This window comes from Ascaphus truei, chromosome 2, assembly GCF_040206685.1.
Source record: "Ascaphus truei isolate aAscTru1 chromosome 2, aAscTru1.hap1, whole genome shotgun sequence".
Classification (NCBI taxonomy): Eukaryota; Metazoa; Chordata; class Amphibia; order Anura; family Ascaphidae; genus Ascaphus; species Ascaphus truei.
The window spans coordinates 371,463,467-371,600,683 of record NC_134484.1 but is presented as its reverse complement, the minus strand read 5'-3'; the positions used below and the strand labels follow the sequence as shown (position 1 = coordinate 371,600,683).

General features: G+C 44.9%; 3 protein-coding genes across 3 annotated transcripts in view; 2 read left to right on the top strand and 1 right to left on the bottom strand.

The window, feature by feature from the left end:
- Positions 1-7,133, top strand: part of CMTM6 (CKLF like MARVEL transmembrane domain containing 6) — a 48,448-nt gene extending 41,315 nt beyond the window's left edge. The window contains exons 3-4 of the mRNA XM_075587033.1: positions 953-1,051; positions 2,910-7,133. Of these exons, the coding sequence (XP_075443148.1) occupies positions 953-1,051; positions 2,910-3,083 (273 nt within the window). The 3' untranslated portion in view covers positions 3,084-7,133. The remainder of the gene's footprint in view (positions 1-952; positions 1,052-2,909) is intronic.
- Positions 7,134-15,540: 8,407 nt separating this feature from the next.
- On the bottom strand, positions 15,541-85,230 carry CMTM7 (CKLF like MARVEL transmembrane domain containing 7). The gene is made up of 5 exons (XM_075587032.1): positions 84,844-85,230; positions 34,710-34,883; positions 22,382-22,480; positions 21,761-21,842; positions 15,541-16,979 (listed from the first exon to the last, which is right to left on the bottom strand). The coding sequence occupies exons 1-5, from the start codon at positions 84,970-84,972 to the stop codon at positions 16,966-16,968; spliced, it is 498 nt and encodes a 165-aa protein (XP_075443147.1). The 5' UTR covers positions 84,973-85,230; the 3' UTR covers positions 15,541-16,965.
- A 43,582-nt stretch (positions 85,231-128,812) lies between these two features.
- On the top strand, positions 128,813-132,081 carry LOC142488252 (uncharacterized). The gene is made up of 3 exons (XM_075588625.1): positions 128,813-129,089; positions 130,488-130,565; positions 130,931-132,081. The coding sequence occupies exons 1-3, from the start codon at positions 128,813-128,815 to the stop codon at positions 131,965-131,967; spliced, it is 1,392 nt and encodes a 463-aa protein (XP_075444740.1). The 3' UTR covers positions 131,968-132,081.
- Positions 132,082-137,217: the final 5,136 nt, after the last annotated feature.

Below are 137,217 nucleotides of genomic sequence, written 5' to 3'. Positions count from 1 at the left end.
TTTGTAGGGTCTAACCAGATAAATACCTCTCCACTGTAGATGTCCTCCAGTAAAATCCTGGTAATCGAGTATCAAAATAAATCTTATCCTAATCACTTGAGTGGGCCTTAAGGTTTTGAAAGACATTGTACGTCCATGTCTTAATTAATTGACTTAAGCCTTTGCACCACAATGAATATTTTTTATGACGTGTAGATAAGGAGTATTTGGGGTTAGATCTTGCTGGGATTGTGTGTTTGTTAATCACAATTTGGAGATAATAAAAGACATACATTTGAGTCAAAGCTGTTATCTGCTAAAGCTAGGGTGACAAAATTTACAAAAGTAAAAACCGGGACACATTTAAAAAAAAAAAAAAAAAATATTTATAAAACAAATGACATCACCAACTGCACCCGTCCCCTTTATGTCACTCTGTCCCCCCTTCTCACACACCTCCCATTCTCTCTCCCCCCCCTATATCCCTCCATTCTCTCTCCCCCCTATATCCCTCCATTCTCTCTCCCCCCTATATCCCTCCATTCTCTCTCCCCCCTATATCCCTCCATTCTCTCTCCCCCCTATATCCCTCCATTCTCTTGCTCTCTCTTTTTCTCTCTCTCTCTCTCTCTCTCTCTCTCTCTCTCTCTCTCTCTCTCTCTCTCTCTCTCTCTCTCTCTCTCTCTCTCTCTCTCTCTCTCTCTCTCTCTCTCTCTCTCTCTCTTTCTCTCTTTCTCTCTCCTTTTCTGTGTCCCTATAGTGTGTGTGTGTGTCTAAACTGGGACATCTGGTCACCCAAGCTAAAGCTCACACTACAAGTGTTTGACATTGTTATCCATAATGAATGCACACAATTTTTATATTAACATTAGTGTGTTTGCTCTACAAATATACAGTTGTGTTGATATTCGAACTGTGCCATCTACTGGAGCATGCGGCGTACTGCAGTGAGTTTTTGTGCTTTCTTTGGCAGGATTGGTGGATCACAGTAGGTTGTTTTGTGTCTCTTCTCCTTGCCTCGATTGTGTTTGCAGCTACGATGGACATAACTGTTCTGGCGAGGACGTCAGTGGTAAGTACTTACATTCTGGGACACCAATACCCCTAACTGCCTTCTTACTCCCTTTTCGGTCAGTCTGCTCTGCTGCGACTGGTTAATTGTGCATGGTATTTTACATTTCTATTGTGTTACTAGTCTAGGGTTATCCTTATACACAAATGTGGGCTCCGAGACATGCAAAAAAGTGTGTGTGTGTGTGTGTGTGTGTGTGTGTGTGAGATTTATTCCTTACATCGTATGTAATGTGAAATCCTATGTTAGGTTTGTGTATAAGTAACACTGTAAAGATGAAGTGCAAGAGACAGGAAAACTCCAATGGTGCGGTACCTTTTAATAAAATACATCAATAATAATAGTAAGCAAGTGTCTAATGCACTCACAAACAAATGATCAAAGTCTGCTCATCCTGTAAAAACTACTCACCTGTGGGCCCCGGAGCATGTAAAAAGCCCTTCCTGCTCCCCCTCTTCTCCTCTCCTCTTGCCCCTGGGCTCTATCTGTGCAGCAGGGGCATGTGGGACCTTACCCGGTGGCAGCGGGAGCCTACACAAGCGGCGATTACAAGCGTTAGGGCTGCCTGGTCAGGCTCCCTCTGCCTCAGGGTACGACCCCGCTGCACATGTAGAGCCCATGGGGAGGGAGGAGAGAGAGAGAGGGGGCCCTGTAGAAATCATTAAACGCTATTTCCAGCGGGCGGGTGGCAGTAGGGGTGGATGGGCCCCTAACATTTGGGGCCCGGGTGCATCTGAATTGGCTGCACCTAATGGTAGTCCCGCCACTGGCCCACACACCACTGTAACAGGACTCGCCAATACTTTGATTTTATCAGTATTACATTTAGGGTTCTAAGGAAAAAAACTGGAATTGGACTGTGATTATATGGAGAGAGATAAAAGTACTTTTTTTTGGTGCACCACAGTATATGTATGTTCTAGTTTGTGTGCAAGTATTAGGGTCCGTTAACGGCTTGGCTGTCACTATCGAGCTTGTCAGAGCTTCACTGTAATTTAGACCAGATTTCTCCTCTTATCCTCCATAGTCAGACTTGGGATTTAAATATCTAAATCTACCAACCCTATCTTTTTTTTTTGTTTGTTTCAATTTTTTTATTGTTTTTCACGAGATACACAACATATAATGAACTTTGTTGTACATATACTGGAGGAACATTGACAGTTATAGAGGTTACAATAGGCATCCATAATTCGCTATCTTTGCTTAAATAAAATGCTTGCTTAGCTGTGTTTATTACTGCGTTCTCATATGTTCCCACAGTAAGGGTTCTGATGGGGAAGCAGCCGCTTCCTCGTGTGTCTCTCTTAGTGTCAGGATAGAGGAGAGAAAGGAAGAGAAGAAGAAAAAGAAGGGGAGAGAGGGGGGTTGGGTGGGGGTGGGGGGGGGCAGGAAGGGCCAGCCCAACTATTTGACTTTTCGAATTACTTCCTTGGAAGCCTGTCACACACCCGGCCATATTTCCCATGTTTTATGGAACTTGTCCATTTTTTGGGATAGTTTTGCCGTGAGAAGTTCCATCGTCTTTATTTCACGGAGTCTTCGCAACACTGTCTGTTTAGATGTACCAACCCTATCTTAACAATGATGAAATGCTTAATGGAAGGCGTTGCGTTGGTAGGTTAGTGCTTTGTTGCATCTCCACTATGTCTCGCTAAGCAGGGCTGGGGTTTAATATTCGGGGCTCTTCTTACCATACATCAGAACATTTCTAGCCCTGTAGTGTAGGTGGAGTGTTACCGTATTTATTTTTGACTGTACACACACACAAACACACACACACACGGCCGATTTTAAAGATAATTTGGGCTGTACTTGAAAACATTGAAAAATATATCCTTTCCTCCTTTGCTTCCAGGTATTTGGTTTTCTAGCAAGCGTGGCATTTGGCGTGGACCTTTTCTTCATGTGGCGTAACGGCCAGCGTCCATTCGTGAAGAAACCCAGTGTAAATGGCACAACCGGAGGAGCGGAGGGACAGCCCTTAAACAACCCAGTTCAAGTTCAAGGGAATGCAAACGAAACGGTGTAATCAATCTGTTTTTATCCCAGTGTTTGTTATTACAGGCAGGCTGTGTCGGTTCAATAAGACATAGCATCAAAATATTTACCTGTACCAAATGAAATCTAAAAAAAAAAAATGATATTCTTACTTCCTTAACAGGGGTATCTTTACTTTTTCCCTAAACTGAGGAGCCATATCGAAATTCTATACTAAACCCCTCTCCTCCGACCCCCTTCACCCCTCCCCCGCCCCCCAAAAAAAGAATCAAACCTGGTGGTCACTTGTGATGTCACAAATGATATCACAGACATGTATGCTTCATGCTCCTGAAAGTAATAATATCTAAAAAAAATTGTTTTATTGAGCGCAATTTTAAAAAAAGCAAAAAACATTTTAAGGCTTCATAATTGAACAGGTCAGCCTGTAAACCTTTTTCCCTGCAATGCAAAACTCTCATATGTGAATCAAGTGTATACTTGACACTTTTTAGTGTAATAATGTGTGAATCCTCATCTGGAGACACAGTGACATTGTTTGGATATAGGTAGGTATTTTTAAATATTTATTCACAATTTGTTAATCTCCAGAACATTAATATTATACCACAAAACAATATTTATTGAACCAGCACTGCCAAAGTGCCTTTGGATCAGAAGGTGTGAACCACCGAATCTGAACCATAAACCTGATGGAGATGATATAAAGAATGTCCTATGTCAAATAGATACATCTACCCTGTGATGTGCACAGTGTGAATCGGACATTACACCTTGCTGAAAGCAGAACTTGCAGTGTATTGATGGAAGAATCATCTAAACAGTTCTTTCTCTGTAAATCTGTAAATAACATTAATTGGATGCAGAATCTGTTTTTAGCTGATATTTTTGATGATTTTTTTTTTTTTTTTTAAACAATTTCTTTCAATGAAATCTGATGTATGAGCATTCTGGTCTGTTGTTTTAGAATGATGACATATGTATGTCTATTAATTAAAGAAACTCCAATTATGTATCCAGCCACTATATGGTTAGTGCACGCATCAAAAGATTGATAAACACTCCACACCAGAGTCCGATGAAATAGACACTGCACTGCAGGGCCGAATATCACAATGTGATCTTTATCGTACAAACGACAGAAACCTTTTACATTTTGATACACACCGCTGCAGGGCTGTGTCTATTTCATTGGAGTCTGGTGGAGGATTTATATATCTCTCTCAGGGATGGAAATATCCCAGCTGCCTCAGATGTTAGCCCTGGCGCCTTTCAGCAGGGATATGCTGAAAACCTGACTTGTCGGTGGTGGCCCTTGAGTTGAGACTGGAGTTGCCCACCCCTGATTAAGAGCGTCTGTGCAGTTGGAAGTGGTAGAGTATACGTGAGTGGTCTCACTCCTCACCACATACAGTACAAGGCTACTCACCAGGGCTGGGAACGGCCCACAGATCAATCATTCGGATACTATGTCCTTGTAACTGAGCAATAAAGTAACAATAAAAAGCAGCACAGAGAAAAAAATCAAGATCTTTAGGCTACGTCCATAGAAGGGGAGCCGCGCTGAGCCGTGCGGACGCTCTGCGCTGAGCACAGTCGTCCTCAATGAGGATGTCTTTAGAGGGGGCTCCCGCGAGCGTCCGCAGGCGTGCTGAGGCGTTGGGATTTTCAGCCGACAGCAGAGCCTGTTTCTCATCGCGCTGTTGGCTGAAAACACCCAATCAGCGCGAAGCAGAGTCATAACGTTGACGTTGGCGCTTCGCGGGCTCTTGGCCCAGCAACGTCACTGCCCCGCCTCCCGATCGCGCACGCTGACTCGCCTGCCAGTCCATGGAATCACTCCTCGGCGAGCGTCGGAGTCAGCGCGGAGGAGCGGGGCTTCCCCCTCTATGAACTTATTAGCCTTACTCTCACGCACACACTATATCTACCCTGACTTGCAACATAACTGCAACTCCTAAAACAGATGAACAGCTACTGATTACTATACCAGCTTGCTACATATGATACAATTGGCTACTATTTTCCTTATATATAATTGATTTGTGTTTTATATTGTTTTATATTTTGAGCTTAATTTCATTACGCCTGCTTGTTAATTTCAAATATATTATGGTTGTGTTATGTGTTGTGTGTTGTATTGGTCAGTCTGTCAGCTTATTACAGATACAGACTGACACACACTCCCTGACAAAGCCGCCAGCAGAGGGAAAGGGGGGCCCAGTCACAGCCAAACTTTGGCTCCTTAAAAATTCTGTCTTGATCCTGAGATTTTTATATTACACTTTACAGAGCGCACTCTGGTCAAATACCAGCTATCTGTATTTTTAACTCCCAAAGGGTTGCGACACACCTGAGAGTCTATCCGAACATTATATGAAAGGATAACGTTGAACGACAATGTAACCTTGAACACCGAATCAAGATTGGGAGGGCAGCCAGCTTTTAGGCCCTTTTGCTGCAGAGCAATGCGTTGTAGTCCTTGCTGGCAGCAAGGGCACCTGAAACGTAAGAATATTCTTCCACGGCGGTATGAAAGGTGGGTGAGAAAACCACAGGAATGCAAGGACACATTTTCTCTCTCATAATAGAAGAGCGATTAATCCAATCAAGGGTTTATTATCTTGGTATCTCGCATGTTTTGCAGTGCAGTCCCTGGAGGCAGCAAGCAGCTTGTATCGCTGCTCTAAAGTGCCACTTTCTGTACGATGCTGCAGGTTATTGCTGGTTAAAAAAATAAAATAAAAATGCTTGTTATACTAATACCCGGCTCGAGACGCTCTACACACACATTATTCTAAATACTTGTATATTTACATTTCTAAATTGTATAGTGGTAGTATATAGGATCCTGTATTTATGCAAACCTAGTAGCGTTATTGATCTGCGGGGTAGATGGATTTTTCGCAGTGTGCAGGAACTTTTTTCAGGCCTAAGTAAGAATACTACGAAGTGCTCAAGTTTTCAAGACAAAAAGGCCTAAAAAAGTGAGGTTCAGGAATAGAAATTGGGAATCGCCTCATTTCAATAAGTAAAACTCTGCAAGACCTCCGATTTGATGAAGACGATCATGAAATGTAACAATCTGAAGGGGTTCAGGGTCATATTTATTGGTTTACTCTATAAGACACCACCACCTGCGTAGTAAATGTGGCTCATTCGAGTCAATGGGCTGTAAGGTGTCTTATGGAACAGTACTGCTTAGTAGATATGGCCTGATATGGGCCATAAGGGGCATTTTGCTGCTTTAAAATGTCTTCTAGAATAGTACCACTTGGCAAATATGGATCTTGGCAAGGCTGTGACATAATGTGATGTCATTGCAATCTCTCATTGGGGGACCCTGCAGCCATCTTTGTAATCCCTTGCAAATACAATAAATTCAATATTTGAGCAATATACTGTTGTTGTTTTTTTCCTTTACAAAATATGTTGCTGGTGCAAGAAACGTATATAAGTAGCATACTTTCATGTCTGAAATTGCTGTCTTCATACAATTGAATTTAATGTGTACTGTCTGACATTTTAATAGTTCCAATGTTTTTTTTTTTAAATAATGAAAACCTGGTCTTTGTAAGCTTGCAAACATATCAGTACAAGATGTACATCAAGAAAAGTAGAACTAATAATAATCTTAGATATGTACATTTTAGAATTTTAAAAAAGTTGATCATTTTTGTTTATAAATGAAATGACTTCTCTTCCTAAAACATTTTGGGTTCAATGTGTTAGATAATCTTACCCAGTATCTATAGTACTTGCAATGTTAAATCTGTAAATGAGTGACCAAAAAAGCTAAAAGCAAAAAACACCAGATCAACACATGGATGTGTATTGATCTGTGTTTGTAGGTTAGTAATGTGACAGAATGGAATTGTAAATTCAAATGTATTTTTTTTTTGCCTTGATAATTTAAAATATTGGGAATTATGTTACTTTTGCTCGTGCATTTCTCTGACCTAAGCATTTTGATTTGTGTACGTACCATTGTCTTGCCATAATTGTAATTCAATAATTAGAGTGCCTTGTTTTCTAAAAAAAGAAAAACAATGTGATCAAATAAAGAAAATGTTACCTTGTGGTTTTTGCTGTTTTATTAGAACAAGACTGAGTGATTATCTTTTTTTTTTTTCTTTTTTTTTTTTTTACCAACAGCTCGGTGAACTTTTTTTTTTGTGTATAAAACAGATAATTCCTATAATTATTCATAGGGTTCTCACTTCTTATGTCTGTGCTTTTCAAATCGCCATACAAACGTATACATTGCATACAACAAAACGAAATGGGGAGAACAAACTTCATATAAAAATTAACACTGTGGAAAGGGGATAACTATTTGGTTGTAAGAAGTACAGAGCCAATCAGACAGAGATAATCGGAGAAAATAAATGCATGGAAAAATGAGGACAGATAGGAGAGTGACATTGAGCATAAGATGGACAGGTAGGGGGATGTTTTAGACAAGCAGACGGAGTGATGGGGAAAGAGGATACAAGGAATAAAGCTTCCAAATGTCCTGGTTTACCCAGGAAATATTTCTAGGTGGGGGTGCTGTTCACTTATCTGACGGGCCCCGGTGACCAGAAATGTATCATCTGCATGTCTCTTGAAAAAAATTAAAATGCAGTCCCTGTTCTTGAAAAGACAGGCTTTTAAGTGACCATCACTGTAAGTAATATCAAAGACACAGGGACTTTTCCTATTGAGTGCTGCCACCCTCTCTCTTTTCATTGCTCTATCTGTGGCACAGTTTGAGGGGTATACACCTTTTATAATAGACCCGAAATTCTTCCATTCTAGCAGTTTCGTTTTGATTGGGGTTCTGCACATACGAAATCGGCAACATACATTACCGTCATGTAAAAATGTTTAAACCCTGGGGGTCTGCAGTACCCCCTACATCCATAGTTCCCGTCCCCATTCCCAGGATTATCCCAGTTTGAACTGGTCTGTAGAAAACCACCACTGTTAGAAATAAGACTTGATAAAACCACCAAAACTATGTTTTCCTTCGTCTAACACATCGCCTGCTTAAGTAAACCTTTTAAATCTCATAACATTTTGATAGCTTTAACAAGGAGACGGGGAGATTCACTAAGCGCTGATGTGGGGCAATTAACACTAAACCTAGCTTTGTTAGGACAGTTTGCAGAGTCAATAAGGCCTCGTCCAGGGTGAAAGTGAGCGTGCTGGCGCTCAAGCGTCGTGACAGGCGCTCATGTTGCTCAGGCGATTCCTGGCCAGCTAGTTGCACATGTGACTTCACGTGAGCAGTTAGCCCTCATTGGCTGAACCGCAAACGTGACCGGCCCATCGCACGACAGACAAAAAATGTGTCACTGCACGCATCGCGGCTACCCACGCTCACACGCACGCGCAGTTCCAGGTACTTTGTTTTGCTTGCGCAATCACCCTGAACGCGTCCTAAGAAAGGCACACGCGGCTGTCCTATACAGAAGGCTTTCATTTTCCCTCTCCCCCTGCATTTAACAGGTTAGAAATTTGAGTTGCAGACATTTTTGCAGGGGCTGGAAAAATCTGGGACGTGCATACTGTACTTTTACATTTTAATGTTTTATACCCAGCAAAATATTGCCTTGGCAGTAAAGGAGTTAATCTCCGATACAATGTGCTGACATAATCGCTTGCATCACAACATTGCAGTGACAGCATAGCCACTCTTGGTCTCAAGAGTTTTTCTGTGTTACAGAAATCAGGGTCTCTCGCATACACTTCTACCTGGCAGAAGGTCATGGTTTGTCCAAAATGTTGGTAACTAACAAATACCCCACGTACAATAAGCCAAGTCCACCAAGATTGGTATATTTTCCGAGTGTCCTTGTTGAAAAACCTCTGCAGAAAACAGGAATGCCGGATGTCGAGGGAATTTTTTTTTTAAGGGGAATTCGTAGTCTATTAAATATGTTGCTATTTTCTTGCATCAGGCAGCCAGAACGTTAATAAATAATGTCCCTTACATCATGTCCACATTTGTTTACGAGGACAAAACCTCTCACTACAGAACCCCTGTGGCTATTGACTAAAGTCCCCACGCTGCGAAACTGGGGAAAGATCAATGCAAAAATATTGCCCCCGATTTACCCAGTGAAAATGTATCAATGGAAAACCTTTTCTTTGATAAGTTCTGTGCTCTTCCTCAGATCAAACAATGCTGTTTGCACTGGTTTTGCACCCAGGAGACCCCAGTAAATACACCCTTATTAGTGCCAGAAGATGAATCCATAACTCGGCTACATCAAGCCATTTAGTGTTCATTTGTATGGTTTGCACGTGCTGTATCTAGAGCAGCCACTTTACCTTTTGTTTCAACACTGCCCCTTATTCCCTCTAAATTGTAAATTCTCATGAGCAGGGCCCTCATTACCTCTACATATCTGTTTGTGCTCGTCTGTTCGTCATGCTGTCTATGTAATGATCAAATCTTCATCTCCATTGTACCGCGCTGCAAAATATGTTGGCGCTTTACAAATAAACGATAATAATAATAGGACAGCACCAGACATTAACCTGTTTGGTGCCAGATGGGTTTGTAACGCATTAAGTTGCATGAGCTGCAGACCCTTCTGGCACCGAAAGGGTACATTATGTGAGTGCAAAAGTGTCATTCCCTCCCCAGCCTGAGGCACAAAGAGGCCTTCATAAGAAAACCGGAAAGCACACTGTGGGCACGGAGATGGCAGAACTGGCCCATACTCCCTATTTATGGGAGCGACTCCTTCATAAGTCTCACAAACGTACCAGTGACATATTCTCCCTGGAAATAGAGCGCAGTGCAAGTCAATGGAATGCAAAGAGTCTCCATATGTTTACAGGTAAAAGGACCCTTTCTGTACCAGTAATCGGGGTGTTGGTACTCTAGGGTAGAATACCACTACTTTTTACTATACATCCCCAGAGTAACACTACTTTTTACTATACATCCCCAGAGTAACACTACTTTTTACTATACATCCCCAGAGTAACACTACTTTTTACTATACATCCCCAGAGTACCACTACTTTTACTATACATCCCCAGAGTATCACTACTTTTACTATGCATCCCCAGAGTACCACTACTATTACTATGCATCCCCAGAGTATCACTACTTTTACTATGCATCCCCAGAGTATCACTACCTTTACTATGCATCCCCAGAGTATCACTACCTTTACAATGCATCCCCAGAGTATCCATACTTTTTAACATACATCCCCAGACTACCACTACTTTTCCATTGACAGGCTAATAGTTCTTTTTAATTTAAAGAAACATTTTTTTAGGAAGCCTCTCCCTTTCTGCTTTCTAAGATTAAATATATTTATATAAAAACTATCTGATATACCAGGCGTTGCCCGTGATGTAATGTTCTGCCTCCCTCATCCTCCCTCTCAACTCCCTTCCCCCCCTCTTCACAGCTGTTCAGGCCCCCCCCTTCTCTCCTGACTCCCTCCCCCCCTCTCTCTCCTGACTCCCTCTCTCCCCCCTCTCTCCTGACTCCCTCTCTCCCCCCTCTCTCCTGACTCCCTCTCTCCCCCCTCTCTCCTGACTCCCTCTCCCCCCTCTCCTAACTCCCCCCTCTCTCCTGACTGAATACCACCCCCGCCTGTCCGCTGTGCGCCGCCATCTTACTGGGGGCATCTGCAGGGGTCCTTTCCGGAGGCTGCCTGCCCACTGCCTGTCCCACCGCCGGGGAGGGAGGCAAGTGAGCGTTGGCGGCTGGGGCAGGAGGGCCGCGCTGCGCTTCCCCTCCGTCCGGCAGCCGGTGGGGGGGAGGGAGAGGGAGAGAGAGAGAGAGTTGGGTGACGTCATAGAGCCACCAATCTGATTGGCCAGAGGCTGAGGACCAATCAGATTCACCGCAGCTAGTACCAACCTTTCGATTTTATATATTAAGATATGTTAAAATGTCAGAACTATCGTGCACATAGTGCATTGTACTTTTTTACTATTTACAAGACTCCACATACGATTTGTTCGGATGAACTACATCACTAATGTTTGGTCACGATCACCGTGTACCATTATAATTCAATATACAGCTCTAATATCGAATTCGTCGCCAGTAGTTTCCGAAACCTGGGGCGGCTTTAGCGGTGCAAAACAAAGCACCATGATCAGTGATTTAAAACACTCACCTAAGAGCGCCTTCAGTACTTTAGAGCTGCTTAAAGTACTCGATAAGCAGCATACTTACGCTAATTGCTCCGGTCTTGCTATGTATAATATAAACCACTTCTCTCAGCAACAAGCACAGGAAACTATAACAGAGGACCAATTTGCCTTAACCACAAAAAATCAGTGCTCACTAAACAAGCTTATTTAAAGTTTTAGCGGCTCTTTGGCAGAGAAAAATATAGCTCAATAATCAACAATCAACGCAATCACTAACCACTAGCAGCTTCCGTTATAGCATAGCATACTGCTATGTGCATATACTAACTTAGCACCACAGGGAGCGATCTGTGTACTATCCGGTAACACTGTTCAAGAGTGGACTCACCACTATGGTATTCTCACCAGCGATTACATTTCTATTCATAGATGTAATAAATTGCTAAATATTAGTAAAATCGTACAGGAGTCTCTACTACTGCTTGCCCTTTGTTGTGGTTTTGAACAGTAGTTTGTATCTATATTCATGACTAGCTGATATACCCGGCGTTGCCCGTGATGTAATGTTCTGCCTCCCCCATCCTCCCTCTCAACTCCCTTCCCCCCCTCTTCACAGCTGTTCAGGCTTCCCCCCTTCTCTCCTGACTCCCTCCCCCCCTCTCTCTCCTGACTCCCTCTCTCCTCCCCTCTCTCCTGACTCCCTCTCCCCCCCTCCTGACTAACTCCCCCCCCTCTCTCCTGACTAACTCCCCCCCTCTCTCCTGACTAACTCCCCCTCCCCTCTCTCATGACTGAGTACCACCACCCGCCTGTCCGCTGTGCGGCCATCTTACCGGGGGCATCTGCAGGAGGAAGGGGGTCCTTCCGGAGGTTGCCTGCCCACTGCCTGTCCCCCCGCCGGGGAGGGAAGTGAGCGTTGGCGGCTGGGGCAGGAGGGCCGCGCCGCGCTTCCCCTCCGTCCGGGAGCCGATGGGGGGGAGGGAGAGGGAGAGTTGGGTGACGTCATAGAGCCACCAATCTGATTGGCCAGAGGCTGAGGACCAATCAGATTCCCCGCAGCTAGTACCAACCTTTCGATTTTATATATTAAGAAGATATACACTTCTGTAGACAATTACAGACTGTTCCGGTTTATCCGTGCCTCCAAGCGTCTAGTAACATTATGCCGCCTTTGTATCAAAGAATTGATACATTAACAGAGGTTATTACTCACAGTGTTTCCTTTTTGTATGCATCAATAGAATGGGAGTTGAACATACAAATTAACACCCCCATTTAAATGTAGCTGAACGCGTATGAACATCAAAATTAATAGTGGTTCAAGCGACTATCTCCGATTTACGGTGCCTTTGCACTCACACGTGTGTGTGACAAGAATATGATTTCTACATATTATTACATCGGGGATATTGCATCCGGTTACTCTATTAATCATCTGTAGTAAGTCACAGAATATTACTACCAGTAGTTATTCCAATGTCTATGGATTACGGTGAAGTTTCAGGGAGCGCAGATGACCGGTAGCTACATAAAAAGAAATGAAAAACAGAACCACAAAGTGGTGCCGTGCTGTCTGTTCTATTCAGTATATGGAGAAATGCCATACAGATAAGCACTCACATAAAGGAAAGTGCTCCAGGCTAGTTACCCCAGAAAGAATCGCATGCACTGGGGACTAGACTTCAATATGTAAAATCCAAATCTTGTCCCACGTGTATTCAAACCATGTGAGATAAAAGCAAATATACACAATTGTATAGAAAGTCACTGGTATATTGCACAGGGACCCTGACGAAGCAACTCTGCGAAACGCGAAGAGTTTCTGATTGCGATCGACCCAGTGAGGAGTTCCAGAAGGTCGACATCACCACGTGTGGACGCCGACCACGTGAGGCGAGGAACGCGGAAGTGCAGGCTACAGAACGATCGCAGGGAGCTGACAGCGCACCAGCTCCATTGCAGAAGCCTGTTTACCCGCGGGATCCCCACCTCTATTGCCGGATTTACTCCAAGCTGTGTATCGTACAAATGCCCTTACGGAGGGCTACTATGTGAGTAGCCTTCGGTTATTGTACTTATTTCCAATATACTAGTGACTTTCTATACCAGTTGTGCGCAAACTGGGGGACGGGAGATTTTGCCGGGGGGGGAAGGGGCGTGGGCGGTTGCAGAGGCCCCGCACTCTTCCCCCAGGCATTTAATTAAATGCAGGGGGATCGCGTGAGGCCCCTGCAACACTCCACTTACCGGGATTCAGCCGGCTGTGTGATGCGTCGCCATGACAACGCGGCATCAAATTACACTGCGGACCATGTGATGTGACGTCACACACGTCAAATGATGCCGCGGGTCACGTGACGTGATGTTACATGACCCCGCAGCGTAATTTGATGCGAATAAAAGGTGGGGTGGGCGGCGCGAGAACCGGGGAAGGGAAGACAGGGGGGGGGGGGCGCAGCTTCAAGTTTGCGCCCCAGTGTTCTATACCATTGTGTATATTTGCTTTTATCTCACATGGTTTGAATACACGTGGGACAAGATTTGGAATTATACATATTGAAGTCTAGTCCCCAGTGCATGCGATTCTTTCTGGGGTAACTAGCCTGGAGCACTTTCCTTTATGTGAGTGCTTATCTGTATGGCATTTCTTCATATACTGAATCATATACTGAATAGAACAGACAGCACGGCACCTGTGGTTTGTGGTTCTGTTTCTCATTTCTTTTTAAGTACCTACCGGTCATCTGCGCTCCCTGAAACTTCTCCCTAAAACTACTATTGAGGACCACGAAGAAATGTCCATTGAAGGTTGAGCAGCACTGTACTGGTTGTTTTATCTTTTTATTGTATGTATTGCTATCTGTTATTGACATTTCACCTATATATTTATATATATTTTCACGGTAACTAATATGTCTATAATTGGGTTTACACTGTCACGGGAGTGCCGGGTGAATATTTGTTCCGTGTATGGATTACACCAGTATACAGTATATTGTGACAGTGTGTGACCAAGGTGAGCTTCAGTAGTCTTAGGCTATGGCCACGCTAGCACTGAGCGTGCTGTGGGCGGTGCTTGCAGAGTTTAGTTTCAATTCAAATTGTCCCATCCCTGCTCAAGCAGTGTGCGCAGGCACACATGATCTCCCAAGCTTGGCGCTTGGGGAGACCAAAAAAAGTGAGTTTGACGCGCGCTCAACAAGCCCCCAATGCCCCCCCCCCCCGCGCGTGCTTGTAAAATAGCCAGGACACTCGGCGCTCATGCTTGGAGAGCTGGTGATGTCACCGCTCTCCAAGCATGAGCGCGGTCAGCGCCAGCGGGGCCGCAGCCTTACACATTATTAACCGCTACTGGCTATCAAACTAAAGACACTTTAAGGTTTATGTGCCTTGCACAACATATACTAGTGCGTGTACATGACTTACCTGATATGAGTACATCCACCTGTACACAAGTCATTTATGGTGAAGCAACTATATACACTTATATGGAGACATTATTAGTGGTTAGCTTAATTAATTACCAATGGATTTTTTCATCATATTCTCATTCTTATGAGAAAGTTTATAAACTTTATTAACTATTACTATGAAATAGGTTACGATTAACACTTTTCCCCCCTCGCTGTGCAATATAGGTGCTTAGTTTTACTATCTTTGAAATGTACAGGCAGTCCTCGTTTTACAACGCTTCGCTTTACAACGAATGGCTTATCCAACGCTATGCAATGCATACCTACTGTATGTTCATTTATACAACGCCAAAACGGCTTATCCAACACTCTTACAACACTTTGCAAAGTTGTTTATGTGTATATAATATATTATTTATTATGTTATATTATATATATAATACAGTGTATACACTATATAATTTATGTGTGTGCTGCGTATCTTATTGCCTGCTTAAATATTTTGTGTATTTTAGCATTAAAAATGCCTTCAGGAACGGAACCTGTCATTTAAACAGTGTTTCGCTTTAAGACGTTTCGCTATCCAACGCCATTTTGAGTAACGCATTGTGTCGGATAACCGAGGACTGCCTGTATTAATTGTAGACAGCTGTGCATCATTATAGGGATATCTGTCTGTGGGGCAGGCCACCTCGGCACACCTCACAGATGTTTCAATATTACTACTCCAACATATGCTGCTTTATCATTAAGCATCACAGGGCGCTGCAAAAATGCAAACAATTTTAGTGAATACGTACAGCTGCATTTTGCTGCAGCCGCGCAGTCATCTTTAAATATTCCAGATAGAATACTTCATTTCTGAATGTTTCTCCCATTTTCTGTCTATGGCAAAATCACTGTGGCTAACCGTCTGTAAAATATGAATGATATAAAAGTAGAAAATAAATACCAAAACGTTATAAACAATACAAATTTATTGATGCATCTTTTACACAACAAACACAACATGAAGTTTCACATCTTGGTAAAAACACGGCGTAACAGACAAGATTGTATCTTTCTTGCTTGAATTAAAAAATACTTTTTTCAAAGAGTTGTACAAAAAAGTCATATCAACCGAAAAATTCTAAGAAACAATATCACAAATATTACAAAAAAAAGTATATTACTGCATTGTAAAAGTGAAGCTATATACAGATTACCGTGTGCAACAATTGATGTTCTGTAGAAGACAGAAAGTGCTATGAAATGTCCTGTTTACTTCACCGCAGGTATTCATGTTGGGGGGGGGGGGGAAAGTACAGAAGCGAAATGCCCTACACTGGCTGCTCATGTTACTCATTTTACTATGTACAATACTAAGCAAATTAGGTGTAAAGGTAACAAGCCCTTTTTTGCTTCTTGTACCCATTTTGTAAATATTATAATACTATCTACATCCTCCTAAATGCAGCATGGTCCCGCCAAGCATTGCAGAGAAGTGAACACCATGACAGGGGGTGCTCGGGGAGAGCACAGGGTATCCCGGGGCGATGCCAACATCATCATGGGATATTGAGCCAGTCATGGATTTATGATTTAACACGGATTCTGGTCCATTTGGTCTAGATTTGCCCTGCAAAATATATACTTGGAACATAAGGACTGGACTAGAATCGCATGGTGACGTGGACACACGTGGACAACATTGCATTAAGGCTTTGTACATTACCCTTTAGAAATAAAGCAAAGTCCAAAATGAAAGTGTATCGAATTATAAAATGGAAATGATGTAATGATAATAGGATAATGGAAATGGGATTGTCCTTTAACACGAGAGTAACAGCATGATTACAGAAGAATTGGCAGTGATCATCAAGTAGTTTAAGAGAAACCACAAGCAACTGAGAAACCATTTCCACTTCTTTTATATCACTGTATGAGCTGCTGTAACCCTGTAGGTGCTGCTGTGGGAGCCAGCAAAACCTTCTGCATTTCACTAACACAAATGTTAGATATAATCGCTATGTGCCCATTTTCTAGTTGTGCTGTCCTAAAAGCGGCCACATTGTCTAATTGCCGCACAACTTCACAAGTGGCTGTGTTCCACGGGCAGTTCAACGTGTTAACGCCCAGCTCGGTGGCGCCCAATATGCAGTTTTGTGTTAATATGTAGCAGTTAAAAAAAAAATAACTTCATTGCTAATGTGGTGACCAACGACTGATCGTAGATGACAAAATGTACATAGTTCAGATGATAACTGCACATTTTTAATTAAAAATAAATAAATAAGGCATCAGTGTGACCAGAAAATGGTTTGCAAACGGTGCTCAAAGACGTGTATCCCGAATGGTGCTTCCAACTCTTACTTCACCTTTGGAAGGCTCAGCTGGCCAGCTAGTCATAAGGTAGCGCCTGAAAGATATTAGACAGTCTGAGTGTTAGCGGTGACACAACAACAGGTAACAGATCAGCTTGAAAAACAGCTTATATTCTTCTATTCAAATCATTCTCTACTAGCACTGCCCGCACACAGGGCTGCAGACAGATTTCCCGGGGCTCAGGACTGGAGTTACGACCGCCACCCCCGTGTCAGTGGTCGTGCGAGCCTCCCTCCTCCCCATTTCCCACCTCGCGAGCCCCCTCTATATCCCACCCTCCCCTCCTCATCTCCTACCATCCATCAATTACCCCACTCTCACTCATTCCCTTACCCCTGCCTCACATGTATTTCTCTCCCCTGCGTCTTACCCAATGCATATAAACCCTTACCTTGCTGCTGGTCACAGGTGTCTGGCCTCTAGCCGAGCCCGCTGGCTGCGGGGGTCTCGGCGGCCGGACAAAGCAGTTGGGCCTGACTTCTCATGGCCACCGGGCCCCAGCTCTCCCCAAGCTGCAGGCCTCCTCACTCTGTCCCACGCAGAGCGTTTGACATCAGGGCGCGCCGAGCCTCCCTCATGCCGGCACATGCTAGAAGCGTAGCCCAGCTTACTTCCGGTGCGCGCTGACGTAAGAGGTCACGGCGCGCGCCGATGTCAGAGGGCCCGGTGTGGGACAGTTAGTGAGTAGGGAGGCCCGCAGCTTGGGGAGAGCCAGGGCCCCACTGCCTTGTCTGGCCGCCGCCCCCCTCCCCCATAGCCAGGAGGCCCGGGACACTTGTCCCGCCCGTCCCCTCCCCCCCCCTGTCGGCGGCCCTGCCCGCACACATGCACTGGATGTAACACAAGTGAACTGCAAGTGGTACAAGACTGATTAACTATCTGTTTAAGCTTCAACATGATTTACGGGACTCCCAGATAGATAGTTCCATAAAAATGACATTATGAAATTAGAAAAAGCGCAGAGAAGAGCCAGCAAATTAATAAAGGGGATGGAAAATCAGATTTATGAGGAGAGGCTAGCTAAATTAGATTTATCTACATTAAAAAAAGAGGCGTCTAAGAGGGGATATGATAACTATATACAAATATACTCAGGGACAATACAAGGAGCTTTCAGAAGAACTATTCATCCCACGGGCAGTACAAAGGACTCGGGGACATCCCTTAAAATTGGAGGAAAAGAGACTTCACCAGCGACAAAAGAAATGGTTCTTTACAGTAAGGACAGTTAAAATGTGGAATCCATTACCCATGGAAACTGTGACGGCAGATACAATAGATTGAAAAACTTTAAGAAAAACATGGACATCTTTTTAGAAAGGAAAGGTATACAGTATAAATAAGTAAACGTGGGAAGGATGTTAATCCAGGGAGAAATCTGATTGCCAATTACTTGAGTCAGGAAGGAATTTATTTCCCCCTTATGAGATATCATTGATGATATTTCACTGGGGTTTTTATGTTTGCCTTCCTTTGAATCATATACTGTAAGTACGGATATAGGATAAAGTATGTGACGTCTAAATTTAACATAGGTGAACTCGATGGATATATGTAGTTTTCCACCTCATCTACCGGTACAATGTAATTAAGTATCTTCAACGTAAAAACTCCATATTTTACTCCATCGTAAAAAAAAAACTGACTTCTTGAAACTTCAGGGTAATTTTTTTGGAAACAAATAAAAAAGGACTTGCAAAAAACTTGGAAAGAGTTTTCTGTTAATGTATTACATGGCCAGGTAGAAAAAAAAGATAGGAGAGAACGTGTGATAGATAGAAGCAGATTTGTGTGGTCAACATTTCCTAACTGAAATTACTTGACTAGTTTTCCTATCAATGACGGACACAAACCGCAAAGGATCTTTTTCAAAATAGAAACTTATTAAGAGTGATCTCCGCAGTTGCTGCTTCAACCAAGATTGAACGCACAATGTTTCCTTGATGACAATCGGATCAGATATACGCCATAAAAATCGAAATTGATGATGTTTATTTGTGACTTTGCAAATAAAAAAAACCCCAAAAAACAGGAAAAAAGTGATGCATCCAAATTGGTCAAAGTTCCTCAATAACATATGTAAATGATACTGGATAGCAATGGAAAGTCCATGATTGATATGGCAATTATCAGGTGTGGGCTAGGAGTCTAGTGGGGTCCACATGACCACCACAGTTAAAACACCATAACAGCCCCCCCTAGTAACCAATATAAAATGAACAGAGGCACTGGTAAACATATACATATATGTAGGGGCGCTCTGGCCCTATTACCTTAGTGCTTGCAGGACTTCCAGATATCCAGGGCGTGCAGTTCATCCAGGTAGATAGCCAGCAGGAAGATAGGTGAAGATGTGTTGCACTGCCTCAATTTCCAACTCCCAATGAGACCGGAAAAAATACAAAGTGAGCACTCAGTTAAACAACAGGTCAGGTTTATTGCAGGGTGGTGCAGCAAGGGGACAGCAAAGCCACACGAACGCCTCGTGGCAGTGCAACACATCTTCACCTATCTTCCTGCTAAAAAAAAACCCAGAAAGATACGCGTAAATAAATACGTTTGTAGTAACATTTGCAGAATTTCAATAAAAGTGTGAATGTTGTTCAGTAAAAACATACTGTATTTGGATTTAATTCTGACCTTTGTGGGTTGGGCCCCTGATTTACACTTGGCTCAGGGCCCCAAAGATTCTAAACAAGGCTCTAAGATGGGATCCTTTTTCCCCTGCATTTATTTTCCTGTTACTCTGCGTGGTGGCTTTATATTATGTCTAATAACAGGTGCATACATGATCAGTGCAATATAAATAAAAACACATGTAGAACTTCGGCAGCTGAGAAGTTGGAAGTACAGATCACTTATGGTTGAAGCTGCTAATGTTGATATTGTAGGAAATGGTAATGATTCCTGCAATGACTTCATTGTGTGCAGGATCATATCCAGGGGCCCTATTGGTCCATCTGCTCTTCTTTGGAAGTCACCACCTGGAACTTTGATTAACATACTCTGTGCAGTAAAACTGGAGCAATACTGATGCAAGCAAAAGCACCAAATCTATTAGTGAAGATCTCATTAAAAACAACAACTGCGTTCTTTTGATTAACATGATAGTGTTTTTTTTGTTTGCCTCAGGATTCACCTACTTTGCTCCATGGTCTCAATGCAGAAAGTGACCTCAGCCCTCATTATGGCTTTTATCATGGCTAGCAGTGGTGGGCCCTAAAGCAGCAATGCCGCCTGTGAGTTATTTCTGTTTTGTATACATAATTGGAGACCTGGAGAGGGGTCCTCAGACTAGGAGCGGTGCTATTTTCAGCTTCTGGGACCCCCCTGTTTGTAGATACTTAACGTGAACGTTCCAGGTTTAAAGCTCTTGGGCAAACAATAAAGCCACCAAATCCCGCAGAATCCTTGGGTCAATAGGAAGTCACAAGGTTTGCGGCTTCCTATTGGACAATAATGGTGACCATATTATTTTCTTCACGGGGGAGTATCTCAGGACTGCTTCAGTGTCTAAGGTTCCAACGGCTCCATTTGTGCAAAATGTAACAAAAAAAAAAATCAATATACATTTCTGGCGGGATTTGGCGATCACCTAATCGTGATGTTACTGAGGAGGCGAACAGAAGAGGAAGGCTGTGCCCTACAAAACGAGCACAAAGCTGGAGTGCCAGACACCATGTGGTTACATCATGGGGAAGGTCAAAGGGTTAAACATCCGCCCATGCTTACTAACATGCAATACAGCTACCGAGCAAGAGAGAGCAGGAAAACCACTGCGATAGTAAGTGGTAGCTCAGTTCAACGCAATTTGTTCCAGGATTCCATGATCATTGAATTCCCTTCTCTTCACATTTGTGGACAGGTGAAGGATACACTCAAAACATTCAAAGGGCAAGTTCCTCACTGCTGGGGAATCCTGCCACGTAAGAACATTCACTTATGCAATTTATCATTTGTATTCCAACAGACTCAAGAAAAAGAAGATAAAATGGTAGACAATTGGGCCAAACTCTATACACAGACAATACTCGCTCTGCATAATCCCACTATACTCATTTGTTGCAACATTCCCAGACTGCAATAACCCTGCGAGGGTGGGTAATACTAATGAAGTTGCCCACAGAGGACGCCAGCTCTTTTCACTTGGTCTCCTCTCTGGAGGGATCACTAATGATTTTGAATCATAACAATTGTCGGTGAAACTAAGGCCAGGGCCATGGTCAAAAAGACCGTGCTGGGCCGCGCTGAGGGGAAAAATCATCCCTAATGAACACGGCTTTAGACGGCGCTTCCGCAGGCGTGCGGAGGCGTGTGGAATTGCAGCCGACAGCACAATTTAAGTTTTCTTGCTGAGGGAAGCGCAGGGCCGGTCACGTGACCGCCAAAAGCCAATGGCAGTCCGCGACGTTGGCGCTGTGATGTGGCGTGCTAGCCCCGCCTCGCCTCCCACCCGGCTCACAAGCGCGCTCGCTGATGCTCATGCAGGGACACAAAAAAGCTCCTGCTTGAGCATGAGCGTTGCTCAGCGCTGTTAATGACACCATGTCCGAAGCCTAAGCCAGAGCTGTGATGCACAATTCATGGTCAATAGAATGAATCAGCGGTGGTGTCAACCAGCAACTGCCCCTGGATTACACATTTTATTGTCTCTGCTTGAGAACTCGGACACGTTTTTGCAAGTTTTGGTATCTTCAACTGGACCAATATATAGATGACTATAATACCAGTAAGTGCTCTTTAGAGTGGTCCCTGCCTTATAATTAGAGCAGCTGTATTTACAACTCAATATTCACTTATATTTATAACACTCACCGGTTGACTGTGTTGTAAATGAGACCTTGTAGGATAACCACATGCCCAAGGTACAAAGGAAAGTGGCTATAAATCCAAAGACCTGCAATAAAAAAAATATGCAGAATGTTTTTCAACTAAACCATCCGCATCAGTGAATTCAATAAAAATATTTAGCAAATACGGTATTAAAAAGGTGCACAGTAGTGTACTCTGCAGAACTATGAAGGATGTAGGTTTACAGGATCCTTCAATGCAGTGTAATAGAAAATATGGTAACTGGGAGAAAAAGAACAATAATGGCCAACGTAACTCCATGTCAATGAGACTCTAGTTCATTCCTAACTTTCCAAGTTGCCGTCTCCAGAGGTACCCAAAAAATATTGGTGACCACAATCCACAGGGATCAACTGTTAAAAAAGGAGTCAGGTTGGCCATACTGGAAATAAGCAGTGTACTAAAGTCATTATGGCCCAGATCTGACAAGGCACACTATTGGAATATGTGGCAACCTGACCGTATTTCTGTCATGCACAATATGAGTTATTCAATAACTGATAACTAAGCTTCAAAAGTAAGAGACTTGCACTTTTTGAGGGAACACAGGCAGTGTAAGTCATGCTCTAGCAAATATATTCTTACCGCTCCAGCTACCAAACCCGAGCACCCAAAACTTTTTACCGCTGCCACAATGGAAGCAATCAGGAGCAGAAATGAACCGATCCCATAATGCAGAAGTTCCTGCAAAAAAATAAAGAAACTATTCAGTTTCATTTGTCATCATGGTTGGCTAGGGTTGTACAAAGTGCTTTGGTGTTAAATGGTGAATCCCTTTCAACAGGATGATAATAATTCAATCCCGTTTTTCTATTTCCATCCACTGTCCTGTTTGCAACTTTGGAATAATAGGGTAATATCTAAAGAATAACCCGCCTCGGGGTCATTATCACACTGCTGACCGAAAAATAGTGGTTAGGGAAGCATTTTTAAGGTTAGCTGTAAATTTACATTTTACAGAACACAACTGTTCAGAATTTCCCCTCCATGATTTGCACCTATGTGGTAATATTTGCTGTGCTATTTAGATGTTGTAATCCCAGTGTATTTTGTTTCATATTATCCGTCATTAAGCTATCAGACTTCCAGTACTGTTCTTTTCTTTTCCTATGTAACTGATAAAAAAAGGTAAATAAGAAAATAAAAGTTCCAAAAAATACAGAAGTGCAGCAAAAGAGCAGTTGACATTGAATCTCAGTTGGACACATTCACTTTTAATTAACTTCTTATTCAACCGTGAGCAAATAACGATACCTGTCGACAAGTTAAAAAGTGCTCTTTTTGCATTTTTCGGCTGATTTTTTGGGCAAGACCAAAACAAAGACAGTACTACAAGTAGCTGATGCAAAATGTCAAACATGCATTTCCTCTAGCATGTTTTGTATAACTAGTGTTTCAGGCATAAGATCACTCATAGCAGTACAATAGAAAAAACACTGGATGGCGCTCAAACACTCCCTTCACCAGTGATATAAATACAATATGATAAATAATAAAGTGAAAATATAAACTACACCACCGAATAAAGTGTACTGTATGTGATAAATTACCAAACAAAGTGTATTGAAATATAGTGAATAATAAAGAGGCAAAAACCTCCACTCGACGCTTGAAAAAGACCGTTTCAAAAATCCTGCCGATGGAATACTCTCTAAACCTCAAGAGAGCGGTGATGGAAGCCATATAATAAAAAGAAAAATCACATAAAAAGTGATATTTAAAAGGGAGCTATAAATTTCCCACTCACAATGGAGCGGGAATTATAGGCAGAGATCCAAACAGTGGCACAGTCATCCCTGGATGGTATGATGCATGTAGTCCCTAGATCTCAAAAATAGAAAGGCAGAGCCATGGTGCAGATCAACTAAACAACTATATATTTATAAGAAAAAGCTCACAAGTGGCAGCTTACACTGTATAAGTAATCAGAAAGCAAGATGATTCAGCAGGCTTTTATAGGCGTATAGGTATGCGGGTCAGTCACGATCTCACTGCTACCAAACCCCGCCAGGTCTCCGAGCATCTTTGCAACTGTTGTCACCATCCGATGTCGCTTCCGGTCGCGTTCATTCAGCCGTCCGTGTATGCCCACGGGGGATGCTCTCTATCCTGAGGAAGCAGCCAATCTGTGCAGTGAAACGCGTAGTGTGGCTCAATACGTGATCCAGAGAGAGGAGAGAGAGAATCACCTGTGGGCGTACACGGATGTGATTTTTCTTCTTATAATATGGATTCCATCAGCGCTCCCCTGAGGTTTAGGGAGTATAAAATCATTCAGAACCTTGATAAAGAGTAGTGACATGATGAAAACATAATTTGTACATATGCCATATTCAATTTACTTTGTATATATTGTATCCATGTCTGTGATTATATTGATTTGGAGGCTAGGTTATTAATCTCCTAGACCAGTGATGGCAAACCTTTTTGAGCCCAAGTGCCCAAACTGCAAACCAAAACGACTTATTTTTTTCAAAGTGCCAACACTGCAATTAAACCTGAATAACGAGGTTTTAGTTTAGAAAAAACAATTCTTACAGTTTTTCAAACTAATTAACAGCTTTTGTTTAAAAAGAAACCATTGATGCTGTATTATTCATTCTACCTCTTCCCATTCTCTCTCTACCTTCTCCCCCATCACTGCCGCCAACAGAAATCATGCGCCCCCCCCCCCCAAGGGAGGGAGGTGACAGGGAGGGAGGAAGGTGACAGGGAGGGAGGTGACAGGGAGGGAGGGAGGGAGAGAGAGAGAGGTGACAGGGAGGGAGGGAGGGAGAGAGAGAGAGGTGACAGGGAGGGAGGAAGGGAGAGAGAGAGGTGACAGGGAGGGAGGGAGAGAGGTGACGGAGGGAGGGAGAGAGGGGTGACAGGGAGGGAGGGAGGGAGGGGTGACAGGGAGGGAGGGAGGGAGAGAGGGGTGACAGGGAGGGAGGGAGGGAGAGAGGGGTGACAGGGAGGGAGGGAGGGAGGGGTGACAGGGAGGGAGGGAGTGACGGAGGGAGTGACAGGGAGGGAGGGAGGTGACAGGGAGGGAGGGAGGTGACAGGGAGGGAGGGAGGTGACAGGGAGGGAGAGAGGTGACAGGGAGGGAGAGAGGTGACAGGGAGGGAGGTGACTGGGAGGGAGGTGACTGGGAGGGAGGTGACTGGGAGGGAGGGAGAGAGGTGACTGGAAGGGAGGGAGGGAGGGAGAGAGGTGACTGGGAGGGAGGGAGAGAGGTGACTGGGAGGGGGGAGGGAGGTGACAGGGAGGGAGGGAGCTGACGGAGGGAGGGGGTGCGAGAGGTGACAGGGAGGGAGGGAGAGAGGTGACAGGGAGGGAGGGAGAGAGGTGACATGGAGGGAGGGAGAGAGGTGACAGGGAGGGAGGGAGAGAGGTGACAGGGAGGGAGATGACAGGGAGGGAGGGAGGTGACAGGTAGGGAGGTGACAGGGAGGGAGGGAGAGGTGACAGGGAGGGAGGGAGGGAGAGAGAGAGGGAGAGAGAGGCGACAGGGAGAGAGGTGACAGGGAGGGAGGGAGGGAGGGAGAGGTGACAGGGAGGGAGAGGGGTGAAAGGGAGAGAGGTGACAGGGAGGGAGGTGACAGGGAGGGGGGAGGGAGGTGACAGGGAGGGAGGGAGCTGACGGAGGGAGGGGGTGCGAGAGGTGACAGGGAGGGAGGGAGAGAGGTGACATGGAGGGAGGGAGGTGACAGGGAGGGAGGGAGAGAGGTGACAGGGAGGGAGATGACAGGGAGGGAGGGAGGTGACAGGGAGGGAGGTGACAGGGAGGGAGGGAGAGGTGACAGGGAGGGAGGGAGAGAGAGAGGGAGAGAGAGGCGACAGGGAGAGAGGTGACAGGGAGGGAGGGAGAGGTGACAGGGAGGGAGAGGGGTGAAAGGGAGAGAGGTGACAGGGAGGGAGGTGACAGGGAGGTGACAGGGAGGGAGGGAGAGAGGGGGAGAGGTGACAGGGAGGTGGAGAGAGAGGGAGAGGTGACAGGTATGGAGAGGATGACAGGGAGGGGGAGAGAGAGACACACACACACACACAGAGACACACACACAGAGACACACACCCAGACAGAGACACACACCCAGAAAATTATATAAATAATTTATTGACATTAATTAAAATTAAATAAAAAATGAAGACATTAATTGGACATTCCTCATTGTCATTCCTGACCTGACCTTGGGGCTTGTTTATATAATATAAAAATGTGCTAAATAAATAGCAGGGGAAAGCAGAAATATGGTTGTGCATTATTATAAATATATATGTTGCTACTTACACTTACAGTACTTATTGTACAGACTGTGTCACACGTGCAGCAGCAGCTCTGCCTCTGAGCAGCTCCAGACTGTGACACACCTTCTCCTGTGCTCCTCGTGGCAGTCACTGTCACAGGTCAGTGACATCACTGCCATCCCATGGATCACTGCGGCCCCTCCCACCCGGCATCTGTCCAATCCCCTGCCGTCCCCGGAAGCCCTCTCCATCCTGAACGCGAGGCAATTCAACAAGCGGGAAGCCAGTGGCCTGTAAATTCAAGAGCCCTCCTCCGCCTTCACCATCGCGCTGCACGCGTAGGTTTGAATAGACGGCGAAATCCAAAGGACTGCCTTCAACAGCCGCTCTCATCTCCTGCACCCTCCCGCTGCCTGTCTCTTTAAATGGAGGCCGCGCCCCCTTCTGCGTCATTACGCGTCTGCGCTTTCAGACCATCAAGCCTCCCGCGCTGAAATATCGTTCGGCTTCAAGAACCCCCCGGTGGGATCGAGAGGCGGGGCCGCGTGGGCGTCCTAACGGCTCCTCCATTCCACCTCCCTCCAAGCTTCTACGTCACTGCCCCCCCCCTTCGCGCTCCGCGACCGGCCGCTCGTGGTGCGTCATCGTGCCGCGCGGTTGCCATAGAGACCAGGCTCCGCCGGGTGCATTGAGCGGCTTCCTCCCCCCTGACGGCGAAATCCAAAGGCGTGCCCACAGAGACGGCTCGGCTTTGAAAGAATGACTCAACTGCAATAGAAAGGAGCAATCCATGCAATATCCTACATGTTTTAAAAAATATATAAATTAGTTCTGTATGTAGCCCTGTTTCCCTCCCCCTCCCCCCCACCTGGGAGACCCACTCTATTGCTACCGTGTGGTGCTGAGGCATACCTGTAGGTTCAGGAGATCTGAGCTGATCTGCGGTGTAGTGGAGATCAGGACAGGCTTAGATTCTTCTCTGAGATCTTCTCATGGTGCGTAGCGCCTCCAGCAGTAGTGGGCTCCAAGGAGTTTGGAGGTCAGCCCCCACTATTGCACTCTTTCTCCCCCTGCCCAAGGACTGATACTCAGACAGAGGTATATTCAGAACAGGATCTTTATTGGGAACATCCACTGCAGATCTTCTCATAGCGATGCAAGGTCTCAGAGGCTCCATACCTTTGGATGGTGCTTTGCCCCTGGTAGTATAGGGCATCTGTGGCTGAATCTGATGTTCCTCCAACCCACAGGTTGAAGGTGAGCACGCTCATCCCGCCATGGGAGAGTCTGACAGCTCTACTGCTTCCTCTCTCTTCCAGAGCAGGAACAGGACTAACTTTAAATTTGGCATTCCCCTAATTAGGACAGAAGGGACGGGCTCATGGTCTATACCTATTCCTGATAGGCTTACTCAGGCCATGAGTCACCACCTTACTCTTACCCATCATAGAAGAACATGGGTGGGGGCACAAACCAGGCAGGCTCAAGTCCAGCGACGGCGATGATGTCACATCCAGTAAAACCAGAAGTTAGTCACCCCGCGGCGCACCGGACAAGGCCTCACCCGGCGCCTCCTCCAGGTAGGCTGCAGCTGAATCTGCAACGAAGTAGGAAAGGGGCGGCTCACCCATCACAAGGTAGGAGATGTCCCTCGGTTCCTCCTCAGGTGGATCGGAAGTAGCACTGACGTCATCTGGAGTCGCGGAGCTCCTCGGACGTTCTAGAACCTCTGCAGCCTTGGGGATGGACGCGATCGGGCTGGAACTTCTCTCCGAATGACAGGTAGGCTGTGGGCTCTTCTCCACAGGTCCTGCCCAGTAGAGGTCATCTTCTTCCTCGGGTGGGGACACCTCCGCCAGGACGCGATGCTGGGGCGAGCCAGTCGCCCGGGCGACCATGTGTATGGATCTACCTTGCTCCGCGGTCACCTGGGGACTCACACCCGACACCCCTGGGGCAGTCAACTCACCCTCTACGATGTCGGTAGGTACTGATCCCAGGCCTGGAAGCGTTGGTACCATCACCGTAGACTGGAACGGTAGTTGTAGGGCCCACGGGCCCACAGCAGGGTCCACGGCAGTTAGTGTAAACTTAGTTGGCACCGGACCACTTGGGCATCCGGCCACGTTAACAGCGCACTGGCCCACAGCTTCCGTGGCAGCAGGGAAGACAAACGAGACCGCACCAGTCTGGGCAACGGCTCTTGAAGGAGGCACACATACCTCCGGTGGCACTGGGCTGGCAGGCCGCAGATAATAGGTGCCACAGTGTTGGCACCGCGCATCTAGACCAACAGCTCCTCCGGGCAGTCGACAATGCGGGCAGATACACCGCATGTGAATTTGATTATTCACACGCACAATCAGGTAGCCACCTGGAAGCATGTAGTTGGCGACTTCTAGATCATCTGTAGCATCTGAGTTGGACGCCATGAGGTAGTCTAGAACAGATGTGCTTAGGCTCCTCACTCTTGCTCCGCTCCCAGATGAATGAACACTTGGGGCAGTATAGAAACTCCTCCCAGCACTAGGCACACTGTGATAGGCTGGTAGGGAATAGCTCCTCCCCGGGTGGAATCATTGGCAGGACTGACTCCTAGTGGGTCAAGCCAGCCTTCTACTGCGTCAATCAGCATAAGGTGCAGCACCCTCCCTTTGGCGCCGAAAGGATGCAACTCTGCTGCTTCTTGGGGGGAGCGCCATTTTGGACACCATGCACCTGACACCGTGCGGTGACCGCCCTTTTAGAACTCCTCCAGCACTTCACTTAAAGATATACAGGGGTTCCTGGTCATACCATCAGGGCCTGTTTCTTATGCTTCTCCTTTAGGACCCTTTTTAAAAGTCCAGAGTCTGCAAGGTGCACAATCCCCACATATAGTTCCCAGATTGTCCCTTACAGCAGATTTTCAATTGAGGCAACCACTCTTCCAGGATAAGTTTCCCACTGGGAGCCCCCAACATAGAACATACTTTTCTTATGGTACCCAGGATTTTCTACAGTATTATGTGTAGACATGGGCCCACTGAAGGAGGGTGAGCACACTACCTGGTATCATACCATCAGGGTACACCCCAACTAGCACAGTAGGTATGCCTTGTTTCAGGTGTGGGTTCATGCTCCCCGGTATTAGGCCCTCTGGGTATGGCCCACCTGCACAATCGATGTGCAAGGTACCCATGGGCCCCCCACAGTGCATGGTGAGGTTTAACCCTGGCCCTTCTCTTCATCCACCTTCCTGGCACTTTATGCCACCCTGCTGCAGCCATCGACAGGTCTTGGCAGAATCAATTAATTCTCTCTCTATACGACTCATCAGTAGAGGTGATGCACAAGACACCTGGGTAACTTGGCAAGAATCCCTTGGGAGTATCTGCAGTCTCCCCGATTGATTCGGTTACAACCACGGACACCATGGGCCAGGACCTCCCCGTGGGACACTCTCTCTAATCACAATCAATTGAGGTGGTGCACAAGTTACATGCCAGTAAGACAGAGGGTCACAGCAAAGTTCTGCAGTCCTGAAAGCCTGTCCTGATCTCAGCAGCAGCTCCAAATGTAGCCCTGTTTGCCCCCCCCCCCCCTCTAGGAGATCCACTCTATTGCTACCGTGTGGTGCTCAGGCATACCTGTAGGTTCAGGAGAGCTGATCTGATCTGCGGTGTAGTGGAGATCAGGACAGGCTTAGGCTGCGCTTATAGTGCCGGCTACAGCTACGGAAGACGTCTCCCGTCTCCGTAGCCCAAGCGAAAGCTGTAATTTGAGTTTGGGAGACGTTTCTAGCTACAAGGGGAGTGACAGAAGGCAGAGGGGTGGGGACAAGAGCAAGGGGGAAGGCTGAAACGGAGAGGAGTTGTAATTTCTGTTTGTATGCTGAGTTTACAGTACTTTTACTTTAAATTACGGGAGAATTTACTATTTTAAAGTTGTTCACATAGTGTTTCACTTGACAGACACACAGACACACAAACAGACAAACAGACACACAGACATACACACACACGAGCCACCAACAGAAATCATGGGGCCCAGGACAAATGAAAGGAGCAGGCTCCCCCCCCCCCCCCCAACCCATAGCGCACCTACCACGGAATTTTTTTTTTAGTGTACAACTTTTACTTAACCCCCCAATACATATAAAAATACCCCCCACCCCCCCAATACATATAAAAATACACCCCCACCCCCCCAATACATATAAAAATACACCCCCACCCCCCCAATACATATAAAAATACACCCCCAACCCCCAATACATATAAAAATACACCCCCAACCCCCCCAATACATATAAAAATACACCCCCACCCCCCCCCAATACATATAAAAATACACCCCCAATAATAAAACGCTGCAGTGGCGGAAGTCAGCTGGGCTAAGCACCAGCCCCCCGCAGTCCCTCCAGCCGCCGGGCTACCGCCACTCACCGGCCCCCCGCAATTCCGCCAGCCACCGGCTACCACCCCCCCCGCAGTTCCGCCAGCCGCTGGTCCCCCGCCACCCATCGCCAGCCACCGCCCCCCCCCCACCACCACCACACCGCCCTCCCCCCTGCAGCCACCGGCCCGACCTGTGATAATCCCCAAGGCCTGATTTGTATATGTATTGGGAGTGTATTTTATATATGTATTGGGGGGGAGTGGGGTATATTTGTAGATGTATTGGGGGGAGTGGGGTATATTTGTAGATGTATTGGGGGTGAGTGGGGTATATTTGTAGATGTATTGGGGGTGAGTGGGGTATATTTGTAGATGTATTGGGGGTGAGTGGGGTATATTTGTAGATGTATTGGGGGAAGTGGGGTATATTTGTAGATGTATTGGGGGGAGTTGGGTATATTTGTAGATGTATTAGGGGAGAGTGGGGTATATTTGTAGATGTATTAGGGGTGAGTGGGGTATATTTGTAGATGTATTAGGGGTGAGTGGGGTATATTTGTAGATGTATTGGGGGCAGTGGGGTATATTTGTAGATGTATTGGGGGAAGTGGGGTATATTTGTAGATGTATTAGGGGTGAGTGGGGTATATTTGTAGATGTATTGGGGGAAGTGGGGTATATTTGTAGATGTATTGGGGGAAGTGGGGTATATTTGTAGATGTATTGGGGGGTGGGGTGTGTTTTTGTATGTATTGGGGGGTTAAGTAAAAGTTACGCGCTAAAAAAATATTTCCGTGGTAGGTGCGCTATGAGTTGGGGGCGGGAGGGGTCTGCTCCTTTCATTTGTCCTGGGCCCCATGATCTCTGTTGGCAGCCCTGATCTCACACACACAATCACACACAACCACACACACACAATCCCACACACACACAGTCCCCCCCACACACAAACACAATCCCCCCCACACACACACACACACAATCCACCCCCCCCACACACACACAATCCCACACACAATCCCACACACACACACACACACACACACACACACACACACACACACACACACACACACACACACACACACACACACACACACACACAATCCCCCCACACACACAGTCCCACACACACAATCACTCACTCACACACACACAATCCCCCCCACACACAAACACACACACAATCGCACACACACTCCCACAATCACAATCCCACACACACAATCACTCACAATAACACACCCACATACACACACACACACAGACACACAATCCCCCCTCACACACAATCCCACAACCCCCCCCTCTCCCTGCACTCACACACAGACACATTTCCCCTCTCCCTGCATCAGATCAGAAGCTATCTGATTGGTTACAGCCTGTCACATGAGGAGACCGTCTCTGTAAAAATCAAATTCTACTGACTACAGAGATTCATATCTCTTTGTCGCTCCGTCGCCCCTACTAATAAGCGCATGCTACAGATTCAATGCATTTGTTTTGAAGTGACGTCGCGTCGCTGTCGCCGTCGCTGGCACTATAAGCGCAGCCTTAGATTCTTCTCTGAGATCTTCTCACGGTGTGTAGCGCCTCCAGCAGTAGTGGGCTCCAAGGAGTTCTGAGGTCATCCCCCACTATTGCACTCTTACTCCCCCTGCCCAAAGCCTGATACTCAGACAGAGGTACATTATGAACAGGATCTTTATTGGGGACATCCACTGCAGATCTTCTTACAGCGATGCAAGGTCTCAGAGGCTCCATACCTCTGGATGGTGCTTTGCCCCTGGTAGTATAGGGCATCTGTGGCTGAATCTGATATTCCTCCAACCCACAGGTTGAAAGTGAGCACGCTCATCCCGCCATGGGAGAGTCTGATAGCTCTACTGCTTCCTCTCTCTTCCAGAGCAAAAACAGGACTAACTCTAAATTTGACATTCCCCTAATTAAAATGAGAATGGGCGGGCTCATGGTCTATACCTATTCCTGATAGGCTTACCCAGGCCATGAGTCACCACCTTACTCTTACCCATCATAGAAGAACATGGGTGGGGGCACAAACCCATAGAATTAACCCCATACAGCCTGCAGCTAGCAGGACTTGCATAACAGGGCGGGGAAAGACAGGTAGAATATACATACCCTGTTACATGTAGTATCAGATAATACTTACTACACTTTTTTTTGTTTAAATTCAACTCTTAATTCCATTTTAATGAGTTTAATATACTGCGCATCTTTTGATTTCTATAGCAGGTCCCCAGCAGTGCAAGATCTTTGCAACACTTTCCTGTTTGTGATAATTTGTTGCCAATATTCCCAGCAGTTTGAGCCGCAAACTGTAACAGATAATGTTACAGTTGTAATATAAGGATACAATGTAATTGTTGAGTTACACTGATTGAAGGATGGATTAAAACTGAAAGGCTGCCATTAAGTGAACCCTGGGAAACGGGATTTTGCCGATAGATAACGGGAGAACAAATCGATCGGCAGCTTAGGTAATTATTATTTTTTTTTTTTTTTAAAGTGTAGCTTGGACTGCCTCTTTGAGGTACAATTAAATGATTTAGGGCCAATACTATCAGGGAGTCACCTATGGAGAAGGTGCGTCGAGCAGGGGGAATGAAGGGTTAAGAGAGTTTGACGTTTAAAGGCGCAGTCTAACATTACAATACGCTTGTGGCCTAAAACAACTTGGGAACGCTCGATTAATTGCAGATCAGCTACTAATATTTATCTGTTTAACCAATGATGGCATCATAATTACTTTGCAAGCGAAGATCAGAGCTTGGCTGATTGACATTAGGTAAAGATTGCAAAAATCCTCCAAGCATTTGTTCCCCATGTAAAAAATAATAAAATAAACATAATAATATTTAAAGACATTTTTACTTGTCCGATTATTAATCTGCTACATTTAACATATTAAAGCAGGAATCCCAGCTGATCTTTTTTTTTTTTTTATCTTAATGGGCATCCGGGGGCCCCTGCTTCCGGGGATATTTATAGTATTTTTGTGCCGCTTTTGACACAAATGACAAAATATGGAGGTGGACTACAAACATGGCCCCAGTTTGCCCCATGGACGCCCTGGCTCGCCGCTCCTGAACTGGGTTGTCCTTGGACGACACCCTGATGATCTCCGGGAGACACCCCCAGTTCAGCTAACATTACAAACATATAATAGTAATACCCAGGATTACTGCTGTAAATATGACTGCCCCTCAATTAGACTGCAACAAACTGTATAAGCTGGAACTAAACTTGTCTGCCTGAGACATCTGCATGAAAAGAATCAAAAGTAAGGCTTCGCTTCGGGGGCCGGCGTTGCGACTTAGAGTGCGCGCGCCCGCCTTTGCGCTTGGCCGTCTCCCGGGCGATGTGTGAACATCCCAGTACTGGGCTGCAGGAGATTGGGGAGGTGATCGGGGGTGTGGCGGGGGGGGGGGGGGGCGTGGCGAACGCGTCACGGAGCTGGTTCGCCATCAATGGCTGCACCAGCACGTGACGCTGATATCACACAACTGCAGCCTCAAAGACAATTTCACTTGTCTTGGCAAAATATCGCAGCGTCAACACGCAACGTGGCCGCCAGGAGGAGCATTTAGCTTGCTATAGCTCATTATCCAACACGAGACTGTCCCGATCGTGTGCGCGCACGCCGCGACGCCGGCACCACGAGCGCTGCCTTAGGCTGTAATATTTGAAGCAGGCACTGGGGGCCTGCATATTACTTTACTGAGGGCTACATGCTATATTACTTGATATACAGCCCCCCTAAAAAGCAAGCACAATGTATAGATCAGGATATAAGGTATAAACATAAAAATCTCTGCAAACCAAGCTATTGCAAAGAGAAAGTCTTGTCCTGCAAAGAAGATGCAGGGACCTAAAGCACTGAGGACATAATCAATAATAAATTCCACAGCGCGCTCCAGTTCCGATAGTAAGTAAAGTGATCATTTATTCATTAGGCGCAAACATATTCCACAGCATAGTCCAATGGGGGCGTGCGAGACATTAACAAGACAACATATGTTACAGCAGTAAAATAACTGATAAGTTAGATATAGAGCCTTGTTAGTGTTTTTTTTTTTTTTTTGTACGCTTCAATTTATGATGGAAAAACACAAATAAAATGACCATAGTGCCAACGTTTCAGTAAACAAGACCTTCATCAGCCGGCAGACACAGCAGTACTATGGCACTTAGCTTCTATTTCTCTACAATACATGCACGCGTTCTATGCCTCCAGTCATCAAACTGTTGTACACGTAGTACATATCGCTACCCCGACCTACCGTTAAAGGCCACGAAATGCACGTCAGCATTCTGTAAATCCTGAACATGTTCACCACATAAAAGATGAAGATCAAAATCAAGAAGCAGATAGTGACCACTTCAAAGTAGCAGTAGGTGCTGTAGTCTGTCCAGCGTGCAAACTTTACGCAAAGGAAACCAATCAGCAAGGACAGCTGGAAGAAAAGATTAAACAAAAAAGTCAAAACACGTAAATAATATCAATGATAGTAAAATATATAAATATCACAATGTGTCACCTTTTGCCTGGAATATCCATTCACATGGAGCCCATTTAAGCAAATGCATCGCCGTTCACACAGCTTTTAAGCACAGCATGGGACTAGCAAAGCAAGTCAAACCACTCACAGACATGTTTCAACCTTGATGGGTATCATCAGTGCGAGGTTGGTTTATACAGTACTTGCTTTGCAATATATCTAGGCTGGGTAGGTTTACCATATAAAGTACATTTTAAGTTATGGTGGCTGAAAAAGATAACAAAAAACCTCCACCGCCTGGGCTTCATGTGAATGGATATTCCAGGCAAAAGGTGACACATTGTGTGCTCATTTGCATGTCATCTCCCAGAATCCCTTGCTGCAGTGAGAGCATTGTATGCTAGGTGATAATGGTTGAAAGGCAGGGTTGTAGACCTGTCTAAGACATGTGAATGTGCTCACAAGTGATATTCTTTATTGGCTATATATCGCTTCCTGAGTTCCTGCTGGACGGAGACCCAGAGGAGCACTGCGACCCCATGCGGTGAAGATACCGAGTGGCTGAGCAGCTGAATCCTCGTCTGGTGCATGAGTATACATCATAAAACGCTGTTTTTACTTTGTTGTTTGTGAGTTAGCATTTTGTTGGATTTTAAGGGATAATAAATGTGTATTTTTTTGGACTTATTGCACTAGGATCGGGTGCTTTCTTTTTGTGTTTTCTGTATTATATATATATATATATATATATATATATATATATACATATACATATACATATACATACACACACAATAAAGAACTACATAGCCTATAGACCATAACATCAACAAATGCCAATGATTTGCTGTTCTATACTAATTGCTTATATTACGGTTTCCCTTTGTTCCTATTCATTTGCTAAGTATCCGGGAGCCAGAATTCACACTATTTGTCATATGCTTTGGAATGATTTCCTAGCCGCATTTATGTCATGCTATTTGCGGGAATGGGGCCATATTTATTAAGCAGCGCTATTCCACAAGGCACCTTCTGCCGCCAGGAGACACCTCATCAACTATTCATTCGAAAGGGTCTTGTGAAATAGCAGGGGTTAGTAGATATTGCCCATGATGCTTTTACAGTATGCTTTGCGGAGTTGAAGTAATCTGCTGTTACTTGGTGGTCCTGACACGCTAGTTCAGGGCTCTTCAACTATTTACCCAAAGGGGACAAAAACAGGTTAGGAGTAGAAAGGCCACAAAGGGTATTGTAATGTTTAGATACATTTCAAGACTTGAAGAGTATTATATGTCAATATTTTGGAAGCATGTATAATCTCTAAGTTATAATAACCCGTCCATCATCAAGGCTACAAAGAATGAACCAGACAGTTAGTGGACTATGTCCCCAAACAAATGATCAATATTCATATAGAAATGTGTCAAAATGGAGTGCTGAACCCGGGTAATATATAAAAATAATCCAAGTTGTTGAAGTCCTCCTCTTGGTATGTGTTGAAGTCCTCCTCTTGGTATGTATAATGTAACGGTATGCTGACCCACTGATCATAGTCCATAACATATATATATATATATATATATATATATATATATATATATATATATAGGAGGGTGATGAAATGTTCAAAATGATGACATGAGGGCGAAGGGGGTGGGAGGGGTTAGAGTACAAGCAAGCTGGAGCCCAAATGGAAAAACTCCCCCTAGAAGCCCCTTTGTGAATCCTCCTGTAGATAACTCTCCTTCATAAGTTGTGTATACACATATATGCAGTGGTGTCCATAATATTAAAACAGTGTCCTTATAATCTGAAACCACAATGTCTGAAAAAAGTCAGGGAACTGGTATTACTCACGGCACCTGTCCATATAACCACTGTACCATATATATTCACATAACATTAACTTACATGTGAGTTTCAGTCTGAAAAACTGCACTGAGCTGCCTTAACAACAAGCATGAAATGAGCAGGAGCAGAGTCTAAAGGCCCTAGGCCTGTCGCCTATGGCCCATACGTCACCAGTTGAAGAGCCTTGCTCTAGTTGAATAGTCCTGTACTCTTTTACTATGTTTGAATGTACGAAATCAAAGAATACTAGAATGAAACGTTAATTAAACCCAAGTGTTGGTGTTTTCAGGACAGTCAAATAAGAAACATGAAAAAAAAACTGTATCTTAATAAAAAAAAAATAAAAAAAAAAAAAACAGAAAACAATTTAGAAAAACAAACTGGATGTGAACGAACTCTCATGAATATATCCTTAAAATAACCTTTACAAGATAGGTTCTCACTTTACAATCATACAGTCGTTCCAAACTGTTACTTCCATGTTTCTAAAAATATTATGGCAACAACCTAAAATTCAGTCATCTAAAAGGCTAAGGGGTCTGACTCAATATTGTACAAAGTGGCCTGAACTGTACTGTACGGCCGTTGACGTGAATGACTATTTTTTGTCAGATCATGCCAACAATATACAAATCAGGCCTAAAGACAGTAGCAGCACTGGGAGTGAGGCTTGTTGAAGACATTGGAGCCTCTCCTTGGGCTACTGGGTAAAATGAAAGTCAATTCCAAGGAAAAAAGTTTGTTTATAATAACAAAACAAGTGATACCTGAGAATGCGGTTTGTTGCGTAAAGGGAAACAAAATCACCATATAGTAACATCTGCCAGTAATGTGGTTGAATCTCGTTCAAATTAAAGTGTCCTGTGACCTTGTTTCCTAATTATGGGTCTCTTCTTCCTCCATATGAACCTACTGTAGATATGAGGGATTGGAGGCCCGAGATCTCTATTTCTATAGACAGTATAGAAGGTATAGAAGGCATGGGAGGTTCATTTTTATGCATTGAATTCTTCCTATCCAGGATATATTATAGTCGGACCATGCCCCCAAGGGCCCTCAACAACCCGGGGTAATTTTCTCGGAACAGAGTATTGTAGTCTTTTGTTATATTTACTCCTTAATACTTGATGGCCGTCGGCTGCCACTGAAAATCAAAATGTAACTCCAAAAGTTTGACCATAGCATGTGGGAGGTTGATGGTGAGGGCCTCGGACTTGCTGTTGTTTATCTTAAACCCCGTGATAGAATTGAATTTTGAAAGGACGGAGAAGAGATTATGTAGTGATGTCAGAGGGTTAGAGATTGTGAGAAAGACATCGTCGGCAAAAAGCTCTATCTTATAGGATTAGTTCTTCACCTGGATCCCTGAAATATTCGGGTCTTTGTATATGTTTGCTGCAAGCAGTTCCATACACAAAGCGAACAGCAAAGGCGATAGGGGGCAACCCTGCCTAGTGCCATTCCTTATAGGAAAAAGTTCAGAAGGAAACCCATGGCATATCACCCTTGCCGACGGGGTCGTGTCTAGTGCCATAATTGCCTGAAGGAAAGGGCCTTTGAATCCGAAGGCTAGCAAAGTTCTCTCCAGATATGCCCAATCTATGCGATCACGCTTTTTCAGCATCCAGGCTCAAAACCATGGACGGAATTTTGTTTTTCAAGAAAAAGACTATCAGGTCTATAATTCTTCTGGTGTTATCTGAGGCCTGTCTAAAGCCGACCTGGTCTGGGTGTACCAGAGATGGGAGAAATTTGTTCAGTCTACTCGCTAATATCTTGGAGTATATTTTTAGGACAGAATTGATTAGGGAGATGGGTCTATTGCTGGCACAGTTGGTCGGGTCCTTCCCTTCCTTATGATTTAGGGCAATGGACACTTGCAGCATAGTACTTGGAAATTGGGAATCTGAGAATAAAGAATTGAAAACAGATAAGAACTGTGGAGCTAACATATGAGAGAATTTCTTATAGTATAAGTTGGAGACGCCATCTGGGCAAGGAGCTTTTGAGGATTTCTGTTTTTTAATAACCAATAATAGTTCCTCCATATCTATTTTTTACTCTGATTAATATTATCCGTTGTAGAGATTGTGGGGAGGTTTGCTTCCGCAAGGAAGTTCTCCAATTATTTAGATGTTTCGGAATTGTGGGTCATTTTGTTCCCGTCATATAATTTGGACTAGAAAGATTTAAATTTGTTGCTTACTACTGAAGGGTTAGAAGTGGTTATGCTAGATTCTTGTTTTATAGCGTGGATAGATTGGCTCACTTGCTTTTTCCTTAGTTTGGCTGCCAACATAGCACCAGGTTTATTGGCCTTATCTTAGAACCTACATTTGGTCCAATTAAGAGAATTTTCGGCCTGGGAGGTGAGAAGCAGGTTTAGCTCTACCCTCGTCACATTTAGGAGCTTTAGGGTTGTGCCGCTGCCATCCCTCTGGTGGGCTCTAGTGACGTCCCCGATTCTACTTTTGGATGCCTTAAACTTGGCCTCCCTTTCTCTTTTCCTTCCTGAGGCAAGACTTATAAGCCTGCCTCCTATAGTGGCCTTATCTGCTTCCCACAAAGTGAAAGGGGGATGACACGCTGCTGGTGTTGGTTTTCAAATAAGAGGTCAGATCCTCTTCCAGTAACTCCCTAATCTCTGGGACTTTTATTAATGACTCGTTCAGACTCCATTGAGAATTTAGGGGCTGAGAATTTAAACAGGAACAGCAAACTTCCACTGGGGCATGGTCCGACCATGTGACCACATGAATCCTGGCTTGCGTGACCCATGGAAGCATTCTAGTTGGGGTGAAAATATAATCTAGGCTGGAGTATGTGCCGTGTGGCGGAGAGAAAAATGTATATTCCTTAACCAGAGGATTTAATTCCCTCCAAATATTGCATAGTTGCAAGCTCTTGAGACCTTTGAGTAGGGCTCTTGTGTCTGCCTTCCTTCGGTTTGTTTGGGGCCCTGTTCTATCCATTTCAGGATTGATCGTTAGGTTGAAGTCTCCTCCCAGAAATACCTGTCCCCTCACCACCTTTCCCAGAATATTGAAAAATGTGATCATGAATTTGGTACTGGCTTCGTTGGGCGCATATATATTCAGTATACACTTATGGTTTACCCCCGCTACAGCTTAGATATGTAGCATAGGAAATGGTGCTGCAAAGGGCATATAACTTAGTACATGGTAGACAGACAGAGCCCCTATATATAGCACTCTGATCCAGTGTGAAATGGTGAGATTCTTAAAATAACTTTATTAAATGACAATGTCGTTAAAATATTGGGGTTTAAAACAATGATTAAATGATACCAAGTGATTCTTACTCTATGGATAAGTGTGTCCAATTGAGTGTGCAGTGGTATATATAAATGTCCAGTGTTAGGATAACTCACTGGCCCTAGCAATCCTCTATAGAGTGGGTTAGCTAGGGTTCTTGATGGAAGTAACGGCAGTTTGAGCCACAGATGTAGTGCCCCTGTAATTTAATACTAGTAGGTGCACTCGTGAGTGGGACCTGTACTATGCTGTATGTATACTGCAGCTGATAATATATTATAGATTCGTTGTAACAGATCTAGGTCTAAGTGCACCTAATGTGTTGTTAATTGCACTCACTTATGTTATAGAATATGTAATTTTTGCTGTGTGGTGCTTAACACATGTATATATATTCCAGGTATATGATGGTCTAGCTGGAGTAAATACTAGTATTGCTATATATGTTACAGGTGTATATAGTGGCACTGCTGTAACTACTGTATATGCTTATACTGAGTTATCAGCTGAGTACTACTCCTGGTAGGGTTTATATTCCGGTCAACTTGAAAAACCTTCCCCTAGTAGGGTATGTACTTTACATGTGTGGTGGTGATCTGGCACTTGAGGTGTTAATACCTGTGTTGGGTGCCGTTTTGCTCTATGTATGACCCCCTTGAGCTGATTGCTGTAGTGGGGGGTTAGCATTCAGGCTTCCTATATTGAAATGGTATTGTATTGCCAGTATTACTATGTGCCGTTGCTGTGTGGTGACTTATAAGATCATTGGATCTTATTTTGGTCCATTACTGTGCACGGGCTGAGATACACTGACTTTCTAAGTCTGACTGAGTCAGTGTACATGAACTCCGCCTCCGCGCGTGCACGTGGTCACGTGTTCGCCGACGCGCGCGTTTCGCGAGTGCTTTGTCAAGGCTAGGTAATCAGAGGGTTTCCTATGTCTTTGCAAAGTATTTATAGCGCTTGGATTAACCTGTAGTAACCTCATTCACTGTTAGCGCATGCGCACTGTGTGGCTGGTAGATGACTGACATTTTAACCAGCGATCTGTATTCTTTGGTGTGAGAGACCTTTTAGAGCTGTGACATGCTGCTGAAGTTGTATATTGTGACAGTACACTTAAGTATATATTAACTGTTTGTCATCTAGTGTTTGTTGCTATGAACTTTCACTGTTGTGACACCATTGTTATGTAAATAAATTAATAATGAAATTTATTTGTGTTTGTCTTAGGCTGGTTTTTTACTTGTATTTTTGGCAATTCCTTGTATGATGTATGAGTGTATTGAGTGGCAAGTAATGAGACACATAGAACTGTATCTAATTGTATATAGACAAGGAATGCATTATTGCAGTATGGATTATTTTTATTTGTATTTTGCATTCCTTGCGGTCTCTAGCATTCAGATGTGCAGAAGAGTTTAGATGAAGGGACTGTAAACAAATCCTTCATTGAGGCCTTTGGGTGTAAGAGCTTTAAGGTTATAGATCCATCGTGCTTCCTTTTGTAGGAGCACAGTGTCTATGTCACCTTTCCTCTGTCCCAAGGAGAATTGGTCTATTCCTGTGAAGAGTATAGACTTGATGTTTCCTTCTTGACAAGAGTTAACGTGCCTCGCCAGTGGGGTATCTACATTGTTACGTATAGTACCAATGTGTTCTAAAACTCGCTGTTTGAATTGGCGTTTCGTTTTGCCTATGTAGATCTTCCCACACTTGCAGAGGCCTTGATAGATCACGCCAAAGCTTTGGCAAGTAATAAATTTCCTGATCTGATATGTTTGTGAGTTGTTCCACGTGCACGCGCGGAGGCGGAGTTCATGTACACTGACTCAGTCACACTTAGAAAGTCAGTGTATCTCAGCCCGTGCACAGTAATGGACCAAAATAAGATCCAATGATCTTATAAGTCACCACACAGCAACGGCACATAGTAATACTGGCAATACAATACCATTTCAATATAGGAAGCCTGAATGCTAACCCCCCACTACAGCAATCAGCTCAAGGGGGTCATACATAGAGCAAAACGGCACCCAACACAGGTATTAACACCTCAAGTGCCAGATCACCACCACACATGTAAAGTACATACCCTACTAGGGGAAGGTTTTTCAAGTTGACCGGAATATAAACCCTACCAGGAGTAGTACTCAGCTGATAACTCAGTATAAGCATATACAGTAGTTACAGCAGTGCCACTATATACACCTGTAACATATATAGCAATACTAGTATTTACTCCAGCTAGACCATCATATACCTGGAATATATATACATGTGTTAAGCACCACACAGCACAAATTACATATTCTATAACATAAGTGAGTGCAATTAACAACACATTAGGTGCACTTAGACCTAGATCTGTTACAACGAATCTATAATATACTATCAGCTGCAGTATACATACAGCATAGTACAGGTCCCACTCACGAGTGCACCTACTAGTATTAAATTACAGGGGCACTACATCTGTGGCTCAAACTGCCGTTACTTCCATCAAGAACCCTAGCTAACCCACTCTATAGAGGATTGCTAGGGCCAGTGAGTTATCCTAACACTGGACATTTATATATACCACTGCACACTCAATTGGACACACTTATCCATAGAGTAAGAATCACTTGGTATCATTTAATCATTGTTTTAAACCCCAATATTTTAACGACATTGTCATTTAATAAAGTTATTTTAAGAATCTCACCATTTCACACTGGATCAGAGTGCTATATATAGGGGCTCTGTCTGTCTACCATGTACTAAGCGCATATATATTCGCAAGCGTTATTTCCTGGCCGTGGATGAATCCCACCACGATCAGCAATCTACCCTCCCCATCTGTTTTGACTGTCGTGGGTTTTAGGGGGACATTATTTGTTATCAGAATGGAGACTCCTCTTTTTTTTGTCTGTGCAGCTGCGTGGTGTACCCGCTTATACTGTCTGTCAAAATAAGTGGGGGTCCTACCCTGCTTGAAGTGTGTCTCCTGGAGTAGTATAAAATCTGCCTTTAGTCTCTTATAATCCAACATAGCCATACAGCGTTTGCACGGATTGTTAAAGCCCTTAACATTGTGGGATAGAATGTTCAGTGACATCGATATGGGGAGAGGACTGCTTTATATCCCCCTCTGACTGGGTGCGGAGGCCAGGTCTAACAAGTTGGATGAGCGATGTAGTGGGGGACAGTTCTCCTGGAGTAGTATAAAATCTGCCTTTAGTCTCTTATAATCCAACATAGCCATACAGCGTTTGCACGGATTGTTAAAGCCCTTAACATTGTGGGATAGAATGTTCAGTGACATCGATATGGGGAGAGGACTGCTTTATATCCCCCTCTGACTGGGTGCGGAGGCCAGGTCTAACAAGTTGGATGAGCGATGTAGTGGGGGACAGTTGGTGTTATTTCCCCTGTTAGAGAGGGTTAGAACGGACGTGAGCGGGGTGGGCGTAGAAAAAATGGCTTTGCAGGATGTCCATGGCAGCCATGGCCCCAAAGCCTAGGGTTCCTTGGAAAAAAGAGGCAAAGGTGTAGCCAAGAAAATTTGCGAGTCGCACACGTTTCTGCGTGCCACTTGCGTGGTGACACATCTCGGTGTACCGAAGCTGCCGAGTTCCGCTCATCCGCCTCAGGGACATATTGAAATAGTGTAACCAATACAGTATTTGCATCACTATAACTAATACAACCTCAAAAAAACCCACCTGTAGTAAATGAGAACTAGCCTTAATTACTAGCTGCTAAACATATCAGAAATTGAACACATTAGAAATATACAGGCTGGGCAGCAGTAGAAGGATGGCAATCTTGACATATATTGTCCTGTAGATCAGCGGTGCGCAAACTGGGCGGCGGGAGATTTTTCTGGGGGGGCCCGGGCTGTTGCAGAGGTCTTGCGCTCTTCCCCCAGGCATTTCATTTAATGCCGAGGGATCGCGTGAGGCCTCTGCAACAAAAAAAACCTTACCGGGATTCAGACGCTGTGACGCGTCTCCATGGCAACACGGCGTCATCGGACGTGACTGGCGTCAAATGACGCAGCGGCTCACATCACTTGACCCTATGACGCGACTAGAATGTAGGGGGGCGCAGCTTCGGCTCAGGCCAGACAGGGGGGCGCAGCTGGAAAAATTTGCGCTCCCCTGCTCTAGATCATTAGCTCTGGGACCCATGGGGCGCTCCAGGAACAGTGGGCTGCTTCACAGGGCCTACCAGTTACTAGTACAATTAGTTATAATAGCCATAAAACTATAGAGCTATAAAACCCACCCTCTCAGATTTTGGGGCATTTCTGTGTCTGGCTTTACAGCCGGCTTAAGGGGTAGCCCAACTCTTATTCTTGCGCTAGGTAGCGCTGATCTTTAACTCGTGGGTACCGTTGAGGACTACTATTCCAGGGTGGGTGTACATGCTAAGTGATACCCCTCATCTCAGGCTTGCGGCTCCCTCCGCGTCCTCTCCCAGCCTTGTAGGAGGACTGCGCAGAGGGGTGCGATGTCTATCCTCTGTTACTGGCCCTGATCTCCCAGTTAAGTCCCTTGGGGGTTCCTCTCTCCCCACTAAAATCAACCCTCCGCCCTCCACCCCTCCAACCTGCCGCGTCCTTCTTAGCCGAGTTATTAAGTTATTGACCCCAGAGCATACCTTATCGGGGCCTTGTCGCTCCCCTCCTCCCGGAGGGAGGGGTAAGGGAAGTACCTGGATCAGATTGGTCTAAGGGAACGGGCCAGAAGGGACTAGAGCCCCGAAACATTGCCCCCCTTTTTATTCCCGGTTTCCCCCCTTCTCCCTCCCCTTGTTTTCCCTTACCTTGTCTCCCTTTCCCAGTGCATTCCCCCCATTTTTTCCCCACCATATTTTGTGTGCTTTACGAGTTATGTTGCGTAGTACTTTGTGCGATTGATGTATTATTCTGCTTAAATATAGCCATCATTGTTAGGTGTGGATGTTTGCTATATACTGTACTGTATTCATCATAACAGTAAAATCAAATTTTCTTGGGATATCACCCATTGTTTTTGCATTTATATTCTTGATTGAGTGCTGGGAACTCCCCCAGTGTTTTGTATTGCAACTTTGGAGGGAATTAGGGTCCCTCATGTGCACCATATTCACATTTACTATCTTCCTATATTTCATTTCAGGTGCTTTTAAAACTGTATACACTCTTCCAATTAAGTATCAGACCTTCTCAGACTCAAGTGCCCTGTATTTGTCACAGGCTTGTATAAATGATGCATTTTAAATTTAAATAAGGGGTTAGGTTTTAAATATGAATCTATGCATCTATAATCAAAAGAATTAGGCCAGGGGTGTCAAACATAAGGCCCCCGGGCCGCATCGGGCCCGCTGAACACTTCTGTCTGGCCCGCAGGGGGGCTGCATCTTTGCCGGGAGATGTGAGGAAGTGGCCAAACAGGAACCATTGCAAGGCTTGCCGGGCCAAAAGTATGCCTGGCTATTTTTCACTATTGCTGCGACCGCATATCTCCTCAGTCCCTCTACTCTTGTCTCTCATCCTCACCAGATGCCTTCTCACCCGCTCTGTCTCCTCTGGATCAGCGTGATCAACTGAGTGGGACACGTGGTCTGCTAGTGAGGGGGGGGGGGAGGGGAAGGGTGTTGGAGAGTGACGGAGGAGGGGTGGTTGGTGAGGGCAGGGAATTATGGCAAGTATGGCCCGAATTAAATACAATTAAATCTGATTAGGCCTATCATGTTAAGTGAGTTTGACACCCCTGCAATAGGCTGGTCCCGAATAATAGACAATATGTAATGTTAAGTTGCATATATGCAAAGAGGTTTCTCACAGGCATATTTAACTCTCTATGCGCCGTGTGAAAAAAAAGCACTGAGACCTAAAGATCTTAGATTAATTGCCCACTTGGAGTTCTGGATTGCAAATTATTGTTAAGTATTATATTCATGCTTTAGGTTCTTTTAGAAGACCCGGGAGTTTCTTGCAGGCTCTCCTTGCATCAGCGAGCAATATGTTCTCTCTCACGTTTACTGGTATGTTTTTGTCTCCAACTTGAGCAAGAGATTTTAAGGCAAACGGAGCTGCAATGTTTTGTTCTACTTCGGGGAGTGTAAGAACATGTATTTTGTTAGCCAATCTCTTGCCATCTTCCTCAAACAGATATAATTAAAATATGTAAGGTCTGAAGGGGAACAAACTCTCATATCTTTATACAGTTTAAGTTTTGACAAACTAATTCTATGTTTCTTTCCTCCCCAAATAAAGTTAGGCATCTCTCTATTTAGTCACTGTATGTCTTTTTTTACTAAGTAACAGAGGTAACATCATTAGTAAATAGTGTATTTTTGGAATTCCTGTAATATTTTAAAAGCCCTATTCATCCCAACATGCGATGTCCTCCAAATCAAGGCTGAGAAGGCATGGATGGGGACGTGGAGTTTCGTACCTGCTGGATCACAGCTAGCACCTTCCTAATGTTTAAAGTAGGTTTTCTTCCCCATATAAACCCAGTCTGATATGGGGATATTACAGATGGAGATGAATCGTTAATTTTTCAGCTAAAACCTTTGCATACAATTTATATTCTATATTTAGTAAGGAAATTGGCATATACGAGACCACATCATCTGGACTGCGCCCCGCCTTGTGGATTACTTTAGCATCTGCAAGAGTAAAACTACGTACTAGGACAGTTGTCTCCTTTCAACAAATGGTTGAACAGTTTAGTTAAGGAGTCTACAATATCCTCACCCAATGTTTTACCACATTTGGCTGAAAAGCTACCTGGCCCGAAAGGAAAACTTTCCCAGTGCCTTGGACCCCAATTGAGCCTCTAAGATTCTGTGGTCTAGAACCTCTAACAAGGTTAGCCAATAGTTTCCGAGATGTGTTACCATATTTATACAATTTAAACTTGAATTACCCGAGGTTGGCTTCCTCTCTTTCCTGGGCTATGAATTATAATTCCTTCTTTATTAGGCAAAGAAGGGTGGGCCCTTTCTTCCATGTAGTAACAATGCAGGGAGGGGGAGTAGGTGGTATGTTACCTTTTGTTTAACGAACAAGTAGTTGATATGTTACAAGCTTTCGAACCTCTCAGGATTCTTCATCAGGTGTATCTTTCTTTACTCTAAATGTTTGTGTGCAGGCTTGGCTTTGTACTCATCATATGCTTTAGTTAGATGGTCTAACTACGATGAATTTATTGTTAAGCATCTTATTGCGTCTCAGAGAAAGCTATGATTTCACTTCTCATCACTGCTTTCCCTGCTTCCCAATACAAGGCTGCGTTAGATGATGTGTGTTATTATCAGCAAAAAGATTAAAATTTTCCACCCAAAAACTCCAGAAATGCGACCTATTAGTTAGTATACAAAAGGGCCCCGCCCGAACGGCGGGTTCCCTTACCTGGAGTCGCCGCAAACCGAAAATCATCGGAAAGCGGCACCGGTGATTTTTGGCTTCTGCGCATGCGCAGACTTGCAGTCCCTGTTCTGCGCATGCGCGACCTTGGCCGTCCCCGTTCTGCGCATGCGCAGACATGGTGGCCCCCTTCTTGGTACCGCCGGAAATCGCCGGAAAAATGGAACAAGCGCCGAACGTAATGAACACGGCAACAATTGGGAAATGCTGTATGAACGGAACGCTGAAAAGCGGGGCCCTACTGTACTTTGCAATCTCCATACTTTCTGCAGTGGCAACTTACTCCCTATATTAAATTCCATGATCTGACAATACTATATTTTCAACGGTAGCTAATTTGACTTTAGGGATCAACACTGACCCAACCAAAAGGTAATCTATTCGAGAGCGAATTGTGTGTAGCCAAGAAACAGGAATAGTCCCTCAACCAATCTCAGACTTTTCTTAATATAAGCTATATCAATTAGTTGGCTGGCGTTCATTTTTGTAGTTATTCCTTTCCAAAGTGAGGAGGAACGATCCATAACCCAGTTATCTGTTATTATAAAAAAAAAACTAGGATAATTTGGATTGGGTTTTCTTCCATCGTCAATTTTGGTATGATATCAAGGAAAACATTTTTGGCACAAAAATGAAGAGCATAAATATTACATAATAATATGGGGCTGCTCTCCAGGACTACCTTAACTAGTAGAAATCTGACCTCTGCATCAGTTGTGCTATTAATATCTTCAGGTTCAGATCTTTCCTAAAGAGAATGGTGGTAATCATTTTTTTTTTTTTAACTATTATAATGAGATGCAATACAGTGCACTCTCCAACCCAGCCTTTTTTTTTTAACTTCTAGTGCTCAATCTGGGTTAGATGTGTCTCCTGCAGGATGACAAGATCTGCTTTCAGGCAATTCAAATGTGATAATATTTTGCCCTTTTGATGAGAGAGTTGATCATCTCTCACATATCCCATGATCCCAGTTTTACCATATATTCAATTGTTTTAGGGATAAGTGCCTCTGTACCCATTCATAAATATAACCAGTGTAACCATCCTTCAATAAACCTTTTAGAATTATATTAATCAAGATTACAGATATCTCCCTTGTTGCCATCAGAAAATGTTGTAACCATAACAAACCAACAATAAGGTTCAAAAATACCTCTTGAACCTTTTTAACTCTAATTCAAAAAAAAAAAAAAGAAGGAAAACAAAAACCCAGAATTGGATGTTGGGCCTGGGGACGTCAATGTAAATGCATGTACAACCTTGTAAACGTATGCACATGCTAACACTGAAAAACCTGCTGCATGAACATTTTTCATATGTAAACAGGTTTCCTGCAGACTATTTTGGGTTCATTCCTATCCCCAAATCTCCATCTTCCCCTGACTTCTTGCTGGGGGATAGGGGCTTACTGGAAGGCCACATGGTTGTTGCTTCTGCTACTGTGTGCTGATTGGGCTCCCTGGACCCTCCACAGACACTCGCTCACATGGGGTGGGGGATATGATTGGCAGCTGTAGGTCCCTCCTGCAGCAGCTAATGAGTGCAGCGCGGCTGGGCCTTACTACTTAGGGCTGTTATATACAGCATGCGGCCGTGCGTGCCTATGCGAACACGCGTCCACGTGCCGCATGCTTTTCCTGTCTATAGAGCCGGGAGCTGCAGGTATGTATATGTGTGTGTATGTGTGTATGTGCGAGTATATGTGTGCATGGGTTGTGTGAGTAGTGAAAGTAAGTCCTAAATAAGATTTTTTAAAGAAAAAAAAAAGTTTAATAAACATTTTTTTTTTCGTTCTGCAATCATTGACACACACACACACACACACACACACACACACACACACACACACACACACACACACACACACACACACACACACACACACCTCCCCCCCCCCCCCCCCCGCAGGCAGCTGCGCGAAAAGATGATTTTCCTCATCTTCGCCGCTGTCTGTCGGCTCCCCTCTCCCTGCCGTGCGCGCGCGGTCTTTGTATAGAAAGGCTGACTCACGTCAGCCAACTAAAATTCCGCGCACGACGTAGCACTATGGAACGTGCCTTACTTACTGCCTCCCTCAGCAGCGGGACAATCTGCTCCTCACTGAGCGGGGCGCAGGGCGAATCCGCGGGCCTCTCTCCATCACGAGAATCCACTCGCCGATGGGGTCTATTAATCAAAGTCTCCTTGCTGTAATATGTGTTGACGAATTGTACCAGATATATCAGCGAAAAATATACAGTTTTATCCCAATCTTGCAGACGAAAGACTTTGATAAACATACTACACCAATATCCAGAGCACATAAAAACTAAAAGGAAAAAGAAGCCACTGATCAGGGCATAGACTACATGCTTTGAAAGGGGACCTCAATAACAAATAGGTTTAGAAAAAAATTTTTTTTTAAAACCTCATTCTCTATTACAAACATTTGGAATAAAAGGACAGCTGAGATATGTCACTTGTTTTTGAACATTTGCTTCAAAGTAAAAATGATGGCTGTTCCAATTTAGCCCACAGTAATAAACTTAAAGTGCATGAAAAAAAAAAAAAGGAAACAAAAAACACACATCGGACGGATACAGTAAAATTGCAATGAACTTTTTCGCTGCTCGATGTGATTCAAGTAACGCTTCAGAGCAGGAAAGCATCAGAACATGGCTGGAACTGTGCCAAGTTTGCTAACCAGGTGCTACAAATGATGCGTGAATGTTCCACTTCCTTTTCATGCTATTCACTGCCCGGCTTTTAACCTAGAGACTACACTAGTTACCTTTCAAGCAGCTGTTCTCATTGAAACCCCTGATGTGATGTTTACAGATTCTGATCAGTCCATTTGAAATGCCGATGCAGCCTTTTTAATCCGTTCCCTGCTACCATGTGTTCGTTGGCCTCTCTGGCAGTGAAAGTGTTATGATGTAGGGGAAATATTATATATATATTAAATATGCTATTTTAAGGTACATGCAGAAAAGGAGGAGAATTACTCTTCCAATGTAAATGTGGTAAAAAAATAAAAATAAACAAAAATAATAATATCTATCTATAGATAGATATTAATTTTGTTTATTTTTATTTTTTTACCACATTTACATTGGAAGAGTAATTCTCCTCCTTTTCTGCATGTACCTTAAAATACCATATATATATATATATATATATAGATTATGAGAGAGAGAGAGAGAGAGAGAGAGAGAGAGAGAGAGAGAGAGAGAGAGAGAGAGAGAGAGATCACATTTTATACAGAATTAGTATCCGTCGTCTAAATGTAACATAGGTTGAGCTCCATGGACATATGTCTTTTCTCAACCACATCTACTATGTACAGCAACAAATAGTGTTACATTATTAATCATGCAGCAGTCCTAACTGCAGCATTTTGTATGCTGCACTTTGCTACCTGGCTGTTTCCTTTTGTTTTCTGTCATCTACCCACTCTGTCCCCGCTTCCGAAATCTCACCCGTCGATCAGTTTCTCTTTACCACAGCACGCACACACCCAAATGGGACTCAATCCCAGAGTCATAGAAACTTCACACTCTGCTCCCAAAGAATGAGACTGGGCTGAAGTGCACAGGAGATTGCTGGTTACATGAATGAGTGGGACTTTGTTAAGATGAGTGAACAATATCAAATGTGACAATTGACAGGTTCTGGCCTTCAGGTGATGAACAGTAGCAACGTTTCACATTAGCGTTTTTTTTTTTTTACATTTGCGTTTGTGTAAGAATAACGCTGCAGATTATTACTAATGACTCATTTCAACTCTGCAGTTATAGAAAACAAATACCCTTTCTAGTAACGACAGTAGCTCCAGTTACCCAAGAGTACTTCCTAGAAAAGTCTCCAGGAATCAAAATAAGCCATAGAACTTCTCTGCATCATACTGATTGCCAAACGATCAGTCCCATATTTATTAAAGCAGTGCTAGTCCATAAAACAACGTGCAGAATTTAGTAGATATGGCCTGTTACAGCCCATTCAAGTAAATGGGCTTTAAGGCATCTTCCAGCATAGAAGATGTCTTATGGAGTGGCACTTCTTAGTAAGTATGGTCCATGGTCTCATATTTAGGTCATGATTGCATAGCCAAACATCAATGCACAGATTATTTCTTGTTCACCATGTACCCCACTCCCTAACAGAAAGGCCATATACTGAAGGTGAAATGACACTGTTTCATTAAACCAACTAACAAATCATGTATGTTTGATTTGGAGTAGAGAAGTGTGGCAACTTTGTGATTTTTGGAATCCACCACACATTTGGTCTTAGGCTAAGTCCCCGGTGGTAACGGCTGCGTGTGAGCCGCACACCAGACACTCACCTCAATCAGGCAGGCCCCAGTGGGTTCTGCTGTCTTGGCTCACGAAGCGCTGCGGCACATCAGCCAGCAGGGAAGACAAGAAATTTGTCTTCCCATGCGGCGACGCGGTCACGTGGTGTGCTCGGAGCCAATGGCAGTGAAGGGCAGGGGGGGGGGGCAAAGCGGGGAGCTCCAAGCAGAAACTCTCAAAACAGAGGAAAGTCAGTGCCAGAAGAATGCTCTCAGTCTTGGTACAAGAAAGATGGCAGAAATACTGTACTGAATGCTTATGGTGCCGCAGCAACTGAGACAGCTTCATTCGTTCATGTCCCCCCCCCCCGTTTTGGCCACGCTCCCCGCGCCTCCCATCACTCCCTACAGACCGGAGATCGCGGCTTTAAGCTGTGCACACGCTGCCAGAACGCCAGGCTCGCGTGCAGCAGCCAGCACTGGGGACGTAGCCTTAAGGTTCATAATGAACAGAATCCACCTGTTCCCATACACACATGGTGCCTGCTCACCTCAAACTATTTTTTTCTTAAAGATGTAGTGTTTTCTTAGAGGATCTAGAATTAATCTTTAGTTTTCACTTATGTTTTTTAGTAGTCAATTTTTATGTTCTTTTACTTTAGACTTATTAGATTGTTTTCATTTTCTTTATTCTTCTTTGATGGTTCGAATATTTTCTTAATTCTGTACGAATCGGACTGATAAAAAAACTGTAATTAAAAGTTGTACAAAAACAAACAAAAACTATGTTGAAAGCACCACAAATCAAGCCTTTTTTTCGTGACTTATACAAACCAGTGGGTCCTCTCAAAGCTCTGGGGAGCCCCTGATTGACGAGATATTTGATGTTTTTTTTTTTATACTTTTGTCAGTACTTGCAAGGAAAAACAAAGCTGACTGCGAGCCACCTGCGTGGACGCTGCTATTTCATCTTACAATTAGATTTTGAAGGCTTTCTATTTGCCCTCAGAGGGAGGCTGACCTGGCCATATTGTTTCACTGGACAAGAATTATTTTAGAAAGGAATGATTCAATTAAATCTCTCAGGAACCAGGGACTCCCTGCAGCCTGGGGAGCTGCAGTTCAGCTCTGTGGAGCCGTGTTTCAAATAATGTAAAAAAGTAGGTTTATAAAAAACAAAAAAACAAATCCACAGTCATCACAAATTGCTGCTTTAGCCATTTGAGTGAGGGAAGACGGGTGGCACCCAAATGCCACGGTCTTCCGGATCTTGACTACGTGATCGCTGGGTATGGTGATCATGTGGTCTGAGGCAGGCTCCGCTTATGACATGAACGGAAGTGGAGGATGCATTTGCAGCAATTAATCTCCTCCTAAAAATATATAGTATTTATAGCATGATGTACACATTACATTATAGTGTCTCTAAAGGGCCGTACCCTTCGGCTGTGGCGGCGTCTCCCTGCATCCTGCCCTCCAAATCCCGTCAACATGGCTGCACGACGTCACGGGATGCCCGTTGCCATGACAACGAGACTCTCCGTGACGCCAAGTTGCCATGACAACAGGGCGCCTTATGGAGCCGAAGCATCACAATATCATGGCAACGTGGCACGACATGATGTCCCGGAGCGGCTCGTTGTCATGGCAACGGGGCATCACGTCCCACTGTGACGGTGCGTAGCGTCCTGTTGTCATTGCGCAGCCGTTTACTCGATTTGCAGGGGGAGATGCAGGGAGACGAGGGAAACGCCGCCGCCACCTGGAGATCAACGAGGTAAACCCGTAGCCCGGAAATACGTGGCGAAAACCGTAGTCTCCGAGTCAAACCTGGAGCGGTGGAAACCTTGGCCGTACCTCATGTTAAGTCATGGGGAACTCAAAGGGTTATTGGTAATTTAATCTTTCTAGGAAAAGCAGTTACACTGACATTTAATTAAAAAAAAAAATGTACCTGCTTCTTTGTACCGCCCGTTTATTGCACTGGCTGCTTCCTTTCTATTCCCAAAAATGCAAAGTACAACAGAGTTTCAACTCCAATCATAGGAGTATGAGCCAAATACTCAACTGTCAGATAACCAGGTTTCCAGTCCGGTGAAAGCTACAGTATCAGTTATAACTACCTCTGTGAAGTGGTCTTTATAGCTTACGCCAAGTGACTTGTTACGTGGCCTAGGCCTGCATGGTCCATACGTGGATGTGTTTAAAACGGAGCAGCACAATGTGGTAGTCATCCCAAGAGTCAGACAAAGAGGAACAATAACAAAGCCTCCTACAGAGGAAGAGCATAGCGGGTCAAAAAACATATTAGTGCAATTGGATTCCTTAGAAAGATGCAATCATTCATAAGAGTTCATTTGTAGCTTGTGAAAAAATAAAGACGTCGCTTCGTGTCAGGAGCACTAAATTCAAACATATCGGCTACTGATGTTTATCTGTTTGCCGTAATGAAGGCACCATAATTATATTGCAAACAAAAGGTAGAGCAAAGTAACAATGTACCTGTGGCTTTGAGGACTGGCAAACAGCCTTATTACCAAAAGACGTGTAACGGTGTTTCTGGACCCCTCCTGACCCACCCAATCTCAGATTGGCCCCTGTGGTCTAACCGGTCCCCATTACATGGATGTGTCTGGTGGTGCACCTGTTGGCTACAGGACTCCTGAGTCTCCCGCATGATGTTGGTATGGGGAATGTCAGCCAGACAGGCAGGTGAGGTAGTGTGCTTGAGTCCTACCTACATACAGTGCAGTGCCTCCACCTCATCAGGATTCCTGCGTCCGCACGGGAATAGTTTTGATGAGGACCTCCTCCGTGGTGCCTTCCTCTGCTGAGTAATTCCAGACTCACACATGAGGGTGTTGGTGAATAAGGGCATCTTTATGATGGTTCAGGCAACTGCCCCTCGCAGCGGTCAGCTCAGCCGCTCATTCTTCTACAGCCTGTCTTTCAGAAGAATCTGCCCTCCCAATGGAGTTGGATCACCTCTCCTCTCAGGGAGATCACCACCTGTGCCAGGTCCCTGGACACAGTGTAGGCACTCTCTTTGTGCCTGTCAGCTTTACTGCTGTAAACCTTAAACTGACTACTATAGAACACTCTCCAGCCACACTTGAACTTGAACAACTAACTTTGGGCAGTGCTGTGCCTTATATAACTTAGGGAACAGCCACATCTCTGATGTCACTAACAGTGGACTCAGAGCATGTTACCACTCGCCTTGAATACATATGACACCTCACCAGGATGTGAGGGCAAACCTCCATGATTGATGCTGGCAATCCTGTACACTACCGACACAGTTTATTGCACTGCGGCCAGTTCCGCAAGCCGGGAGATTTCCCGGCTTGCTAGTGGCCGCCCCTCGGCGTGCCGCGCGTCACCGACGCGCGGTCACGCGTCATCGGGAGCCTGCGCCCCCTGAATGCGCGTCCAGGGCTCCCCGAGGGAGCCCTGGTGTCCCGCGATGTGGGGGACGGCGGCAGGGGGTTCCGGGGGACCCGGTGGACCCGGCAGCGGGAGAGAGAGCGCCCCGATTGGAGGGCGCTCTTCCGCTGCTTCGGCGCGCGCCCGGCACCCTCCGGCGCGCGCCAGTTTACTGCTGCGGCCGAGAACGGGCAAATGCTCGAATAAACTCGGCCGCAGCAGTATACTTACCAGGTTTACTGCCAGCATGAGAGAGAACTGTATACCATTTTTAAACATGGCTACAGACGTTAGATAAAAAATGTAGAAAAATAAATAAAAAGATAGCATGTGTTTATCTTGGAAATGGTAAAAGTTTTAAAGCATAAATTAAAAATACTTATACTTGTCTGAATAAAAAACAACATCAGAATGTTATACTACCATGGTATAAAAAAGACAGTATCAGTGACAGTTTATACTGCAATAGGGTAAAAAGGTCAAAATCACCTGCATTATATGCTACTAAAGAGTAAAAAAGTCAGTATCAGCATTTTATACTACTTTAAGGTAAAAAAATAAAAAAATAAAAAAGTATTAGCAGCATTTTATACTAATGTACAGTATCAGCAGCAGAATATACTGTATACTACAAGGTAAAAAAGCCAGCACAGGCGGTCTTCCATTATCTGATCGCTGTTATACATCGAGGTTACGTTCCTGACCAAGGCCAAGAAAGCCTTTTTAACACACAATCACCCATAATATTGTACTCAAGCAATAATCTATGCAGTACATACAGTAATAAACATTATATTTATTAAACACTGTATAATAAAATTACTGCATATACAGTACAGTACGTGTATAAGCAATATCAATTATTGGAGGAAGGAAGAAGGGGGTTTCTTGGGGGGATTTGTAAGGACTTCTTGGAGGGGCATTTGTAAGGACTTCTTGGAGGGGCATTTGTAAGGACTTCTTGGAGGGGCATTTGTAAGAACTTCTTGGAGGAGGATTTGTAAGGACTTCTTGGAGGAGGATTTGTAAGGACTTCTTGGAGGAGGATTTGTAAGGACTTCTTGGAGGAGGATTTGTAAGGACTTCTTGGAGGAGGATTTGTAAGGACTTCTTGGAGGAGGATTTGTAAGGACTTCTTGGAGGAGGATTTGTAAGGATTTCTTGGAGGAGGATTTGGAAGGATTTCTTGGAGGAGGATTTGGAAGGATTTCTTGGAGGAGGATTTGGAAGGACTTCTTGGAGGGGGATTTGGAAGGGCGTATTGGAAAGGATTTGGAAGGACTTTATAGAGGGGATTGGGAAGGACTTCTTCGAGGAGACGTAGGTGGACTACTCCCAGGAGTCCTAGGTGGAGTGAATGATTTGATTCTCTTCAAGGAAGTCTGCACAGATGCTTTCCTTTTCTTCCTGTAGATCTCTCTGTAGCAACTGATTAGGTTGGATATCCTTCGACTGACTGAATAGCTGCGTTCAATGTTGGGGTAATGAGAAAGCACCTACGTCTGTAGGGAGGCAAATAAATAGCCTCCAAGTTTAAGTCGCTGGACGAAACGCGTAGGAGCGCTGGGCAGGACCCCTTGACCTTTCTCCTTTTGGAATACACGTAACTATAATACAGGACGCTGTTGCTTTGTATTGGGATTGTAGCACCTACATGGATCTCATTGTGAAGCCTTTTCGGACTACCACCATTTTATGCTATTAATTGTGTTCACCCACACTCACTGTGACTGTTATCATTTGTGACTGCCAACTGCTACTATACTCAGCATGTGAGGACTTATACCATCTTGTTTACCCTCAGACCTATAGTTAATTTAGTCCATTCACATCCAGTAAGATTTGGACACTATTCTTAGATTGCTGATCTCTATATCGTGTTGAGTTTAGTCTGCATATCCAAGACTACCGCATTACATCACAATCATTGTGTGGTACTCTGTTATTTGTGTGGCTATTTATTTGCCTCACTACAGACGTAGGTGCTTTCTCATTATTACGTTTACAGTCACCAGAAGCTACTTTTATAGCCTTCTGATGCTCAGCTCCAGTGTCTCCTGTAGCTTTTGTGTCAGGGGTCCATGCCATATTTTTTTTATCTTTCTGCACTGTTTTTTTATCTTTATGTGTCATTCAAATAAATTGTATTTTCCATGTTGGTAAACCTGAGTGCTCTCAGTGGGCTTCTTTTCTCTTGGTTCATAAATATACATATTGTATTGCATGTCTTTAATTATATAGCGCCAAAAGTGTACTCAGAATACAGTACAGGGAATTAGAATGATACAATAAGTGCAGCAAAATCAGACAATAGGAAAGGAAATCCCTGCCCCGAAGAGCTTACAATCTAAGTGGTTTAATGGTAAACTTACAGAGACAGTAGGTGAGGGAGTAAGTGCTGTAGATGGCAGCGCTTGGTCACAATGGGGGTAGGAGTGACTGAGTGTGGGACAATAGCCATGAGTGCAGGCTATTGGGATACTTGATTTGTGGGGTAAAATTTAAGGAAGGTCAGTGTTAAATGAGAAGGTTAACACCATTTACAGGGGAAGAGATGGCAGGGATGCATGAGTGAGATCAGGTGTGTATGTCTGGCTTCAGGCTATGGGGAGATCCCCAGCAGTGGGAAGGAGTAGATAGAGGCTGTGAATAGAGGATTTGTGTGGGTGTTTTATATTGAGGGGTATAGAAATTGTTGGGAGAGGGGTGCATAAATAATGGTGCAGTGGGGAGTGGGGAAGTCGGAGAGAACAGAGACATTCACAAAGGAGTGAGGAAACAGTAAACAGAAAAAGCAGTAGGGAGGGCATAGTAAGATGCAGGAGCAGAGACTTCACAGGTAATGGATGATCAAAATTAACAAATAATCACAGATGTATATATTTTTTTATATTTCCCTGGAGTGCTAGAGTTCAATGCTCACAGTTTATTAGTCCAAATCTGCCTCTGTCCTTCACACTACAGACCGTAACTTGTCCTATCCCTACTTCCACATCGCTCATCCTTCTATATACGGAGCAATACAACTTATCTTCATTTGTATTCACCCTTCTCACGGCATGGTTTAACACAATAGCTTCTATTTATTATAGTAAGCCATGGGCCCCTTGCTCAGGAAGAGGTATGATCCATTCATTTGAACAGAGTGTAAGTATTCTCTAGGAAGGGGAATATGTATCCACAGCATATTGAATAGAACCAGTGTGTCAATCACTTATTCACAAAAGTGTAGTTCTACTTATAGAGGGGAGTCATTCACAAAGGGTACAAGCCAGTAACACACCGTGGTGTCCATTACAATGAATGGGCATTAAGAGGAGCTTAAAGCTAATGCATTGTACAGAATGATCCCCAATGTGCACCTACCAGTAGGCTGAAAGCAGAATGAGCTATAGGATGCTTCAGTGAATAAGAGGTATAGTTAGCAATAGGTTTTTATTTCAAATCTACAATATATACAATATATATCCCCAATAGGAAACATCTGTAATATGTGATAATTGATGCACCTTTATTTTTGTGATTTCATATTTTATTCGACTCCAGACTTCAAAAATAATGGATAGACTTGTCAACTTGCACTGTTACTGGCAAAAAATAAAAAAGCATTTCATAGCTTTAGATGGGACAAGACGAGAGAGAGAGAGAGAGAGAGAGAGAGAGAGAGAGAGAGAGAGAGAGAGAGAGAGAGAGAGAGAGAGAGAGAGAGAGAAAACGAGAGAGAGAGAAAGAGAAAACGAGAGAGAGAGAAAGAGAAAATGAGAGAGAGAGAGAGAAAAAACGAGAGAGATAGAGAGAGAAAGAGAAAACGAGAGAGAGATAGAAAGAGAAAACGAGAGAGAGAGAAAATGAGAGAGAAAGAGAAAACGAGAGAGAGAGAGAAAGAGAAAATGAGAGAGAGAGAGAGAGAAAACAAGAGAGAGATAGAAAGAGAAAACGAGAGAGAGAGAAAGAGAAAACGAGAGCGAGAGAGAAAGAGAAAACGAGAGAGAGAGAGAAAGAGAAAACGAGAGCGAGAGAAAGAGAAAACGAGAGCGAGAGAGAAAGAGAAAACGAGCGAGAGAGAGGGAGAGAAAGAGAAAACGAGAGAGAGAGAGGGAGAGAGAAAGAGAAAACGAGAGAGAGAGAGAGAGAGAGAGAGAGAGAGAGAGAGAAAACGAGAGAGAGAGAAAGAGAAAACGAGAGCGAGAGAGTGAGAGAAAACGAAAGAGAGAGAGAGAGAAAACGAGAGGGAGAGAGAAAACGAGAGAGAGAGTCTGTCTGTGGCACTCCACAAACAATGAAGAATTGGCCTGGGTACTCAGGAACAATTGGCAATGTGTATAGAAGGCGTTTGCAGCTCAGCTGATTTTATTTCACCTCAGACTCTCTTACAGATAATATCCGAGTCGCAGAAAAGGCGGAGGTCTTTGGAGACAGTTGAAGGGCAGCCAAAGGGCGTCAGCCATTTGCTAATGTTACAGCTGCGCTGTTATTGGTCTTGGGTAAAATATTTCAGATGTTGAAGCATTTCCATCTTCACACATTACCGGCTCTCACAGCGCTATCTCGGCACAATCCCACTTACTTCTTCCCCAACGCCAACTCCTTCAATTAACAAGCAGCTATCAGAAACGCATCAACCTTCTCATCTCCCTGTACCTTATGTTTCTTCTTATCCTTCCTTATTGATGGTAAGCTCCTTGCGGCAGGGCCCTCCTTACCGACTCTAACAATCTATGTTAATCTTTGATATTTTATTATTTTTGTCCTGCAGCCCTATTGTACTGCGCTGCGGCCTATGTTGGACCATTATAAATAAATGATGATAATACTATTACTGCTGGAGTAGGGGCTGCACACTGCAGCAGCTGCTACAGCACATTGTGCTACAGCCACTAGAGCAGCAGCTGGAGAAGCTGTCGGTTCCACGGTCAATATTGGCTCCAGTGGTGCAGCAGATGTCTGTGGCATGGCCCCATGTACAGGTACCATGTATTTTATCAATATGTTAAAGTTATGGCCCCTCTGTTACAAAACGTTTGAGACACTGTTTTACATGCATTTAAAAAAAAATAGTCTTCAATGACCTGGACTGGACAGGTGACCTCGTTAGCTGATGCTAATTAAGAGCAGTAGCTCAGATGGTGGTCCGCCGACGGTTTAAAGGCTACCGTAGAATGTTCAACTAATTTCTATTTGATTTTTATTTTGCTGAGTGCCCACAATTGTTTTAATGCTCTATTTATTTGTAGGAGTATGCTTAAGAGCATTAATGCAACGCTTGTTTCTTCTTCAGACCTTATTTTAATCTGCAGTGATGCTCCTAGACAAGGGGTGCACAAACTTTTGTTGCTGCGCCCCCCTGCCTGCTCTCCCCCAGTGTGAGCGCCTCCCCCCATGCCTTAGTGCGGCGTCATTTGACGCCGCGTTGTCAGGGCGACGTGTCCTGAAGCCGGCTGAATCTCGGTAAGTTCAGTTGCAGAGGCCTTGCGCGGGCCGTAGGGATTTCATTTAAATGCCTTGGGGAAGAGCACATGACCTCTGCAATCACTGCGCCCCACCCCAGAAAAATCTTACGCCCCCCAGTTTGTGCACCCCTGTCCTAGACAACCAGCAACCAAAAAGCTTAGCATACTCTACTATAGAAATGATTCCATAAAGTGTGATACACACCAAAAGTCAAATTGAAGTCAATGGGTCATTTCATGCTGTTCATTGTGCCAATTGGGCCATTATCACATGTAAACTTGTATTGAAGTCAATAGGAATTTCCATGCGATAATGCCACTGAATATCAAATTTACAATATTAAGTGATGATGTTGTGCTAATGTCATATGATGCTAACCCGTTCCCTCTTCGGAGTTCATCCATCCAATGCCCAGGTTCCCCTTCTGGCCATATAATGACTCGGAAAGGCTTGCCAACAGTTTTTCGGGGTTCAGGACAGCGTGTTGGGCCCGAGCCCTGGGTAGCTAAGTGGAGATGGATATGGGGTACTGAAGCATACCGAACTGAGTGGGGCAGCCAGCGGTCAGGGAGGACCCCACAGTGGAGGAGAGCTTGGGCCCTGTAGCGCACGGAGGCCCCGACGGCCAAACAGGAAGTCTGGCTCAATTTCCTATACCCACCACCTGGGAGGTCCTTGGTAATGGAACGGGAGCTCAGAAGCTAAAGAGCACCGAGGGCCGGATGCTGAAGTTGGGTCAAACTTCTGGGATCGGCCGGCTAGGTCCCCAACAACAACCACTCACATGGACAACCAGACATTGTTAAACCAAACAGGCACAAAAGACTACTCACTGAGAACTCACAAATCAATTTGCACCAACATTAAACTACCTCCAAACTCCTAAGGCCCAGACTGCATCTCCCTCTCTCCCAAAAACACAGACACGTCCTGCCTAAAACAGCTGCTTTACATAGTGTATTTGATGCGTATATCTTGCAACTTTATGGTAATTCCGCTTCAAATCAGTCAAACTTGTGCTGATTGGTTGTTTAATCGCACGAGATGTAAGATTTTAGTAGGCACAATTTTATAGACGCAAAAAGTTTTACAGAGTATGCTTAGGTCACACATTCTTCTCCACTACTTATTGCCCATAAAATTGCATGATTTGACAAGGACAATCTTGCAGCTACTAGACTAGGCCCCTTCGTCCCTTGCATACTCCTCAGCGCTGGAGAGGTTAGTAACGCACTCTACCACAATACTTTGCAGGTCAGACATTCTGGGTTACTTATACTTGTGATGAAAATACATTATGGACTGTAAATGAACTGGAGAAAAGGAGGTATATGCATTTGCAAGTGCTGTGGAAATGGATTCCTTAACCAGGACTGCCGACAGGGGCGGAAAAACTGGGACAGTGGTCAAGTGCATCAGCCGATGGCAGAAGTTTGGCCTGATCGGACGTCGGATGTAACTTCTGTGGCTGAGTCCTCTGTGCGCTGTGGGAGCCACGCTCCCCATCACTATGGGGTCCTCCCTTACCATTGCCCTCCCTAACCGGGTCCGGATACCGGAAGTCCGGCCGACCCAGAAGTCGGGCCCAAATTCGGTGCTCAGCTGCCAGGTTCAACTCGGGCCTCCCCTGACCGATATTGCCCCCTCCTCTAGGTAAGCTTCGGCACCAGATGTAGTATAATACAGATAGAATTACCAGAACACAAAGTAATGGTTTTTAAAACATGTGACATACTCCTCTTACTTTTCCATTTTCATATTGATCACATAGTTTAGAGTGAAATCTTCCTGTGCTTGTCGGTTTTTGGTGAAATATTGAAGCAAATTACATAAATACAACTAAAATGTTCCCAGCAATCACAAAAATGAAGGGAAAAAAGGGGAACATTTTTTTTACCTAATGGTCAAAAGAGAAGAGTAGGAACTATCAATAAAGGGGGACACGAACGTGGAAGGAGGGGAGTAAAAAGGAGAGGGGTGGGGGGGAAAGAGAGCAAGGATAACGAGAAATCAATACGGGGGGGGGGGCAAAGTTTCGGGGGTTAGCCCCTTCTTCCTGACCATCCCACAGACATAACATCAGTGGTACTTCCTTTAAATTATCCTATATGACAAAATCCTCCCTACAATAAAAGAATTAATGGCGACTGAAAAAATCCCCAATCAAGTAATGTGCTATGTAACTCAAAGAGAGGTTCCTCTTTTCAATATTAGTTATGTTTTTTTTACCCCTCCCTTCCCCCTTTATCCCTTTTGCGTGGTGACTAGTTTTGTTACCATTATATAGCATTATGTGGTGTATGCTTTGTGTTTTGTTGCACTTAATGTTATTCATCTTTCTGTATCACCCATCTTTATTGAAGTCATTCTATCAGTAAAATACGTGATTGCAGGACATACTTTGTTCTTTATCTTCATATTTTTGGGTCCTAGGAACTTTTGTTGTATTTATGTATAGTTAATTTGTCAGGGAGTAAGAGTCCCTTCGTTTGTTCCTGTTGCATCACTACTATAGGAGTTTTTTCCTTTGATACTAAGAGTGTTTTCTATTCTTGTGTGGTCTACACCATATACTTTATTTAAGCAAATTACATTTTTTTTCTGAGTCTCCTAAAAATGTTCAGTTTGATAACTTCTCGCATTCTGCCATCAGTCTAGTAGCATGCATTGCACTCTCCACCTTTCCTATTGGAGTGGAGTTTTTTTGGGGAGCTTAAATGTAAAAAGAATGTATACAGTATTATACGTGTTTTTTGTGAATTTTTTTTTTTTTAAACACCGAATTGAAGCAGGGGGTCTCCGGAGCTGGACCCCATTAATTTCATCTCTGGGCACCCCCTGCTTCCAGAGATACTCGCCTCTATAGCAGGTGCCGGTAGTAACTCCAGTGTTCACATTATGGCTGATTTCTAAAGCTCCCGGGCCAATAGGAAGCCGTGACGTCACCTGGTGCGGCTTCCTATTGGTCCACGTGACTCGGGTGCTTGTAATCTTGCAGGAGACACCGGCACCCACTTCGGAGGTAAGTATCTCTGGAAGCAGGGTGTCCCCGAAGCATGGCATTAAAAAAAATGGCAAAATAAAAAATTGCTCACGTGGATTTCACTTTTAAATTCTACATGAATGTGAGACACATTTGAGACGCTGGTACATGTCTGTCTGAGCACTTTCAATGTTGCAAAGTCTGAACGCACCTTCAAATGATTAGACAAGTGATATCACCGTAATCCTATAAAACGGAGACAATTCTAGCAAATGATAGATATATCACCTGAGATCAGACTCCAAAAGACTGTCCATGGTCCCAAGGCTCAACAAAGTATCTGGCCGTTCCTCCTTCTCTTACCGTGCACCCCAAAACTGGAACAATCTACCAGAGACTCTCACATCCACCACCAGTTTAAGTTCTTTCAAATCTAAGGCTGTCTCACACTTTAATCTGGTCTGTAATTGTTTCATACGCCCATAATATATATTTTCTTTAACTGTGCATGCAATGTCTTGTATATAATGTATACCCTGCTCATTATGTAACTGTATTTGTAAACATGTATTATGTGTCTTAACTCTATGCCCAGGACATACTTGAAAACGAGAGGTAACTCTCAATGTATTACTTCCTGGTAAAATATTTTATAAATAAATAATATATAACTTGTCCGAGGACGGGACGAGAGCTTGAGAGGAAGGGTGTCTATCGCTAATTGCATACCGCAGCACTACCTCCTGTCTGCCTCACAGATGGCATATTAAACAGGACTGCTAAATAGCAGCAGGAAATGGAGATAATATGCAAGAAGTATTTTAGCAAAAGAGCAACACACAGATAATTCAGCTCTCACTTCTAGGGAAATGCAGTACATTGTTAACATAACTGCAGTGCACAGCTAACAGGCATGAAACACTTCCCATGCATTGTTTGACATAGTCGTTTAATCAAAGTAAAAATATGAGATACATCTGCTCAATAGATTTTTTTGTTTTGTTTCTTTTGTGGATTATTGAAACTGCTGGTCTTGTCTTCTTAATGCCCTGTTTTTGGTATCTTTCTGCCATTTTCTGTGAGACCTAGCCCCGAAAAACTGGGTTACAGAGATATAATAAAATGGCCGGCAGGAATTACCATAGAAACTACAGAATGTAAACGAGAAAAAAAAAAGAAGAAAAAATTAATCTTTGAAAAAAACAAAAAATAACAAAGAAACTAATTGTAATAATATTAATTTGTCTGTTTTTATACATTTGTTACTTTAGAAAATGTGAAAGGAAGGATGTGATAGGAAAGCACCCCCCCCCCATTTCCCCCCCCTCCATGGAACCAAGAGAAGAAGATGAACCCGAGTCTGCTGGAAGACAACCCCCCCTTCCCTACTGCTCCCCTCCACTAAACCCCTGTATATCCTCTTCCCCCGCCAATCTATCCCCAGTTACTCCCCTTCACCCAGAAAAAAGAAAAAGATGCGGACACTTTCAGTATGCCAAAAGCTATATGGTCATGGGATCATGACACCCATATGTGTACTGTACTTACTGTGTGTACCCAATAAAAAAATTGATAAAAAAAAAAAAAGAAAATGTGTACTGTAACAGACTTTGATATTTAGGCCCGAAGCCTTGAGCAGAAAGAATCGAATATATAACACTGACCTCTTTATTTGGGGGCTTGTTAAAAATGAGACCTAAATGTGGTGCTAATACGGAAGAGAGTCAGTGGGTTGAACTGAAGATTAGTAATTTGGACTGAAATAAAAGTATTTTCTGACCATGTTTGGCCATATTTAAAAAGCCACTTAAAAGTACGTTAAAATCACGATTTGTCTGCAATTGGAGGATTTGTAAAGTGAAGATTTGATCAGTGAAATTGAAACAATGTTTAAAGCAAAAATCAACACCACTTTAAAAAAAAAAAAAAAAAAAAATAAACTTTCCCCCATTAATTACCTGAACCCGGACATGACGCTGCAGCTTCCTTCTGGTGAACCCTATCACCTCGTTTCTTTTTTTACTTTCTATATGGACATTAATCCGTGCCTATTGCAAGAACCAAGGGGTAATAACCCCACAACACACACCACACACACCAAACATTACACCGCACACAACAAAAATCACAAAATGACCCCCCAAAAATGTAATTAAGTACCAAACGGAAAATCACCAGGTGGCAAAATAGGTTTGTATTTCATGAAACGAATAAAAAAGCTAAATGGGTAAAGAAAGAAAACCAATAATGATAATGAGCATTGCTTCATCTCCATTATAGGGTCACTGCTTCACTGATTGCACACATGTATACCCCGCTTTAAGGACACTCACTTTAAGTACACTCGCAAGTAAGTACATGTCGCCCAATAGGAAAACGGCAGCTCGCGCATGCGCCTGTCATCACGTCCTGAACAGCAATACCGGCTCCCTACCTGTACCGAAGCTGTGCGCAAGCGGGGAGACTATAGAGCCTGTTACAAATGCGTTATTTACATCAGTTATGCACGTATATGACGATTGCAGTACAGTACATGCATCGATAAGTGGGAAAAAGGTAGTGCTTCACTTTAAGTACATTTTCGGTTTACATACATGCTCCGGTCCCATTGCGTACGTTAATGCGGGGTATGCCTGTATAGTGTGATTAGGTTTTAAATTATAATCGGAACATCTCTTGTATTGTACTACAAATTGTAAAATATAACAATTAGTCATACCTTCAGAGTTATTCTGTACAAAAGCAGTGAAAGTATTGCTCCACAGAGAGATTAATTCATTATATCATGTAACTAAAACCTGTCTTTTTTTCCCTCCGTTATACTGTAAATGTTTGCTCTTTCTTCTGTCTCTACTGCTAAAACTAATTCTCATGCCGTCATTCTGTCCCTTCGAGACTATTGTAACCTTCTACTGTCCGGCCTTTCAGCCTCACACTTGTCTCTCCTACAATCTATCCTTAACGCTGTTACTAGAATCACTTTACTCTCTCTGAAATCCCTCTCCTGGCTTCCTATTAAATCCTGCATCACTTACAAAAGCCCCCTCCTCACTTCTAAAGTTATACACTTCTGCCCCTCCTTACATCTCAGCCCTAATTTCTCTCTATATACGCCCTTCCCCTCAATATCCGATTAGCACCCTATTCCCTCAACTTTTATGACCTTTCTTAAAACATACCTATTTAAATGAAGCATATGGGTAGCTCTGCTGGCTGGTACTATACATCTTACGGTATATGCACTGAGCTTGACCCTTTGCAGACACACTTTCCAGAACACCTACCTACTGTCTCTGTACGTTCTCCCTATTTAGATTTTAAGCTCTTCGGGGCACAGACTCCTTTTTCTAGTATTACTTTTTTGTCTTAAGGCACTTGTTCCCATTATGTGTTATATTATTATGTCTTGTGTATTACTTTGGTGAAGCGCTATGTACATGGATGGCGCTATATAAAAAAAGATATACATACATATAAAATCTTTACACAATGTACTGAGCTTTTAGCTGTAATAATTAGACACAATTTAGTTAAGCTGCTAAGTAGAATTTCAATATGTTTTACGTCATGATTAAGCAAGCAAAATACACTTCTTAAAACAGATTAAAAATGCAAAGAGAAAATGGCTTGGAGTCATCAAAAAGCGATAAGAACAAAATGCGGTACTATAGGCAAAAAAAATTGGTGTAAGTAATCAATGCAGTACCATTAAAAAGAACACATTTTTTACCGTGGCCGATATCGGAACTGGTAAAAAATAACTAAATACGGCAAAAGTTGTCATTTTGCTGCCAGTTATCAAGTCCCGGCATATTGATGACTTTGGTCATAAAACTGCGGTAATACGACCCAGGTTTTTTGTTTTTCTCCCACTGCCAAATTTGCTGCTAATTACCACATCATCATCAGTACTCACGCAAATTATATCTAAACACATGGATCAATAATGAATACGCCAGATTATTAAAGAAATGGAATACCATTACAGCATTAGTATTTTTTACCTTCATGAATCTGCTACAGGTTTTGCCCATTTTTGCTGCATAGGTACTTTAATAAGTAGATACATACTTTAGCATTTACTGTAATATCTATTTACATGTATGTACAGTAGCTCAACCAGTCAGAGGGACATCTCTGGAAACAGGTGTTCTTGGTACAGTAGGTAATATATAACAACTTGTTGTATGAGATAAAGTTCTCACACTAGATCCCTTTCATTGCTCTCAAAGTACACATTTAGTGTTATTTTAAACATGATGAATTCATCAGAATTAGTCATTCTTTTTGAACAGGATGTTCCAATACACCTAGTGTGTACCACTGACTGGAAAAATAATGTGTATTATGAAAATAATAAAATGTTATTTCAACAAAGACTTGTGTATTATTTACAGTGTGGTTAAAATATAATTAAAATCCCCAAAGGGAGGGGCATCTCAAAATTGCTGACCATTAGTGTTTCCCCAAGTAAAATGGGTATAGGTCATGCAATCTGCTACAGGTTTTGCCCATTTTTGCTGCAAAGGTACTTTAATAAGTAGATACATACTTTAGCATTTACTATAATATCTATTTACATGTATGTACAGTAGCTCAACCAGTCAGAGGGACATCTCTGGAAACAGGTGGTGCTGGTACAGTTGGTAATCTGTGTTGGACTGGCAGCACAAGGAAAGGTGTTCTCTAGGTGTTAATGTGATCAGGATCATGGTTTACCAGGCTACTGAGTTCTGGGTGAGTGGAGGAGGAGGATTGGAAAAAGGTGCCAGGGACCATTCATTTAAAAAAAAAAAAAAAAGAGGAGTTCTAACCCAGACTCCCATAATCCTCTGTGATTCTCTGCAATACAGACAAGCTATGTAACGAGATATATATTTGGAAAAGCTAAAATTTAACGCTGTATTTATCCCACTGTACTCTTTTAATGACAATATTCCTTGGTTTATGTTTTGATTTAATGCCTCTGCACTGCTTTTATTTTTTATTTACCCTAAAAATAGAAACCTGAATAAAAAATAAAAAAAATGATGTCCTTTATTGACCCAATTTACAAAAGCCTTAGCTGCTCTTCTTCTTGTCACCTTTTTCATTCTAACTTTTTAAACCTCATTGTCTTACTCCTCCCCATTGCAAGGAAATCTAACTTTATATTAAACTTGTTGTAACCACTCCCCCCTTTTGTATCTAAATCCCTCTCCCGCCTAAAACCCAGTCTAGGACATTTGGCCACGACCAACATGCCGCCGACACTTTGCCGCCTGGACATTTCGCCACCGGGATACTTTGCCGCGATGGCAGCTCCTGCACCAGACTGCCGTCCGCTGCGCAGCGGACAAGCCAGATCAGTATGTCCCGACCGCCCACTCGACTCCTGCACCCGACTGGCCGACTCGACCACTGCGTGTTTAAAAGTGGACCGCCACACTGCCTAGACAAGACACTCCGGTGTGCCATCTTTTTTTTTTTTTCAACTTTGTTTTTATTAGTTTTTTGTGCATACAGACAATAGAATACAGGATATTGTTAAATGATTCAGGTATACACCAAACTTACTAGGACAACTTACGAAGAACGGACGTACTTTGGGGGGACCACAGGACAAGACAAAGACAGACCCACAACATTTAGGGAAAAAGAGAAAGGGACGGGTTGGCGGGGGGGGGGGGGGAGGGGGTAGGGATGGGGGAACGGCGTAGAAGAATCGTTTTCCACATGTTTCTCAGGCGTCCTGCACTACCACTGCGGTTGCTCTGCTCCTATCCACTTCTCGTGGGGCTCTGATTCCGGCTCACATCTGTTTCTCGGCGTCCCTCGTATCGCGATAACGCTATATCCCTGGGGGAGCCCTACTGTCAGATCGTCCGTCCCAGCTCCCGGCCCTCCATCCAAGGAGAACTCACCTATATCTATTAGAGCCAAATTGTGGCATCATTCATCCCCGGGATATCCGTCTGGGCCAACCACAATGATCAGACCTTTTCGAATTTATCGGCCGAATCGTTAACCAAACTCGTTAACTTCTCCATTTTGCAAATGAACCAAATTCTGTTTCTGATTTTATCAATAGAAGGAATCGCATTCTGATTCCACAGTGCTGCGGTCTCGCATCTCATAGCGGTAGCAAAATGTGCTATCAGCTTGTTACCCGATCTAGATACCTCATTTGTGGGTTTACCTAATAAAAATAGCCATGGGTCCAGCTGAATTCTGAGCCCCAAGAAGATCCTCTGCAGCCAATCTCGGATCTGGGTCCAGACCGGCACTATTTTCGGGCAAGACCACAGCATGTGTACCAAATCCCCTTGTTCCCCGCACTGCCTGGGGCAGAGCGGGGAAGAACCCCGAATGAATTTTGCTAATCTAACTGGGGTGAGATACCAACGTAATAATACCTTATATGAGTTCTCCTTCAATGTCGTGCATATGGAGCTAGAAGCTGCGGCTTTGAACACCGCAGCCCAGTCCTCGTCCTCTAGTTGGCCCTGAAGATCCTCCTCCCATTGTACCATGAAACGGGGTTTGACTGTCCTGTCCGAGTCAGTATTTACCACCTCTCTGTATAAGGCAGAGATCAGTCCCCGCGTGTCCGCCCCGCGCACGCAGAGCTTTTCGAAATTAGTCAACGGTGGTCTCACCGGGTGTGCGTTATAAAATGCCCGAACCTGGAGGTACCTCATAAAATCAGTGTTAGGTATGTCCGTTTCCGACTGTAATAGTTCAAAGGATTTGATCTTGCCTTTAACCTCCAGGTCCTTCAATCGACTAATCCCCAATTTCCGCCACAGCGGGAAACTTTTGTCTGCCAGCCCAGGAGCAAAGTCCGGGTTGCCATATAAAGGTGCCATCAGAGTGTGTTTGGAGGTTATAGAGCGATTACCTTTAGAAGCCTCCCAGACCGAGAGTGAGTTGAGCACAGAGGTCAGCGGAATGAGTATATCCTTCACCCGTGTCCTCGGGTACCAGATCAGATCCCTGAGCCCAAGCGGGGCGCACACCTCTCTCTCCAATGCCACCCACCTCCTGAGCCCCGGGTCACTATGCCACTGCATGATTTGGCACAATTGTGCCGCTTTGTAGTAGGATATAATGCTCGGAACCGCCAGACCACCAGCTTCCTTAGCTTTCTGCATCATTTTAACTTTTATACGGTGTGCCATCTTTAAATGTCCCACGGTACATTTAAAAATGCAGTTGTTGAAGCTGGCGGTCGGGACGTGCAGTGGGCACAGGAGCGCAGAAGTGAAGTGTCCCGGGACGGCATTTTGGTCGTGGCCAAACGGATGCGGCAAAGTGTCCCATTCCACTTTAAACCTCTCACTCACTGCCCCAGACCTCTAGAATGCCCTTCCCTTCAATAGCCAACTAGCACCCTCTTTCTCCACCTTTAAGACCTATCAAATACACTTCTTTAAAGAAGCATATGAGCAGCTCAATAGCTGATACTATACATCTCATGCATCGACCTTAACCCCATGCAGACACACTTACAGAACACCTTCCTACTGTTTCTGTAAGTTCTCGCCACTTACCACTTAGATTGTAAGCTCTTGGGGACAAGGACTCCTTTTCCCAAGGGTATTGTTGTCTGAAGCGCTTATTCCCACTAAGTGTTATATTATTATGTCACACGTGTTACTGCTGTGAAGCGCTATGTACCTGGGTGGCGCTATATAAAGATAACATTCTACCTTTATCTTACTGTATGTTATGTGTCTTAAGATAGAGACAGACGCGTTTCGCAAGAGTACAGCTACTAATAGTTTACTGCACTTCAATAGCTGTCACCCAAGCCCGTTAAAAAGGGGTATTCCTGTTGGCCAATTATATCCCCTTAAACGACCGAGTTAAGGAACAAGAAACGTTATTCAGAGAAAGGGGACGATGCTTTAAGCGAGCACTCTATCGAGTGAACCACAGCGATAGAGATAATTTACTAGTCCCCAAAATAAAAGATTCTAACATCTGTTCCTCCTCACCGGAAAGATTTATATCTACCTTTAATCAAAACTGGGAGGATATCAGAGCTGTAATTCAACGCCGCTGGGTAATTATACAAAGTGAAAGGAGTTTGGCCAACTCTATTGGACCGAGGGTGCAGATGACAGCCAGGAGGGCTATGAACTTACGAGACCAACTAGTTCATTGCCATTTTGATAAAACAGTGGCCGTTAAAAACATTAACAAGGGGACATATCCTTGTGGGAATTGTAAGCGCTGTGGGTTCATCTCTAAGCAAAAAACATTTATGAACGGCAGTAGGACTAGAGCATTTAGCGAGGGAATTCTTCAATTGCCGTACAAAAGGGGTAATATATGCACTAACATCCCTGTGTAATCTACTTTATGTAGGAATGACCTCTAAGGAACTCAAAGTACACATCTTGGAACATGCCTGTAACATCCGCTATGCTGGTAAAGATTTGGCAAGGGCCAGAAAACTAACCAGCGTTACGAAGCATTTCTACTCTAAATACGCAGGTTCAACTAAAGGATTGCTGGCTTGGGGGATTGAGAAAGTTTCATTGGATAGTAGAGGAGGCAAATTAGAGGCTGAACGGTTACGCCATGAGAGTAGGTAGATTTTCAATTTAGATAGTGTTGCCCCAAAGGGACTCCCTGAGGACCATAGTTTCTCATCTTTTATATTATTGACTGACCTAGGGTCCCTTGACCTTTAACATACTAGGTTATATGTTCTATACATGTGGGTCAATTGATATACTGATAGTATATTCGTGTTACTAATTTATTTCTCTATATTAATTTCATGTGTCTCCTTCTGATTGAGTCAAGTCACACGTTCAGGGTATAAAGCCTATCGATTGTCGGTACACAGACACGCCCCTGACTAAGCCTTCTGGGAGAAACGCCGTGTTGGGCGCCTCCTACGACCGTCTATCCAAATCAGCAGCCAGCAATATTCCTGTGTCAGCAGTGTTCCCTGTAGAGGGAGAAAGGGGGTGGCCCGGTATTAAAGGGGTTGCACCCCATTTGGCCACCCCTGACCGCACCAGGGAGACAAGGGGTTAACTGGACTGAGGTCCAGAAAAGTGATTTAACCCTTGTTATGACATGTAAATGTATGTTCCCCTGTGCCCCTGTCCCATTGTAATGTCTGGGTTAATTAGTGTCTGCATCACACACACACTAGAATCCATCCGGGAGCACAAGGGTTAATAGTCCTTTAATGATTATAGCTCTTCCGTAGGTCATAGCAAGTCGCTTTTTGGACCATATGGTGTCCCAGTTCTGGCAATGAGAACTGGGAAGTTTGGTTCTGCCAGACCCAACAGAACCGGATATTTTAATACGTTTATGTTTTATGCTTAATACTGTATTTTAAGGTATGGATAAGTTCCAGAGGAAATTCCTTTGTCCACCAGGATAGCAGATGGCCCCAGAGGCACCCAATATCTAGGATTTAAGTGTTGTTCCAAGGGTCTTGTCACCCTCCCTGATGATTTAAGGTTGGAGGAGGCTCAAACCAGAGCAGTCCCCAAGTGTCCCAGTTATCACCTTTCAACAAAGGTTATCTTGCTAAAGGTCCAGATGGGTAGACTGGCTGGCATTCCATTTGCCTATGGGGGGTTACAGAAATGAGACCCCAGAGTTCTACTGCGCATGTGCCAGCTAGCAGGGGGGCCTGTCCTAAAATGTGTTCCCCCATCAAAGATTGTCTGGAGATAATGGGAAACCAATCACAGGTACTTAAGGTTAGGGATAGAGGGACAAAAGGTATATAAACTGCTGTTCCCCATATATCCTTGGTTGTTGTTAGTCTTCATGCAAAGTCTTCGTCTTCGTTTGCTGAGATGGTTTCCTCATATCATCTGAATGATTACCATCTTGATTGCTGAGAAGAAATGCCATGCAATGTCTTGGGCTGATTGCTGTATGAAACTGCCAGTCCATATGGGACTGTGTTCATTATTTTCATCTTTTAAGTAAGTGTCTATATTTTGCTGTTATTTGTACATTTTTTGTGTGTTCACTTTTATCAAGGAATAAATTATATTTTATCATATCTAAGTCTCGTCCCAGTTCAAAGCCAGGTATATATATATATATATATATATATATATATATATATATATATATATATATATATATATATATATATATATATTTTTTTTTTTTTGGTGTAAATTACAGCCTGTCACAAGCTACCGTGACATTCCCGTATCAGCAGTCAGCTGTGTTCCTATATCAGCAGTGTTACTGTATCAGCAGTCAGCTGTGTTCCTATATCAGCAGTGTTACTGTATCAGCAGTCAGCTGTGTTCCTATATCAGCAGTGTTACTGTATCAGCAGTCAGCTGTGTTCCTATATCAGCAGTCAACTGTGTTACCGTATCAGCGGTCAGCTGTGTTACCGTATCAGCAGTCAGCTGTGTTCCTATATCAGCAGTGTTACTGTATCAGCAGTCAGCTGTGTTCCTATATCAGCGGTCAGCTGTGTTCCTATATCAGCGGTCAGTAGTGTTACTGTATCAGCGGTCAGCTGTGTTCCCATATTAGCAGTCAGCTGTGTTCCCATATTAGCAGTCAGCTGTGTTCCCATATTAGCAGTCAGCTGTGTTCCTATATCAGCAGTCAGCTGTGTTCCTATATCAGCAGTCAGCAGTGTTACTGTATCAGCAGTTAGCGGTGTTCCCATATTAGCAGTCAGCTGTGTTCCCATATTAGCGGTCAGCAGTGTTACTGTATCAGCAGTTAGCGGTGTTCCCATATTAGCAGTTAGCTGTGTTCCCATATTAGCAGTCAGCTGTGTTCCCATATTAGCAGTCAGCTGTGTTCCCATATTAGCGGTCAGCAGTGTTACTGTATCAGCAGTTAGCGGTGTTCCCATATTAGCAGTTAGCAGTGTTCCCATATTAGCAGTCAGCTGTGTTCCCATATTAGCGGTCAGCAGTGTTACTGTATCAGCAGTTAGCTGTGTTCCCATATTAGCAGTTAGCAGTGTTCCCATATTAGCGGTCAGCAGTGTTACTGTATCAGCAGTTAGCGGTGTTCCCATATTAGCAGTCAGCTGTGTTCCCATATTAGCAGTTAGCAGTGTTCCCATATTAGCAGTCAGCTGTGTTCCCATATTAGCAGTCAGCTGTGTTCCCATATTAGCAGTCAGCTGTGTTCCCATATTAGCAGTCAGCTGTGTTCCTATATCAGCGGTCAGCTGTGTTCCCATATTAGCAGTCAGCTGTGTTCCTATATCAGCGGTCAGCTGTGTTCCCATATCAGCAGTCAGCTGTGTTCCCATATTAGCAGTCAGCTGTGTTCCTATATCAGCAGTTAGCTGTGTTCCCATATTAGCAGTTAGCTGTGTTCCTATATCAGCTGTAAGCAGTGTTACTGTATCAGCGGTCAGTTGTGTTACCGTATCAGCGGTCAGCTGTGTTACCGTATCAGCGGTCAGCTGTGTTACCGTATCAGCGGTCAGCTGTGTTACCGTATCAGCGGTCAGCTGTGTTACCGTGGTGCCGCTCATGCTGGAAGGGATCCTGCCAGTGGGACCTCTATGTTATACTGCAGACCTTCGGTGTATCTGAGGACTCCCTTTCAATACTTTGGACCCGCGCTATACTCCTGTGGATTGCGGGGTATTTCCAGGGAGTTGCCGGTACCTGCGGTACATCTCAGCGTTTATTCATTTAACCCATTGGCAGCACTTTACTCCGCCTTCTCTTAGATAGGGTGTTTGCAGGCTGGGCTCACTGAATAAGGACACAAGGATACTCAAAAAAATCTACATGACTGGTCTGTATGAATATGGGACTTAATACATATGAGCAAGCTCTAAAAGTGTTATCATAGTAATATCATATGGATAATCCTGCCCTACCATAGCCCATCTAGGTATTTCTTAGATATTTCTATGAGTTACTAAACCATCAGTATTTGGGATCGTTATCCCTGTTGTAACACCTTTCCCCCCCCTATCGCAGATGGGGACCATGTGGGGAAATCTACACTTATGTTACCTGGTGTGGTGCGTTACCTGATAGGCTCACAGAAGACCTGAACCTCCGCCACTGGGAGCCTGGGGTTACCTGATTCGTCGTACACAGCGCCTCCACCTGTAAGGGTTCCCACCTGAGTGGGATGGTCCTCTTAGAGGAACCACAATAATAAGACACGCACACAGTGTATACTAATAACTGTTTACTATTGCTAATACTAATAACTTCGGTACCTGTACCACACAGAATAATGCATATAGCCGTACACATAGAAGTGCACCGGGTGCACACATCAACATAAGTATTCCCCAGAGTACCTTAAGTCCAAACCCACCCACACGTGATGGAGATAGCGCTATCCCTGGACGTGTTGGTGCACTATTTATAGATACCTGCCCGGGGCTCCAGCCCGCGGGTACCGCTATACAACTGGGTTTGATCCGTCTGATCCGGCGTGATGTCCTCCTACGCGTGGGGTGACTTCCAGCGCGGATAATATCACCACAGCTCCACACCGTCTGTACCTTGACGGGGATCCGCCTTTAGCCGGCAGGCCACAGTCACTGCTTGGATTGGCCTTCACGAAGATAGTCTCTATGTAACTGAGGGGTCTGAGCCCAGACCCAGCAATCAGGCTGCTCGACACTGAGGGTGTCCTAACTTAACCAAATAGCTAAAGGGGCAGATCTCCTTACGTAGGGCCTGTCCCTGAAGCAACCACAAACTGGGGAATGGTAACTTATCTGGGACCTCTGGGGGTAACTAGGCCTAGTGCTAGGGACTACTGCTCCCTGCACACACACCCTAACTCCCCCAGCTCCCAGCTCCAACTGCTAACTCTTTTTAAAAGCTGTCTAAACTGTCATCTCTCACAGCTTCACTGGTTGCCTAGCAACATGTAACTGCAGCCATAACTGTCTCTATTCAGAACTATTCAGAACTGCCAGCGCAGGCTCCCTTGCATTGAAAAGGCCTTAATTGCAAATGCAGCCGCCCTATTGACTAAGCCGCAGCATGTGACAATCCCCTGAGGGATACGGGGGCTATACAGTGATTAAGGATCTGATTTGAAATGCATTTATTTGTTATAGACAGAACTTCATTTGATTCCACCAGGGTTTACAATGTATAAACCTTTGCTCATCTATTCATGTAGATTTAAACACACTGAGACTAGAGGTTATTAATTCCTCCATTTCGCCGGCTGGGCAGATATCCATTTGTTTAGGAGAGGTCATTATCTAAACCCTCCAAGATATAAGGGATTACTGTGATGTTTCAACACATTGAGAATGATCTGATGTGTTTGTCTTTGTCACAGTGTGCCTGACTATTATTATATACACATCTTTGGGTATCTTACAGCTTTCTGCTGCCAGTACTGACTTTACTTAAGTGATTTGGAGACGGTTCAGATTAATTTTTTTTTAAGTGATATCATTACATTTGTTTTGTCTGTCTGACCATTGTTATATACATAATAAATGTTGTAATACTTTTGACCAACCCTGAGTGCCCCGGTATGGAGTTTCTGCGAGTTCTGCCTCTTGGGATTCGCTTTTTCTTATGTTGTTTAGAACGTTACGTATGTTTGTTTCTTTTTTTTTTTACCACTATTGAATCAAAGGTTGTGAGGCCTACTCTAGTAGCTTTAAAGTTATCACTGCCAAATCGAACAGTTTGGCATGACCCCACATCACGGTCTGACATTTGTGTGATCACGGTCGGTATTCAAAAAGAATTATCGCAAGTCATATACCGTGAGGTAGGAAAATGCCAAACTGCTCGGGATAGCAGTGCCTTTATCTCAGTCTTTTTTAAGTTCTGCTGCTGCGATCTGCCTGCACAGCTCTTAGGCCGTGATTATAGTGGCCGCGCATGCGACACAGCGCATGATGTCACGCGTGTGAAACCTGCACTGAGGTCCGAGGCGATGGGGAGGTGCGGCTGTGACGTCCCGTGAGAAGTTCGCACTCATTGGCTGAACCCGCACATCGCGTGACAAAGACAAAATTGTCTTCTCGAGAATTGCGGTCGCGCTTCATCGTCTATGGGCGGCCTCATAGAGAAGAGGTGTGTTGTTCGCACCGCGCCTGCGCACCATCGCTGTCACTATAATCGCGGACTTTTATTTTAATAACACAGTATTGAAGCAGGGGGTCTCCAGAGCTGAACCGCATTAATTTCAGCCTCGGAGATCCCCTGCTTCCCGAGTTAGGCACGTTCTATAGTGCCGGGCACGAGCTGCGCCGTGCGCACGGATTTTTAGTTGGCTAACGTTAGTCAGGCTTTCTATAGAAGGGCCGCGCGCTCGCGCAAGACAGGGAGAGGGGAGCTGCCAGACAGCGGCAAAGATGAGGAAATTCATCTTTTCGCGCCGCTGCCTGCGCTCAAATGTATGTATGTATGCATGTATGCGTGGATGTGTGTGTATATGGATGTGTGTGTGTGTGTGTGTGTGTGTGTGTGTGTGTGTGTATGGATGTGTGTGTGTGTGTGTGTGTGTGTATATGGATGTGTGTGTGTGTGTGTGTGTGTGTGTATATGGATGTGTGTGTGTGTGTGTGTGTGTGTGTGTGTGTGTGTGTGTGTGTGTGTGTGTGTGTGTGTGTGTGTGTGTGTGTGTGTGTGTGAATGATTGCAGAAGTTAAAAAAAAAATATTTATTAAAGTTTTTTTTTTCATTAAAAAAAAAATCTTATCGAGCACGTCCTTTCACTCACACAACCCATGCACACGCATATACTCACACATACATACACACACACACATATATACATTACCTGCAGCTCCCGGCACTATATACAGGAAATGCATGCGGCACGTGCACGCGCTTTCGCATAGGAACGCTCGGCCGCATCCTGTATATAACAGCCCTTACAGGCTCGGGTATGCGGTGACAGTATCTCCCTGCATTGTTTAAATGTCCCGGTCACGTGACAGGGAGATTTAAACTTTGCGGACATACCGGCACCCCATACCGGGGCCTGTACATCGGGAAGCAGGGGGTGTCCGAGGCTGAAATTAATACGGTTCAGCTCCAGAGTCCTCCTGCTTCGATACTGTATAATTAAAATAAAATAAGCTTCATTACCTTAGCGGCTAGCCGCTAAGGCAATGAAGGGGTTAAATTAGAGTACCTGGTTTGTTGGGGGTAAAGGGGGTGGGTGAAGAGGGTAGTTGCCCCAGGGTGGTTGTTTATGCCTACTGGGTGGTTTGCGGGAGGTGTTAACCCCTTCATTACCTTAGCGGTAGTAACCACTATGGTAATTAAGGGTTAAGTCCTCCAGCAACCGTCTCGGTAGGCCTAAACACCCACCTTGGGGCAACTACCCATTTCACCCACCCTCTCTACCGCCAATAACCCCTACATTACCTTAGCGGTTAGCCGCTATGGTAATGAAGCTGCCTGTAAATTTATTTTTATTACATAGGATGGCAGCAGGGGGTCTCCGGAGCTGGTATTAATACGTGTCAGCTCCGGAGACACCCGGCTTCAATTCGATGTAGTAAAAATAATTTTTTCTTCTGAGTCATATCGTGGATCCCATCTCGCCATATCAGAATCTGTGAGTTGCAGCTGCGATGTGCATCTCGGACCTACCTGTATCTGAATAGCTCGATTTCTCAAAAAATGCGAGTTTGAGCCCATTTTTTAGCTCCCGCATGGTTTGTAATGTGCGGGGAGCTATCGATCAGGAAGAAGCACTTCTCGAGCGAGTTTGCCATATTATCGGAGCATTCTGATTAGCTAAACATGCAAACTCGCTCGAGAACTACCCAAAACTTCGATAAGTCACTTATCGAATCTACTAGAATATTCCCCTATGTTTTATATTCTATTATAGCCTATGGCTGAGGCCCCGCTGCCTGCGCTGCAGCACGTCTGCGAGGCAGGCAGCGCGTGCAGCCGAGCCCCCCAGTCTGCAGAGAGCTGCGGGGGGAAAGACGCGGGGGTGTGACGGTGGAGTGATGGGGGGCGCGGCCGTGACGTCACCCGGCAGGTTCGTCCTCATTGGCTGAACCGCCGGGGGGCATGGCCAAGCGCTCCGTCGCGACTCCTGCTCTCAATTTTCTTGAGCAGGAGTTGCTGTCGGTGCAGCGGCCCTCCCTCGCACCGGGCCCGGACCCATTGTGGGGCGTCTCTTGTCCCTGCAGCGTCCACCACAGCGCAGCAGGGCAGGAAACACTGCAAATCGCCGGTTACGCTTTTCGCTGGCGCCATGGAACGGAACCCGCCGTATGAGCGGGGCCCTACTGTATAGATATCATATCTCCTCTTAGATGCCTCTTTTCTAATGTAAATACATCTAATTTGTCTAGCCTCTCCTCACAAGTTAGATTGTCCATCCCCTTTATTAATTTGGTGACTCTTCTCTGCACTCTCTAGTTCCATAATGTCTTTTCTAAGGAGTGGTGCCCAAAACTATACTCCATACTCGAGGTGTGGCCTCACCAATGCTTTATAAAGGGGCATAATTGTTTACTTCCCTTCCATCCATTGCCCGTTTGATGCAAGATAAGATCTTGTTTGCCTTTGCAGCTACTGCATGACTTTTGGGCACTATTGCTAAGCCTGCTTTTACAAACACTCCTAAATCCTTCTCCATCAAGGATTCCCCCAATTTATCCCCATTTAATTTGTAAGTCGCCTGTTTATTCTTTCTTCCCAAATGCATAACCTTATATTTATCTGTATTAAACGTCATCTGCCATTTACCTGCCCACGTTTCCAGTCTCTCCAAGTCCTTCTGGAATGAAATTACATCCTGCTCTGATTCTATTACCTTACACAATTTAGTGTCATCAGCAAAGATGGAGACTTTGCTCTCTATGCCAACCTCAAGGTCATTAATAAACAAGTTAAAAAGAAGGGGTCCCAGTACCAATCCCTGGAGGTACTCCACTCACCACTTTAGCCCAACCTGAAAAAGTTCAATTTATGACAACCCTTTGTTGTCTAGCCTTCAACCAGTTTTCAATCCAGGTACATATAATTTTTACTTTGTTCAATTTGCTTTATTTTGTACACAAACCTCGTGTGGAACCGTATCAAAAGCCTTTGCAAAATCTAAGTAGACCACATCAACTGCATTACCCTGGTCTAAATTCCTACTTACCTTCTCAAAGAAACTAAAAAGGTTAGTTTGGCAAGATCTATCCTTCATAAATTCATTCTGACTATTACTAATAATTTAGTTTTCCCATTAGGTATTCCTGAATATTATCCCTTATTAAACCTTCAAGTACAGTAGCTTCCACACTATTGAAGTCAGGCTTATAGGTCTGCAATTCCCAGGTTGTGATCTAGCTCCCTTTTTAAATATAGGCACCACATCTGCTTTACGCCAATCTTGTGGTACTGAGCCTGTGGAAATGGAGTCCTTGAATATTAAATGTGATGGTTTGGCTATTACTGAGCTTAACTCCTTAAGAACTCATGGATGTATGCCATCAGGGCCAGGTGCCTTATTTACTAACATTTTATGAAGCCGCCTATGAACTACTTCCTCAGTTAACCAATTGTTCGTAATATAGAGGTTGTGGCTTCCCCCGTGGCACTACAATTGAAATTGATTCTTCCCTGGTAAACACAGAGGCAAATAATTTGTTTAATACCTCTACTTTTTCCTTATCTCCAATAATCTGCCTGCCCATCTCGCACTGAAAGGGTCCTATATTTTCTTTTCACATTTTTTTGTTATTAAGGTAAAGAACTTTTTAGGGTTGACCTTACTTTCTATTACAATCCTTTTTTCATTATCCATTTTTGCGAATTTGATTGCCCTTTTGCAATTTTTGTTACATTCCTTATAATTCTGATATGATGCCTCTGTCCCTTCTGACTTCAAGAATCTAAACGCCTGCCTCTTCTTTTCCTCCCCTACCTGTTTATTAATCCACATTGATTTTGACTTATTTATTTTATACTTATTACCCAAGGGTATACACTGATGTGTGCTTTTCTAACAATGTTTTAAAGACTGCCCATTTATATTATACATTTTTCCCTGCAAAAACATAATCTCAATGTATTACTTGTAGATTAGTCCTCAGTTTATTAAAATCTGCCTTTACAAAGTTTAAGGTCTTTGTTGAACCCAAGTAATCTGTTTTTTGATAATTTATTTCAAATGAGACCATGTTATGATCACTGTTACCCAAATGTTCCAGGACTTGAATATTTGCTATTACTTCTACATTGTTTGATATTATCAAATCCAGTATTGCCCCTCTCCTGATTGGTTCCTCAATAATTTGGGTCATGTACCCCCAAAACCTGTTTCCTTTAGTTGTAATGCTAGTCTCATTGACCCAGTCTGTCTGGATAATAAAAATCACCCATTATGCAAACATGACCTAGTTTTGATGCCTTCTCCATTTGCAAAAATATTTTAGCTTCCTCAATCTCACAGATCTGGTTTAACATATAAAACATACCCCACCTCCTCTTTTATTTGCTCGGTCCTTCCGAAAAAGGGAATAACCATTTAAATTAACTGCACATTAGTTTCATGCCACCATGTTTCAGTAATGCCTACGATATCATACTGCTCCCTTGCAACTATTAATTCAGGCTCCCCCATTTTATGTCAGGCTTCTTGCTCTGTCTGTACTATTATCTTATCTGCTACTTCCTTTCTGCGCCAATTGGGTTAGTCTTTAGAAGTTTTTTTTAGTACTATCTGTTTTTACTATGGGTGCCTCGCTGCTCGCCAAACTCACACTTACCCTCACAGAGTTAAGTATCTCGGGAAGCAGGGGGCCCGGAACGGAAATTAACGGGGTTCAGCTCCGGAGACCCCCTGCTTCAATTCTATGTTAAAAAAACAGTAATAAAAAATTAAAAAAAACACGAATTATTCCTTTAAAGAGAGGGGTTTTGTATTAATATGATCATATTATCACTGGGGTGGAGGAAACAAGTTAAACGATAACCCCACTCTCAAAGTCCACACAGCAAATTCAAACTTTAGGAACGCATCCCATGGATTAATCAGGGCTTAATGGGTGACACATTACACTTATTATTGTTATTAGTTCAGCTTGAATCTAAATGGGCCACCCCTTCAATGTTCTGATAATATGTGGCTGCATTATCTTCATGTGACGTAAAACAGATGAAAGTTTGTGAATGTTATCAATTCTCTCAACGAGACTGCAAAATGAGGGGAGAGGGGGGAGAGGGGGAGAGGGGGAGAGGGGGAGAGGGGGAGAGGGGGAGAGGGGGAGAGGGGGAGAGGGGGAGAGGGGGAGAGGGGGAGAGGGGGAGAGGGGGAGAGGGGGAGAGGGGGAGAGGGGGAGAGGGGGAGAGGGGGAGAGGGGGAGAGGGGGAGAACAAATATAAAGAGAAATAGTGAAGGAAACCATTCTTTATATACTGTAAATAACCATCTGTTTTACTTTAAAAAATAAACAAACTGTAGGTGAAATAATGACACTGACATGCACAAAACATTAAAACAAGGTAAAGTAGAAGTAGTTATCATTTATCTTTAAATGTTTGAAAATATTTGTTTGATTGACAACATATACTTTGACAGGCGGTCAATCGTGTTTGCTCCACCCTAATTATAAGGTAATCAGATGTATATAAAAAGACATCCCAACAAATTACCCAGTTAGGAAAGGGGCCTCAATAGGGACTAGGTTAGGCAGAGATATGGGCACTAAAATACCCTAAACTTCAGGCTGCAATGTTGACAAACATTACCAATCCCAGCATAGACTTTAAAACATATTTGAAAATAGTTGTGTGTAAAAAAAATAAAAAATTGTAAGGTTAAAACTAATAAACCTATCACTGTCATTAGTTCACTTTGGTCCTAAATTGGACTGCACATTTAAAAGGTGGTCAGCTATAATGGTTATGTATCAGCGTCCCACACCATCATTCCTACGGCAATGTCCATTACAAGAACACTTCTATACAATACTGTACTTGTACTGTACCATGGGCAGAAAGGAAAACACTCAACAGAATTGATATACTCAAGTCTGATTTCTATTACTTCTAACAGCCCACACTCTCAAACACACCTATTAACAGCATTTCCTATATTTCATTGCAATTACATTAATTCCAAATCGGAAACATTGCATTCAGTTGTCATTATCTTAGTCACCGCACCCATGTGAGCTCTTGTCAGCTACAGTTAACATGTAGCTCAGTGAGTGTGTGTGTGTGTGTCAGTCAGTGTGTGTCAGTGTGTAGGAGGAAGCAGCCAGGGCTGCATTTTCCCCCTTTCAGCCTCACTTCTTCCCCTCTGCTCACATCCCCCACAGCAGACATTTGACTCAACCTCCAGCCCCCAACTAACCAAACCAAGATTTCTCCACAAACACATTCCCAAATGTAGTGATTATTCACTACAACAACTCTGCCCTCTCGCATATAAATAACTTGTATTTTTGGTGAATCTGTACTGTCTGCATTTACTTTATCTTGTGGGATGTTTTGTGTGTGGCAGGAACAGCGAGTCAAGCACACAGTGTGCAAAAGGAAGCCCTGGGAACCCACAGCACTGAGCGCGTGAGAACCTCCCTGCTCCCAGGGGCTGGGCCCCTCACATACACCGGGGCTGGGCCCCTCACACACACCGGGGCTGGGCCCCTCACATACACCGGGGCTGGGCCCCTCACATACACCGGGGCTGGGCCCCTCACATACACCGGGGCTGGGCCCCTCACATACACCGGGGCTGGGCCCCTCACATACACCGGGGCTGGGCCCCTCACATACACCGGGGCTGGGCCCCTCACACACACCGGGGCTGGGCCCCTCACACACACCGGGGCTGGGCCCCTCACACACACCGGGGCCGGGCCCCTCACACACACCGGGGCCGGGCCCCTCACACACACCGGGGCCGGGCCCCTCACACACACCGGGGCCGGGCCCCTCACACACACCGGGGCCGGGCCCCTCACACACACCGGGGCCGGGCCCCTCACACACACCGGGGCCGGGCCCCTCACACACACCGGGGCCGGGCCCCTCACACTACACAGGGGCTGGGCCCCTCACATACACCGGGGCCGGGTTCCATTCCCTATCACAGACTTATTATTATTATTATTATTTATTCACTTATCTAAAAATAACTGTTTCTCATCAGCAAATAAATCAGATCTGCCAACCCTTCCCTACACAGGACGACTACGGCAAAGAATCTAGGAATGATACCAAACTCCATTGATTTCAATACGGGTGGGTCACGGGTTCGGTTCCTGGAGTTTCTTTAAACTGACACTTTTTTTTTTTTTTAAATAAGTTTTTAACCCTTACCATCTGTGCAATCTTCAGTATACCCGAGCAGGATCTGATGTAGCCGGTGTCCAGCGGCCCCGGGCTTGGCTGGGGGGGGATGTTGCTGCTGCTGGTGGTTGTCCGGATGACCGTCACATTGCGAGACATGATGGCTGCTGCCCCTGGCTCAGGTCGGCTCTGTAGATGAAAAAGTCTAGTTCCTTTTGGCCTCCAGTCCCAGCTCTGGAGTAGATGGGGTCGCTGGATTAGCGGGTGCGAGTGAGGTAATAATGAGATGATGCTACAGGAACTTCCCCTTCTGTATGGGGAGGCACTGACCCTGCAACAGCTCCGCCCGAGGTGGGCTCACACACAGCAGCAGTGCTGCTCACTCACTCACTCACTCACCCACTCACCCACTGTGTAATTGCACCGGGGGGTGTGCTGACTGTGCGGAAACTTGTTCTGTCTGCTGAGTTTTGTGTGCTAAACATTTATTCTGCCTGTGCTGAGCATCCTGTTATGTGTGTATGAGGGTAGAGCCATTTTTATTTGCGTATGTCCCCCTCCCCTCATCCTCTCTAACCCCCCCTCCACTCATCCTCTCTAACCCCCCCTCCACTCATCCTCTCTCACCCCCCCTCCCCGCATCCTCTCTCACCCCCCCTCCCCGCATCCTCTCTCACCCCCCCTCCCCGCATCCTCTCTCACCCCCCTCCCCGCATCCTCTCTCACCCCCCTCCCCGCATCCTCTCTCACCCCCCTCCCCACATCCTCTCTCACCCCCCCTCCCCGCATCCTCTCTCACCCCCCTCCCCTCATCCTCTCTCACCCCCCTCCCTTCATCCTCTCTCACCCCCCTCCCCTCATCCTCTCTCACCCCCCTCCCCTCATCCTCTCTCACCCCCCCTCATCCTCTCTCACCCCCCCTCATCCTCTCTCACCCCCCTCATCCTCTCTCACCCCCCCTCATCCTCTCTCACCACCCCCCATCCTCTCTCACCCCCTCATCCTCTCTCACCCCCCTCCCCTCATCCTCTCTCACCCCCCTCCCCTCATCCTCTCTCACCCCCCTCCCCTCATCCTCTCTCACCCCCGTCCCCTCATCCTCTCTCACCCCCCGTCCCCTCATCCTCTCTCACCCCCCGTCCCCTCATCCTTCTCACCCCCCCCCCTCATCCTCTCTCACCCCCCCCTCATCCTCTCTCACCCCCCATCCCCTCATCCTCTTTCACCCCCCCCTCCCCTCATCCTCCCTCACCCCCCCTCCCCTCATCCTCCCTCACCCCCCCTCCCCTCATCCTCTCTCACCCCCCATCCCCTCATCCTCTCACCCCCCCTAATCCTCTCACCCCCCCTCATCCTCTCTCACCCCCCCGTCCCCTCATCCTCTCTCACCCCCCGTCCCCTCATCCTTTCTCACCCCCCCGTCCCCTCATCCTTTCTCACCCCCCCTCCCCTCATCCTCTCTCACCCCCCTCATCCTCTCTCACCCCCCATCCCCTCATCCTTTCTCACCGCCCCTCCCCTCATCCTCTCTCAACCCCCCTCATCCTCTCTCACCCCCCATCCCCTCATCCTCTCTCACCCCCCCTCCCCCTCTCTCACCCCCCTCCCCTCATCCTCTCTCACCCCCCCTCCCCTCATCCTCCTCACACCCCCCATCCCCTCATCCTCTCACCCCCATCCCCTCATCCTCTCTCACCCCCCCCCCTCATTCTCTCACCCCCCCCCCCCTCATCCTCTCTCACCCCCCCTCCCCTCATCCTCTCTCACCCCCCCTCATCCTCTCTCACCCCCCCTCCCCTCATCCTCTCTCACCCCCCCTCCCCTCATCCTCTCTCACCCCCCCTCCCCTCATCCTCTCTCACCCCCCCTTCCCTCATCCTCTCTCACCCCCCCCCTCATCCTCTCTCACCCCCCCCTCATCCTCTCTCACCCCCCCCTCATCCTCTCTCACCTCCCCCTCATCCTCTCTCACCCCCCCTCCCCTCATCCTCTCTCACCCCCCTCCCCTCATCCTCTCTCACCCCCCTCCCCTCATCCTCTCTCACCCCCCTCCCCTCATCCTCTCTCACCCCCCTCCCCTCATCCTCTCTCACCCCCCCCTCCCCTCATCCTCTCTCACCCCCCTCCCCTCATCCTCTCTTACCCCCCTCCCCTCATCCTCTCTCACCCCCCCTCCCCTCATCCTCTCTCACCCCCCCTCCCCTCATCCTCTCTCACCCCCCTCCCCTCATCCTCTCTCACCCCCCTCCCCTCATCCTCTCTCACCCCCCCTCCCCTCATCCTCTCTCACCCCCCTCCCCTCATCCTCTCTCACCCCCCTCCCCTCATCCTCTCTCACCCCCCTCCCCTCATCCTCTCTCACCCCCCTCCCCTCATCCTCTCTCACCCCCCCTCCCCTCATTCTCTCTCACCCCCCCTCCCCTCATCCTCTCTCACACCCCCTCCCCTCATCCTCTCTCACCCCCCCTCCCCTCATCCTCTCACCCCCCTCCCCTCATCCTCTCTCACCCCCCCTCCCCTCATCCTCTCTCACCCCCCCTCCCCTCATCCTCTCTCACCCCCCCCTCCCCTCATCCTCTCACCCCCCTCCCCTCATTCTCTCTCACCCCCCCTCCCCTCATCCTCTCTCACCCCCCTCCCCTCATCCTCTCTCACCCCCCCTCCCCTCATCCTCTCTCACCCCCCTCCCCTCATCCTCTCTCACCCCCCTCCCCTCATCCTCTCTCACCCCCTCCCCTCATCCTCTCTCACCCCCCCTCCCCTCATCCTCTCTCACCCCCCCTCCCATCATCCTCTCTCACCCCCCCTCCCCTCGTCCTCTCTCACCCTCCCTCCCCTCATCCTCTCACCCCCCCTCCCCTCTTCCTCTCTCACCCCCCCTCCCCTCATCCTCTCTCACCCCCCCCTCCCCTCATCCTCTCTCACCCCCCCTCCCCTCATCCTCTCTCACCCCCCCTCCCCTCATCCTCTCTCACCCCCCCTCCCCTCATCCTCTCTCACCCCCCCTCCCCTCATCCTCTCTCACCCCCTCTCCCCTCATCCTCTCTCACCCCCCCTCCCCTCATCCTCTCTCAGCCCCCTCCCCTCATCCTCTCTCACCCCCCCTCCCCTCATCCTCTCTCACCCCCCCTCCCCTCATCCTCTCTCACCCCCCCTCCCCTCATCCTCTCTCACCCCCCCTCCCCTCATCCTCTCTCACCCCCCCTCCCTTCATCCTCTCACCTCCCCTCCCTTCATCCTCTCACCTCACCCCCCTCCCCTCATTCGCTCACCTTACCCTCTCTCAGCCCCACAGAAAAAACACACAAGGACAAAACAGTACAAGTACAGACACACTCACATACACCGGGGCTGGGCCCCTCACATACACCGGGGCTGGGCCCCTCACACACACAGGGGCTGGGCCCCTCACACACACAGGGGCTGGGCCCCTCACATACACCGGGGCCGGGTTCCCTATCACAGACTTATTATTATTATTATTATTTATTCACTTATCTAAAAATAACTGTTTCTCATCAGCAAATAAATCAGATCTGCCAACCCTTCCCTACACAGGACGACTACGGCAAAGAATCTAGGAATGATACCAAACTCCATTGATTTCAATACGGGTGGGTCACGGGTTCGGTTCCTGGAGTTTCTTTAAACTGACACTTTTTTTTTTTTTTTAAATAAGTTTTTAACCCTTACCATCTGTGCAATCTTCAGTATACCCGAGCAGGATCTGATGTAGCCGGTGTCCAGCGGCCCCGGGCTTGGCTGGGGGGGGATGTTGCTGCTGCTGGTGGTTGTCCGGATGACCGTCACATTGCGAGACATGATGGCTGCTGCCCCTGGCTCAGGTCGGCTCTGTAGATGAAAAAGTCTAGTTCCTTTTGGCCTCCAGTCCCAGCTCTGGAGTAGATGGGGTCGCTGGATTAGCGGGTGCGAGTGAGGTAATAATGAGATGATGCTACAGGAACTTCCCCTTCTGTATGGGGAGGCACTGACCCTGCAACAGCTCCGCCCGAGGTGGGCTCACACACAGCAGCAGTGCTGCTCACTCACTCACTCACTCACTCACCCACTCACCCACTGTGTAATTGCACCGGGGGGTGTGCTGACTGTGCGGAAACTTGTTCTGTCTGCTGAGTTTTGTGTGCTAAACATTTATTCTGCCTGTGCTGAGCATCCTGTTCTGTGTGTATGAGGGTAGAGCCATTTTTATTTGCGTATGTCCCCCTCCCCTCATCCTCTCTAACCCCCCCTCCACTCGTCCTCTCTCACCCCCCCTCCCCGCATCCTCTCTCACCCCCCCTCCCCGCATCCTCTCTCACCCCCCCTCCCCGCATCCTCTCTCACCCCCCCTCCCCGCATCCTCTCTCACCCCCCCTCCCCGCATCCTCTCTCACCCCCCCTCCCCGCATCCTCTCTCACCCCCCCTCCCCGCATCCTCTCTCACCCCCCCTCCCCGCATCCTCTCTCACCCCCCCTCCCCGCATCCTCTCTCACCCCCCCTCCCCGCATCCTCTCACCCCCCCTCCCCGCATCCTCTCTCACCCCCCTCCCCGCATCCTCTCTCACCCCCCTCCCCGCATCCTCTCTCACCCCCCCTCCCCGCATCCTCTCTCACCCCCCTCCCCTCATCCTCTCTCACCCCCCTCCCTTCATCCTCTCTCACCCCCCTCCCCTCATCCTCTCTCACCCCCCTCCCCTCATCCTCTCTCACCCCCCCTCATCCTCTCTCACCCCCCCTCATCCTCTCTCACCCCCCTCATCCTCTCTCACCCCCCCTCATCCTCTCTCACCACCCCCCATCCTCTCTCACCCCCTCATCCTCTCTCACCCCCCTCCCCTCATCCTCTCTCACCCCCCTCCCCTCATCCTCTCTCCCCTCCCCTTATCCTCTCTCCCCTCATCCTCTCTCACCCCCCTCCCCTCATCCTCTCACCCCCCCTCCCCTCATCCTCTCACCCCCCCTCATCCTCTCTCACCCCCGTCCCCTCATCCTCTCTCACCCCCCGTCCCCTCATCCTCTCTCACCCCCCCGTCCCCTCATCCTCTCTCACCCCCCCGTCCCCTCATCCTTTCTCACCCCCCCCCCTCATCCTCTCTCACCCCCCATCCCCTCATCCTCTCTCACCCCCCATCCCCTCATCCTCTTTCACCCCCCCTCCCCTCATCCTCCCTCACCCCCCCTCCCCTCATCCTCCCTCACCCCCCCTCCCCTCATCCTCTCTCACCCCCCATCCCCTCATCCTCTCACCCCCCCTAATCCTCTCACCCCCCCTCATCCTCTCTCACCCCCCCGTCCCCTCATCCTCTCTCACCCCCCGTCCCCTCATCCTTTCTCACCCCCCGTCCCCTCATCCTTTCTCACCCCCCCTCCCCTCATCCTCTCTCACCCCCCTCATCCTCTCTCACCCCCCATCCCCTCATCCTTTCTCACCCCCCCTCCCCTCATCCTCTCTCAACCCCCCTCATCCTCTCTCACCCCCCATCCCCTCATCCTCTCTCACCCCCCCTCCCCCTCTCTCACCCCCCCTCCCCTCATCCTCTCTCACCCCCCCTCCCCTCATCCTCTCTCACCCCCCATCCCCTCATCCTCTCACCCCCATCCCCTCATCCTCTCTCACCCCCCCTCCCCTCATTCTCTCACCCCCCCTCCCCTCATCCTCTCTCACCCCCCCTCCCCTCATCCTCTCTCACCCCCCCTCATCCTCTCTCACCCCCCCTCATCCTCTCTCACCCCCCCTCCCCTCATCCTCTCTCACCCCCCTCCCCTCATCCTGTCTCACCCCCCCTTCCCTCATCCTCTCTCACCCCCCCCTCATCCTCTCTCACCCCCCCCTCATCCTCTCTCACCCCCCCTCATCCTCTCTCACCTCCCCCTCATCCTCTCTCACCTCCCCCTCATCCTCTCTCACCCCCCTCCCCTCATCCTCTCTCACCCCCCTCCCCTCATCCTCTCTCACCCCCCTCCCCTCATCCTCTCTCACCCCCCCTCCCCTCATCCTCTCTCACCCCCCTCCCCTCATCCTCTCTCACCCCCCTCCCCTCATCCTCTCTCACCCCCCCTCCCCTCATCCTCTCTCACCCCCCCTCCCCTCATCCTCTCTCACCCCCCCTCCCCTCATCCTCTCTCACCCCCCCTCCCCTCATCCTCTCTCACCCCCCTCCCCTCATCCTCTCTCACCCCCCCTCCCCTCATCCTCTCTCACCCCCCTCCCCTCATCCTCTCTCACCCCCCTCCCCTCATCCTCTCTCACCCCCCTCCCCTCATCCTCTCTCACCCCCCTCCCCTCATCCTCTCTCACCCCCCTCCCCTCATCCTCTCTCACCCCCCCTCCCCTCATTCTCTCTCACCCCCCCTCCCCTCATCCTCTCTCACACCCCCTCCCCTCATCCTCTCTCACCCCCCCTCCCCTCATCCTCTCACCCCCCCTCCCCTCATCCTCTCTCACCCCCCCTCCTCTCACCCCCCCTCCCCCTCATCTCTCACCCCCTCCCTCTCCTCCTCACCCCTCCTCATCCTCTCACACCCCCCCTCCCCTCATCCTCTCTCACCCCCCCTCCCCCTCATCCTCTCACCCCCCCTCCCCTCATCCTCTCTCACCCCCCTCCCCTCATCCTCTCTCACCCCCCTCCCCTCATCCTCTCACCCCCCTCCCCTCATCCTCTCTCACCCCCTCCCCTCATCCTCTCTCACCCCCCCTCCCCTCGTCCTCTCTCACCCTCCCTCCCCTCATCCTCTCTCACCCCCCCTCCCCTCATCCTCTCTCACCCCCCCTCCCCTCATCCTCTCTCACCCCCCCTCCCCTCATCCTCTCTCACCCCCCCTCCCCTCATCCTCTCTCACCCCCCCTCCCCTCATCCTCTCTCACCCTCCCTCCCCTCATCCTCTCTCACCCCCCCTCCCCTCATCCTCTCTCACCCCCCCTCCCCTCATCCTCTCTCAGCCCCCCTCCCCTCATCCTCTCTCACCCCCCCTCCCCTCATCCTCTCTCACCCCCCCTCCCCTCATCCTCTCTCACCCCCCCTCCCCTCATCCTCTCTCACCCCCCCTCCCCTCATCCTCTCTCACCCCCCCTCCCCTCATCCTCTCTCACCCCCCCTCCCCTCATCCTCTCTCACCCCCCCCCTCCCCTCATCCTCTCTCACCCCCCCTCCCCTCATCCTCTCTCACCCCCCCTCCCCTCATCCTCTCTCACCCCCCCTCCCTTCATCCTCTCTCACCCCCCCTCCCCTCATCCTCTCTCACCCCCCCTCCCTTCATCCTCTCACCTCCCCTCCCTTCATCCTCTCACCTCACCCCCCTCCCCTCATTCGCTCACCTTACCCTCTCTCAGCCCCACAGAAAAAACACACAAGGACAAAACAGTACAAGTACAGACACACTAGGGCAAAACAGACCAAATACACACAGGACACAGCCTCGCCTCTCTCTGCTCCATGCTTTTTCTCCGCTCTTTGGCCCCACCCCCAGGCTCCTGCCACCTCCATCCTGATTGGCTGCTGCTTTGTTATGCAGCCAATCAGGATGGGAGAAGCTGCCCATCTCCCTATCAGCAGCCCTTCTTTCTCTCTTCTCGGGAAATCCCGTCCGTCTGTAAGGTTATTAAGTCCAGAGAGGTAATACCGGACACATATATGTCTGGTATTAAATCTCATTTTTTACCAGACAGAGTAACCAAATAAAGGTTCAATACCGGACACCTGGCAACCCTAGAGATCAGATGCAATGTAAGGAACGCCAACCCTCCTATATAAATAAAGACATACATACATACAACCCTCTCTTATAGCATCTGAGATCAGATGCATTCTAAGGAACCCCGACCCTCTCTAATAGCGTAAAGATGTAGCAAAGCCCACCCGGACCCCTACCTTAGGTGCAGTGGAGCTGGCGGCTAAGTACCGGAGCCCCACGCGACCGGGGAGCTCTCTGGTGGCAGAGGCCATCTTGTTTGTTCGCGCATGCGCAATGTAGGAGATGTGCATGCGCAATGTAGGAGATGTGCATGCGCAGTGAGTACAGAGTGCGGCGGCCATTACACAGACTCCGCATAGGAGATCACGGGACTACATGTCCCAGCAGCCCCAGGGGCTGCTCACCACGTGGGGCCCGACAGCCAATAGGGCTGGAGAATGTACGGCAGGCACAGGGAGCAGTTTGGCGCAAAGCAGAGCCGCAAGTTAGTCAGAGCCAGGAGACCAAAGGGGAAGGTGCCAGTGGCTCCCGGACTAGGCCAGGTAATTCCCCCAGGCCCCAGATAGGCCCCTAGCACGTTTGTGGCTGCTATAGGGAATGCCCCAGATATGGACCCTTCCCTCATTATATACAGTGATAGAGTGCTGCATCCGTGACATGACGCCACGTGGGTAACACAGGGGAGTATCCCCACAGTACATAGGGTGCGGTGGCACCAATATCCCTTGTGTCCTTCCCCAATACTCCGGCCTTGGAGTGTGTACTCTCCCAGCAGGTCGTTGCATCCCAGCCCAACTTTCTTTTCTCTCACAAGGCTGTACAACGAATACTCCTTCAGTCAACACAAGAATGAAAATAAACTTGGTTTTACAGATGGTTAACTGAAGATAGCTCATTTAATGCCACCCAAAAACAGGGTTGGCAACCATTTTAAATGTGTACAGATGGCCACTCTGACTTGATACAGTACGAGTCATTATCTTGACAGGTAGGGGCAATCAGTGGGTTTAATCTTTAATATTTTGTGCCAGGCTGCCCCTACCGACAGGGTAATTAAGGGGTTAACCCCTCCCGCTACCCACCTAACCACCCTCCCTAGGGCAACTACACCCATCACCCACCCCATTAAAACATCAACAAACCACCACCACCAACAAACAGGAATGGGCAAAAGCCCTATCAGACAAATATTGCTAATACAGTAGCACTTTTGCCCATGTAAATATACAGTACTGCACATTACAATAAAATAAACATTGGAGAGCAGTGAGCAGAGCCCTGATCCCCACCTTATCCACAGATCCTTCCTGTTAGGTTTCCCCAAGGCTCCTCAGATCTCCCAGCGGTGGGCTACAAATGGCCACCATTGCCGGCTCACTCACATAATATGTTTTCCACATATTAAGGTTGTAGGTCGCTGCCTAGTCTGATCTTCACTCAGAGCTGCCACATATTTCGTATTGTTCACCTGACGGATGATCGTGTATGGGCCTCTGCACCGGCAACACCTCAGCTCTGGAGGTGGGGCACAGCCGTGATCTGGTCACCTCAGGCTCTGCATAGCTGCAGACAAATCTGCCCAGATCGCAGCCTAGTAAAATGTTGGCATCGAGGGCTGGAAGCACCGCCACATCACAGGTCCCCTGACCCGCTCCCCGGTACAGGTGCACACGAGCAACTAGCATGGATCTGGATACTTGCTCTAGGTAAAAGATGTTTTGGTGCGCCAATATCAGGTCTAAACAAAGTTAATGAGGCTCTGGTATTCATCAACCCGATAGCCCTCTTGGACCCAATGGTCCTTGCATCCGTGGTCTCCCACCAGATTGTGGCGATTCGGTGTGCAGCGGCACCCATCCGGGTCTCTGGGGCCGGAGACTGGGTTGTCTGATGGATGGTCTGGATTGTCTGGTGCTGCTCCAACGTCAAAGTCAGCCCCATGCAGGTAATCGGTCTGGGTGCTGGGGAATGCGACCCTGAAATGGGGGGAGCTCACCGGCAGGGTTGTAGGGCAATAAACCCACAGGGGTACCAGCTACATGTACCTCTGTGCTGCGGCGGGCTGAGGTGCTCTGTTGGCGGGTACTGGAGCACTCAGCTAGGGTAACCGGCGGAGCTGTAGTCGTGCCCCGTGAATTCATCTACCATCTTGTCAACCTGTCAGGCTGGGGCTGGCTTAAGGTCTGCAACCCATTCCCTCATCTCAGGGATGCATTCAAGGATAACTGCTCTTTTAAGATTAAGTCCAAGAGGACCTTAAAAGTGGCCCCCTAACGGCTGAGCATGACTAGTTCCTTTACCAGGATTTGAAGTAGGAGGCCATCATCCTGGTCGATTCTCTCGGGACTAAGATAACTACTTCGGGGGAGGTGAGCTCTGAACCAAGCAAAGGGTGCCTGGAAGGCTTTGTCCTGCGGTCTCGATATTCAAGACCGACTCAGTCGGAAATACCTATGAGTATTTCAGCCCTGAGCCTTGCGATCCCACTACTACCACCAGAAAATACAGTCACGGGAGACCAAAACAATTCACTGAGATCAAAGTACCAGACAGGAAAAAGGCGTTCAATAAAACAAGTTTATTTTGGCCGCAGCCAACAAGCACAACAAAATACTCAGAAAAGAGCTTACATGAGGTGCGCGGCATGGATCCAAGATGGCCACCTAGGAGGAGAGCTCTGCTGACCCCGGGTACAGAAAAGCTAATTTAACAGCCTGTGAGGGAGGTAGCCGAGTTTTTCAGACAACGGGACCAGCGTTAGCAGGCAGAGACAGAAAATGGCAGCGCAACGAGGATGCAGGCTGACTTTGAGTCAGAAGCGGAGGAGAGAGCCATGCCCACTACTAATGGTGACTTAATGGATCTATTCCTAAACGTCAGACAACTAGTGGAGGGCGAAGTACAGAAAGCAATGGCTGAAATAAGACAGCATAACCAGGGTGTGTGAGAGAGAACTGACTGCCTAGAAAATAAGGTAGATGAGAACATCTGAGCCCAAAATGTTTCAGACCATGAGATAAGAGGCCCGAAGTCCCAAATCGAATCCCTAGCCCCTGAGGATTTGGAAAACCACCCTGGACGGAATAACTTAACATTGAGAAATATCCTTGAGCCTATCCTTCCGCAGACTCTGGAGAGGTTTATGCAGGGACTCTTTAAATCCCTTGTCCCAGAAATATCAGAAGACAAACTAATGCTGGACAGGGAGCACAGAGTACTAGGGTGGAAACAAGCAGATTTAAAAAAAGCATGCCCCTACCGTCACATTAGATTGTCCTGCCCGGCAGATTTTACAATCTGAATGAAATAAAGGGAAATTTACAGAATGCAGTAGGAGAAAGTTAAGTATAAAACATATTTGAGGAGGCAAGTAAGTGCATCAGGAGTGTGAGGAGCAGCCACAGGTCCAAACTAATCAAATATTTAGTTGAGGAGGTGAAATTTCAGATGTTACTTGAAGATGGGAATGGATGTGGTTTGGTGAATGCTAGGGAGGAGTTCCTTAGATATGGAGTCAAAAGTGAGAGAGGGATCAGACATTACAGTGCTACACAGCTGAATGGAGCAGACGACCTTCAACAGAGCATACGGTGAGTGACGAGAAAGGGTATGGCGGCAGATTATAGCTGTGATGGTAGAAGAATGTAGAGGATGGTACTGTGTTAGCCTGTCGAATAGACAAAATAAAAGTTGGGTCGAAGTGGTACTTTTAATAGCTATGGTAAAAATGTGCCTAAAGAAGGGACCTTATTGGTCTTAAAAACTAATTTTAACCACTAGTCACCCATTAAAGTTATCATTTTTACCTCACTTTTGTTCTATCTATAGTTATTGGATACAAGATATGAAAAAGTAACAGAGCACTACCAGAGGTATCCAAAAAAAAGATAATTAGAAGGAAAGTGCGTTTTCCATCCAATGATTATTTATTGGTCATAATAGAAAAAAATAGCAAGGCATTGCCCTACCAACGCGTTCTGCGCTACACAGAGCACTCTATGGTTATTATCTATAGTTATTGCAAACTTTGATCAGGAGCCATTCAAGGGATTTCAGGAGAAGAAGGGCACAGAATGTGAGATACCGTAACTCTTGCAGCAATTGAATGGATTGTATGGAGTTGGGAGGCAGGAAGGCCAGAGAGGAGAAGGTTACAATAGTCAAGTCGGGAGATAAGTAGGGCATGCATGAGAGATTTAGTTGTTGAGAGAGTGACAGAGCAAAGGATGGATATTGGCAATGTTGCAACAAAATTTAGTAACAGAATTAAGGTGAGCGAAGAAGAAGAGGGAGGAATCAAATATTACACCCAGGCAGCATGCTTGAGAGACTGGATGAATGGTAGTATCATTTGGACCTGGTTTAGGTGGGATTCTACTTAAAATGTATGTTACCCTGTATAGTGCTTTTTAAAGCAGTAATCCTGCAATAAGAATTGAGACTAGCAAATGGATTCAAAGTACATTTAAAATGCATTTAACCAACGTGCAGCAAAAAGGATGAAAGTGCATAATGTACATTGATGTGTAATAGACTACATGTAGCTGTCTAATAACTTTGATCAAATACTCCATATCCAAGTATTTTAACTTTATTTTACATTTTCTATCGTAAACAAATGTTTGGAGGGGTTATGCAATCTTTTGGTGGTAAGACTGCTTGCTAGTCATACATGGTTAGCTAAACTTTATTCCTGTGATTGCAAAAGTAAATATGATTCTATAATTAGTCATACATACGAGCGGAAGGTGCAAGCATGGTAAAACCAGTGTTCCACACAAAAAGTGATACATATTAATATAGTTACATAGTAGATGAGGTTGAAAAAAGACATGTGTTTATTAAGTTCAACCTATGCTAAATTTAGACAACAGATACTTTATCCTATATCTATACTTACTTATTGATCCAGAGGAAAGCAAACAAAAAACCCAGTGTCATATCCTCCAATGATATCTCATAAGGGGAAAAATAAATTCCTTCCTGACTCCAAGAATTGGCAATCGGATTACTCCCTGGATCAACATCCTCCCCATGTACTTATTTGGTATATCCCTGTATACCTTTCCTCTCTAACAAGATGTCCAACCTTTTTTTTTAACAAATCTATTGTATCTGCCATCACAGTCTCCAGGGATAATGAATTCCACATTTTAACTGCCCTTACTGCCCTCTTTAACTGTAAAGAACCCTTACCTTTGTTGCTGGTGAAATCTCATGAGTCCATTGTACTGCCCTTGGGATGAATAGTTCTTTTGAAAGCTCCTTGTACTGTCCCCAAATATATTTGTATATAGTTATCATATCCCCTCTTAGACGCCTCTTTTCTAATGTAAATAAATCTAATTTAGCTAGCCTCTCCTCATAAGTTAGATTGTCCATCCCCTTTATTAATTTGGTGGCTTTTCTCTGCACTCTCTAGTTCCATAATGTCTTTGTTCTTAGGCTTGGTGCCCAAAATTATACTCCATATTCAAGGTGTGGTCTTACTAATGCTTTGTAAAGGGGCATAATTATGTTTACTTCCCTTACATCCATTGCCCGTTTGTTGCAAGATAAGATCTTGTTTGCCTTTGCAGCTACTGCATGTCTTTGGACACTAATGCTAAGCCTGCAGTCTACAAGCACTCCTAAATCCTTCTCCATCAAAGATTCTCTTAATTTCTCCCCATTTAATTTGTAAGTTGCCTGTTTATTCTTGCTTCCCAAATGCATAACCTTACATTTATCTGTATTAATCCTCCTCTGCCATCTACCTGCCTAAGTTTCCAGTCTCTCCAAGTCCTTCTGGAGAGAAATTACATCCTGCTCCGATTCTACTACCATACACAATTTAGTATCATCAGCAAAGGTGGAGACTTTGCTCTCGATGCCAACCTCAAGGTCATTAATAAACAAGTTAAAAAGCAGGGGTCCCAGTACCGATCCCTGAGGTACTCCACTCCCGACTTTAGCCCAACCTGAAAAAGTTCCATTTATGACAACCCTCTATTGTCTGTCCTTCAACCAGTTTTCAATCCAGATGCATATATTTTTATGGAGTCCAATTTGCTTTATTTTATACACCAACCTCGTCTGGAACCATATCAAAAGCCTTTGCAAAATCTAAGTAGACCACATCAACAGGATATGGTCTAAATTTCTACTTACCTCCTCAAAGAAACAAATAATGTTAGTTTGGCAAGATCTATCCTTCATAAATCCATGCTGACTATTACTAATAATTTTGTTTTCCATTAGGTATTCCTGAATATTATCCTGTATTAAACCTTCAAGTAGTTTCCCCACTATTGAAGTCAGGCTTACAGGTGTGTAATTCCCCAGTTGTGATCTAGCTCCCTTTTTAAATATAGGCACCACATCTGCTTTACGCCAATCTTGTGGTATTCAGCCTGTGGAAATGGAGATGTTGAATATTAAATGTAATGGTTTGGTTATTACTGAATTTAACTCCTTGAGAACTCTTGGATGTATACCATCGGGGCCAGGTGCCTTATTTACTTTAATTTTCTCAAGCCGCTTATGAACTTCTTCCTCAGCTAACCAATTGTTCATTAATATAGAGGTTGTGGCTTCTTCCTGCAGAATACTCCTCCTGCGGCACTATTATTGAAATGGGTTCTTCCCTGGTAAAGACAGAGGCAAAGAATTTGTTTAATACCTCTGCTTTTTCCTTATCTCCAATAATCTGCCTGCCCATCTTACACTGAAAGGCAAACAAATTGGACAGAAATCCAAGTAGCAGTGCTCAGCATGATAGATACATATAAAAGCAATTAGTATCAACTTGTAGCAAGTGGTGAAGTGAGATAATGCTGTCAGAGATATTGGACCCAGTGCACTTGATAGCAGTAAGACTTCAATGATGTATGATGTCCATAAGGTGGAGACAAATATCAGCAGATGTGTCAAACAGTCTTACACAGTACTTCACCAGACCTGTCTTACCTGCAGCACTGTTTCTGGTCAGCAACTCCCCTTGTTGGATTAGGGGGGAAACAATACTCACATACAGCCACTTCTCTGTTTGTGCGTGCGTGGTAAGGGGGAAACAAACACACTCTGACGCGTTTCAGGCTAAAGCGCCCTTTACCATGTTCAATAAATACTCGTTTTAATTTTATATCTTGGCGCTGGTCCCCTTCTTCAGCTGTGCTCCGCATCAATCCTTGGATTTCTCTTACACTGAAAGGCTCCTATATTTTATTTTCTCATTTTTTTGTTATTATGGTACTTAAAGAACTTTTTAGGGTTGATCTTACTTTCTGGATACATAGAAAAATTCCAAAAAGCACTACAATTTAAAAAAAATGATCAGCAATGTAAAAAATTACCGATAATAAAAATTACCAATTGTAATGCATCAATATAAAAAAGCCTAATTGTCCAAAATCAGGGTGGGTGCTTCTTCAAGAGTTGTCCCAAACTCTCATATATATAGAAGAAAAACTGTAGAAATTAGAAAAGCACAAACACCCCTCTATGATGCAGATTATTTATTTATAAGGAAAAAAACCATAAAACTTGGGAATGATTCCCACTCACATTCTTGGGTGCTGCATTCAGCACTTGGACTTAGCGTTTTGTTTTTAGGCGTTTTCAGCGTTTAGGTGCTTCTCCTGTCAGTTCCTGTATCTTTCCTCTCTCCTTTGCTGCGGGTACGCCGGGTCACGTGCTGGCGTCCTGGTACTTCCGGGTTACACTCCGATTCTTCTCCAGTGCAGGAGGAGCGACTCAAGGGGATTTCAGGAGGCTCTAGCAGACACAATGCACAGCGCTGACCCTGTTCCTGTCCTCCGAGAGCCCTGCACGTTTCAAAAGCACTCTACTTTCTTCATCAGGGGCTGCGTACAATTCTCCCCTTCGCTTAGAGGTGTCCTTTATATAACAGTTCATGTTTAATTGCTCCATTTAAAAAGTCCATATACATTGACATTAGACATTTATTAGCATTAGACATTAACACTCTTACTTTCTATTGCAATCCTTTTTTCATTTACCATTTTTGCTAATTTGATTGCCCTTTTGCAATTTTTGTTACATTCCTTATAATTCTGATACGATGCCTCCGTCCCTTCTGACTTAAAGAATCTAATCGCCTCTTGTTTTCCATTTCCTCCTCTACCTGTTTATTTAATATTTCACAAAATAAGTAATACCGTTACTTTAGAGATGATTTCATCTTTAGAAAGAAAGAAATGACAATGATATCTTGTTTAAAAATCATTTTTGACTCACTTAGTTGAGGTGTCTCTTTACAGGAGCAATGTACTGGCAGCGTGATGCTTTCCTTGATATCAATCACACCATGATCTGCATCATTTTACCCATCACATGACTACATTTCCCTTCTGCGCACTAGTTATCCGGTTAAGGCCGCGACTATAGTGGCGGTGCACCACTGAACAAATTAATGTAGACCAATGAAGGCGCAAATAGTGCGCGCGATCAAGCGCTACGGAGCGACAGATAACAGAGGAGACAAATGAAATATTTTTTGCAGCACGATGGCCACGTCAAGTCCGCGTCACGTGAGCGGTTGGCCAATGAGGGGGAACCGCTCTCGTGACGTCACTGCCACTCCTCCACCGCGCCTCCTGATCGCCTCCAGCCTAGTGCATGTTTCACGTGCACGCTGCAACTATAATCGCAGCCTGAGAGCTATGTAAGTGAGCTGACTGTGACAATAGTTACTGATTTTATGACTATGATCTCTGAATCCTCTTCAGGTCTGTGTATAGGAGTTAGAAACAGAGTAAAGAAACAATCAGCAAATAGTGAGAAAAAAATAAATCCTCCTCACAGATTATGGCGTGAACAATCATTATCGACTTCCTTAGGCTGCGCTTATAGTGCCAGCAACGGCGACGGTGACGTCACACTGCGGTCGCTGGAAAAATCAAATTGACTTGACTTCCAGTGATTGCGACCAAGCCGTCGCTCCCTTGCGTCGCCGTCGCCCGGCACTATAAGCGCAGCCTTTGACTCAATCACACAAAATAAACTAACTTGCTGCCAATGCAAAAATGTGTATATTTATATTTCCTTTGGGTCTGTTTCATTCAATTTGTGTCTGATAACTGCTGTGCCTTCTTAGTAATTATCTTGCAGTCGTTAGCCAAATGAAACAATAAAAAGCGAACCAAAAGTCTGGATCAACCATTTAACTATACATGCAGTAGTTTATACTCTTATCACAAGAGATAACATTACAACCATTAACACCCTCCAAAGCATTTAATTACTGTGGAGACATTAAGGGTTTTAAAAACAAAATTAAACAAATTAGACTTGTAAGTATTTTTAGATGTGTTGTAAATTACCCACATTTAGCCTATTAAACATATAGTACCACTGCAATTAGTTCACTTTTGTCCCAGGAGGGAATGTCACTTGGATCTCATCTTAGCCTTTTAGAAGTAGTGCGCAATACACATATTGATGTCCTGACGATACTGAGACATTTCTGTAAATAATTGTCACACGTGGTATATAAGCACAAATATTAATAGTACAGTTGCACTTAGCAATATTGATTATTTTGTATTTCAAGCATTTACTGCATAACTTAAGGCGCAGTGTAAAACAAATATTCTTCTGCCTATTTTTTTTATTTCCTGATCACATACTTTTATTGTGAAATGTTCCAGCAGTTATTGTGTTTAGGAGAAACGTTGATGTAGAATATTTGTGTTCAGAGAATAATAAAAATAGCCACCATTGTAACTATTGCTGCATCACAGCGTCTTTATTTATAAAGCAGTTTTTCATATTGTGGAATGAGATAATAACAATAAAAGTACTTTGGCTTTATTGCCACAACACATTTTAGTGCAATTTGAGGCAGTGCTCTCCCAGAATTAGAACAGGAAGTTTGTCATATTCCCTATGTCAGGGGCGCGCAAACTTTATTTGCGGCGCCCCCCTGCTTGCTCTCCTCAGTTAGAGCGCCTCCCCACCTTATCTCGCGTGGAGACATATGACGCCGCGGGGTCATTTGACGTCATGTTAAGGTGGCAACCATGACGTCACATTACCCCGCGGCATCATTTGCCGCCACGTTGCCATGCTGACACCAAGTTTCTGAACCACGCTAAGTGTAGTTGCAGAGGCCTCGCGTGGTCCCCCAGCATTTAATTTAAATGCCTTGGGGACGAGCGCGGGACCTCTGCAACCGCCCGTACCCCCCGCCCCAATAAATCTAGCAGGGGGGGCGTGCCCCCCAGTTTGCGCACCGCTGTACTAAGTGATGCTAAGCTACCTTACAGTTCATTCAAGTTAATGGGCCATAAGGTGTCCTACAGTTCAGCACTGTTTAGCCAATATAGTCCAATATCACTTGTTCAGAATTTGTATTTGGGCCCCTTTTCAATATGCTGTGAAGCAGCTGAAGAAGAGAGCAGCTCCATTCAAATGAGTGTCACTACAATCTTCTCCAGCTTGGGGAAGTGCTTCATAGCATATCTTCTGCGATAAGCCACCTTCCAGCACTGGAAGACACCTTACACCCCATTGACTTGAGTGGCCCTGTAGGTTGCCTTCCAACGCTAAAAGCTCTCTTATGGCAGAACTGTTTAGTACAGCGGTGCGCAAACTGGGGGGGGGGCGCCCGGCGCAAGATTGTTTAGGGGGGCGCAGGTGGTGGCCGGCGAAACTTAGTGTGCGCCGGTAGATGGCGAAACATGCTGTGGCCGGGCTGGCGGCTGTGCGCGGGTGGCAGGGCGGGCTAGCTGGCGGCTGTGCGCGGGTGGCAGGGTGGGCTAGCTGGCGGCTGTGCGCGGGTGGCAGGGTGGGCTAGCTGGCGGCTGTGCGCGGGTGACCGGGCTGTCTGGCGGCTATGCATGGGTGGTCGGGCGGACTGGCGGCTGTGCGCAGGTTGCTGAGAGGGCTGCCGGCTGTGCGCGGGTGGCTGGGCGGGCTGCCGGCTGTGCGCGGGTGGCTGGGAGGGCTGGCGGCTGTGCGCGGGTGGCTGGGAGGGCTGGCGGCTGTGTGCGGGTGGCCTGGCGGGCTGGCGGCTGTGCGCGCGTGGCCGGGCGGTATGGCGGCTCTGCGCAGGTGGCCGGGCGGGCTGGCGGCTGTGCGCAGGTGGCCGGGCGGGCTGGCGGCTGTGTGCGGGTGGCTGGGCGGGCTGGCGGCTGTGCGCGGGTGGCTGGGAGGGCTGGCGGCTGTGTGCGGGTGGCTGGGAGGGCTGCCGGCTGTGCGCAGGTGACTGGGAGGGCTGGCGGCTGTATGCGGGTGGCTGGGCGGGCTGGCGGCTGTATGCGGGTGGCTGGGCGGGCTGGCGGCTGTGCGCGGGTGGCTGGGAGGGCTGGCGGCTGTGTGCGGGTGGCCGGGCTGGTGGCTGTGCGCGGATGGCTGGGAGGGCTGCCGGCTGTGCGCAGGTGGCTGGGCGGGCTGGCGGCTGTATGCGGGTGGCTGGGCGGGCTGGCGGCTGTGTGCGGGTGGCCGGGCGGGCTGGCGGCTGTGCGCTGGTGGCAGGGCGGGCTGGCGGCTGTGCGCTGGTGGCAGGGCGGGCTGGCGGCTGTGCGCAGGTGGCCGGGCAGGCTGGCGGCTGTGCGCGGGTGGCCGGACAGGCTGGCGGCTGTGTGCGGGTGGCCGGGCGGGCTGCCGGCTGTGCGCGGGTGGCCGGGCGGGCTGGCTGCTGTGTGCGGGTGGCCGGGCGGGCTGGCGGCTGTGTGCGGGTGGCTGGGCGGGCTGGCGGCTGTGCGCGCGTGGCCGGGCGGTCTGGCGGCTCTGCGCAGGTGGCCGGGCGGGCTGGCGGCTGTGCGCAGGTGGCCGGGCGGGCTGGCGGCTGTGTGCGGGTGGCTGGGCGGGCTGGCGGCTGTGCGCGGGTGGCTGGGAGGGCTGGCGGCTGTGTGCGGGTGGCCGGGCTGGTGGCTGTGCGCGGGTGGCTGGGAGGGCTGCCGGCTGTGCGCAGGTGGCTGGGAGGGCTGGCGGCTGTATGCGGGTGGCTGGGCGGGCTGGCGGCTGTATGCGGGTGGCTGGGCGGGCTGGCGGCTGTGCGCGGGTGGCTGGGAGGGCTGGCGGCTGTGTGCGGGTGGCTGTCGGGCTGGCGGCTGTGCGCGGGTGGCTGGGAGGGCTGGCAGGTGGCCTGGCGGGCTGGCGGCTGTGCGCGGGTGGCTGGGAGGGCTGGCGGCTGTGCGCGGGTGGCTGGCGGCTGTATGCGGGTGGCTGGGCAGGCTGGCGGCTGTATGCGGGTGGCTGGGCGGGCTGGCGGCTGTATGCGGGTGGCTGGGCAGGCTGGCGGCTGTATGCGGGTGGCTGGGCGGGCTGGCGGCTGTGTGCGGGTGGCTGGGAGGGCTGGCGGCTGTGCGCAGGTGGCCGGGCGGGCTGGCGGCTGTGTGCGGGTGGCTGGGCGGGCTAGCGGTTGTGCGCGGGTGGCTGGGAGGGCTGGCGGCTGTGCGCGGGTGGCCGGGCTGGTGGCTGTGCGCGGGTGGCTGGGAGGGCTGCCGGCTGTGCGCGGGTGGCTGGGAGGGCTGCCTGCTGTGCGCGGGTGGCCGGGCGGGCTGGCGGCTGTGTGCGGGTGGCCGGGCGGGCTGGCGGCTGTGTGCGGGTGGCTGGGAGGGCTGGCGGCTGTGCGCGGGTGGCTGGGAGGGCTGCCGGCTGTGCACGGGTGGCCGGGCGGGCTGGCGGCTGTGTGCAGGTGGCTGGGCGGGCTGGCGGCTGTATGCGGGTGGCTGGGCGGGCTGGCGGCTGTATGCGGGTGGCTGGGCGGGCTGGCGGCTGTATGCGGGTGGCTGGGCGGGCTGGCGGCTGTGTGCGGGTGGCTGGGAGGGCTGGCGGCTGTGCGCGGGTGGCCTGGCGGGCTGGCAGATGTGCGCGAGCTGACAGCTGTGCGTGGGCGGCCAAAGAAGTTGTGTGTGGGTGGGTCTTGGAAGAAGCTATGTTGCGGCTGAACGTGATGGTGTGTGTGCACGCGCACGCTTGGGGGATGCGGAGGTACAACGGCTGCAAGAGAGATGGTTCCGAAGAGGCCAACACACAAACGACTGCAAGGGAGGAGCACGGCCAGCGCTGTGACATCACCACCACTCTTTCCGGTGTCTGCTCTGCTCTGGTCCTGCTCGCCACCGCTGGCAACCTGATTCCCTGCGATCAGAGCACAGTGGACAAGTGAAAGGGTAGGCGGCCACTTTATGAATGTACAAAAGGAGTAAAAACACAACAACATTGAAAACGGAATTAAATAATACATAAGGCTGCGATTATATAGCCGAACTGCAGGGTGTGCGCACACATCTGTGACGTCACATTAGCGACATCGCAGAGCGACATGTGCACAAGGACATTCTTCTGCGCGCGCGGCTGCAGGCTGAAATCTTTTTTGATTGGACGGCCGCGTCACGTGACGTGGCATTTGCAACCAGAAAACAAATTTTGAAAACGCTTCAACGGTTGCCCGCATTGCAGTAGCAAGCGGCGTGACAGTCGGGGTTGGTATAGGCGTTTACAGTGTATGCATAGAATTTGTTTTGGCGCAACGTGTTTTTTTCTGTATAATCGCAGACTATATACCGTATAGATTCTATACAGTATATAACAGTGGGTGGGGGAGTGGGGAATGTGGATGGACTGGGCGCTTCCCAATTAATATTAGATTGGTGTAATTAGTGACACACCTTAGATACACAAAATAAACCTTACACCACAAAGTGATAATAAAAATAATAGTGTACAAGAGCAGCTCAACTTCCTCTGGTGGGACAGTTCCAAGTCCCAGGATGTGGAATTTTCTTTTCTTGGGGTTGAGGAGGAGCGCAGGATAAGCTCGTGATATGTGAAAAAATAAAAATATATACAGTGCAGATGGTAGATCACTGCTAAAAAGATAATCAATATATGAAATGAACTCACAAAAATCGTATTATATTACTGCATGTCAGAGATCCATCTCTCTCTGACTGGAGCCCTTTGTGTAGCTGGGGTCAGGATGCCTCTCAGTGGAGTGGATGATATGCAAGTGAAAGAAGCCACAAATAGTGCATACTGTATAAACTATAAATATGTATTAGTCACAAATATTAAGGAAACTCACATTTTCCACAAATTAAATGGTTGGTGGAGAGAACCGCCGATAGAAGGGTGGTGAAGTGTAAGGCTGCTGCCCGGTGCTTCACTTTCACTTACACCTCATAGTGTAGTTCTGCATCAGTCTCTGCCGTCGCGTCACTTCCGGTTTCGCGTCACAGGTGAGGGCAGGAAGCCAAAATGGGTCTGGTGTCAGCAGTAGATTGCCAGTCCTTCAGTGAGCAAATTCTCTCCAAACTCTAACTCTACGCGTTTCGCACACTGCTTCGTCAGGAGTATGATTGTATGGGTGTGCTCTTGTGTAATATATAGGCCCATCAATTAGTTAGAAAGAAATTTGTGTTTAATTTTAACCCCCTCAGCGCTCACACATAGCGCGAGGTCCAAAGCCCATAGGGTGAATACATACATATATACATGGTTAAATAGTCTTTATTAAACTTGCTACATATAAAAATAATTCTTTAAAAATTGTTTTTTCACAAACATGATATATGGGTATTTGTGTTGTATATATTAAAAATAGTATATACCCACTAAAATGCTCATAAGTATTATTGCTAAGAATACACTTGATGTGTATGGAGGTAGAGAGGTAAATGGAGGAAGAGGAGAGAGGAAAGACATAATTAATATTCAATCATACATTATAAAGTTTATAACCTAATATTATAAAAAAGCCTTAATATAGATTACAATAAATAAAATATATTTGTCAATACAAAGGGAGAATAAACACACTAGAAATAAAATAATATATAATAGACTCATAAATTAAAAGGACAGTTAAAATGGACTGTAAAATTTAAGCTAAACTAAAAAAGCACCAATATCAATATCTACATTTAGACCTAGGGGGGACATAGTCTGCATTTTGTGGATCCAGTATGTTTCTCTTCTGGCCAGACTATTTAACCTATTGCCCCCCCGCCAGTGTTTATTAACTTGTTCTATACCCATATAGAATAGGTATTTCGGGTCAAAGTTATGAAAATTTAAAAAATGTTTAGATAGGTTGTGGCTGATGAGACCTTTCTTGATGTTGCCCACATGTTCCAATATGCGGGTACGTATTGGTCTAGATGTGCGACCAATATACTGTAACCCGCATGGGCATTGCAATAAATATATTACGTAATCCGATTTGCAGTTTATATAACTTTCTACAATAAAAGTCTCCCCTGTTGTTTTTGAGGTAAAATTAAACTTATCCTTTGATTTATATTTACATGCCGTGCATGAATAACAGCCATAAAAACCTATTGGTTTGTCCAACCAAGTATTAGTAGTGTCTTCTTTTTTGGTTTTAAAAGTAGTTGGTGCCAGTTTATTTTTGAGATTTGGGGCTCTTTTGAAAAGGATTTTTGGTTTCTCAGGAATATGGCCCCTAAGAACGGGGTCATTTTGTAAAATATGCCAGTGCTTGCAAATGATTTTTTTTATATCATTTGCATCTTTATTGTAAGGCGTAAGGAATGACATACTGAAGTTAGTTGCATTGTTAGTTGTTTTATCTTTGGTTTTATCCAATAATAGTTCTTCTCTTTGGACTAAATTTACTTTTTCAACGACTTTCTTTAAAACATGCTCATTATAATTTCTATCTTTAAATCTGTTTAGGAGGATCTTTGACTGTTGTTGATACATTTCTTCTTCACTGCAGTTTCTTTTAATTCTTCGTAGTTGCCCGTAGGGAATGTTTTTTATCCATTGTGGATTGTGACAGCTATTTTCTAGTATGAAATTGTTGCTGTCGACCTTTTTAAAAAAGGTCTTTGTTTTCAACTCCCTATTTTCTATAAAAATGACTAGATCTAAAAACTCTACCTCGTTTTTGCTCCATTTATGAGTAAAAGAAATATTACGGTCATTGTTTTCTATGGCCCCAAAGAAATTATGTAGCTCTTCCTCACTCCCTTTCCAGATGAATATCACGTCATCAATAAATCTGTGCCAGGAGACGAGATTTGCACCGAGATCATGGGGGGGTATGAACTCCTCCTCCCAAATCCCCATGAAGATGTTAGCATAACTCGGTGCAAATTTCGTCCCCATGGCAGTGCCGCATTTTTGAAGATAAAATTCATTATTGAACCAAAAGATTTTTTTTTTAAAAATAAAACCAATGGATTTGAGTAAAAAATCTACCTGTTCTTTTTTAATTTCTGTATCCCTCTCTAGGATTTTCTTAACTGACTCTATCCCATCACAGTGATTGATTGAAGTATACAAAGCTTTCACATCTGCCGTAACTAAAATGTATTCCTCCTCCCATTTTATGTCACCTAAAATTCTTATAATATCAGTAGTATCTTTAATATAGGATTTAAAATCTGGGACATATTTGGATAAAAAACGGTCGATGTATTGGGATAGGTTACTAGTCAGCGAGTTAATGCCCGATATAATGGGCCTACCGGGGGGATTTAAAATGTCCTTATGTATCTTAGGTAGGAAGTAAAACAATGGTAGCATAGGATTTTCCTTACATAAAAATTTAAATTCATTATCATTTAAAATACCAGAGTTTTTTCCTTCTAATAAAAGTTCCTTTAGTTGTATAAAAAAGGGATTAGTGGGGTTGTGTTTAAGGATCTGATAGGTCTTCTCATCACTTAAGATCCTATTGGCTTCTTGTACATATTTAGACCGATCCATAACCACAACTCCACCTCCCTTGTCAGCTGGTTTTATAATTAATTCTTCATTTTTTATAAGACTTTCAAGAGCATCCCTCTCATTTCTGGTCATGTTGTTTTTAAAAGAATCTCGATTGGCTGTGATCTTATTAAAATCTGCTAAAATCATTTGGTAAAAAACTTCTAAAAAGTGTCCTTTATTATGGCTTGGGTAAAATGTGGACCTTAATTTTAAATCAGTGTGTTTAAAAGCATCATCGTTACGATTTAATGGTAATAATTTATCGGAATTTCTTAAATCAGTGTTGGCTGATGACTGGTGTAAAAAGTGCCTTTGAATGGTCAGTTTTTTTAAAAATAGGTTAGCGTCTATAAATAGTTGAAAATTGTTTGACCTAACGCTTGGTGCAAAAGTTAGACCTTTTGAAATGACACTTTTTTGAGTCTCTTCTAAATGCACAGAACTCAAGTTAAAAATGTTGTCATACTTTATTGGTATAACATTCTTTAATAAGTTTCGTCTTCCTCTTCTTCCTCCTCTTTTTCCTCTATCCTTCTTTTTTTCTGGCTTTTGTTCGTGTCTAGTGTCTCTAAGGGGGCGAACCTGTTTGAAGTTTCCCAAAAGTCTAGAAACTGGCCTGACTCTAAAAAAGGGGTTTGGGTTAGTGGTTTAGCTAATTCTTTTGATATCTCTCTACATTGCTTAAAAACATTTTCCCTATGTGGAATGTGGTTAGATAATGTTTCTTTATCAGAATTTTTGTGATGTTTAGTCGTATGCTTTTGTGGTATTTGTATCCTATCTTTCGGTATTGCTCCAGTTTTGGATACATGATCCCTATGTGAGGTTTCTGTATGGATATTTCTTGGATCTTTGCGTTTATCGCTACCTTTATTTGTGGCCCAATTTTTTATGTTCCCGGTAGCGTAATCTTCCTCATCGCGTTCGTATTTTCTATCCTTGTTTTCCTTTAAAGTATTTTCTAGATTTTCTAATCTTTTTTGCAGCGTTCTATCGTTTTCCCTAAAAACAGGATGGCCCATTAGGGGTTCAATAGTTTCCTTAATGGTATTTATCTCTTCATCCATAATGGCCATTTTTTCCTGTGCTGCAATGTTATAAGTTTCATCAATTCAGATGATGCATGATCCACAATGCCTTCCCAGGCTTTCATGAATACAGCATCATCTAAATCAAATGAAGGGCGCTTTTTAATTCTTAAACCTCTGGGGATTATTTTATTTGTTAAATATTTATTCAAATATAGCATATCAAACCATTTCCTGGTATCTTTAAACAAAAGGGCTTCTAATTTTGTGAATTCTCTATTTAGAATCTCCCTCTCACTTCTTGGAACTGATTCCATTCTCTGAGCAGAGAGATTCAGGTCATTGTTTCTTAGCTGTCTTCTAGTGAAGACATTTGAACCTGAATGTTCCATATTAGGTAGCAGTGGATGCAGCCTCTAGTCCTAGAACTAACAAGTATGTGACAGTGGGTGGGGGAGTGGGGAATGTGGATGGACTGGGCGCTTCCCAATTAATATTAGATTGGTGTAATTAGTGACACACCATAGATACACAAAATAAACCTTACACCACAAAGTGATAATAAAAATAAAAGTGTACAAGTGCAGCTCAACTTCCTCTGGTGGGACAGTTCCAAGTCCCAGGATGTAGAATTTTCTTTTCTTGGGGTTGAGGAGGAGCGCAGGATAAGCTCGTGATATGTGAAAAAATAAAAATATATATAGTGCAGATGGTAGATCACTGCTAAAAAGATAATCAATATATGAAATGAACTCACAAAAATCGTATTATATTACTGCATGTCAGAGATCCATCTCTCTCTGACTGGAGCCCTTTGTGTAGCTGGGGTCAGGATGCCTCTCAGTGGAGTGGATGATATGCAAGTGAAAGAAGCCACAAATAGTGCATACTGTATAAACTATAAATATGTATTAGTCACAAATATTAAGGAAACTCACATTTTCCATAAATTAAATGGGTGGTGGAGAGAACCGCCGATAGAAGGGTGGTGAAGTGTAAGGCTGTCACAGGAGACCAGGCAATTTACACCTTTTTATCTGGATCACACATTGAGCAAAACAAGTTAATGAAACTGTATACCGTTTAATAAAGGTTTTTTTTTCATGTGATTTTGATTACATCAGGCAGGGGGGGCCCAAGAAATTTCATGGATGAAAGGGGGGCTCGGCATAAAAAGTTTGCTCACCCCAGGTTTAGCAAATATAGCCTACAATGGCTTCAAGGTGGAGTGCTTCAGGATAGCTTATAAGTGATGAATTGGGAAGAAAAATTGATCAAAATTAAAGGTGAATACTTGAATCACCAATGATTTGCGAACAACATTGTTATTGTTATTTGTTGTCACAGGTCCAGATGACCTACAGAAACAAATCGGAGAACTAGCTAAAGCAAGTGAGAAGGTAGGCTTCCATGTGAAACGTAACAAGACCAAATTCATATTCAACAAATGTGTTAACTCTACTCCTCCGTGGTGCCGGAATTCACCGCGACCAAATGACCCTGCGTTTCACTGCAGACAGACCCTCTGCTGCAGCCCGTCTGCAACTGATACCCCCGCCACCGGCCGCTTCTAAGGTACGTTTTACTGGTTACGGGGTCAAGTTAAGGGGTTTTAGCGGTTAGTGTAAGAGATTTTAGGGTAAGGGCTTAGGGTTTTTAGGGTAAGGGCTTAGAGTAGGAGGATTTATGGTAAGGGCTTAGGGTAGGGGGTTTTAGGGTAAGGGCTTAGAGTAGGAGGATTTAGGGTAAGGGCTTAGGGTAGGGGGTTTTAGGGTAAGGGCTTAGGGTAGTTTTTTTTTGGGTAAGGTCTTAGAGTAAGGGTTTTTAGGGTAAGGGCTTAGGGTAGGGGGTTTTAGGGTAAGGGCTTAGGGTAGGGGGTTTTAGGGTAAGGGTTTTTAGGGTAAGGGCTTAGGGTAGGGGGTTTTAGGGTAAGGGCTTAGGGTAGGCGGTTTTAGGGTAAGGCACTTACCTTAGTGGTGAAGCGGGGTGAGTCACGGCGAAGCGCCGACAGTCATTTTGTCACAACGAAACGGCCGCAACCAAATGTCCTAGACCGCTTGGTTTTAGCCTATTGGTTAATGCCTGGTAGCGCTCACATGTACCTCAGGGTGCCTAGCTTATCTATTTGCTAATTAGGGCTTGCTACATTTTCAGTGGATCTGCTCAGCCTCCATTTATCGGCCCTCCTGACCATCCCTACTACATTACCGGCCCAGTACCGCACCCGAGAGATTTCTCTCCGGGCCTCACCAAGGTCATTCTCTCACTAGTTAGTAAGTGGAAACCCAAGCCGGCATTTGCGGACTGTCTTTCACTAACAATAGTTGTATTAACTCATAGTTTGTTTCCGCTTTCAAACATACGGCGTGTTAATACAGATGAAGTGAACTCCTTTTTTATTGATCAGACTATCTGGTGTACCATTTTGGACGATCAATACAGGGAAAGAGTAGTGCAACTTTGATTTGTATCTAAAGCAAGTCTTCACAGACAGCATTTCCAAGTACCTACTGTAACTACACTCCAAGGAGGCCTAATGACCGCAATATATATCATTGCACTTACAGTTGGTTTATTCTAGACAACTATCAGACTGAATCCAATATTTGTAATAAGTACTTAACTCCTGGAATCTACAGGTGTATTTGGTAGATTTATCATCTCTTATTAACCTCTTCAACTGCAACAATGTGTAGAAAGGGGCAAAAGATAATATTCTGAAACATCAGAATGAAGACTTTCCTGTTTGGTGTAATCACCTGTAAATAAGGTTAAAACCATACACCCCATGTGAATATTACACTTATTGGCAGGAACTTCATTCCTGATTTTAGCACTGAGTACCTGATAGTATCCATCACCCATGTCACTGTCCTTATAAGTGACAAATATCTAACAGGGATGTAGTTTGGCCTGTCAATATCCCAACCAAAATAACTAAGGCTGCTGATGGTTAGATACCATTGTATGTTTATGGCCACTTAAGCTTTGGTATCACTCATTGTGAACCACATCAGTTGGTATCTTTATGACGGCAATCTAGGTGGATTAAGCTTAAAGTCTAGTCATCCCTTCCCACAATGGCAGCATACACTGTTAACACCATACCTGTAAGGAGACACACGTGCCCTCCGTGGGGTTATTTTATTGTTCACAACTCCCTTATTAAGAGTAATTGATTAACTAAGAACATATTAAATGTAAATCAAATTTTATTTTATGGTACATATGTGTGCATTGTCATATTAAATGCTGGTGCAATATTCCTACATTTTCAAAGGCTTTTGATACTGTTTATCCTGTTATCTTGCTTAACAAACTCAAGTGCTCTGGAATAGGGAAGCTTGCTTTAAACTGGTTTCATTCCTACCTATCAGGTAGATCCCAACATGTGTCTATCTCAGGCTGTAACTCCAACCCCTTGGATATCACCTGTGGTGTCCCGCAAGGCTCTGTTCTGGGGCCCCTACTCTTCTCAGTGTTCATCAATGATCTTCCTACAGCTTGTAGGGAGCTTCAATACACATGTATGCGGATGACACAATCTTATATGCACACAGCCATAGCCTCTCTAACCTTGAACACATACAGTACTTCAATCTGACTTTTTGAGACTTGAAAATTGGATCTCCCAAAATAAACTGTTTTTAAACACTGACAAGACTGTAACAATGGTATTTGGGACTAAGGCTAAATTTTCAAAGTTTCCAATGACTGAGCTCCAGATCAGAACCAACCCTAACTCCTGTTACTAGTTTTAAATACTTGGGCATATGGTTTGACTCCCATTTAACATTTGGGATGCACATTGATACTCTGACATTCAAAACCTATGCCAAACTAGGTGTACTTTATATGAACAAATCCTCCCTAAGTCTGCTGGTCAGAAAGCATATCGCACAGCAGATGCTAATGCCAATTGTCGACTATGGGGACATAGTATACAGCTTGGCACCTCAAACCCACCTTAGCAAACTTGACACCCACTACAATTCAATATGCCGTTTTGTTCACCAATGCAACTACAACACACATCACTGCGAAATGCTCAAAGAACTAGATTGGTCATCACTTGAGTCTAGGTGCAAAATTAATCTCCCCTGCCCTGCCATCCAATACTTTATGGGCAAGCTACCTGTCTATCTGAACAAGCTCCTGGCCCCTACCACATGCAGCACTTATCATCTGAGATCAGACTCCAAAGGACTGTTTGTGGTCCCAAAGTTCAGCAAAGTATCTGGCCGCTCCTCCTTCCCTTACCATGCACCCCAAAACTGGAACAATCTACCGGGGACTCACAGCCACCACCAGTCTAAGTTCTTTCAAAACTAAAGCTGTCTCACATTTTAATCTGGTCTGTAACTGTAACATACGCCTATAATATATATTATCTTTAACTGTGCATGCTATGTCTTGTATATAATGTATACCCTGTTCACTTATGTAACTATGTATTTGTAACCATGTATTATTTGTTATTATAACTCCATGCCCAGGACATACTTGAAAACGAGAGGTACCTTTCAATGTATTACCTCCTGGAAAAACATTTTATAAATAAATATTATTATGATTATTCATAATTTTACTGTACACCCTATACATTGTGGTGTGCACAATGTGGTGTGGTGTGATGTGCAACCAAGTAAACAAAGATACATCAACTTAAATTAATTAATTCATATTAACTACAACAAAACATATTTTAAACTTTTGCAGCATTGTGTTGTTTTCTGTTGATTCATCGATTTCCATTTTCTTTTCTAGGAAGCTCCAAGAATCCGAAAACCCACGTTCTCCTTTGGGAGCTGCTCCCCATCCAAACACTTATTACCCTGTCTTCCCATCCCCCTTTTTTTATAGAAAGGTCATTGTGTATTCTGGTGGGAACATTTACATCAATACACTGGCGACACACTTTATTCGAGCTCGGCTAGTCCCACGAATTCGGGTATACCCGGGTGTATTGAGGTTTGTGACTGTTTTCTGCCCGAGTGCATTGAGGTATTTTCCAGGCAGGGATGGAAGCATTTTATTCCCGCTGGCTGCAATACTGCACAGTATATATATATATACTGCATTACAATTCATGAATTTATGCCATCTGGTAGACACGCGAAGCATTGCAGCCTATTAAATCCTAATCATTATCATTTAACAGATCAGCCGCCCGTCAGCCAGGCATGAACCCAGGCTGGGAAGGCAAACGCAACGGGGCTTGTCAGAGGTGAGGAGCGGCGCATTCCAGGTATCTGCCAGGTACATACTGGGTATTTGCTCGAATAAAGTGTGTCGGTGCAGTACTTCAATCTGACTTTTTGAGACTTGAAAATTGGATCTCCCAAAATAAACTGTTTTTAAACACTGACAAGACTGTAACAATGGTATTTGGGACTAAGGCTAAATTTTCAAAGTTTCCAATGACTGAGCTCCAGATCAGAACCAACCCTAACTCCTGTTACTAGTTTTAAATACTTGGGCATATGGTTTGACTCCCATTTAACATTTGGGATGCACATTGATACTCTGACATTCAAAACCTATGCCAAACTAGGTGTACTTTATATGAACAAATCCTCCCTAAGTCTGCTGGTCAGAAAGCATATCGCACAGCAGATGCTAATGCCAATTGTCGACTATGGGGACATAGTATACAGCTTGGCACCTCAAACCCACCTTAGCAAACTTGACACCCACTACAATTCAATATGCCGTTTTGTTCACCAATGCAACTACAACACACATCACTGCGAAATGCTCAAAGAACTAGATTGGTCATCACTTGAGTCTAGGCGCAAAATTAATCTCCCCTGCCCTGCCATCCAATACTTTATGGGCAAGCTACCTGTCTATCTGAACAAGCTCCTGGCCCCTACCACATGCAGCACTTATCATCTGAGATCAGACTCCAAAGGACTGTTTGTGGTCCCAAAGTTCAGCAAAGTATCTGGCCGCTCCTCCTTCCCTTACCATGCACCCCAAAACTGGAACAATCTACCGGGGACTCACAGCCACCACCAGTCTAAGTTCTTTCAAAACTAAAGCTGTCTCACATTTTAATCTGGTCTGTAACTGTAACATACGCCTATAATATATATTATCTTTAACTGTGCATGCTATGTCTTGTATATAATGTATACCCTGTTCACTTATGTAACTATGTATTTGTAACCATGTATTATTTGTTATTATAACTCCATGCCCAGGACATACTTGAAAACGAGAGGTAACTTTCAATGTATTACCTCCTGGAAAAACATTTTATAAATAAATATTATTATGATTATTCATAATTTTACTGTACACCCTATACATTGTGGTGTGCACAATGTGGTGTGGTGTGATGTGCAACCAAGTAAACAAAGATACATCAACTTAAATTAATTAATTCATATTAACTACAACAAAACATATTTTAAACTTTTGCAGCATTGTGTTGTTTTCTGTTGATTCATCGATTTCCATTTTCTTTTCTAGGAAGCTCCAGGAATCCGAAAACCCACGTTCTCCTTTGGGAGCTGCTCCCCATCCAAACACTTATTACCCTGTCTTCCCATCCCCCTTTTTTTATAGAAAGGTCATTGTGTATTCTGGTGGGAACATTTACATCAATACACTGGCGACACACTTTATTCGAGCTCGGCTAGTCCCACGAATTCGGGTATACCCGGGTGTATTGAGGTTTGTGACTGTTTTCTGCCCGAGTGCATTGAGGTATTTTCCAGGCAGGGATGGAAGCATTTTATTCCCGCTGGCTGCAATACTGCACAGTATATATATATATACTGCATTACAATTCATGAATTTATGCCATCTGGTAGACACGCGAAGCATTGCAGCCTATTAAATCCTAATCATTATCATTTAACAGATCAGCCGCCCGTCAGCCAGGCATGAACCCAGGCTGGGAAGGCAAACGCAACGGGGCTTGTCAGAGGTGAGGAGCGGCGCATTCCAGGTATCTGCCAGGTACATACTGGGTATTTGCTCGAATAAAGTGTGTCGGTGCAGTACTTCAATCTGACTTTTTGAGACTTGAAAATTGGATCTCCCAAAATAAACTGTTTTTAAACACTGACAAGACTGTAACAATGGTATTTGGGACTAAGGCTAAATTTTCAAAGTTTCCAATGACTGAGCTCCAGATCAGAACCAACCCTAACTCCTGTTACTAGTTTTAAATACTTGGGCATATGGTTTGACTCCCATTTAACATTTGGGATGCACATTGATACTCTGACATTCAAAACCTATGCCAAACTAGGTGTACTTTATATGAACAAATCCTCCCTAAGTCTGCTGGTCAGAAAGCATATCGCACAGCAGATGCTAATGCCAATTGTCGACTATGGGGACATAGTATACAGCTTGGCACCTCAAACCCACCTTAGCAAACTTGACACCCACTACAATTCAATATGCCGTTTTGTTCACCAATGCAACTACAACACACATCACTGCGAAATGCTCAAAGAACTAGATTGGTCATCACTTGAGTCTAGGCGCAAAATTAATCTCCCCTGCCCTGCCATCCAATACTTTATGGGCAAGCTACCTGTCTATCTGAACAAGCTCCTGGCCCCTACCACATGCAGCACTTATCATCTGAGATCAGACTCCAAAGGACTGTTTGTGGTCCCAAAGTTCAGCAAAGTATCTGGCCGCTCCTCCTTCCCTTACCATGCACCCCAAAACTGGAACAATCTACCGGGGACTCACAGCCACCACCAGTCTAAGTTCTTTCAAAACTAAAGCTGTCTCACATTTTAATCTGGTCTGTAACTGTAACATACGCCTATAATATATATTATCTTTAACTGTGCATGCTATGTCTTGTATATAATGTATACCCTGTTCACTTATGTAACTATGTATTTGTAACCATGTATTATTTGTTATTATAACTCCATGCCCAGGACATACTTGAAAACGAGAGGTAACTTTCAATGTATTACCTCCTGGAAAAACATTTTATAAATAAATATTATTATGATTATTCATAATTTTACTGTACACCCTATACATTGTGGTGTGCACAATGTGGTGTGGTGTGATGTGCAACCAAGTAAACAAAGATACATCAACTTAAATTAATTAATTCATATTAACTACAACAAAACATATTTTAAACTTTTGCAGCATTGTGTTGTTTTCTGTTGATTCATCGATTTCCATTTTCTTTTCTAGGAAGCTCCAGGAATCCGAAAACCCACGTTCTCCTTTGGGAGCTGCTCCCCATCCAAACACTTATTACCCTGTCTTCCCATCCCCCTTTTTTTATAGAAAGGTCATTGTGTATTCTGGTGGGAACATTTACATCAATACACTGGCGACACACTTTATTCGAGCTCGGCTAGTCCCACGAATTCGGGTATACCCGGGTGTATTGAGGTTTGTGACTGTTTTCTGCCCGAGTGCATTGAGGTATTTTCCAGGCAGGGATGGAAGCATTTTATTCCCGCTGGCTGCAATACTGCACAGTATATATATATATACTGCATTACAATTCATGAATTTATGCCATCTGGTAGACACGCGAAGCATTGCAGCCTATTAAATCCTAATCATTATCATTTAACAGATCAGCCACCCGTCAGCCAGGCATGAACCCAGGCTGGGAAGGCAAACGCAACGGGGCTTGTCAGAGGTGAGGAGCGGCGCATTCCAGGTATCTGCCAGGTACATACTGGGTATTTGCTCGAATAAAGTGTGTCGGTGCAGTACATTCCACATACCACTGTAACCCTCCTTGCCTGGCTACAAAGGAGCTTACATCGAGTTAGATATATACATGTAGCAGGGCCACCCCTGCCTACTATTCTGCCCATTGAGCTGGCAATAAACCATGGTACTATCAGGTTGCCAGTAGTTGGTATGGTGTTTTCCCCCTCACCTTTGGTACTGTACTTGAGTGACAGCAGAGCGTGGTGCATCCTGTTGTAGCTGGGACAACGGGGTGCCCGCCTCCTGGCTGTGCTTAAGGGCAGGGCCGCACTAAAGTGAGAGGTTACAAAGCAGTAATTTAGGAGGAATTGGATTCTTCTTTTTGTTCCTTTAGTTTGCACCCTGCAATCTGCGTTAGAGCATCTGTTTATTTGAGTGCTGTCTATGTCTATCACTATTTTCTCTCTAAAGTGAGAGGTTGTTCCTTCCCTCTGAGGAAGGCAGGTCACACAACTGGGAGCATGAGGTTGGGACCTTCCCATGTGCTCTTCCCTCCAGGGGAGAGTGAGCGTGGACCATACATCTGCTAGGGAGGTGGAGAAGAGCTAGGATGGCTGCGGGTTCCTGTAGGCGGACGCTCACAGAGGTATGCAAGGGAGACTGGTTATGGTGAAATTAAATAAGGCTTTTATTGCGCCTGTTTCCTTAACATCAGGAAACCATCCAAACAAGGGGTAAACAAAGCTTCTATTCACTTGGGAGTATTTCTAGTGAAATACTATGCAATCCACCACTCCCTTTAGATAAGCATGTCTCCCAGCCCCAAACATATAGCATGAAATGAACAGATATAAAAAGTCTTATAAATGAAAGTCTTATCTGTTAGCTGGGCTGCTGTAGGGGAAGCTTCTCTGCTCTCTTGGAACCGCACCCTTGTGTGCACAGGAAATGTCAGGCTCCAGGTTAGATTCTTGTCCCCTTTGTCTTGTGGTCAGCTTGTCGCTCAAGACATCTGTCCTTCCTTTGTTCAGCCCAGTTGTGGACTAAGGAATCTCTGCTCTGTCTCCAAGTTCAGCTCAGGTGTGAGCTAAGGAGTCTCACTTCCTGTCTCAAAAGACAGGCTTTTCTAAGCAATCTAATCAGGCAGGTGGTGTTTGTTAATTGACTACCAGCAGTTAACCACCACACTGCTGGATTAGAGGTACATTACCTGAACAGGGATAACTCCCCTGTTACATACCTCCCCTGTTTGTGGGAAGCTCGGGCTTGCCACGGCCAAAGGCCATCCTTCCACTCTCATTCTAGATATCTCTGTGACTTGAATGAGAGTGGATGGAGGAAGAGAACCCTCAGTCCCGCTGGGATTGGAGCCCTTTCTCCAGTTTATTCGTGCCTCCTCCCGAAGGTGCATGAGATCAGCACTCCTCAGTCGCTCGAAGAGGACTTTTTCTAAGTATAGTCTTTTTGCTATGTGCGCGGTCATGAGATTTCCCTCACGTCGGGTGCTCGTCTTATTGTAGACAGACTGTCAGGTGTGAGCTAAGGAGTCTCACTTCCTGTCTCAAAAGACAGGCTTTTCTAAGCAATCTAATCAGGCAGGTGGTCTTTGTTAATTGACTACCAGCAGTTAACCACCACACTGCTGGATTAGAGGCACATTAGCTGAACAGGGATAACTTCCCTGTTACAGTTCCCTTGGCCTGTAGTGACGGTACAGGGACCATCTTCAGTGATAGCTGACTTGACAGACTGTATCCGGCAGAAGACTGCTGTGTAACTGTTACTGCAGAGTCTAGCAATAAACCCATTCCTGTTTTGCAATATACCTCCTGCCTGGTGCGGGACCTTACTGGGGGGGAGAGGTAATAAGTTCTACCGTGGAAGATCACCTTCAGTTCCTGGATCCTACGGCAGGTGGAGGTGCTGCACTGCTAAGGAAATATGTGGGATATGAACACCAGAAGTCTGTTCCTGTGTCCCCACTACCATCGGCGGACGACTCGGCCTCCCTCTTGCCAGCAGGTATATGCACCACACACCCTGTAATGGCCCCTATCTGCGATTGGATGGGGGGAAACACAGTTACATACATATCAGTGCTCAGCCTCTCATACCTGTTCATGGTGCTGGGTGCGTGCAGGCTGGGCATGGATATACAGATAGAATAATGCCAGGAAATGTTATAGTACAAAACAGAGCTTTATTCACATCTGTTTATATTGCTCGCCATACAAAAGACAGACTTCACTTTAGACATTAACTGTTGGCAAATAATATGGGTACTCTGTGCTTCTTCCCCTGACAGCTCTCACTCCTACACTGGGGCGGTACGATTGTTTGTTTCCCTTACTAATAGTTGACTGGCAATCTCCTATCTCAAGTGGGCCCCTGTTGGGAATAAACTCTGCTTTGTGGGATCAGTATCCCCTTACAGTACACTGCATACATCGTCCATGCATATTGGATCGGACGTTTGCTAAGGACCTTCCTGCGGGGCTGATCCGATTATGCTCCGCAGTTACTACTCTGAGAACTCCTGTTAAGCACATGCTCACTCCTCTTCCCGAATGAGAACAATTTTGGACCATTACTGCGGGTGCTAACTATGTAGGACACGTTTCTTAACTGTAAAAATAAATTATGACGACATCCTTAATACACATAACTATACACTTAAACATATATATATATAGATATATATATATATGACTCAAGGTGAAGCCCTCTACCTGAACTCCGAAGGACCTGCTTCTAGAACCTTGGGTGGAGCTATATATAACCTTTTATCTCCCTATAGGGACATCACTGGTCATAAGACATCCTACATCACATAGGAGGAGAGGGGCAATACCAGAGTGATCCCACCCGGTTAACCCATTAATGCCGTTTACCCCTTACAATGCTTAATAATCCATAAAGAAGGGGGGGGGGGGGGCGGGGGGCAGGCTACACTACCATACAGTATTTTCCGCAGGAAGCTTTTACCTTGGTGAGATATGTGCTCAGTAAATAACCCCCATTTATTCCCAAACCATTTGTCATTTCTTTCCATGTTTATTCCCACCTACAGTTTGTCTATGGATATTAATTTAATGACATAATCAAATGCTAAAGACGTTGTGCGGGTGTTTTTTGAATTAATTTTTTTTTGTTAAGCCATTTTAGCAATTGATTGGGATTTTCCAAATCGGGGAAATCAACTTTTCATTTACCAAAGGTTTTGTTGCTACATTTATTTCCCATACTTTGTCTGAATATCTGATATATTGCTGAGACTGAGTATCCTTCGCGTTAACATGTTTTTTGATTAATAACCGTCAAAAATATTAGAGTTAAATACTTTCCCTTTCATAAATTTAACAAAATCTGTTAGGAACTGTATATAGGAAAATAAATGGGTCCCTGGTAAATGGAACTGGGTACTTTTTTATTTAACAGAGGACCTGTAACAGGGGACTTATCCCTGTTCAGTAATGTGCCTTTAATCTAGCAGTGTGGTAGTTAATTATTAAAAATCACACTCCCTGATTAGATTGTTTACAAAAAGCCTGCCTTTGAGACAGGAAGTGACTTCTTAGCTCATACTGAGAGCTGACCTTTGGAGCTGACCGGTCTTGAGCTCTGCACGGCAGAGCTGATTTCAAGACACAGGGAAAACTACTACACCTGAAGCTGAACCAGGAAGTGAGAAGATTTTCCCTCCAAGAAACAGATAAGACTTTTATTCTTAAGAGACTGCTTATATCTGCTTATTTTCATGCTATATGTTTTGGAGCTGCGAGACATGCTTAACTAATGGAGATGTGAACTAATTGCATAGGATTTAACTAGAAATACTCCCAAGTGAATGGAAGCTTTGTTCCCCCCCCCCTGTGTTTGGATAATTTCCTGATGAAAAGGAACAGGCACAATAAAGCCTATTATAATTTCACATAATAAAGCCTCCTAATTGTGTACCTCTGTGAACGTCCGTCTACATTTGGTGTTAGAAGTGGGATAAGAGGTTTTTATGTGAAGTTTTTTTTATGCTTTTTGCCTACAGTCTGAGAAAAAAAAAAAAAACCTCATGCAGCAGAGATCAGAGTTAAAGGGACACACCACTGAAACTTACACTGCATTGAAACTTACAAAACCACAGATGGACTCTTTGCCCCAATCTCAAGAGGAGAGAGACTGCTGAAGCAGCTAAAACTTTATTTGCCTATCACAAAGCGTAATATGGTCATTGAAATAGGGGTTTTGCCTTCCAGCCATAGTCAGGGTTCAAGAAGTGAGTCAGCCCTTAAAAGTGATAGGTGTTTGTTGTTTTCAAAAGTTTCGCTGAAGCAGTGAATACAGATGGTGACCCACGAGTGGTACTGATTTTGAAAATAAAGGTTGCCACACCGCATAGAACTACCAGCTGTAAATGGAGTATATGCAGAAAAGTGTGAAAATTGATACAAGACTGTGCTGAAGCAGGGGAATTTTTAGCAAACAAATGCTGAGTGTAAAATTGCCCTATAGGGGAAAAAGTGATTTCTGAACTGTGTAAAAGGTTTTTCAAAACCAATTGCTGAATGTTGAGTCACCCTGCCGGGAATGAAAGAAATAGTCCACTGCAAAGAATGTTTTTTTTCTGCTAGTAAAAAAGTCTGCCTATATATATCTTGGGAGCAAAAACAGACACCCAAAGTGTGAAGTGTGAATGCCATAATACCCAAAGATGAGACTGAAAATGACTGAACTCAGGCAGAAAACCAAATTCTGTTGCTGAAGCGGAGAAATTGCACCTAGCAAATAAATGGTGTAGAGCAAATCGACTTTTTTTTACCTAGCAACTGCACATCTTGTATACTTGATAAGAGAAAATGCATGCACAGTACTGCTGATATTGAAAAAAATAAATAAATACATTTTCCCAAGAAAGAAAAGTCTACAGAGATGCCTGTGAGAGCTACGACCTCTACAAGCAAAATATGCCCATCTGTAGGACTACCACAATTGGGGGTTCTAGCAAATACAGTGGCAACAGCTGCAATAGTGCCTCCTGAGGTCAGGAAGAAAATTACACCTGATAGCCTAAAAATGGAGGACAAGATGCAGCGTTCCTGTAATGAACCCTACCCCACGGAAGAGTGGCCCTTCCAGTCCAATAAAGAGGAAGACCTCTCTTACGGGGAACCCAAACCGGGTCACACCCACAAAACACCCCAAGAATGGTGGGGGTGCCTGAACTCGGCACGAACAGAAAAGACCGCTCCCTTTGATGACGAAAATGATCAGCAGGAGACAGAGCGGGAGCAGCAGATCATCCAATATTTCTGTCAGCTAAAGCAACTGCAAGAAAAGCCTAGCGTATATAATGAAGCTGCTAAAATTTCAAATGAAGATGGAGGCCCCAATATCCCTGAAGGGACGGTGTCATCCAAATCAAAAAGGCGGAAAAAGAAAAGCGGTTCTTCACTTACTGTGGAAGGAACAGACACGTCCGCAGATCCTGTGGAGGAAAAGGGGGACCGAGTTGCCCTGCAGCCTAGAGAAAATGGAGAATTCGTCCCGTGGGTAACCGAATATCCAGAGGGCCCAAGGCAGAAGTCGTGTACCCCAAAGAAGTGTCTGTCCGGTGCCAACAGTGAGGAATCCTCAACCAACCATCCCAGGGAAGTGGAGCCGGAACCAGTGAGTGACGATCCCTTGACCAGCCCTGAAGATGCCCTGAAAAATGCCAGGCATGACTGTGAGATGCTCTGTGAACGCTTGAAACAAAAGGAAGATGGTTACACAGAGCTACAGAAAAATAACGTGAGGCTACAAAAAGATGTGCTCACAATTTACTCTTTAGCCAGGATAGAATTGGACGATCTCAAGACTGAGCTAGATACTGCAAAGGCTACTATTTCTGTCATGGATGAAAAGCAGAGCCAATCTGATAAAATGGTGGCTACGCTAAAGCGGAAGTATGAGGAGGCACTGAAGCAGATGACAGTCTTCCAGCAAGAGGTTCACACTCTTCGTATAGAGCTGAATGCCTCACAACAGGAGGTCAACAGTGTCCGGATAGAAGTGGACGTATCTCAGAAAGAGGTCAGACACTCCGCAGATCACTTGATGCCTCACATCATGAGACCAACAGCTGCCGCACAGACCTGGAAGTTTCCAGAAAGGAACTACACAGTCTCACTGAGGAGCTGGACATTGCCAAAGAAACTATTGGTAATCTTGATACAGATCTCAAAGTCTCTCAGAAGGAGCTTCAGACTCTCAACCTAGAGAAGGAAGTCTCACGCCAGGAGAGTGTCATTCTCAAAGCAGATGTGCGTAAATGGAAGGAGGACTGCAAAGAAGCCCTGAAGAATACAGAGACTGAAAAAAGAGAAAATTCAAGATTAAAAAGAGAAAACTTAAAACTGAAAGAAGAAAATTTTCAGTTGACAGAAGAAGTCAAGGAAAAGTTTGAAGCAGAGCACCGACTGCAGAACCAACTGCAAGGTCTGCCAACACACCTCCAGTATGCTGAGGAGAAGCAGCAAACGCTACAGGAAGAAAAACTGCAGGCTGCTAAAGAGGTACCAGCGCTGCAGGAACGTCTGCATACCCGGTACGTCCCCACAGAGCAGTATGAGGAGCTAAAGGCCACGTTGCATGTCTTCAGAGCATCATTGGACGCGGAGCTTCGATACCAGGTGACTCTGTATGAGAGGGAGCATGAGAAGGCTCAGAAACTGGAGCAAGAGCTGGAGAGACAGAGAGACTGTTCCATTCCCTTGAGCAGGTACACCAAGGAGAAAACAGACGCAGCGGCAACCTTGACGACAAAAATTACAGAGCTCCAGAATATGAAGGAGACTCTGATACAAACTCAGAGGAAGCAAAGCGCGCAGATAGATTCCCTGAGAAGAGACTTGCAAGACGCACTCAAATAGGTTGAGACTCTGCAGGCCAGTAACTTACAGATTCCTCTAATACGGAAAAAGGTATTGGCTCTGCCCACGCACCAGTATCCCACAGTAACTAATGCCCGTGAGGACAAGGGTACAGTGAGAGTTGGGGACTCCACGCAACTTCAAAACAAAATTACGAAGTTTGAGCCACCTAAGAAAGCACTAGCCAAACCTACAGCTGCCCAACAGGCAACAAACAGAGGTAGGAGTGCAGAATCAAAGCCAGAAGAATCCTTAGCTGAGGAAGCTGAAAAAATAGGACGTTCTCTGGAAAAGGAGGTGGAGGTGCAACTCAGTCCCAAAGAAGCTGAACTGGCGACTCCGTGGTGTGGAGAAGCTGCAGAAAGACCACTTCAAGAGCAGAAAACTCTAAGGGCTAGTCCTAACTGCTCTACAACTGTTGCCATACACTTTGTCTACAAAAGAGGAGTGCCCGACGCAACAGAAATCTCAAGACCGCGCACGCGATAAAAAGACTTTACGTGGAAAAAGTCCTACTCGAGCGACTGAGGAGTGCTGATCTCAAGCATCTTCGGGAGGAGACAAAAATAAACTGGAGAAAGGGCTCCAATCCCAGTGGGACAGAGGGTTCTCTTCCTCCATCCACTCTCATTCAAGTCACAGAGATATCTAGAATGAGAGTGGAAGCATGGGCTTTGGCCGTGGTAAGCCCGAGCTTCCCACATACAGGGGAGGTATGTAACAGGGGACTTATCCCTGTTCAGTAATGTGCCTTTAATCTAGCAGTGTGGTAGTTAATTACTAAACACCACCTGCCTGATTAGATTGTTTACAAAAAGCCTGCCTTTGAGACAGGAAGTGACTTCTTAGCTCTGACTGAGAGCTGACCTTTGGAGCTGACCGGTCTTGAGCTCTGCATGGCAGAGCTGATTTCAAGACACAGGGAAAACTACTACACCTGAAGCTGAACCAGGAAGTGAGAAGATTTTCCCTCCAAGAAACAGATAAGACTTTTATTCTTAAGAGACTGCTTATATCTGCTTATTTTCATGCTATATGTTTTGGAGCTGCGAGACATGCTTAACTAATGGAGATGTGAACTAATTGCATAGGATTTAACTAGAAATACTCCCAAGTGAATGGAAGCTTTGTTCCCCCCCCCCCCTGTGTTTGGATAATTTCCTGATGAAAAGGAACAGGCATAATAAGCCTATTATAATTTCACATTATAAAGCTTCCTAATTGTGTACCTCTGTGAACGTCCGTCTACAGGACCCCTGCCTTCTCTTTAACCAGTTGGCCTATTTTGTTCCAAACGTTCTTTTCCCATTCCTTAAAAAAAGACGTTTAAGGGTGTCCAGGAATAATCTCAGGATGACTATTAATAGGGAGAAACCTGGTGACCTCTCAAACTAGTCCATAACGTCTCCTGGTTTCTTTTCCAGGATATAACCCTGCCTTTTATTTTAATGTTTTGAACTAGCTCCTTCCACACTGACAGGTCAAGGGAGACATTCGGCATTTATCAATTTCCCAATTTGAGAATATCTGTTTTCCCCAATAACCGATCTATCCCATATCTCATTTTGCGTGCCAAATCATGTCTTAGGGCCTCATGCAGTAAGCGTCGATTAAGTGAAATCGGCAAGCTTACCGATTAGTCATGTTAATGGCGATTTTTCCTCTCCGTATGCAGTAAGTGCCGAATACATTCAAAATCAACCCGAAAACAAATCCGCCCACTCTCACGATGATTAGCCGATCACACACAGGTGTATCGGCGTGCGTGGCGGGGTGCTGATAGGTTGCCCAATCACAAATCTTGCTGAATCAGGCGAAACAAGCATGTTTTGGATTGCGCGCCATATTTAAAGGCAACGTGTACTGCTAATCATTCTCTGTGTTGTTGGGAGTGAGAGAGAGAGAGACGCACAGAGCTGGCTGATTGAACATTTGCATATTGACGGAGAGACTTGTTGTGTATTGGGTGAGCTTTGTCCATTGTTGTTTTGTTTACATCTTTGTCTTGTTTTATATGTGGAAGTGTTTCGTGTGATTGGCTGTACATTAGTTGTCTGTTTTTTGTGAGTGCTGGAAGTATGCCCGCAAAGCGTGGGAAGAGTGATGCTGGTGGGAGTGGGAGTGCTACTCGTGCGAGTACGCGTCGCAGTGAACGTACTGTTCAGGGGAGTGATGTTGCTGGTGCACCGAGTGGTGTTGCTGGGAGTGGGAGTGCTGGTGCTGGGAGTGGGAGTGCTGTTGCTGGGAGTGGGAGTGCTGTTGCTGGGAGTGGGAGTGTTGTTGCTGGGAGTGGGAGTGCTGTTGCTGGGAGTGGGAGTGCTGGTGCTAGGAGTGGGAGTGCTGGTGCTAGGAGTGGGAGTGCTGTTGCTAGGAGTGGGAGTGCTGGTGCTGTGAGTGCTGCTGGTGGCGCAGTTGCTGATGGGGTGTCTGGTGGTGGCGTGCTTGCTGGTGGCCAGCTTTTGGAGGCTCTTCCATTGGAAGAAGGAGAGTCCAGTCAGCACCAGCCAAGCTCTGACCCTAAACCTGCTCGGAAGAAACGTGTGGAGAAGCCACGTAATCCTCGCTTCAATGACCAGGAAAATACAGCTCTTGTCACTGGCATTCTGGAGCACTATGACAGTATATATGGACATTTACTAGGTAAGTGTACCTTTACATTTATTATTCAAATACATGTGATCCTAGGTCATCTGAGTTTTGTTCATATGCAAATATGGGTTCACAATATCTTTCTATGTTAATTAGTCTGGAAACACAGCTTTTTATCATGCCTTACAAGGACAACTAAACACAGGCGGTCAATTTGCCATAACTGCATACAATATGAATGCAACCTTGCTTACATGTATAGGTTTAGTAGTGAATGCTCATGTGCTTCACATATTACACATAAAACAGCATGTTTGCTATCTCTTGGAACAGCTAGCAGTGTAGGAAACTGGTGCTTCTATTATTAATCATTTACCTCATATATTTTATATGTTTTTCAAGGGCGGACAAGTTCAGCAAGCAGAAAAGAAATGTGGGACACAATAGTCATTGGTGTCAATGCGTGTGGGAATCATGTGAGGGACAAGCGGAATTGTCACAAGAGATTTGATGATATTAGGTCCAAATTGAAAAAGAAAATACAACACCAACGCGTGCATGCTACTGGCACTGGAGGTGGGCCCACACCACAACGTCTCATATTAAGTCCATTGGAGGAGCTGCTTCGGGCAAAATTACTTCCCGTCGTCGTGGAAGGCTTACCTGGTGACCGTGATATAGGAATTTACCCCTCACAATTTCCACCAGGTGAGAAATATTACTGTACTAGGCGTGTCGTTGCTTACAGTTATTTTGCATAGTTACACTGCTTTTTATACTGTCTTCACAATATAAGCATACCTGCATCTATATATGTATATGTCTGATTCTGTATATATATATATCTCAAAATAGACATATATGTTGTAGTCCTACTAAAAGCAGTAACTAATATAGCACGTGCCATTGCGTGCTCATTTACATGTGAATTCCCAAAATGCATTGCTGCAGTGGAAGCAATTGATGGTGGGCGAAGATGGGGAACAACAGGGTAGTACACATGTGTAACACATGTTAATCAGAAATTATTACTAGCTACAGGTACAGAACAGAAATATGTAGAATATTATTGTGTATTTTATTTATTTTACTCCGACAAACATGACATTACTGCCTATTTTAAGCATGCATCAAATATATTGCATGCAACGGCCTACAAACATCACTTGCACTAACACATCTATAGTTGTTTATGAAAAGGTCCATTTTTGCTTTAAGTCATATACAGACAGCATAATGAGGCACACGTATCATATTTTATGTCATTGTTTTCATAACTTAAAAACTGCACACGACTATTTTGCTCATCTACCATTGTGTTAAAGCAGCTGCAATTAATATCTCATCACAGCATACACTTCAACAGAGGGGGTGGGGTTCAGCACACACACTAATTACAGCCTCATTTTAGGGTCAACTTAGTTCACACCATTTTCACCTGTTTCAAGTAATTGAAAGGTGTGGCTGATTAGGCTTTTTGGGGAAGTGAATACCGTTCTTACAACCTGACTAGCACAACTGAAGTTAATCACACTCATTTGAAAGCTTCACTTTAGCTACTAAATGCCCCAACAACTCATTACTTATCAAAGCGTACCTCACACATTAGTTCACTCATATTTATAGTTGAACTACTACTATCAACGACACATTATCACACACTGCATGTGTTGTCTTGTTGAGTCACAGCCACATTCAGGTGTGCCACATCTTATATTAATGTACCACACATATCCTCTACCAAAAACAACACTTTTTGCAATATGACCACCTTCATGATAACCATTGTGAATGGTCAGCTCATGATAGTTATGTACATTATGATACTGATATCACTACACAACATATGATTTTTATGTACAAATTTTATCTATTTATCCTCACGCATTACTGCAGGAACATAGTATGTTTTATGTTAGGGAACTCAAAAGTTCTAAGTACACAGGCAAGTACATTGTTATTACAACTATTTATGTTCACTTTCACACACACATTTTGGGTTAAGGAAATGATGCTGTTAGGTACTCATAAATACAGAACATACAATAACTGTTTGTTCAATATTTACACATGTAAATGTAAAACTTATGTTATTGTTATATATAGTTGCCCCTGAAGGACATGTGTCACCTGAGACTGAACAAGTGTCTTCACCTGGGTCAGCCAGCTCAACACACCTAGAAGGTGAGTGTATCAGTTGGTGGCCATATAATATGTGCTCTTCTATATGTTATGTTGTCATGTTCATTATTTGTTTTGCACATCTTCTTTAAATAGGATTACTTAGTGTCAGTGAAAATGAAGTGTAAGGCAACTTGTATTGTGTTAGTGATGTTAACTATCATGTAGGAGTTGTGAGTTTACAGCAAGTTTTCATTCACTCATATTTCATACTGAGTCCAAACATTATTCTTAAGTCAAGGTAGTTTTTAATGTGAGGTTATAAAACGTATGGAAACATGTTACTTGTTACTTATGACACAGTACAATTACATAGTAACACAGCAGAGATTAACATGCCATTTAATAATGTGTACATTTATTTGTAGAACATGATGAAGAGGATTTTGATGATGATGATGATGATGATGATGCCGCCGCCGCCGCCATAGACACACAAATACAAGCAAGTGACCATGAAGAGGTTCCAATTGAAACTGTTTTACCGCCAAAACGTCCAGCAAATACCACATATGATGCAATTGTAGCTTCTGAGGGAAAAATTGTGGAAGCAGAAAATCGTCGCCATTCTGACCTGATGACAGTGCTGGAAAGGATGATTGCACTGCAGGAAGAAACAGTTTCACAATTGGCACATCTCCACAGAGTCTTCATTGAAGTGCCTAAACAGTTGCAAAAAATCAACACCTCATTCGAAGCATTAGTTGTTCAGCAAACACAAGCTAATTACTGGAGAATGACTAATGTACCACAATTCAACACCTCACAGCCAGGATCTGTTCATGCAGGTCAGTTTTCACCACATTCATCTGATATTCATTCACCAGGCCCAAATGTTACCGGTCAAGTAGCAGACATTGCTGTGCAGGTTCCTGATCACATCCTACCGCTGCCATCTGTACAAATTCAGCAGCAGACACCTACAAAGGAGGCGACAAAAACAAAACAAGACACACATGAAACAGACCAACCATCACTTGTGCAGTGTCTACCAACTTGCTCACATGTGTCAGTGGGCACAAGCCCTGTCCGTGAACAGTCACTACCCAAAAGCCCTGTAGGTGAGCCACTGCCCAAAAGCCCTGTAGGTGAGCCACTGCCCAAAAGCCCTGTAGGTGAATCGCTGCCCAAAAGCCCTGTAGGTGAGTCACTGGCCACAAGCCCTGTAGGTGAGTCACTGGCCACAAGCCCTGTAGGTGAACAGTCACTACCCAAAAGCCCTGTAGGTGAGTCACTGCCCAAAAGCCCTGTAGGTGAGTCACTGGCCACAAGCCCTGCCCGTGAAGTGCCAGAGGCCAGTCAAAGTGGCTCTGTTGTACCTAAAGTTGGTGGCAAAAGAAAAAGGAAAATTCAAGAGACAACAAGCAGGCCTGTTACTCGCTCGCAAAAAGAACAAAAAAAATAAATTTTAAAATTCACAAAATATGTCTTTGGCCTTGTTTTGTTGACTTCAGATTATCTAATTACTATTGTATGTATGCTGAAGACTGTGTTGTTTCCAAACTTTCAAGTATGTTCTTGTACACGTGAAGTATTGGAAATGTTAACACTCCTAATTAATGAATAGTGTTATAAATATTGATGTATTAATCGTCTGTTCAGTAATGGTCCACAAGGAGCCAGTTGCTAAGTTTAGAGAAGCTGCCATTGACTTTGCAGCAAAACATTGCATTTGGGTGTGTTAATTGATGTAATCATTGCATGTGCATATTATTTTCATGCAATTATAAAAGCACCTATTTAACTGCAAACATCTTTCTTGTATGTGTACAGCAGGATTTTGTGTTAAATATTACTTACCTTTGGTGGCCATTGTAATGTTGTCCTTTAATCATTTATGTGTTCTTGTTTCAAGAACATCTCTGAATTTATACTAAAATATATGTAGTATGTATTGATATATGCACACACACACACAGACACACACTGTGTGTGTGTGTGTGTGTGTGTGTGTGTGTGTGTGTATATATAGTACTATCTAAACTGGTATAGATGTATTTACAAAAAACATAAACTTCATGCTTCCTTGTGAAAACACACTATTTTAATAATACAGGCCTAATGTTTGACAACTATACTAAGTGTGAGCCTCTAACATTATTGGGTGTAAACAAATGTTTATTACTTAATTCACTCATGTTTATCACCATTTAAATAGGTTTCATACAAGGCCTACTTACTGCCATCAATATGTTGTGTGTACTCCTGCAATATAAAAAAAAAAAAAAAAAAGATACATTATATATATATATATATATATATATATATATATATATATATATATATATATACATATACATATACATATATACACACACACACACACACACTATACATATAGTACAATATACACTATATATATATATATTTTTATGAGAGAGATATATTTATATATATATAGATACACACGTATTTAAACTCATGCAGACAGGTAGTTAACCAGACTTTCAAATACACACAGAAATGTATGTGGGAAAAAAACATTTCATTTTGCAGGTGTGTGTATTTACTGATATGGCTGTCTAAGCACTATTTTCACACAGTGCTCTTTGTTATTTTTCTAGAAAACTCAATGTTACTGAAATAAGTGTAGCAATGTTTTCACAAACGAGATAAAATAATGATACATGTTTTTCCCACATTCGCCTATCACTAACCACAAAACTTAACCCAATTAAAAGGACACATCCAATTGGCGTTTGAAATAAGGAGTAAAATTAGTTACTTTTGTTGACCTTGAAAACGAAACACAGGAATTTGTTAGCCATTGAGCAGAATCATTTTGATGAGCAAAGAAGACAGAACTGCACACATCTTTTGTGCTACTCTGACATGGCTGATGAATTCGTTAACAATATGAATCCCCTTTTAGGGTATAAGTACATGGTTTCAGAAGCTATTTTAAACAGTCGCGGACACAAAGCAAGCACACGCCAAATCTATGATTTGATTCGAGCAAAATATCCTTATTACCAAGACCGTAGGCATGCGCGGAATTTTAATTCCTCAATAAGATTCACTTTATCAACTAATGACTTTTTTGAACGTGTGCAGGATAAGCTAGAACACACCTATGGTTTCTGGAAGATTGCAAAGGAAAAGCATTTTACCCTGAAAGAGGGCACATATATTGTTGTGAAAGGCATATTTATTCCTAATGCCAATAGCAATGGATCCGCTACTACTGTTCCGTGTGAATCGATACCTGCTGCAATATCTGCACCCTCCATTCCTGAAACCCACATTGTACAACAACAAAAGTACTATGATTATGTACCAAGCCTTTCAGCTGAAAATGCATTGGAATGGGAACCAGAAGAAATGAACCTACCTCCCGACCAATTGTTTGAAGAAAGCAGTGGCGATTCCTATGAGCGCTTCATGGAGGAGATGTGTGTCATACTGGATTCAGCGGGTGGGTCAAGCGTGGATGAAAATGCCTTGCATTTCTGGAGCGACCAGTTGCAGCCAGACGAACAGTTAATTCTAGAAGAATGGTAAATATAACAACCGTTATGCGTTGACTGTGCGTTTAAATGTTTTTTTTTTTTTTTTTTTTTTAACCACCATTTTCCCTTTCAATGCGTGGATACAGCGTAACATTGCAGACTGCATAACATGTAGCGATCACAAAGAAATTGTTGCCGAATACAATATAGTATAACCTGAAAGAGTAGTACACATTGCTGACGGAATAAATATACGTACTTTCCTATCCCTTTAACCATAGTAGCAACATTTTAACATAACTCTAACACATACCTGTTTTGTTATCATGCAACATTTAAAAGCGGGTCCACCACGTATGACGTGGGACCCTTGTCATGGCCCAAGGCGTCCTTAAAAAGGATTACGGATGTAAGTCCCGCCCCCAAGCGACGTGCGCGCCTCAAAGCCTATTGGCTGTCATGTTTTGTTATAGTAACGGTAACTGCAGTGTGTCATGTGTGCGGCTCAGTGTTTCTAGCCGTAAAGTGGGCGTTAGCAGAATGTTAATTGAGTGGGAGGAGAGTTAGCGTGCGTTTCACGCTGGTTTAACATGACGTCACACGTATTGCATTTGCGCATTGTGTTATCGGCCGTCCTTTCTGTCCAAACACGTCTGTTTAAAAAGAATACAGATGTACTCGTTTAGAACGAATGTAGTTTCGTATTCATTGTATTTGAAATAAAGATTTTATGTTTAATGGTATTTTCAAGATGTATTGAACGCACAACGTACGCTTTGTTTTGCGCATGCGCTAACAGTTAGTGCAGCCAAGCGTGAAGTGCGTGCGCACACTAAGATGTGCGCGCACATTTTTCAGTATACAGGCAACGTTCACATCATATACATAGTTATGCCTGCTACAAATTTAAAGAAACATTACATACTGATGTACACTTGTACTTCTAACATATAAGTGAGTGACGTGTGTATGTACACAATCATATAGAGCTGTGTAACGCGTTGTCACGGATACATATATAGTAAGGTGCCATATTTGACCATCATGTGTTTGCTGTATTTCAGAGATGTCGGGGAAGATACAATCGGATCAATGTATGATTTCAGAAGAGTCTACCTTTATATGAGATGATTGAGAGGAGGAGCCACAGACTACTATACTACATATGGAACTAATTTTATATTGCTTGCAGCGCTTATTAACAAACAATTAAAAATGTGATACCCTTATGCCTATATTGCATAAGCACTTAATTAACATAATGATGTTGCAAAATAGTGCCTCATGAATTTTTATTGAGTGTTCTTTAATGACTACTATCATTTTATGGCATGGTGTGTTTTATATATAACAACCATTCCCACTCTGCTAACACATTTGTGAATTCTATTGTGTAATGGAACGTATGACTGTCGAAACTATGTAACAATAATAATAATAATAATAATAATAATTATAATATGAGCATGTTCATGTATAGCGCTGCTAGTTGTACACAGCGCTTTACAGACACATTTTTCAGGCTGAGGTCCCTGGCCCGTGGAACTTACAATTTATTTTTTGCCGCCTGAGGCACAGGGAGATAAAGTGACTTGCCCAAGGTCACAAAGAGCCGACACCGGGAATTGAACCAGACTCCCCTGCTTCAAACTCTCAGTGCCAGTGTGTGTCTTTACTCACTGAGCCACTCCTTCTCCCAATGTAAAGGACACTTACAACCAACTAGCCATTTATTGTTAAAAATCTCTTGTTACATGGGTATGTTGATAAAATGGTTTGGGACTGTAGCAAATAATGTTATTGGCCAGATGTTGTGGTCCCCTACAATGCATGATGTTCTGAATATGACATCAACATCATGTAATGAAGTACGTTTCTGTGTATATTTCATTAACCTAACTAACTATAGTTTACTGTGTTTATTAAACGTTCTAAAAATACATAGTATAGTCAATATGATGATATAAGCTACCATAATAAAGCTGGTGTTATCATTTGTCGGTGTTATACATGGATCCTACACAAATTGATACAGACACAAACAGTTGTCTTACAAAGTGTGTCTATGCTAATGTGCACGTGATTGACGTTACAATTGTGAGAATACTTGATAATTATCATCATGATAATGATGAAGTGACGTGATTTATATTGCAAAAATATTACCAACATTGTCATATTGGTAAATTAGAAATGCTAAATGACAGTAACATTTGCAACAAAATTGTGTTTTCTGTTAACAGTTTTACACTTGGTACATGTAGGACACATCCACACACGTGTGACTTATACATACACATGTCACAAATGTAAATTAATGTTGACTATTAATTCCTAGCATTACAAAACACCAACATTGCTAAATATAAGATGTAGTACGCATTGTTGTGATTGCAGGCATTCATGCATGGAGTTTTAGGATCAGTCAATTTCATCCGTGATGAATGATCTCCCGTAAGTAAAGAAATAACTACAGTTATCCCCTTGTCTCCAAACACCTCTATATTACATTAATGGAATTTATAAGGAAACATACATAAAATGTGATGAAATGGGAGTAATCATTTTCTAATACAATGCACATGAAAGCTCAAGAGTAGCTAAATGCATATACATGATACAGAAAGTACATATATGTAACATTTGTGTTTAAACCAATATGTTGGGGTTTGACTTCAAATAATTATAGGAAGATTGATGTAGGCACATCTTATGAGAGATGTCAGCAAATATACATACCATGATCAGTCATACTGGAGATATACCTATAATGCAAAGGAACAATATATAAATTGCAAACATTGACATGCCATCTTCAGTACCGTAAACAACACAGCAAAGTGTGTATTTGGTGTTAAATGTGCAACACCATGTATATTTCATGACATTCAAAATGTAAATCAGCCTGGTGTACACATCATATGGATGTACATGTTACACTGCACCAATAACATTGTATGTAAGCATACTAGAAGCATGAATGAGTATGGGCATAATATGTGTATTGTGTTAGCCTAAGGAACAACACAATGCTACAATATTAGTGCTTTGTTACCCCAGTTGTATTCACATACACACAACTAAAGTACAATTGAAGAGGGATTATATAACCTGTGCAACAATAACATACCGGTGCCACATCCCTTTGTGCACACAGCAGAGAAAAGAAAGGTGTGCAACCCATATTCATCTGTGTCCTACCAGAA

Excerpts from the sequence above, each read along its gene's own strand:
- CMTM7 (XM_075587032.1), bottom strand. The coding sequence starts at position 84,972 with ATGTCTCGCAATGTGACGGTCATCCGGACAACCACCAGCAGCAGCAAC. Across the intron at positions 34,884-84,843 it reads TACTGAAGATTGCACAGATG|CTGTCCTTGCTGATTGGTTT; the intron begins GTAAGGGTTAAA and ends CTTTTCTTCCAG. Across the intron at positions 21,843-22,381 it reads CGGGTTTGGTAGCTGGAGCG|GTCTTTGGATTTATAGCCAC; the intron begins GTAAGAATATAT and ends TTTTTATTGCAG.
- LOC142488252 (XM_075588625.1), top strand. The coding sequence starts at position 128,813 with ATGTGGGACACAATAGTCATTGGTGTCAATGCGTGTGGGAATCATGTG. Across the intron at positions 129,090-130,487 it reads CCCCTCACAATTTCCACCAG|TTGCCCCTGAAGGACATGTG; the intron begins GTGAGAAATATT and ends TGTTATATATAG. Across the intron at positions 130,566-130,930 it reads CAGCTCAACACACCTAGAAG|AACATGATGAAGAGGATTTT; the intron begins GTGAGTGTATCA and ends ATTTATTTGTAG.